This window comes from Globicephala melas, chromosome 11 (assembly GCF_963455315.2).
Source record: "Globicephala melas chromosome 11, mGloMel1.2, whole genome shotgun sequence".
Lineage (NCBI taxonomy): Eukaryota > Metazoa > Chordata > Mammalia > Artiodactyla > Delphinidae > Globicephala > Globicephala melas.
In genome coordinates, this window is record NC_083324.2 from 100844306 (window position 1) to 100960654 (window position 116349).

At 47.7% G+C, this 116349-nt stretch overlaps 2 protein-coding genes across 4 annotated transcripts; one reads left to right on the forward strand and one right to left on the reverse strand.

Moving 5' to 3' along the window:
* Positions 1-610: 610 nt before the first annotated feature.
* On the reverse strand, positions 611-15324 carry WRNIP1 (WRN helicase interacting protein 1). Its single transcript, XM_030881552.3, has 7 exons — positions 14400-15324; positions 12378-12569; positions 11690-11931; positions 5685-5914; positions 3027-3182; positions 1863-1942; positions 611-1316 (listed from the first exon to the last, which is right to left on the reverse strand). Exons 1-7 carry the CDS (start codon positions 15141-15143, stop codon positions 1041-1043), a joined length of 1920 nt encoding a protein of 639 aa, XP_030737412.2. The 5' UTR covers positions 15144-15324; the 3' UTR covers positions 611-1040.
* A 1349-nt stretch (positions 15325-16673) lies between these two features.
* Positions 16674-105330, forward strand: MYLK4 (myosin light chain kinase family member 4). Of its 3 annotated transcripts, none has more exons than XM_060308293.1 (13): positions 16674-18665; positions 32685-32955; positions 80982-81060; positions 84599-84704; positions 88495-88588; positions 88662-88771; positions 89662-89758; positions 92915-92985; positions 93759-93887; positions 94535-94687; positions 97369-97447; positions 100861-100932; positions 103533-105330. In XM_060308293.1, exons 2-12 carry the CDS (start codon positions 32797-32799, stop codon positions 100906-100908), a joined length of 1125 nt encoding a protein of 374 aa, XP_060164276.1. In that variant the 5' UTR covers positions 16674-18665; positions 32685-32796; the 3' UTR covers positions 100909-100932; positions 103533-105330. The 3 variants fall into 3 exon arrangements, with proteins under 3 accessions (XP_060164276.1, XP_060164275.1, XP_060164277.1); XM_060308292.1 differs by lacking the exon at positions 16674-18665 and adding an exon at positions 31325-31400; XM_060308294.1 differs by lacking the exons at positions 16674-18665; positions 32685-32955 and adding an exon at positions 36839-36891.
* Positions 105331-116349: the final 11019 nt, after the last annotated feature.

The window sequence follows — 116349 nt, forward strand, 5'->3', positions numbered from 1 at the left end:
TTGTGTGTGTGTGTGATGTGTGTGTTGTGTGTGTGTGTGATGTGTGTGTGTGTGTGTGTGTTGTGTGTGATGTGTGTGTGTGTGTGGTGTGTGTGTGTGTGTGTGATGTGTGTGTTGTGTGTGTGTGTGATGTGTGTGTTGTGTGTGTGTGTGATGTATGGTGTGTGTGTGTGTGTGATGTGTGTGTGGGGTGTGTGTGTGTGTGGTGTGTGTGTGTGTGTGATGTGTGTGTTGTGTGTGTGTGTGATGTGTGTGTGGTGTGTGTGTGTGATGTATGGTGTGTGTGTGTGTGTGTGTGTGTGTGCGCGTGCGGGGGCATATTTAGCTTTAGCAAACACTGAGGCAAAACCGGATATATCATTTAGAAACACGGGGCTTCAAGAGTCTGGAGAAGTGGGGAGGCCCGGGCCGGGAGGCTGCTGATTCTTTCAGAAGCCATTTACAATCCTTCAAAATGGTTAAAAGTTAATTTTCGAAAGATACACGGACTTCCAAACTTTCCAACGTCACCTATGAAAATGTTTCTTTCACGGCGTTTACCTACCAAACTGTGATGGTGACAGAAGCTGGTACCTTGGATCCCAGGTGGAAAAACAGGCAAAAACTGAAGTACTTTGAAATAGTTTTATTGGCTCATAAGACCTTTGCATATAAAAAAAATACCCAAAACACTATGCAGTATTAAATCACAATTACATTCTTTGCCAATTGAAACTACCCAGAATATACATTTTTTAAAAGAAAAAAACCCTACAGAACTGAATTCTGAAATGACATTATGACTTAAATACTATGACAAAATAGATAATCCCTCCTAACGTTAATTAATTGCACAAAGCTGCCAGACCGTTTCATGAGCATAATGTCGCACAGGGTGCAAACGAACACAATTTCGACGCCACACGTTCGGCTGAAGGAAGCTTCCCCCCCTCCAGGAACGCTTACACCTCTGGCACGGAAGGTCAGGTCGGCCTGTTGTAACGCCCGCCAGGCCACCCACCGGCGATCCAGGGCCTCCCCTCCCTGGCCCAGCCTCCGAGTCAGCACCGCCGCTGCTTAAAGAAATCCACGCCCCTCAGTTCCTCGGGCAGGTAGTCCTGGTCTGCGGGCTCGCTGTACACGGGGGTGTACTTGTAGCCCTGGCCGTAGCCTAGATCCTTCATGAGCCTGGTGGGCGCGTTGCGCAGGTGCAGGGGGACGGGGGGCAGGGGCCCCTGGTGGCTCCGCAGGCAGGCCTTGACGTTGTTGTAGGCGCTGTACACCTCGATCGACTTCGGGGCTCGGGCCAAATAGACGACGCACTGGGCCAGGAGCACCTGGGCGAGAGGGCACCACTGTCACAGGGGCGCCGCCCCTGGTTAGTTCTGAGAAGACCCCCGCCCCATCCCCGCCCCCAGGCTTTTACTCCCCCGCTTTGCCCACAGTCTGGATCACCTAGGACAGAAAGAAGACATTCCTGCTTGAGGCGAGAGGCTGAACCAGACCACTGGTTTTCTTTTTTTTTTTTTAAACTGAAGGAACATTTTATCACATGAAATTTTTCTTGAAACCCGAATATACAGAGCTAAGCAGAAGCGGCCCTGTTTGTGGGTGAACCTGCGGAGGTTTCCTGTTTGGCCCCTCTGACACTTCTGTCCCCAGGAAACCCCGGGCACCTCCTCGGCACTCAGGACTCCCCCAGTTTGAACACATGACCCTGCTGACACCCGAGGTCCCCTCTCTAGAGTCTTAAGCTTCTAAGATGCGAGTGAGAAAGCCAAGCAGCTTCTTCAGCGTCCCAGGCACCCACGGTGAGGGACCACGAAGGGACACAGCGTGAGAGCAAGGGACCGATCTGCAAAGAACGGAGCGGGTTCCCTTACCTCGCACTCGGGCATGCCTATAAAGTGACAGCCTTGGTAGGCGGCGACTGCTTGTGTTAATGCAGACGGGTCGGCCAGACCTGCCACACACACAGAGACAAAGGCACGTGTAAGTCGTAACGCACACCCCCATCCTGACCCATCACTGCCTGCAGACTTTGACCAAAAGAATCCACTCAGCAAAATCTGATCTCACTAGCATACTGGAGACATTTACTGAGTGGGTACTGTGCAGAGTCAAGAATTGTCTCCTCATGGATAAAAACTCTACAGCTAGTAGGAAAAACAGGAGACTACGTACAACCCACATAAGGAGCCGAGGCCGTGAAGACAGCCACAAGGACGGACACATTAAAAGCAGAACATTTACTAAACCAAAGCAAGGTAGAGCTTTCTGGTCGTTTTCTTTAAATAGTGTCCAGAATCTTCCATCTCTTTCTCAGGAGCTGTCTGATGGAACCAGAACACCTGACTGCAAAGCAAATTTAAAATGTTTCTTTTATTTCAACACAGGCACCTCAGAGAGACTGTGGGTTTGGTTCCAGACCACTGCAATAAAGTGAATACCGCAATAAAGCAAGTCGCATGAAATTTTTGGTTTCCCAGTGCACATAAAGGTTACGTTTACATGCTACCGTCACCAACGGCATTATGTCTAAAAATACTTTATTGCTAAAAAAATGCTAACCATCATCTGAAGCTTCAGTGAGCCAATCTTTCTGCAGTAGCGGCATCAAAGATGACTTGTCACACATCTCCATAACAAAAATATAACGGAGGTGAAGAAGTGTGAAATACCACGAGAATTACCGAAGTGTGACAGAGACGCCACGGGAGCAGCTGCTGTGGGAAAAAGGGTGCTGCCAGACCCACCTGACGCAGGGATGCCACAAACCTTCACTTCGTAAAAAACGCACTATCTGTGACACGCAGCAAAGTGCAGATGAAACGAGGGGGCCTGTCCTCCTGCGTGGTCCACACCGCAGAGGAAGCAGAAAACGGTGACTCTGGGAGACAAACACCCCGAGCACACCCCCCGCCCCCCGGGAATAAGCGGCTGTGCTCACACTGACTCTCCCCCTCCCCACCTGCCCCACACGGAGCCAAGGGATGCCCAGGCCGAAAGGCAGCAGCACCGCTGGGCCCGGGCCCCCCGTCACTCACCCACGTCCTCGCTGGCAAATCTCACGAGCCGCCGGGCCACGTACAGCGGGTCCTCGCCCCCCTCCAGCATGCGCCCCAGCCAGTAGAGGGAGGCGCTCGGGTCCGAGCCCCGCATGGACTTGTGCAGCGCGGAAATGCAGTTGTAGTGCTCCTCTCCTGGACACCAGAGAGCACCGCTCAGCCGTGGCGGGACGTGGGGTCCGCGCCCACACGCCATCCGAGCCACGCGCTGCTCTCACTCGGCTGACTTCAAGGAAGCCTGAACTAGCGCGGGGCCCAGGAAGGCCTGAGGAGAGCGAGGTGGGACAGCCGCGCTCAAGCTGCCCGGTGACCGGTGTGGGACGCTGAGCCTGGATGTGGGCGCGAGGCCCGGCAGTGCGGGCCCGGCCCACCGCAAGACACGGAGCACGCAGGACAGCTCTCCTCCGCCCGCTTCGCCGACTGTGAGCGAGGAGGCGGCCCCGATTCTCCCCCGCTGCAGAGGTCCTCGGGTCTCACACTTCTACTAGGTCCACGATGAAGGTAACACGGTCGAGGCCACGGGCTCTGGAGCCAGGCGGCCTGGGTTTAAATGCCAAGCGCACCGGCCACGTGACCGTGGGCAAGTCTGACCCCGTCTGTGTCTTGGTCCCTCACCTGCAGAATGGGTGCAACACCAGCTAGCTCACGGGGCTGTATTCGTAACGGCCGCCAGGCACAGGGCAAGCGCTGTAGGCACGTGTGTGAGTTGGACGTTCTACGCTAGCTTCTTTCTGCTTTTACCATACACCACTTCATAGCCTAGAATTCCACACTATCTGTGTAGAACCTCAACCTCAACGCAGGGCAGAGAGCCTGTTCTCATTTGGAAATCTCTTCACTCTGACACAGAAATATCGGAGCTAGCTACCAAATCCCATATATGCTAGATGACATGAAAAGAAATAAGTAAAATCCTGGGGGTGGCGGTCTTTGTCTCAGCAGAGTTACAAAAAAGGCCAAGAGTACCAGCGAGCAGGTTCCAGGGCGAGGCCGCTATCATCCGTATTTATGGAACAAAGCCCGTGAGAGGATGATTCTCTAGGTTCTGAAGTGTATTTGTGTCTGCCGACCCACTGTGGGTGGGGATGTGACAGCGGGGGCGGCACGAAGGGGAAGGCTTCTAGAATGTGCAGGTTCTCAAGGCCTGGCCCAGGCGGGCAGCAGAGAGCTGTGCAGAACGGGGGTCCCCGTTGTGCGTGGCTCCCCCTGATGGAACATGACCCCGAGAAACAGGAACCCCCGGCTGGGATGTGTCTGACAGCGCGCGTGCGTGTGTGCGTGCACGTGCGTAGGTATGTGCTGCAGGGGTGAGGCTGGTGACCGTGGGGCGGGCTGGCGTGCAGGCAGCGCCGACACGGGGGAAGGTCCTGTCCTCAGGATCTGTCAGACTTGGATTTGAGGATGAGTTTTAGCACTTGCTTTGTGAACTCAGGCTTTGCCATCTGTAAACTGGGGTAACATTAATAGTTACCTAACTGCCTAAGGTTTTGAAAACTAAAAGACAAACTTCCACGTTAGCTACCGTTACATTAGATGGCAGCTCTCTGGTTTTTAGCTGACAGTCTGATGACACATGAGAGCAGTTCCACAGGGTCCCGTCAGAATGAAGTATCACCTTAGTACAGCCACAGAGGAGGAAGACCAGAGCCTCCAGAAACAACGGGAGCCCAGCACGCGGGTGCGTCTCCACCTCTGGAAACTACACTTCAGTCACGTCGCCAATCCTTGCGCCTGGCCAGAGCGAAGCCATGCTCCACACCCGGAACGGTTTCCCGTCCAGATTTTCTGAGCAGTCATACCACTTCGGGGCACAAAGTGCTGGGGGCTGAGATGCCTGGGCTGCATCGGGACGGAGACGGGAGCGGCCATGACAGGCCTCCAGCACGTCCCGAGTGCCTCCAGTCGGCCGAGGCGCTTCCCAGAGGCCACATGGCCCGCTTGGTGGCCTCATCAGGAGGCCATGCCCGGAACCAGTCATCGCCAAGCTTCCCCCATGCCCCGCCCCGGACAGCTGAAGGAGCTTCCATCACCAAGAAGCATCTGGAAGCACTGCAGACACGGCACGCAGTGACAGCTCGAGCCATCAGCTTCCTCTCAAAGGTGTAGAAGGCTACTCCGGTTCCTGCCGTGTGACCGCCGAGAATCACACAGACCCAGGTCTACCCTACAGCCTCGCCTGCAGGAGACTCTCTTCAGCACCCGCGTCTTTTATAAAAAGACACAAACGGGCTGTGCTTACGACATTTAATATTGCCAGGTCAGGAATTTAAAAAGAGCCGGGATCATATTTGGTACCTGTAAATACGGTTCTATGAAAACAGATAAATACACACGTCAACTTTAATTTTTTAAAAAGCTATTATGAAATGAAAGCACCAAGTTCTATGTAAACTTAATTTTGCGTGAAGACTCTAAGAATTAAAGATTCTAACTCATTTAGCTAACTCTAACTGAACTGAGCTTCTGAAATTAGAGGCGCACCCAACTTCCCGCAGTTTCATCCCCGCTCTCAGGGCCGCCCTGCTGTGCACCCGAGGAACCGGGAAGCAGGTTTGCGACACGGGGCTCTGGGCGGGAGGTGCCTCTATGACCAACACGGAGCTGCCCGGGGCCCGCACAGCTCGGGCGGTCACTCACCTGCTCGGTCGTACAGGATGTGAGAGCGCTGGAGGCCTTCCTTCACGTCGCTCTCGGTGACCAGCACGCGGCTGGGAGGGTAGCTCTGCCCGCTCTTCTTCCCGAACGCCTTCCTGGCGCTCAGCCTGGCCAGCACCGCCAGCTGCAGCCCGTTCAGTCCGGCCCGCGCGTCCCCGTCGCTCAGGCGGGCCAGTGTGTCCACTGCCTTGTCCTCTATGAACACGGAGGGCCTGCAACACCACCGAGAGCGCGTCACACGTGGGGGACACGCTCACCCCACAGCACTCTGTGACCTTTTGTCCCTGCAAGGCCACTAACGAGGCACCCGAGGTTCAAGCCTCTGCCCTGGATCCCAAACCACTGTGTTAAAGCAGGTCCACGGTGTCACACGGGTTGGCATCAAGACTGAGAACTGCCTCGCCCTGGAGTCGCGAGGTGATTTCACTGGACGCTCTGCCCTCTGCATCCGTGGGTTCCGCATCCACGGATTCAACAGCCTTGGATGGAAAACGTCAGGGGGAGATTCCAGATGGTTCCAAAAGGCACAGCTTGAATCTGCTGCATACCAACAACTATTTACAACAGTCTACGTGTCACTTACATTGCGTGAGGTATCACAAGTCCTCTAGAGATGATCTGAAGTATATGGATGTGCTCAGGCCCTATGCAAACACTACGCCATCTTGCGGAAGGGACCTGAGCATCCGCCACCCTCGGATTTTGGTATCTGCTGGGGCAGGGGCCCTGGAACCGTTCCCCCGCAGATACTGAGTGACAACTACATAGGCCTACACGTGTTCCTTATTTTACAAACGACCCACCAGGTCCCCAGCCCCTCTGGGCACAGCAGGACCCAGAAGCAGGGCTCTGGGATTTAGGCCTGGGGCATATGCTGCCACGGGGGTACTAAGCACACGCGGACCTTCGTAAAGGAGGTCTAACCACGACTCCTTTTCGACTCTAACTGAACTACTTTTCCTATTCCCAGTCTAGTCACACAAGATGTGTGACACATCTAGTTACCTAGAGGGGTCTTACTCTTCCCGGCTAGGTGTCAGCTGCGCGTGCGCAAAGCAAAAAGTAACCGTTCAAAGTGACGGCTCACCCGTGTCGCCGGCAACCTTCATCAGCTGCTTGAAAAACAGCTCCTAGGCAGCCGCTGGGCTGGGCCAAGGCGGGGAGTGGGAGGTGGCCACAAGAGGGGCCCAGCTTGTCTACGAGGTCCATGCAGAGTTCCTGACCACACACCCACCCCCCTCGCTCTGGTGAACAGCCTGAACGACCCCGGTCTGCACCTCACTCCCTGACGACCCCGAGCCCCTGCCCCCTCACCAAAGCCAAGCCTTCTGGGGAACGCCTCCCACCCCAGGGGTTAGCTGCGCTGTGAGTGACTCTCCCAGGACCCCTCACAGCTGCCTGGGCCCCAGAGCCGTGCGAACCGCCTGCAGGGCCCCCTCTTCCCTTCCTCATCTGACACTCACCACACACACCAAGGCCACCTCACTGGCTCTTTGTAAAGCTGACGGCCCGCTCCTGAAGCAGATTTTTTTTTTTTTTTTTTTTTGCAGTACGCGGGCCTCTCACTGTTGTGTCCTCTCCCGTTGCGGAGCACAGGCTCCGGACGCGCAGGCTCAGCGGCCACGGCTCACGGGCCCAGCCGCTCCACGGCATGTGGGATCTTCCCGGACCGGGGCACGAACCCACATCCCCTGCATCGGCAGGCGGACTCTCAACCACTGCACCACCAGGGAAGGCCTGAAGCAGATTTTTGATGATTTGGAAAAAACTAGACAACCCACACTAAAGAGAATGTGTTGCACAGGCCCACACCAGAGGGGGTGTGGCAGCCCAGGTATGCCTGAGAGGGAGGGCAGTCGGGGCTCGGTGACGGCACATCATCTGTGTGTGTGTATACATGTGTGCATGTGTGTATACATGTGTGCGTGTATATATGTGTGTACCTGTATACACGTATGTGTACGTGTGTGTATATGCATCTGGGTGTGTTTGGGGGGGGCAGGGAGACCCAAACGGCCTGAACATCTCATTTCAGAACTAATAAAAGGCTTCCTAGCAACAAAGAGCCCGCAGGGCCATCTGTAGGAGGAAAGGGATCGAGCCGCAGCCCTGAGCGAGCGTCACCTGGAGCCGGGCCATTTGGTGGTGACATGCCGTCTCTCCACCCCCGCCACCGCCGGGCCGCGAGGACGGAAATCATGTTTCATTCTTTATGAATGTGCACTCCACATCTGCACAACGAACGGACTAACTTCAATCTTCCCACAATCTCAGAGTGAAACATGTATTTTTAAACATGGTGACACATGGAAAGTACAAAAAAACCAAAGCCATAAAAACCCCTTATCCGTACCACCTAGAGAATGACAGCTACCAGGTCATTTGCTGGATCTGCTCTATGGGCCGTCCACCCACGTCTCTGTCAACCTCGCTGGACCTGGGTGGTGTGACCTGCAGCTCCGGACACACCGGGTGGCAGAGAGAGCCTTCTGAACACCTTGTGAATTTCTATCCTATAAATATCCAGTCTCGTTTTTAAAACAAAATTGGGGCCATACCATATAGCGCTTACAATCTTACTAAAAAAATTATTATTTTGAAATACAAGCAAGCTACTCAGAACTCTGAATATTACTTGTTTACCAAATGGGATTATAAAAAATGTAAACACCAGCAACAAAGGGGTGAAGTCCCCTGTTGCTCTGCCACCTTCAGGTCAGGGCTCTGGTGCACGCACCTCCCGCCTGTGTGACTGTCCACCGGATGCACCGAGAGGCATGAAGTGCTTTGGGGCAGAGAACAGGCAGACGGGTGGCCTCACACCCCGGCCCTCCCGCTGCTCCCGCGTTTCTACACCTCCGCACGGGCCTCGCTAACTATGAGAGAAGCCGACTAGCAGACTGTGAGCTAGCCTTTAAAAACGGGGACGAGTTTTACGTGGGTGGAAAAGGAAATCCTTCCTTCGCTGTTTAGACTCTTAACCAAAGTCCACACTGTTCCACTGTCACCCTGTCCATCAGGTCTGGAGTCAGGGGACGGGAGGGCACCCCCCCCCCCGGCCACCAGTGCGCCACAGCCCCTCTTCCATGTGAGCCACACCCCAATTTCAGCCCCGCCCAAAATGAGTCTTTGTAAACACAAATGAATCTGTCAGCACCTGGGCTCCACTAACCAAGGTGCCACTTGGGACAGTCACGCGCCGAGTCTCTGATGGGAACCGGCTGCCAAGAAAGCCGCACAGGACGGCCAGAGGTCCCTACCGCCGCCAGTCCATCCCAACCCCTGCCGACTCCAGACGGCCAGAGGTCCCTGCCGCCACCAGTCCGTCCCAACCCCCGCCGACTCCAGCCAGCTTCTGAAGAGGAATAAATGCGCCAGAACACCTTGAGATCTCAGGAGAGGGAACGGAGGAGGGTCACGCGAGAACAGAGGCAGGGACGCGTGCACCGCCTTTGGCAAAACCCCTCAACAAACAGCCACTACTGCACAGATCACGGGGACCGTGCTCCGGCTCGAGAGTTTAAGGCTATTGTAAAACGGAAGCGTACACTTCTACAATGTTTTTCATTTGGAAGTAACTTTCCAAAGTCATAAAAGAATTAAAGGAGGCACAATCTACCTTGGGTAGATTGCCTGAAATTGCACAGCATCCCACAGAGAAATAAGCAGTAGACCATAAACTATATCGTTATAATGTGATTCAAAAAACGGTGCCATAATAAGGGAAAAAATGGTTTAAGTGCACTGGGAAAGATCACATTCCAAAGTAATGAGACCCAGAGAGGAAGGAAGTGACAGCCTTGTCCTCTAGCTGGAGAGCAGCATGGGGTCTGAGCCGGAACCTGAGCGCGAGCGGCAAGGCCAGCGCCATCCTTCCCCCTTTCCTTCCAAGGCCTGCATCTTCGTGCACCTTGTTTTCCTGCAACCTGGAGGATTCTACAGCTGGATGTCTAAGCTGCAGGAGGAGTGAATGAAGTAAGTGAAAAGACGCCTGTTATTTCATGCAGAAGCACATACGTGGCTCAGTTACCCGCTCCCTGAATGACAAAACAATGCTCTGTGACTCTCTAAGGAAAAGGAACACTCCACGGTCAGGGTGACAAGAGCGACGTGTGTCACGTTACAGAGAACTTTCCTAAAATCCAGGTGTGTGGATCTCAGCACAGATCTACTGACTCCACAGCCTCCAGGGCCTGACCCCGGGCACATGCCTTTTCAAACTATATCCCTGGTAAGCGTGATGTGCAGATCTGGTCAAAAGACACAACTGCTAAATTACACATGGAAGCCTTTGGTTCCTAATCCTTTACAAATTAATACAGTCTGCCTGGACACGAAGAAGCACAGAGAAAGGTTAGAATGTTAATACTCACCAGTAGCACTTTCACTCAGTACCAAGGAGGTACTAAGTAACTCCTTGAACTTCAGGTTCCTTCTTCCAACTGGGTTAGAAGCACGCTTTCAAAATCCAGCTCCATCATTCAAGCTGTGTAATCTGGGGCACATGACTCGGCCTTTTTGCGTCTCAGCCTCCTGAGCCAATGACCTATGATGTCTCCCAACTTAACTTCTTGTCAGAACTGCTAACGAGTAGACCCCTGATGGTCTGCACCCTGCCTGCTGCTCTGGTCCTCGTTTCACTTAAACTACGGCATGGCCGTGATGGGGAGGGGATAACCTGACAGTCATCCCGTGAATAAAATAAATAAATGACCCTAGATACACACAAACATGGCACAGAAAGTTGCAGACACATAACGACAGCCAGTACATGCACAAAAAACACACACAAAAGTCAGGATTGTTTCCCTCTCAATTTCCCTTTATCACTCGGTTCCGCGAGTCTGCAGTGGACGTGCTGCTTGGAGGAAAGCTGGACTGGACGCACAGAGCGGGCAGCAGCCCTGCAGACCCCGGCGCACGCCCCGCACGCAGAGGCCCCTCCTGGAGCTCCCACCGTGGGTGGCGGTCCCGCCTCGGCTCTACCCTAAAGCCACGCAACCTGAGTGCTGATGGGGTCCTCGGCCACATCCAGGGCTCTCACGAGGCACCACATAGCTCCTCCGGCATCCAAGACAGGAGCGAGCGGCGGAGGCCGGACACACGGGGAGGGGCAGCTGAAACCCACGCCCCGAGCCTGAAATTCGGTCTTGTGCTTTAATCGTCACAGAGGAGCAGCCCCAGAGCAGTGGAGGTGAGGGTGCAGGCGCCAGCCCCAGGCAGATGGGCCTCGCCCCCCAGCGCTATGGCTGCTGACGCGGGACCCCGGGGCGGCTGAGGAATGCGCCCTAATACAAAGAAGGTAAAACCTCTGCCCCAGGTAACCCAGCCAGTCATCCACGATACACACCCCGTGCGTCGCACAGCTCTCACGATACAGAAGGAGATCACCAGGAGAAAAGGGGCAGCCTTTAAGGCATCATTTTCAGCTAAAATTTCTTTACTTTCACGGAACTGAGTTTGACTTCTAGAGTGCTCAAACGTCATCCTAAAAAGACTTAAGGAGTTTTATGGTAATATTTATACTAATTCTTAGTGTCTTAAAAAGAAAAAAAACTGCAAGAACAGGAAATTGGGATCTGAGCATAAACTTCAAAAGATTCATAAGGTAAGTCTATCCTGTAAAGAAAATAATCAATAAGGCTTCTCGTGGTCAGTCTTCCAAGCCTTAAAAAAGAAGTGTGCTAGGAAAAGACCCAAATCTGTCAGCACAAAAGCAAACACCCAAGAACTAAAGCAAGAGGCTAAACAGTTAAAGCTGGAAGAACTACAGATGAGCCCGCAATGGGCTCTAATGCGCATGTGAAAAGCCAGGAGCCCTTTGCAGAGACAAAGCCACACCTGTCTGCCTGTCTGTAACCCAGCACTTCCCTCCTCCATTCCCTTCTCTCCTAGGAGGACATTTCTCCACCCCGCCCCTCCAGCCCCAGCCGGGGATTCTCCGGGAGGTGTCACCCCAGGGCCCTGCCAGAGCCGGAGTCACTTACTCAGAGCCGCTGTTGCTGCCGTGGCCCAGAGGGTCGGCAGGGCGGCTGGAGTCCAGGAGGTGGATCCCCAGGGAGTTGATCGCCCGCATCAAGACAGTCACCACAGCCTCCACCGGAAGCTTCTCGAGAACGATAACCCGGCAGCGGCTCAGAAGAGCAGCGTTGACCTGGAAGGAGGGGTTCTCCGTGGTCGCCCCAATCAGCGTGATGGTTCCACACTCCACGTGAGGAAGGAACGTGTCCTGATCGTGGAGGAAAACAAAAGAAATTGACCCCCGTCGACACCCTGCAGGATCCTGGGTAAGTCGGCTGTTCCTTCCTTTTCCTAATTCTGCGCTCAGGATTAGGTTAGGAACTTAGACTCACCGTGAGTCCTGACGTTTAAACACTTACGAAAATTGGAAGCTTGACCCAAAGTGGTGTTTCTGATATGTATAGCTCATAAGTATACCAACAATTTCATTTATCAGATAGAGGAAGCATTTTCTGGTCACCAAAAAAAAAAAAAAAAAACGCTAAGAAAAAGTGAAGGGACACAGGCAAAGGAGAAGGGCTGAGGGTCTAGGCTTCTGCGGACGGAGAATTATCATCACCCCCAGCCCCGAGCATTTATGCAGTGACCTCACGGGCTTTACACTCAAGTCAGCATTCACAAGGACCACAAGAAAGTAAAAAGAAGTGAACATACCTGCTGGGACTTATTGAACCGATGAATCTCGTCAATAAAAAGGATGGTTTTCCTCTTGAAAAAGCGCTTCTCGTTCTGAGCTTGTTTGATGACGTCGCGCACGTCGGTTGTCTTGGCGCTGGTCGCCGACAACGTCACGAACCTCACGCTGTGTTTCTTGCTGTTGTTAGCTATGATGTGGGCCAGCGTGGTCTGCGACAGAGGGCAGAGCGTGGAAGCTGGTGAGATGGAGGGACGCGCACCTAGGCTGCCGCGGCAGCGTTCACCCGCGGCCTGAACGCTGAGGCGCGCTCGGCAGCAGATACGCTCGGAAACAGCGCAGCGCGCTTCCAAGTGGAAAAGAATGTTACAAAGAAAACAGGAAAGCAGCTGAAAGTTCGCCGATCCTGATCTCCTCTCCTTGGTGTCTAACCCCATTTGATGGCTTCCTGGGGACGCTAAGATCTCTGGAACCCCCGGAAGGAGCGGCCACCTTGAGGCGGCAGAGCCTGGCGACAGCCGTGACCTCTCCCAGCCAAGGACACAGCATCACGGACGGCTGAGGCGCAGACCCACGGGGCTGGCGGGGCCACATCCGAAAGCTCCGCAGGGCAGCTCAGAAGAGGAGAGCCAGCCCTTGAACTGAGAGCCCAGTGATGACCCCCGGCGCTCAGGGCGACCCCCGCCCCGTGGGACTGTCCACTGAGGACAGAGACGGAACAGCAGCACCGCGACCCTGTCAGCGCTTCCCGGGAAGCGACGCCCGGCGCCTGGCATTTAGTGGGTGCTTGATAAACACACACACGCTGTTATTAACTTTATTATTACTGTCAGCAGTGAAGTATAGCAGTTAAGGACGGAGGTAAAGAAAAACGGAAGACCGTGTCACGAGGAGCAAATGTGCTCCTGAACGAGTGGGAAGGGGGCGTTCTGTTTTCTGAAGTCGCACAGCACCATCATGCACTGCGGCTGCTCCTCTGCAAGCCCGGCCACAGGCCACATCTGCCTCGCTGTGACCGGCGACCAACCACTACTCTGAACGGTTCGGCCCACTGGCTCTCCTGCCAGGCATGCGCTCTGAGCGCCCCTCCGCAGGGGCGTTTTTCTTGCCATCTGCCTCTACGCCCGCCACCTGATTAGCTGTTCTGACCGTCTTAAGAGCTCTAGGGAATCACTAAGAATGCTACCGCGTGCTGCCATGCTTCCTGGGTCAACTCCGATTGTTCCTGGCTTCAGAAGCTCCAGTGCAAACAAGAAGGCACACCACGAGCAGGACGCACTCTAGGAACTGGAATAAACGGAGATGCGATTAAGCTGTGGGAGACGAAGCTGGAAAGAACAACTGGAGGAAATCCGTAAGAGCCCTTGTGCGCTGAGGGCTCTGGGCCCGCTCACAGCTCTGAGCCCCTTCGTGCCTCGTCCTGGGCTTTGCTTTTCGCTCCCTCGTGCTCCTCTCCTCCCTTTCCCTGAAGACAGGAAAGTATGTATTTCAGCACCTCCTCGCTTTCTCTTTTTTCCGTCTAGCTCCTGTCTCCTTAGGGCTCCTTCCCAGTCTCCCCAGCGCTTTTCCAGTGACGTGTTCTCTAGACCCCAACATCCTAAGTGCCCTCCTCTGGGCTTGTGCCCGCCCCTAAGAAAACACTGGCCACCAAGATGCACCGATGTTGCTTCTTTAAAGGATAAGCCATCCTAAGGACAGTTATGGAAACGGCGGATGAAGGCGGCTCGCAGGGGCAAGGAGTTCTTCTGTCAGTCCTGTTAAGCGAGCACAGTCTCAAGTTTTAACGAACACCCGTCTGCTGAAAAAAACAACGGCTACAAGGAGCCGGAAGCAGCACAACAGAAATTCTACAATTCCCGGCTGCTGGCTGCACACCTGACTCCACCCGCCCCCGGAACAGGATGGACCACGGCTCTGGGCGGCCCGCCACGGGAGTCCCCCGATTCCCGCGCACCCCCCGCATTCAGACACCTTCACTCTGTTAACGCCCGGAGAACGCGCCTGCGGCCCGGGGGCGCTGCGGGGCGGGCGGACGCGCTCACCTTGCCGCAGCCCGGCGGCCCCCACAGGATGAGCGAGGGCACCTCGTTGGCCTCGAGCAGCGAGCGCAGCAGCGTCTCGGGCCCCACGGCGCGGCCCTGCCCCACGAAGTCCTGCAGCGCGTCGGGCCGCATCGTGTCGGCCAGCGGCTTCCCCTGCAGCAGCTGCCGCACTTCCTCGGCCGCGGGGACCCGGGCGTGCGGGCGGCCCCCCGGGGCCTCGAAGGTGGCGGCGGCGTCCGCGTCCGCGTCCCAGCGGCCCGCGTCGTCCTCGCCATCTGCGTCGCCCGCCGCCTCCTCCTCCTCCGGCGCCTCCGCCTCGTCCCAGCTCCGCGGGGACGCGCTGCCCGCCGCCGCCGCCGGCCGCTGCCCCGCGCCCTTCCCGCCGGGGCTGCCGGGCCGCGCCACCGGGAAGTCGGGGATGAGCCGCGCGCCGCTGGGCGTGGGCGGCGCGTCGTAGCTCTCTCGGCTCTCGGTCTCGCCGCCGTCGTCCGGCTCCTCGGCCTCGCCCTCGCTGCTCTCGGCCGCCGTCGGCGTGGCCGGCTGCTTGAGCGCGGAGCTCTCGGACGGCCGGCGCCGCTTGGCGCGGGGCGGCGCGGGCTCCGCGTGGCCCGCCGGGTGCAGCAGCAGGCAGCGGTCTAGGTGCGAGTTGATGTGCGCGGCGGGCATGGTCTGCTGGCACACGGGACACTGCACCCGGTGCAGCTGCGCCAGGAACGGATCGTCCTCGGGCCCGCTCACCTCCATGGCGGTCGCCGCGCTAGGCCCCGCGCCGCGCGACCCTCGCTCGGGGAGGCGGCAGGACGCGAGCGGGCCGGCGGAGGGCGCCGCTCATGCCTCACGTCCGGGCTGCCCGCGTCGGCCCGCCCTCGGCCGGCAGCCCCGGAGCCTCGCGCGGCGCGCCGGGAAGCAGAGTCCGCGGCCCCTCGCCCGGCAGCCGCTGGCCACGGCCCGCGCGGCCTGACGGGAAACGTAGTCCGCGGCCGCTCGCAACGGTTCGCGCGGCCTGTCGGGAAATGTAGTCCACGGAGGTTCGCTTGGCCGCCGGGGGCAACGGCTCGCGCGGCCTTTCGGGAAGTGTAGTCCGTGGACGTTCTCCCGGTGGCAGTGCGTTCCCTTCCGGCCGGCCTCGCGAGAGGCCAGCGGGTTGCGCGTGCGCAGGCCTATCCTCCGTGGACGGGGCGCCGGCGGAGCCGTGGAAACGCGCCGCGGCTGCGCGAGGGGAGTGGCTTTCCGCACGTGGCGGAGGTCAGGGGGCGAAGGGCAGGGGGCGGAGAAATGGGAGAGACGCGGGACGCGCCGGCGGGGAGCAGGGGTGTACGGAGCAAAGGGAACACGAAGGTCCTCCGGGTGGGCGTGTTCGCCTGGGCGGCGGCGGCTGCGGCCGCCAGAGACAAGGAAAGGGAACCATCCGCCCCAGATTGTTGGCCTTTTACCCGGAACGCGCGCTCGCACACGTGGTGTCTCACGGCCGTTTTGTAGTTAAATGTTAGAAATGGCCGGGCATCTCGAGGCGGCGTCAGGCTCCGCCGCGCGCGCCGCCCCCGGGCCGAGCGACGTCGGGTTGAGTCCCGCGAGGGGTCTGGCCTGGGGCGACGGGATGACCGTCTCTGACACGCGTTCCTGCTTTTCTCTAAACTTCTCCTTCAGAAATGTGACACAAACCTGCATTTTTGGTATTTAAAAGAAGAAAATAGAAGGGGAATGAAAACAGACAGTTTTAGAAAAGAAGGGACTTTCCTAAAAGTTGACAAAACTGGGATGTTTATTTAATCTGCACAAGAACATCTCCTTGGAACTTACCCAAACGCAGACCCCTAAGGGTTAAATGAGCCTCTTCACATGAGATGATTTTACGAAAAGGAATGCCTCACAAAGAACTAGAATTAGGTAAAAGATAGTATGAAAGGAAAGGGCAAAGGAAGTGTTTTTTTTTCAGTTGATACTGGTTGTGAAGCATGTGTCCCAACCTGCTGGCAAGTGTTGAGAGGACTGAAATCTGACTTTCTGATAGTTTTTCCAACTACGTATGTTAGGCTCAAAAGTAGTATTAGTAGGGGCTTCCCTGGTGGCGCAGTGGTTGAGAGTCCGCCTGCCGATGCAGGGCACGCGGGTTCGTGCCCCGGTCCGGGAGGATCCCACATGCCGCGGAGCGGCTGGGCCCGTGAGCCATGGCCGCTGAGCCTGCGCGTCCGGAGCCTGCGCTCCGCAACGGGAGAGGCCACAGCAGTGAGAGGCCCGAGTACCGCAAAAAAAAAAAAAAAAAAAAAGTAGCATTAGTAGAAAAGGTAAGTAAGAATGAGTTGTGGAGTCTTTTATTGTTTGGCCATCATACAATTTGAAATGTAGGATCATGAGCTTTTATGTAGCCTTTTACTTATCGCCCAGAGCTTCCAGCCCCCGAACTTCACAAAAGCAAGTACTTTGCGAAGAGGTTTGCGGGCGGGGAAAGAAATCTTCTCTCCTTGTCTTAGGGTTATTAGCTTAGGGCCCTGTGAATGTAACCGACAAAAGACAGATTAAAAAGAAAAACAGACTGTGAACATTTGCAGCGCCCCTACACACGGAGTAACTGGTGATGGGCGGGCTTACGTAGCAATTTATCAAAAGAACAAAACATTTGTAGAGAAGCCACAAGACAAAGGAAAAGGACCTTGAGTTTCTAGGGCGGCCAATTGTGGGAAGGCAAATATATGGGAAACTGATGGGAGACAAGAACTAGTTAGTAAAGTTGGTTATGCAGATTCCTCCAGTGCCACCTCTGGGCTGATGAGGGTCTAGAGTTTTCTCCTGTGATTGACTTCTGCCCTTTCTGGTAGATTGGGGGCGGGGGGGACACCTTTGCAAACTTATGTCCTGCTCTTAGGAAGTAGGGAGAGAGCAGCGAGCTTTTCTTGTATCAGCTTAATTGCCTTTAGCTCAATATAATCCTTATGCCAAACTGGCACGGTTTGGTGCAGCGTATTCTGCTGCCCATCAGGTTCTAGGGCTGTCCTCACAATGAGTTGTGAGGGAAAGTGTTACTAAGTGTGGAAATATACACTACGTATAGCAGTAGATGGACATGTGGTCTCCTCTGACACAAGCAAAATGTTTTAAAATGATGACAAACTGGGCAACAACTCTGAAGCTTCCTGAGTCTTTTAATAAATGTAAAGCTTAAAACTTATTTTTTTTTAGAAATGATATATGCTTAGTATGGAAAATCTGCTCAGAGATTCTCATTGTTAATATTTCAGCACCCTATTCCAGTCTTTTAAAATGTATTTCAAAAAGAAAAATATATCTCAAGACTACACTGGGTATTTACATATAAATGTAAACCTAATATATATTTTCAAAAGTTTTTACTGTAATGGGAAAATATTCATTGCATAATATGGAGTAAAAGTTAGAAGATACAAAGCTATATAGTATAATCACATTTTTATTCAAGTGTTCTGCTCGTATATATAATATATAAAAGAAAAAATAAGAAAAAGGAAACATATGAAGAAAAGACAAAACTCTCCATACACGTATATGTACTTTACTCCCATGGTGTCATACATGAATAAAATCGCACCATTTGGATAGACTGTGAGGTGAAAGTGCACTGGACTTGCCCTAGAATCTGGGCTTGAGTTGGACATGGTGTGACCTTGGGCGAGCTCCTTCCCCTCCCAGACTCAGCTTCCAAATCTAAGAGGGGAACAGTAACGCCTCCCTCTCAATCTGTTGTGAGAATTAAGTGATCTTATGAATGTAAAGGTGTTTAGTACCGTGCCCAGCACAGAGTAAGCCCTCTATTACTCTGTTTTCCTGAACCCCAGCTCATCCTGCCTGAAGTTCAAAGTTTTCTCCACTAGATGGTGATGGTAGAAAAATAAAATGAGTAAACCATACCAGCCCCTAACCAGATTTAAACTTTCTTTTTAAATCAGCGTAAATACAAATAAGTGTACACTCTGTTATAAGGTTGCAGGAAATGAGTTCCGTGTAAAGCAGTAAGCCCTCGGCTTAAGTGTCCTCCGCTAATCCCTCACTGCTTTCTTGTCTTCAGCCGGACTTGGCGCTCTCTTTGAGCAGTGTAACCATGTCTGTTCTCTGCCCCAGAATCGCAATGGGGATGACAGATGCCGTGTGTGGCTCAACTCTCAGATCAGCCATCTATTCAGTGGCCACCGGGAAAGTCTCAGCCTCGTGCAGGTCCCGCGTGCTGCCGTGTAATACGCCTCCTAGTGTTATCGAACCTCAGGCGTCATCTTGGCCCTCGTAATCATACCCAAGGTATGTTGGACATTTTGAGTTCAGTTAATCCCACCATGATGCACATCCCTGCCATCTTCAGTCACCATCCTAAAAGTCAGCCCCACGGCCGTCTGTTCCCCTTCCTGCTTTGGGAGTCCTCTTACCTAGCCTAACCTCATATGCCTTTCTTTTCCTGACTTTCCCTTGTGTCCCCTGGAATCTATGCCACGTTTCTATTAACTTTAGTAAATTGAATACATTTTCTTGCTACTGTAATAAGACTGCCTGATTGTTCTATTTTATTACTGGTCTTACTGGTATAAAAGAAGTGCTTTGACTTTTATAATTTATTTCATATTTGGCTTTTTGGGGGGAAACTCTTATTAGTTTTAAGTGATTTTCAATTGATACTCTTTGTACAAAAAGAATACATCTGAACTTTGTCATCAGTTCTTGGCACTGAGCTTCAAAAATCCTTGGAATTTCCTGAGTGACTGGAGAGCCAATGAGGCGACTCCTGGTGGGTCCCCGGAGAGCTTCAGGATGGGAACTGCTCACCAGAAACACCAAGCACACAATTAGAGGTTGGAACTTCAGGCCAGCCATCACTGGGGAGGGGAGGGATGTTGGAGATGGCCTTCAGGCACATGGCCGGTGATTTAATCAATCGTGCCTGCATAGTAGAACCCCAGTAAAACCTCCGGACACCAACGCTGGTGGAGCTTCCTGGTTGGTGAATATGGCAGTGGGGGTGGGAGGAGCCCTGTCGCCATGCAGAGGGCATGGAAGCTGCGTCCGGGATCCTCCAGACCTCGTGTTATGTGCATCCTTTGTTAAAAAACTGAAATGTTTTTCAGTGAGTTCTGTGATTTCTTCCAGGGAATTATCAGACCTGAGGCGGGGGGGTTGTGGGACCCCCATCTTTGTAGCCGGTTGGTAGGAGTGCTGGTCCCTGAGCCTTGAGGCTGGAGTCTGAAATGGGTCATTACTGTGAGGACTCTGCCCTGATCCGTGGGTTCTGATGCTAACTCTGGTAGGTGGGCGTCAGAGCAGAATCAAATTGCAGGACACCCAGCTGGCGTTGGAGAGTTGGTATCAGAACAGTGCTTTTCCTCTTTCCAACACATTTATCTATTATTTTGTTTTCTTTCTGAATTTCATTGGCCAGTACTAGTTATTATTACACTGTTGGAGAAAGCAGGTCTCTTTACCTTATAAAGTGAACAGTGAAGTGACAGAGCCAAAGTTCTACTTCAATCCCTGACTTTAAAAAACTTCTAGTAAAATAGAGAAAGGTACCTCCTTAACATGATGGTTTTTGTTTTGTTTTTCCTCAAACTGGCAGCCACCATCATATTTAATGATGAAAACACTAAAGATATTCGTCGTTTCTTCCCACACTTCTCACCCTGGAGAGCTTTCCAGTCCTTTGCTGCGTCTGGGTTACTACTTACTCTTCAGTTTAGAGAAGTCCTGTTAATTGTCCCTGACCCTCCAGGCTGGTTTGGTCCCTTTGCTCATTTGACACCTTGTCTGTCCCTTATGACAGATGCCTCATAGTATTATAACTGCCCATTGCATGTCTGTTTCCACTCCTGCCCAGCTTCCATTATAGGACAGTGCAGGCCCCATGCCTGACACGTAGGGAGCGCTGGGCTGGGCTTGAACGGGACCTGTGACTGGCAGGTGTCAAGTGCAGGCTTCACCCTTTCCCCTGAGGTTCACAGCAGGAGCATTCTGTTTCTTCCAGAAAGACCACCTGAATGGGGCTTTTAGTTACGGAAAGATGAGATGAAGACTTTCTGCCGACATGGAGATATTTAGAGAACCCTTCCATAAAGAGAAAGGGCACTTTTTGGGACGCGAGACTAAGATGGTCTCCTAGGAACAGTGGAGAATTGCCACTGGGAGGAAAGACTGGGTTGCTCTGGGGAGAGATGGATTTTTCATAGAAGGAAGAAGAGAAAGTGGAGGGTGAGCCGTGACATCCGTTTCCTTCTTGTCCATCAAACTGAATTTGAAACCCTATGGGGAGAGGGCTGAAGACCAGAAGATGAGCTGATGTTCTGGGCAGGAATCTAGATCTGGAGGACCCAGCAGCGCTGCGTTGGAGGGGAGGCGATATCCCCTAGTTCTGCCCTCCCCCGCTCAGACCCTGGTGCTCGCACCGAGGCCTCATCATCAGTGCCGGCGCCCAGGCTTCTTCCAGGAGGGTCTTGACCATGGTCTTCGCCTGGCAGGGCAGGGGGACCCTGCAGACACACGTGAGGACTGCAGCCCATTCCAGCAACTCTTCGAGGAATTTCCAGAAATGAGTCGGGGATACACTGGGAGCTGCTAAGCAACTGGGTAGTAGAATGAGGCAAGGGTAAAGAGGATCTCAGAGATGTTGTTGAAGAAGCGTATTAAAAGTTAACGTGGAGTCCAACAGGTGATCCCGTCCGAACAGAATAAGTGAAAGAGAAAAAGCAAACCTTGGTTTCTACCTTACACCACAGGCAAAAATTAATTCAAGATGGCTCATAGGCCTTGATGTAAAAGCTAAAAGTATGAAGCTTCTACAGGGAAACGTGGAAGAATATCTTCATGGCTTTGGGGTACGTGAAGGTTTCTTAGTGAGGGCGTAAACAGCACTGATCATTAAAAATATACATATGAATATATATATATAAATTGAACTTAATTAAAATTTTAAAAATATCTGCTCTTCAGGAGACATCTGTGAGGATGGAATATTACTCAGCCATAAAAAGAAATGAAACTGAGTTATTTGTAGTGAGGTGGATGGACCTAGAGTCTGTCATACAGAGTGAAGTAAGTCAGAAAGAGAAAGACAAATACCGTATGCTAACACATATATACGGAATCTAAAAAAAAAAATGTCATGAAGAACCTAGGGGTAAGACAGGAATAAAGACACAGACCTACTAGAGAATGGACTTGAGGATATGGGGAGGGGGAAGGGTAAGCTGTGACAAAGCGAGAGAGTGGCATGGACATATATGCGCTACCAAACGTAAAATAGATAGCTAGTGGGAAGCAGCCGCATAGCACAGGGAGATCAGCTCGGTGCTTTGTGACCACCTAGAGGGGTGGGATAGGGAGGGGTGGGAGGGAGGGAGACGCAAGAGGGAAGAGATAATGGGAACATATGTATATGTATAACTGATTCACTTTGTTATAAAGCAGAAACTAACACACCACTGTAAAGCAATTATACTCCAATAAAGATGTTTAAAAAAAAAAAAGACATCTGTGGGAAAATGAAAACACAAGCCATAGTCTGAGAGAAAATATTTGTAACACATATATCCGCACAGGACTCATTTCCGGAGTATATAAAGAATTATTGCAACTCAATAAGAAGAAAAAATACCTCCATTTTTAATCTTTTTTTAACATCTTTATTGGAGTATAATTGCTTTACAATGGTGTGTTTGTTTCTGCTTTATAACAAAGTGAATCAGCTATACGTATACATATATCCGCATATCCCCTCCCTCTTGTGTCTCCCACCCTCCCTATCCCACCCCTCTAGGTGGTCACAAAGCACCGAGCTGATCTCTCTGTGCTATGCGGCTGCTTCCCACTAGCTATCTATTTTAAATTTGGTAGTATATATTAGTCCATGCCACTCTCTCACTTCGTCCCAGCTTACCCTTCCCCCTCCCAACACCTCCATTTTTAAATGGGCAAAAGGTATAAAAGAATACTTCACAAAAGAAGATATATGGAAAGAAAAACACATGAAACAGGCACAGTGAAATGCACATTAAAACCACGGTGAGATGCCACTACACTCCCTCTGGAATGACTGAAAATAAAAAGACTGACAACATTACATGTTGGCAAAGACAAGGCACAGTTGGAACTCAAAGCATTGCTTGTGAGAACATAAAATGGGAAAATCATTTTGGAAAATCATTTGGCAGTTTTCTTAAAAAGGGAAACACACCCTTGCCATGTCATCCAGTAATTCTGTTCCCAGAGAATTTACCCGGGAGAGATGAAAACATGTTCAAAGTGTGTCCACAAAACGGGTTGTATGCAAATGGTTAGCGCAGGCTTATTCATAATAATCCCAGACTGCAAACACTGCAAACGCCCATCAACAGCGAATGGAAAAACAAAGTTTGGTTTACTCATACAGTGGAATTCTACTTGGTAAAAAAATTAAACTGCCGACACACAGAGCAATGATAAATCTTAGAAACATTGTGCTGAATAAAGGAAGTCAGACACAAAACAGTATATGTGTTGTATGATTCCAGTTATGCGAAATTCTAGACCAGGCAAAGCTAATCTGTAGTGTAGAAATTATATCAGTGGGTGAAGGGATGGGGATTATTGGTGGCCAGGGCATGAGGGAGTTTTTGGCTAGTGATAGAAATGTGGTATAAATTGAGGAGATGGTTACACCATTATATGCATTTATCAAAACTCATCAAACTGTACCTTTAAAATGGGTGCAGTTTATTTATGTAAATTATATCTCAATAAGATTGATTTTAAAAACCACAGCAAGATCCTATTTCCTGCCCATAAGAATGACCAAAATTCACGTGACTGTCAATACCAAATGTTAACAAGGGTGCAGAGCAGCTGGAACGCTCACGCATCGCCGGTGCATTGCTGGTGCAAGCCTAAAATGGGCTCTTTGAAAAACTTGTTGATTTCTTATAAAATTAAATATTCACCTGCCCTATGACCCATCAATTGTACTCTTAGGTATTTACCCCAAAGATATGAGACCATATGTATAAAAAGTCTTGTAGAAGAATGTTTATAGAAGCTTTATTTGTAATAGCAAAACAAACAAACAAAAAAACCTGGAAACAATGTAAATCTGCAGGTGATAGATAAACAGATTGTGGTCTGTGAAATGCTACATTAAATTAGAAGAGGATGAACTGGAGATACATGCAAAACCACACATGATTCTCATAAATATTATGCTGAGTGAATGAAACCAGACACAAAGAGCACAGATGGTGAGTCCATTGGAAGGAAGTTCAAGAACAGGCACGTCTAAGGAAACTGGAGTGTTAGAAGTCGGTGTTGCTGAGACAAGGGCATTGGCTGAAAGGGGGCGTAACGGAGATGTCCTGCATCCTGGCTGCGATGCTGCTTAGCTAGGAACACACATTTCTCAACACCATCGAGCTGTAGATCCAAGCTCCGTGCATTTCACTGTTAGCAAATTTCACCTCAATTAAAAAAAATTAATTCAAGGGGTTTCCATTTCCAATAATGGCAGCTAGGAACTTCAGATCAACACAAGTAACTGATGAAAACACGTAAAAATGCTGAAGCAAATGGTTTAGAAATCTTAAAAGTATCAGAGACCTGATAAAATAGGAACCACCTGGCAAAAATCCAAAGGAATCCAAATCCAAACAGGCCAGAGGGACCTGAGCGCAAGAGTTCCTTTTGCCCCGAGGGCTTTTGCTAATTCTGCGCACCGTGGGCCTGGCCTTGGGTGGCCTCTGCAGACGAGGTGACAGTCATGAGCCCAGGGTCTACCTGAGCCAGGGGTCTAACCTCAAGTGGAGGGGCCTAATAGACGTCCCTTCGTGAAGCTGTTACCCGGGGGGCGGCGCCTCCTGGCAAGGCTACCCAGAAGTAAACCTACCCCAACAACTACTTCCCTGAGCTACCACACTCATTTTTTTTCTGACATTGTTAAATATTCTTCTGCACACGACTTAATGGAAGCATAACGTTCTTTCTTATGGGAGAACCACAGCTATTCAATCAACTTGGACTTAGGCTTTATTTCAACGTTTTAAATGTAGTAAATAATGTCATCGTGTATTACTTCAAAGATAATATTTTACAATTCTATTTCTTAGGGGCAAAAGTCTTAGAAATGCAAATGGGGTCAAAGAGAATGGCCAAATTGCCCTCCCTAAAGATGAGGGCATTTACATTCCAACCAGAAGTGTAGGAGCGTGCCACCCTGTGCCCTCCCAGGCTTCATTTATGCTGGAAGTGTTTCCCATATACGAGCTGGGACTTACAATGCCCTTTTACCATTTTACCAGCTGCCATGGTCCTTTTGTAGCACGAAACATCAATACTTTTGAATATGTAGCATAAAACCTAAAAACCTATTATGAACCATTACATAATAGCCAAATTTATCTTCTACCTAAAGATACAACTTTTACCTTTAATAAGAAATAACCCAAACCTGAGAGTATGCGGAGTTTTCACCCACCTCCCCTTCAGCCACTATTACCCTCTCTGCTGTAGCATTTCCCCATGGAAAATTTCTCTACTGAACCTTACCCTCTTGGGAAAAGCAGGCCAACATTTGGTCAGAAGAGCATGTCTTGGGCTTTGCACTTCTGTAATTTCATGCCTTGTTCCTGTCATAAGCTTCTTCTAGCTCCTAAAATTCACTTCCAATTTAGAAGGTAGAAAAGGATTCTCAAGAATGGAAACATAAATATACCCTTCCTCAAATTCCAACTGGAAAAAAAAAGGATGATTCATGCTGTAGAATGGAATGTTTTAAATTTGGGCATGAATGCTCTCACTTTTCCCAATTGTTTAGAACAATCTCAACAGAAGCATGAAGTTTACCTTACAGCAGGCATTTTATTTTGTTCTTACATTTTCAGACTTAATGAATTAATGGGAGGGAGGTACATTTGTGTAATGGGGGAAGGATCAGAGAGAATCCTATGGTGCTGGGTTGGAATTAGGAAACTATAAGAATGAACTCAGGATTTAAAAAGATTATATTTCCAGCTCTGTCCACTGCAAGGACTAGAAGCAATGACACCCCAGCAGCAAAGAGCACTCCCATTGCCCTGGTCTTGGTTTCTAAATACCATTCTTCCCTAAGAGGAGCCAGGGCTTCTCTGAGAAATGGCAGATTCTAGAAACAGGGCAGGAAAATTACATGGTGAGCTTTGAACATCTCATTATGCCAGAAAGCAAGGAAGTGCGCCCCCAAACAATAGTGATATGTCAGAAGTACAGAGGCTCCCATTGACCAAATCTGGGACAGTTTGAGCATCCACATGACTGACACGGGGAATGTGTGTCATGTTTAGAAATGATACTAAACAGGGACGGGGATCCGGATGGGCTGGAGCACTCTTCTTAATAGAATATAATACCAGTTACTAAATGTAGAAAATCATACAATTAGAGAATTACCACTGAACAATCACTGTGGTAATAACTGATTCATGCAAGAATGGATACTAAAGTCATGGAGTGATAGACTGTTGTGGAACAGGATACCCATAAAAATCTCATAGGTTCCTTATTAATTACAAAAGAAATAAGGGTAACTTTACTGTGGGGAAATCTGGCAGACACCATCTGAATCAGGATACCAAATTATATGAATCGTGACACAAGCTACATCACGTACCACCTACTGAGACATTCCCAGAAAGACGCACCATCACTGATGTGGTTTTCATGATTAGAGGTTTACCTGGTTCCAAATATGAAGAAACAATCAGGCAATTCAAATTGAGGGATATTTTATGAAGAAATTGGTCTGAAGTCTTCAAAAATATCAGTGTCATGAAAGGTTAAAAAAAAAAAAAGACTGGGTTATTGCTCCTTGAATAGATAAAAAGAGACTAAAAAGACATCTCAACGAAATGTGCTTGTGTGATTTTTGGTTGGCTCCTGTCTTTGTTCTCAAGGAGACATATGCCAATGTATTTAGGGATAAAGTTTCACAAGGTCTGTAACTTACTCTCAGAAAAGAGAGAGACAGCAAATATTGAAAACATAAACATTTGGTGAGTCCACGTGCAGGGTGTATCGATATTCATTGTACTGTTCATGCAAATTCTCTGCAGGTTTTAAGTTCTAAAAAAATAATTCAGAGAAAAGGAAACATATCTAACAAAAATTATATAGAAGTCGTATGAGCTTTGGAAACGTATTTATGAATTTATGAATAGGATTGCACCGTGTACTTTGTTCCTATTGAATATCACACATGGTTTCTAAGCAGTATATTAACTCAGTGACATGTATTTACATTTTACAAGAAAGTAAAAAAGGCTATAATTAGATGAACAAATTGTGCAACCATTATAGAAGTAATGAACAGAAAACACTGTTTAGTACTTCTGAGGAGACTCATTTTTAAATGGCCCCAGCTATATTTTTATCTAATTGTTTTCAATCCTCCTATTTTATTTTCATTTTTTATTACACAAAATTTAGCTACTTACTCACTGTCACTTGGACATTCTACGGGTCTAATATCAGCTAGGTTGTAAGCAAGTCTGAATGTTCCGTAACGTCACTGTCCTGCCTTGGAGTTTCCTATCTCCAAATAGAAAGTAAGAGGTAGAAATTAGTTTTAAATTTCTGTTCATTTTCTACTAATTACAAAATCATACACTATGTGGTATTCCTACCCAGAGAAGAGAAGAGTGAGAGTCTTAACTCTTTCCCACTCACCGTTTCCTCTTCCTTTTCTCTGGCCCCAGGTGACCCGGCAAGCGTCGGGTATGATTTATGACTGCTTGGATCCAGCCTGGGTCACCTGGAACAGCCGGCCATAAACTGTTCACTGGTGCTTTTCTTTCTTCTTTTAACAAGTTTACCTTTCATTATTCATATTATTGGGTTTTCTGCTTTCTTAATTACTTTATTGAAATGTAATTTACGTATCATAAAATTCACCCATCGTAGGTGTACAATTCAACTACGTGTTTGGAAACTTAATGAGTTGTTCAAAATGTTTTTGAACCTTTCCATCACCCCAATACGATTCTGTTTACAGTTAATGCCTGTTCCTGCTCTCAGCCTCAGGCAACCTAAATCTACTTCCTGTGTCTATAGATGTGCCTTTTCTGGACATTCCATGCAAATGGAACTTTACAGTATACGGTCTTTGTTTCTGGCTTTTTTCTCTTAGCACAATGTTTTTGTTTATCCAGCTTGTAGCAGGGATTAGTGCTTCATTCCTTTTTATCGTTGAGTAGTATTGCATTTGAGTGGATGTATCAATTACCTTTCTCCATTCACTGAATCCATTGCTGGACATTTGGGTGGTTTCCAGTTTGGGGCTGTTGTGAATAATGCAGCTGTGAACATTTGCATGGGAGGCTTTGTGTGTTCAAATGTTTTCATTTCTCTTGGGAAGATACCTGGGAGAAGAATTGTTAGGTCATATGGGGAATAACTTTTTAAGGAACTATTTCCCAAGGCAGCTGCACCATTTTACACTCCCTCCGACCTTTGTGCTGAGGGTTCCCGTGACTCCACACCCTTACCAGCATTTCCCTTCTGCTGCCTTTTTATTATAGCTCTTCTGGCGGGTGTGAAATGTTATTTAATTGTGATTTTAACTTTCATCTCTCTAATGACAGATTTCGGAGCATTTTTTATGTGCATATTAACTTCTTTTATTTATCTTCCTTGGTAAGCTAGTCTTCAAATCTCTTGTCCATTTGTAAAATTGGGTTGTCATCATATTGTTGATTTGTAAGAGTTTGCTTCAGGATATGAGTCGTTTATCAAATATCAAAATCGTTTATCAAAATGATTTCACAGTATTTTCTCCAAGTCTAGCTTGTCTTTCCATTTTCCTATGGTGTCTTTTGAAGAGCAGATTTTGAATTTTGGTGAAGTGCAGTGTATCAGTTTTTGCTCTCACCAATCATACTCAGTGGTGCTTTTTGAAAGGAAGAAAATTCAGTAGCTATGTGGATAACAGGGATGCCTTTCATCTGCATTTTGGTGTTTGTGAAGATTGCTCTACTTGTGTGTGTAGACGTTTAAGAACCCTTGTTCTGAGACATTCCGAATGCTGTGCACACGCAGAAACCATTAGCGTTGTCCAGGCTGCTTTGGACGCCGACCGGCACACAGAGGCACTGGCAATGCCTGCCTCGCCCGCTCCTATGACAGCACGGTCTCTTGCTGGTCAATGTCCCTTGAAAAGCATCACAATTTCTATGGCTCTGTGGAATGCTGTTTTCCTGAGGTTAGTGGTTTTTTTTTTTTTTTTTGCGGTACGCGGGCCTCTCACTGATGTGGCCTCTCCGGTTGCGGAGCACAGGCTCCAGCGGCCATGGCTCACGGGCCCAGCCGCTCCGCGGCATGTGGGATCTTCCCGGACCAGGGCACGAACCCGTATCCCCTGCATCGGCAGGCGGACTCTCAACCACTGTGCCACTGGGGAAGCCCCTGAGGTGAGTATTTTTAAAAAAGGTTTGCAATTCCAGAATATGAGGGCAATCCAGGAAAAGTACCGCTGGGGCTGCTTCTAGCCTCACTGTGAATTTTTCCACGCCTTAGAGCGGGGGTCCCCGTTAGGAACGGGGCCGCACAGCAGGAGGTGAGTGGCGGGCGAGCGAGCGAAGCTTCATCTGCCGCTCCCCATGGCTCCCCATCGCTCGCGTTTCTGCCTGAACCCTCCCCCACTCCCCGGGTCCCTGGAAAAATTGTCTTCCACAAAACCCATCCCTGGTGCCAAAAAAGGTTGGGGACCACTGCCTTAGAGCATCTTTAAAGATGTTCCAGTGATTTTATGGGTATGGACAGAGGCTGCTGAGGCTAGGTGGGTAGACCACAGTGGGTATGCATGCACTACCTGTTCTTCTTGGTGGTCAGTATTGTACCAGGCTGCTTGTCCTCTGTGCCGCCAGAAGCTAGAAATAGTGTGACACAGCAGAACTGCACTTCTGTCGTTTAATATTAGAAGACAAGTAGCATGGGTTCTTTTAATTGACTTTTCCTTTAGGACAAATAGACATAATTAAAAACCTTCTCTCTAGTAATCAATTGACAGATGCTTATTGAATACATATTGTGCTTGAAACTTATCTGCGTGTGATGACTTCCAACCTGGACCTCTCCCCTGAAGCCTAGATTTCTATATCACAACCTGTTCAACTCGGACGTCTAATAGACCTGTCAAACACTGAGGGCCTGACTTTTCCCCCCAGAGTTACTCCTCCCATGACCTTCTCCATCCCAGTCAATGTCAACTCTCCTTCACGTGCTCAGGAAAAGAGATGGAAAGTCATCCTTGCCTACCATCTTTCCTTCACTCCCTGTATCCAATCCATCATAAATCCTAGAGTTTCTAAATGGAATATGAAATCCTGGATGAGATTCCAACAGAGAAAAGGGACATTAGGGAAGAACTCATTAAGTCTGAATAAAGTATGGAGTTGAGTTCATAATAACGTATCAGCATTGATTCATTCATTGTGACAAGTGTACTATACCCATGTAAGAGGTGAAAAATCCGGGAAATTGGGTGCAGAGCATAGGGGGACTCTCTGCTATCCTTTCGCTTTTTACCTTTTCTGTAGATCTTAAACTACTCTAATATAAAAAAAATTATTAAGGAAATACGCAAAGGAGCAGTTTCTGCTGACTTCTAGCTGATTAGAGCCTGCGGCTGGTTTGCTGGAGCCGAGGGGACAGAAAGTCTGCTTCCACTGATTGGATGGTCTGGGTAGAGGGTACTGTCAAATTAGCCAAAGGCCATACACATGGTTTTCTTTGGGTGTGGGGATTGGTCACCTTATCAGTACTTTTTCACAGTTTAATTACTCCAAGGAAAATTGATAACCTCAAATAAGTTCAGTCTTTTCATAACAATTGTGTCACATAATTTATCTTTCACAAATACATAATATTGTTTAGGTATTCTTCCTGAAGAGCAAAGTTCTCTAATCCTAGAAAAATACCTAACGTTTGGCTTTTTAAAGATCTTGCTATAATTCTTTATATGCTACTCAAAATGAAAACGTATTTTTATTTTATATGGAATACATTGATCTGAATTAAAAATAAGGACTTTTTTTTGGAAAAGCAAGAGGGCACTAGAGGCTGGTGTTGGGTAGGGAGTGGAGGGGTTGGCAAAGGCTCTGAAGAGGTGAAAGCCAGAGAATTGCAGGATCGCTTGTATCATTCGTTTGATTTTCTGGGGAATCAAGGCTTTATGCAACTTCAGGAAATCCGGGCATCCGCTGCTGTTGGGATCAGGCAGGTGGTTTGCCGGCACTGGATTCTCTTTCCTTGGCCTGTGATGGAAGGCAGGGGAAGGCAGAGTGTTGCTTGTAGGGAGAGTTTATTAGTGTTCTTGTGAATCCCCTTCATGCCTGTGCCTTTGAACTTTCCCTGCAGCTGTAAACAGCTGGAGATGTTGCAAATAATTTTAAGGACTTGCAGAGTGCTTTGGCCATCAGAAGCTCTCTCCCACTGTAGTTGGATGTGTTCAAAGTGTAAGGTGGGCAAAAAAGGTGGCTGTGCGGTTCCCTCACCTAAACCCTCTGGCTGGAAGCGTGCCCTAAATGCCGAGTCTGAAACGGGCAGGAGAGCGGGGCGTCTGATGGCAAAGACAAATGCAGCGTTGTAGTCCTGAGTGTGTTGCCACCCTGACGGGACAAGAAGGTGAAGGTGATATTTCATCCACTGTTACGGTCTGTCCTCTCCTTACCTGACCTCTGAAATGGAGCCGTCAGCTTTGAAAAGCCTGGTGTCTAAAATTAATATTCTTCCCCATCTGACTAAGAAGGCAACAGCTGAGCAACATGAGATCAAGGACCATCTGAGTTTAAACAGGGGCTCAAAGTGGCATTTGAGAGAGAGGATACTTCCTCTCAGAGTGGACACTTGTCTTTTCAGAAGACTTACTCTGACAGGGAGTCAAGACTTTTACCAGGGAATTGCACAGTTGTTTTGAACTCTGCAAACTCCATTTTATCTGCTGGAACTTATACTCTGCACTTGGAATGGTCTGGACCCCAGCATGTCCTCCTATAAATGGTAATTACTCTTATTTTCTGTCTTTCTACATCACCTTAAACAACAAGTTGTACCAAACTCCAGGTAGAGCTTAACGTTTAATATTTTCTCTGCAAAATTTTTATATCTTGGACCCAAGCTTTTGTTTTAATATGTTAATTTTATGTGGCTTCCTGAGCCAACTTGAATACCATCTACAATTACATATTAGATTTTAGTTGTAGTTTGTCTTAGACGTAGTCATGAAATCCTTATTTTAATAATAACTGTTTTCAGGGCAACTTGTAAGAACACTGATGACGGTCTATGGTGTATTTTACAGAGCTCTGGCTGACCCTGCTTACATTTGAGTGTGTTTAAATGTAAGGTCTTTGTGTGGTTCAGTAGAAGTTTGTAGAGCATTGGATTTTAAATAATTTGTAACTCAAGGTATTATTTTTACTAGCTGAGTTGAGAAAATGAAAGACGACGTTTTGTGGAGCTAATTACAGATGATTTCAAATTGAGAAAAAGCTGGAAGAAGCAATTTCCAGAAAATCTCCAGCAGGGGGCCTCAGGAGGGAACTGGCCACAAGTTCTCATCAGTCTCCCCTGATGATCAGGAGATGCACAGGCACATACGTCGCGTGGGTCTTCAGTGTCAGAGCAGTAGAACATGTATCACCTACATTCGTAAGGGAAGTAGTGCAAGGAAAGCACAAGGGTGTGAAACCTTTGGTACTTAGCGCTAATGAGGATGCAAAGCAAGGCGTCTGGGAACCTTAATCTGTGTGAGAGGGTTATTAGGAAACACAGCTCTTTTTAAAATGAGCACCAAACATTTTAAGATGTAGGCAGAGAGGGGCTCTGGAAATGGCTCATTTGGTGGAGAGCACTCCTCCGAGGGCACAGAATTCCCGGGGGGAGCGCCAGAGAGCCCCTTCCTTACACAGCAAGCCCTTCCCACCAGGGCCAGGAGGAGCAAAACCAGCAAATCCAGTTAAACCCAGAGAAACTTTGTATCCCATACTTGTACCAGCCACTTAACATAAACACTTATTTTAGGTAATGAGGGAAAATTGTAGTTGCCCAGTGAAACTTAAGGTGGCGTCTTACTGTTTGCTTTTGTAGAAAAAAGTGGGGAAAGAAACCTTTTTCCTTTCAGAGTTCCGGCATTTGAAACTCAGTATTGATATTTGCATTTCTCTTCCTAATTTTGGGTCCCTTCTGTTTAAATAGAAGCGACTTCTAAATTCCCAGTGGTCATTTTCCCACAGAGTCAAATGTGTGAGTCGGTGATGAGAACTCTGTTTCTCCTCCTTGCAGTCAAGGGGAAGGCAGACTCAGAAGTCACGACTGCGTCCTGATTTACAAATCGGAGGCGGAGGGGCACGAACACCACACACCAGACAGGAACTTAGTCGGACTCACCACCAAGATGCTGAAAGTGAAGCGGCTGGAAGAAATCAGCACGTGTTACCACAGTGACCAGCTGGAGAAAATGGCCTTTTTTCAGTGCATGGAAGAGGTGGAGAAAGTGAAGTGTATTCTGGAAGAAAGTTCTAGTGAACAGGATTCGAGATCTGGGAAGAGTGAGGTAACTGTGCTAATTTAGTCTCCTGAAAAGTGTCAGTTCTACTTTATCTTTTCTCACATAAAGCAATACCTGTCGCCGTTTATACGACCGTTTTCTGACTCTGTTTGGTCACTTGAGTAGAGTTAAGGAAACTTCATGAACAGGCAAACTTCCATTTGTTTCATGGAGGTTTGTGTATCGGCGGGTGTGGGAAGTCAAACTTCCATTTGTTTCATGGAGGTTTGCGTATCGGCGGGTGTCGGAAGTCATTCGGAGGCCTTTGAACGTGCACCTCTCCCTTGCAGGCAGCTCCTCAGCCCGGTGGCTGGTCTACAGGTTACGATGGTGAACGTATGCAAACACACATTTCTTAGGAAGGATGGTTTAAAAGGATAGGTTTGGGCATGAAATCCAGAGAAGCACTGCGAGGGCCACAATTGCCCTGCAGAAGTTTCTAATTTCTTCAGGACCCTGAGGCCCTCGCTGTTGACAGTGGCGGTCAGAGTCAGGGACAAGCCCTTGCCGACGGCACACCTCATGCAGAGCCCCATTCTGGCCACTTGCTCTTTGGGGCAGTTACTAAAGCAGCCCAGGGGCTGCCTGTCTGAATAGTGGGGCCGTAGCTGTTGGAACATTGCATGTATGCAAAGCACTCAGCACAGGCTCTGTCACCAGGGTAGGCGTTCAGTAGGTGTCGGCCAGCAGCACCCCGTCCCCTGTCTGAGCTCGCTGGGTCTCCCTCACCATCCACGGAGCACCCTTCCTGCCCGCCTGGCGTAGGCCTCGCTCTAGCACCTGCAGTTGTTTGGAACTTGTTTGTCACCCTTCTCTGGATGCCCTCCTCAACGTCAGGACTTCACCTCACTCCACCTTGCATTCTTGGCTGCTTTCCTGGTCACGGCACCAAATAGGCCCCAAGAATGTTTGCGGAACAAACAGGTCTATTTACGTGAGTCCTGCATTCTGGTTGAGGGCTGGGGGTCATTATGTTCAATAATCAGAGCAAGTGATTCTTAGGTCGGTTTGGGGTACGTCCCTCTTTGTCTGGCTACTGTTCTGAAAACCCCTGTCCAGGTAGGAAGGGCATTTCTAACGATGCAGTAGACAATGAACTAAAGCTGTTAGATGTAAGGGGCGGAGGACTCTTTTCATCGTGAATGTGTAAAATGTGCTGGATAGAAGAAACGAGTCAGGTGGAAACGTGGGTGTTTTGAGACTCCACTTTCCTGATGAGCTAACATCTTGTTCAGCAAACACCAAGAAGAAACTTCCACGGGCAAAATTTAAGTCAGATATGAGGGCTTCCTCATTAGAGCTGCTTACAATACAAATGAATACAAATGAATGAAATCTTCTGTTCACTGATTTCCGTAGAACAGAGGAGACACAATATTCTTACAGGATAACTGTGAAATAAGCAACTACTGGCAATAGTTTCTACGAATTTGATTATGTTTCCAGGACTGTTTTTCTTCAGGTTCTGTGATATAATTTTTGTAAGTAGAGGCCGTATCTTTAAAGAGCGAAATGGTGCTTAGCAGAAACATGAACATTTTTAGGAAGAATTGTTTTTGTGATGAACCACTCCAGAATATTAGAAATCAAATGACTGGGAAGTTAAATATTTTAGGATATTTTTGAGGGAAGCACTGAGAATGTTGTTCCTCAGAGACCCTAGAAGAACGTCCTTTGTGATTGGTCTGATGTCCCTTGTGTCACCTGGGCCCTGGTGTGGACCCTGCGGTCACTGCTGTGTGGAAGGAGGGGAGGAATGACCGTGTGTCCCATTCAGTTTCTTCTTGGTAAATGGCTCAAGGCCCAGAGATGTCGGCAATCTCCCCGGCTCTCTGTCTCGCCTTGTGGAGGACGGATGGGCACACGGTCGGGAGGTGCGGAGCTCTTCTCTCTGCGTCTGCCAAGGCCCAGGCCCCGGCCCCAGAGGCCCTCGCTCGCCCAGTGGGTGGATGCACGGGCGGCCAGCAGGCCTCGCAGGGGTGGGCAAGGAGGGCCTTCCAGCGGCTCGGATGTCCTCCGGAATGCAGACGGAGCTGGACTGACTCGGCTCAGTCTCCTGCTGGGCCACGGGAGATCTTCCCAACACCACACCCTCCTCCCAGGAACCATAAAAATGCTCGCATCATTTTCCCACCTGGCCCCCTTTCTCTTTACCCCTCCTCTCCTTGAGAAGCTTAGCTCAGCTAACCGTAGTCGAGACCCTCCCTGCAGTGCACTGACAAGAATTTACACTGAATTTCAGACACTCGAGTGACACGCAAACTGTTCTGAAGGCTTGAGGCTCAATTTCTTTCTAGAAGAGTCTTTTCTCTCCTAAGAGGAAAAAATTATCTATGCATCTAACAACTTATGTTTGTTAACATCGTTTGGTGAAGCCCAGATTCTTCTTTTCCTGCTCTTAACCAGGTTTTTCTATTTCACTCATTTTTCTTCCTCTGGGTTTATTTTGAACTCCCTTCTTTTCCTCTGCTTTATTTTTTGTTGAATTGATTAAATTCCACATACTCTACTTTTCTACTATGTTTTGTTCCTTTTGTTTTCCAACTTTCCTTTTGATTCTGTTTTCAGTTGACTTTTCTCATTCTTTTATATTCCAAAGGCTGTTCAAAATCACCTAAATAGTGTAGAATTTTAAAGGCTTTTAGCAGATAACACTATAATAAACTAGATCTAAAGCCACATAATATGGTGTTGAAATAAAGTAAAACTTAAATAACTAATGTGGCACATATGAGTGATGAGTTTAATAGCTACTGTGTGTGTACCATTAACTTGTAAATGATAACGGCTCTCATAACTATAATTAGTATTACTTTTACACAGTCAAATCCAGGTTTTCCTCTTTTGTTCATTCTCTATTAGCTATATAAATAAGCCCTGTGCTGCATTTCCCTCAGATCTAATTTGCTGTTTTGATACACACACACAAACCCACACACACGTTCTCTTTGCTTAATGGAAGGCCAAGGAGCTTCCGTTCTCAGACAACCCGAGGCCAAATCCCCGCGGTTCCGTCCGCCTTCCTCGGCCGCCCCCATTTGCTGTATGCATCCCTGCTTTTTGTGCCCGGGGTTATCTGTGCGCATCTCCTGTCCTCTGGTTTCCCCCGCTCTCCTGAGACCCCTAGCCCCCTACCCTCCACTCCCAGGCACGGTCCCGAGGGGAGGGTAGAAGTGAGGACGGTCCCAAGGGGGCGGGATCACAGCCCCTGGAATGTTTAACCGCTCCAAATGCTGCAAAGACCAAACAGAGCAAGGTAGCCCTCAACAGGATGTGAACAGACTAGAGTGCGTTGGGGCAAAGCGTGACGGCAGTTGGCACATTTGATCGCAGGCGGCCTTTCCTGCCTAACCGCTATGAAATTGGACCCTCAGCGGCAGCCACGGTGACTATAACTTAGGTCTCAGAATAGCGTAGCTGCGGGTGGAGGGGTTGTGATGTTTAGGGCTGCGTGTCCCCACCCCGTCTCTGTGCTCCTCGCCGGACCGCGAGGGCAGGAGAAAGCTCCCTGGCGGCGGCCCAGTTTCCGTGGTGCTAATTGTCCTTGAACTGGAGACGAGCACATTCTCGGGGGTGTCACTTGTCGCCAGCCCGTCTCCCTCTGCCGCTGCACCTGTTTCAGGTCTGTCACACGGGCCATCCTATTTTCTCCTTTTAAAGAGGCAGATTGCCCGCTGATGGCGTAACTGGAAGAGTCTCCCTTGGGGCCCTGCAGAGCCCTGCGGCTGGGCAACGTCTCCTGCTCAGAACAGAGTTTTGCTTGGGAACGTGCTCGCGCTGGGTCGGGGAGGGAAGGCAGGGATGGACTTCTCACTTAGAAGAAAAGACGTCTGGATCGTAGGCAGCGTGTGCCTTCTCTCGTCTCCCATCCTCTGGCGTGTGCTCCGGTCCGTGATGACACGGGGAGGTCGCAGACAGGCGCCTGCCCTTGAGGACACGCAGGTAGTAACGTCGTCACTTTTAACTGTGGCGGATCTGTGTTACTGTCCTATTTGAGTGTTTCCAACCAGGGAGTGGGCTTGCCCTGCAGAGGGGAGGCATGTCCCGTCTCAGTCCTCGCCCAGGACGGCCTCCTTGGGGGTTGGGATGAGGAGAGGCAGGTGGCACACTTCATATGTCAACCTCTCCACCAACTTTCGGGGAATCTGGAGACAGCCATCCCTGACGTGCACTATTTTTGTCTGTGAGAGCTAAGAATAGTGTCAGCATCTCTTCTTCTCTTACCTGTTATGTGACTTAGGAAAACAAAATAGCACAAAAGCAAAGCATCGTTTCCCCTTACAAAGAAGCCTATGCAAAAGCAGTGTCTGAAGAGTGATCACCTCTTCTGACAAAGCTACCGAGCACGGCCTGCCGTGACTTTCCCTTTGAACCGTTGCCCCATGATGCCTTTCCTGTGATGCCGTAGCTGTCCTAGGAATGGAATTCTGTCAGGAAAACAGTGGAATTCTGTAAGCATTCAGATTCTAAGGAGTTTAGCTCTTCCCAGTAGAGGGTATTCATATCTGGGAAATCAGTTCTTTCTACATATTTAACTCTTTTATCAATTAACATAGATGAATTATTTTTAAGACGATATAAGGCAGTTTAGCAAATACTACAGGGAGCGTGTTGGATCCTTGTTCCCACAGGAAGTGGACTGACAACAGCGTCCCCCATCTTTCTCATCACCATCCCCCCCATTCCAGGGACCCCTCCCATGAAACCTTAATACCACAGATGCACTGTATTCATGTTCGTGTATTATAGGTGTATCTGTGCTTTGCACATAAGAAGAGTAAGATTTTTTTCACCCCTCCTAAAGAATTAATTTTTACCTCCTTGGATATTCCCTGTATTGAAGATGCCTTAATTTATGGTTAAAAAATTTCTGCAGGGGAGTTGGGTGATATATCCCTATACCCGCATATAAACGCCTGAGTTATATCTTATTCAACAAGAAACCACCATGGGGACTTCCCCGGCGGTCCAGTGGTTAAGCCTCCGCGCTTCCAACGTAGGGGGCCCAGGTTCGATCCCTGGTCAGGGAACTAGGATCCCATGTGCCACGTGGCACGGCCAAAGCCAAAACAAAACCAAACAAAAGCAAACAAGAAACTATGAGCTCTTCGTCCTGGTGGTGCGCAGAGGACCCAGAACTCAAGGAGTCAGGCTTTCGTGGTGGCCCTGCGCCTGTCCGTGCACCTGACACGATATCTGTCGCTGTTGCCCAAGCGTCAATCATTTTTGGCTGTTGAACACACCTCCAATGGGAAACACTGTGTGCTTTCATCATGCACGTGGAAAAGAATGGGTTACTCCCCCGGCTATGAGACGTGGCCTCCAAGTGTTTCCCAGAGGAGAGGCTGACAGATAGCTGGGCTAATTAGGAGTGCTTTGGGTGTGTTTTTTTTTTAATTAATTAATTTATTTATTTATTTTTGGCCGGGTTGGGTCTTCGTTGCTGCGCGTGGACTTTCTCTAGTTGCAGCGAGTGGGGGATACTCTTTGTTGTGGTGCGCGGGCTTTTCACTGTGGTGGCTTCTCTTGCTGTGGAGCATGGGCTCTAGGCACACAGGCTTCAGTAGTTGTGGCACGTGGGCTCAGTAGTTGTGGCTCACGGGCTTAGTTGCTCTGTGGCATGTGGAGTCTTCCCGGACCAGGGCTCAAACCCGTGTCCCCTGCATTGGCAGGAGCATTCTTAACCACTGCACCACCAGGGAAGTCCCTGGAATCATGTTTTTGATGTGCTTATTCTAGATTTTCAAATACACAATAACATACACATATATAAATTTTAAAAAGGGTTTGTTAGTTCACAACCGAAAATCACCCCAAACCCCTAGTAAGGAGGTGATGCCACGTCAGCCGCTGGACGCTGGCCTCGGGGCGCTGTGTCCAGGTCTTTGTCCTGGGCCACTGGACACTTTGGGCTTTGTTTCTCACTTTCTGCCCCAAACATAGAGATGATAACAAAGATGGGGGGATGATAAGCAGACAGCAGTGGAGAGAAGAGAGGCCCAAAGTCTCCGCTCTGGACACAGACACATAGAAAACCCCTAACAGGTCAAATTCAGCCAGTGCCCCTCGCGTGCTGGCCCCGGTTCTCCCTGCCATCGCTCCTGAGGTCCCAGCGGAAAGCGGCGCCGAGTCAGGAGCTCGAGTGCAGATGCTGGGATTGTCCTGGGAGTCGACTTCGGGCAGTGGGGGTGGGAGCGGGGGCGGGGCCCGGGGGTGTGGAACAAGGGAGCCCCGAAGGCTGCATAGCCCCCTGCCACTCCAAGGGCCGTCCTCAGGGTGACAAACCCCCAGCATTTTCAGTTGCGTGCGGGTGAACGGCACCCGTCATTTACAACTTTTGATCAGGGAAAGACGTCTGATTGGCTAGTCCACTGACCGTATGCAGACGACAGGCTGCCAGCCCAGACCTGCGGCGAGAGCGTGGCTCCTGGCTCCGTGCACCCGGGATTCCAAGGAGCGCAGGCCACTGTGGCGTTTCCATGATGGATGGGATGTTAAAGGAGGTCAGGGGCCTGGGAAGCATAGCTCCCGAGAGACCTTGGAGGCCAGCTGACCCAGGGCCTTCTCTGAGGGAACTCAAAGCCCAGGAGAGGTAAAGGGGGCCTGCCCCAGGGTCGCTGCATCGAGACTGTCCTGTCCTTTCCCCACATCCAGCCATGTCCAGGTCAGAGGCCGCCTTCTTCACAGGGGCCTGGGCCACCCTAGGCGAGGTCGCTGTCAAGTTCCTGCTGGCCGTTCCCACGCGGACCCGGCACGGCAGCCGTGGGGCAGCCCCTGGATCAGCGGGCAGAGGTCCTGCAGGCCCCTCGCAGGGTGGCTGCCCGTCAGCCGGGCCCTGGCCTCTGGCCTCGGTGCCACCCCTTCCTGACTTCCCTGCTCTCCAGCTGCTGCCCTGGGAACAACACCCAGGCCTCAAGCTGGGAGCTGGGCTCTGTGTGACAAGGAGCCCGTTGGAAGCTCAGGTCGTGACGGGGTAGACTGATGCCCGGTCCGTGGTCAGGAGTCAGGAAATTCTGAGAAGAGGCAGAGACCAGGCTGCGAGTGAGGGGCGTGTGAGCCCAGCCTCCGGTTTGCCGAGTGGGCCTTCAGCTTGCAGGGTTTGCGTTCCAAATGTGAGCGGCGAGCACGGATGTCACCCTTCCTCTCCTTATGTTTGCTACACCGTTTAGGGCTTATCCAAACTGAATTAGGAGAGGAGTAAGTGTAGAAATGAGTTATAAAGATAAGATTTTAATTCTTTTTTTTTTTCTGTGTCCCAAAGAAAGTTCTCTACCTTCTGTACAACGTAGACGCTTATGATGGTGCATCCCCTTCCAGCCCTACGATTCTAAGTTGAGTTGTGCTGTGTTTGGGGCATGGCAGGGCACAGGCGGAGCCCTGGGATGTTGACCGTGGAGATCTGACAGGCAGACTGTAACCCCTGCCAGGTGCTGCTCTACCCTGGGCCTGTCCCAGGCAACCTGTCAGTTCTGGGGCCCACGTCCAGCTTGGGTGTCTTTGAGTCCAATGTATATATGGTTTGCAGGATGTTTCCCCAACCTGAAAGGCGTTTGAGCTCCCTCGGATGCCAGGGGACAGGAGGGGAGGTAGCAGGAAGTGAAGAGTTTACGCGGAGCTTCCAAGTCTCCTAGAATCTGCGAAGAACCTGGCCCTCCCCCGAATCTCTCAGGCCTCTACAGTTCTCTGCAGAGAGCTTTAGAAAGCACCACGGGTGTGGTCTCAGAAGACACTTATCACGCTGTCCAGCCTGAACCCTAAGGAGGGTCCCAGCAGCCCCGGGGGTTTTCACAAATGGTCCAGAGAAGGAGAGGCTGGGCCAGCCAAGGGGAACACGTGATGAATCTACGCTGTCCAGCTCTGTCTTTCCCTGGGACCAGCAGTTCTCAGAGTGAGGTCCCTGAACCCACCAGGGGACCCTAAGACTCTTCTAGAGGTCTGCACGGTCAAAACTATTTTCTGTTCTACTCTAATATTTTTGCTTTTTGCACTGCCTTGACATCTGCACTAGTGACAAAAAGGCAGTGGTGGGTAAAGCTGTTGGCACCTCCACACAAAATCAGGCCGTGGCACCAGAGTGTACTAGTAACCACAGCACTTTTCACTGCCAGACACTCAAAGCTTTAGTTTTCGTTTTTTAAAGAGCCAGGTTTCCTTAAGAATGTACTTGGTGAAGCAGGAATATAAACGCATTTAATCAGCCTGTAGCGGAGTCTAAGGATTCATGTAAATCTTTGTGCCTAGATTCTGTATTAATTTACTCAGGGAAGAATCACTGAGCTCCCACTGAATGAAGGATTTCCAGTAGTCGTTGCCGAATGCAACTCCGTTTGGAGGGCAGACACTTGAGCCCCAAGGACCAGGGAAGTTTCCCTTACTGATGGTCACTGATGGTCTCAAAAAGAGGCAGAATCTGATGAAACGAGACCATTTATTTAAAGGGTACACATGGTCTGCAGCTCAGCACGCCTACACAGAGGTGTTTATGTCAGGGTCTTCCTTTAGACTCCTTGGCGATCTCTACTTATTTCGAAATTTAAAAATGGATAACGACAAGCGTAAGGTCTCATTTCTTCCTAACCTTCCGGAATGAGCATGTTTAATTGATGGGATAATATAGGTAAGTTTCTATATTCTTAAGGCTGTGTTTGCACTTTACCTGCTTAGGATTTATGCTTTAAACTAGGGTCTGTGTATTTACCTATTTTATTTAACAAACATGTAAATGGCCCTCACTGTGCGCCAGACCCTGTTTCAGGCACTTTACGGATATGAACTCATGTAAACCTTGTGGGCACTACTTCGATCAGCTCTAAGGATGGTAGGATCACTAGCACTTATGTTGTGTTTGTCACGTTCCCGGCACTGCGCTGAGCACTTTTCATCCCAGTTAATCCTCACAGTGATCCATGAATTTGGTATAATTATCATCTCTGTTTTGCAGATGAGTAAACTGAGGTCAGGAACTTGCCCAAAGTTATGCAACTATATACCACGATCCCTCTTTTTGAATGGATTAGTTAGCCCAGCACACGAAACAGAGAGCTAGGTTTATTTGTAGACCATTTAACTGGAATTTATTTTTCAGAAATTAAACATTAAGTATTTGAAAACCACCTCTGATGAATTTTCTAAGGACAGTTTGTATTATCTTCACATTATCTGAAATACATTTCACCTTTGGTGATTGTTTTGTTTGGTTGTTCTATTCCTTAATGCAGGGGTCCCCAACCCCCGGGCCTTGGCCCGGTACCAGTCAGTGGCCTGTTAGGAACCAGGCCGCACAGGAGGAGGTGGGGGGAGGGGCGGGCGAGCGAAGCTCCATCTGTATTTACAGCCGCTCCCCATCCTCGCTTTACCACCTGAGCTCCACTTCCTGTCAGCATTATGGTGAGTTGTATAATTATTTCATTATATATTACAATGCGATAGCAATAGAAATAAAGTGCACAGTAAATGTAATGCGCTTGAATCATCCCGAAACCATGCCCCCTCCCCCACCCACATCTGTGGAAAAATTATCTTCCACGAAACTGGTCCCTGGTGCCAAAGAGGTTGGAGACCACTGCCTTAATGCAAACGCAGCCAGACTGGGTAGATAGACAAAAACGGGCTAGTTTCTTTTTCTCAGCCAATTGAGGCTCTTCTCTGGAACCAATGTAACAGTGACCTCCAGTGGGAAGAAGTTACAAAAGTTACTGCAGCCCTGCCATGAGGCCAGAGCAGCTCTGGGTAATCCAGTTGGTTTTTAAAAATTGTTTAAGTAATTAATGATTTAACTGAAGTATAGTTTGGTTTACAATATTAACTTCAGATGTACAACATAGTGATTCAATGTTTTTATAGGTTATACTCCATTTAAAGTTATTATAAAATAGTGGCTATATTTCTCTGTGCTGTACAATATATCCTTGTTGCTTATCTGTTTTATACATAGTAGTTTGTTAATTCCATACCCCTTATTTGCCCCTCCCCCTTCTCCCTCCCCTTTCATAACCACTAGTTTGTTTTCTATGTCTGAGAGTCTGTTTCTGTTTTGCATATCCATTCATTTGTATTATTTTTTTAGATCCCACATATAAGTGATATCATACGGCATTTGTCATTCTCTGACTTATTTCACTAAACATAATACCCTCTAGGTCCATCCATGTTGTTTCAAATGGCATTATTTCATTCTTTTTTAAGGCTGAGTGATACTCCATTGCATATATATACTACATCCTCTTTACCCATTCATCTCTTGAGGGACGCTTGGCTTGCTTCCATATCATGGCTATTGTAAAAATAATGCAATTATGAACATTGGGGTGCATGTATCTTTTCGAATTAGTGTTTTTGTTTTCTTTGGCTGTATACCCAGGAGTGGGATTACAGGATCATATGGTAGCTATATTTTTAGCTTTTTGAGGAATCTCCATACTGTTTCCCACAGTGGCTGCACCAGTTTACATTCTCACCCTTCCAATTGTTGAAACCAATGTCTTGAGGCTGCTATCAGCCTGTTCTCAGCCTGTGATTCCTGGACAGAGGAGAAGCCAGGAAACAAAACATTGGAACTAATGATTTTCTCAAACATATAACAAGGCTGAAAAATTATACACTAAATGCTGTTTGTCAGCATGCCATAAGATACTTAATTTGTTTGTTATACAATACACGACAGTTTCTATACTCTCTGTACTTTATTAATCATAGTTAAGTCCTGACTATTGAGTGGAATTGAGTTTCCACTGAAGATAGTGGATGACAGATCAGGAAGGTGGATAAGCCGGGCTATCTTGTTTAGCTTTTACAGTAGAATTGATACGTGGTATTTTTGCAGGTGCTTGTACTTAATAGTGAGGCGCTGCAAGGTGAGCCGTTTTTGCTGTGCACATGGTTTAGTGTAAGACCACAAGCTTGGATTTCATTTCTGCCTTGTGCTGCCTTTATGACACCGCGCATATTATTCAGCCTCTCTCACCTACTTCCTCTTCTGGGGTTAACAATACCGACCCCACAGGGTTGTTGTGTAAAGTAGTTAACACAGTGCTTGGCATAGAGAGAGGGCACCACACACAAAGCAGTAAATGTTTATCGTTAGCAGCAGCTGAGCCTTTGCACAGCACTGGCGTCTCTTCTGCGGCCTGTGACCTCTTTCCTGCTGAGAGCCCCGCACTCCAGGTCCCGAGGGACTTTTCCCCTCTACTGTCTTCCCACCCAGAATTTCCTTTCAGGTTTCCCGGTGACTCTGGGTTGGAAACCTCAGTGATCTTGACCTCACTGTCTTGTACTATTGACCCTTCCTTCCATTGTCACATCCTGTCAAACACCAAATTCTGGACGTGACTTCTTGAAAGGTTTCTTACATCTGGGATGATGGCAGAATGGGTTGGTATTTCTCTCACTGTCATCCAAGGATGTGTACAGATAAGATGCGTGATCTTCAGAGATCCCAAGGCAGGAACAGCACTCCATCCAGGCTGCACGAATCCCCTCTCGAGAGGCCCAACTAGTCACAGGACTAGTTGGGAACGTGACTTGGAAAATCACCAAATGCTTAATGGTGGGGTTGTGTTATTTGAAAAACACAGAAAGATTTAGCAACAGGGGCTTAATAGAACGTGAGAGAAAGCAGGACTATTTATTTTACTGAACATGTTTTCCAACATGACATGGGAGCGGGGCAGTGCACAGGTAGTTCAAGCCTGACATAGCTAGAGTTTACAAAGATTTATAAACCCTCAGATTAGAACAATTATGATCACCGGTGTGATAAAAGGGCAGGAGGGCTTCCATTGGTGTCCTGTCAGGAACCTTTGTCTCTTGATATTTCAAACGGTGATTGACCAGACCCCACGGGGCCAGCTGTTACACACCCTGGGGGAGCTGCGCTCTCCACCTCCGCACCCTCTGTCCCTTGGCCAAGCTCCGTGGGCCACACAGAGTTTATTACAGAGCTGTGTATTCTGATGAAATTATCTGGGCATTAGAGGGAAGAGTGGACATTCACCTGTCATGATGTCTGAAGCGTCAGCTTGTCCACCAGCAGATGATGACTTAAACTGAAGCCCATCAGCCCATTTCCAGTTATTCTATTTTAATATTATGCGTTTGCACGATCAACATCATCTTACGTGGGATTATTAATATTATTCCCAACACATAATACTGGAAATTCTCAATGCACGTTAGCACATTAAAGGCTCTGAGAGGTCCCGCTGATAAAACAACAGCAACAAAGCCGTTTTTAACCAGGCACATGGGAAGCATTCAATAAACGTTAACTCATATCTGCAATGTTATTAGTATTATTTATCCTAAGAGCTTTCAAAGTTTATTTGACCACTGAAGTCTCTGTTTCCTGACTCATAACCATATCGCAGGGTGCCACCAGGGGCACCTGTGGGAAGGCTGGTTTAGAGAAAACCGATTAATGACTTGGGTATCAGAGACCCAGATTCAAATTCCCTTTGGAGCCCTTACCAGCTGTGTGACCTGAGTCTCCATCCGTGGTTCACCAAAGTGGTGTAATGATGCCAACCTCGAGGAGAAGTTGGAGGATGAAATGAGCTAATCCACCTGTTAGCAAGTGGCTTGGTGCCTGGCACAGAGATGTGACCCAAATGTAACTTCTGTTCCCACTTTTTTACCTTTCACCACACCTTTCCTCATTCTCTCTCCTCTCCTGTGCCTTTTGGGATCCTTCTGTCCTTCAAGGTCAGATTCAAATCCCAGCACAGTTGATTCTAATCCGACCTCCCCAGTTTGCACTGACTACATCATCCTTTAAGTACACCGTTTAAGTACCCTGTGCCGTTTGGGTGGGTAGCTTTGATGCCCTTTCTGGTAGTTACTCAGGTTTGGCCTCTGCTCCTAAAAAGCTGGGGCTCCTTCCCCATGGGGATCGTCCCCTGTATTTCTTTGTAACCTTCACAGCACCTGTATTACGCATGTCCATTTTCATTTGTGTTCTAGTTATTACCAGCGCAGTTTAGGGACAGTTTCGTATTTTAAGCCTTTGAAGTGAGGATAATTATTAGTATACTTATTTCAACTATTCAAACAAAGTAATGAGTAGGGCGAAGCTCCAAATAGCAGAATATTTGGAATAATATTGGTGCTGGAATTTTCCCCACGAGTTCCAAGAGGATGCGCTTGAATGAAACTTGAATCATTTCTAGACTGGCAGAGTCGACTTTGAGAGGTCGGTGTGATCTGATACACCCGGGCTCTCTTCATTCACCCACGGATCAGAGTGTCCGCAGGAGCAGGACACCTGTGGCTCTGGCTGCCTTTTGCCTCTTTCTCTCAAGTCAAAATTTGTCTGTCAGCTTTGTTCTCTGAAGTGGCTCTCATCAAACTGAGTGAAGCGTGTTTACAGTTATGGCCAAGAGGCCTTGTGTGGATCCTGAGTTCCATTTTGAGATTATCCAAGAAAGAGTAAGTTAATCTGAACAGTTTTTGTTTGTTTCTTTTATGTATCCTAATCTTTGACAGTTGCTGCTTTCCATGTTATGAAGATGGTCATTCACCACAAACTGGACTTCTTTTTACTCAAAGAGTGGTCCATGGCTTGCCAGCATCACCTGGGAGCTGGTTAGAGATGCAGACTATCAGGTCCCACCCAGACCTGCTGGGTAGGAATCTGCATTTGAACAAGGTTCCTGCTCACGTGCGCATTAAAGCGTAAGAAACAGTAGAATGTTTGTTATCTTCTGCAATTGAAAAATGAAGGGTTAATTAAAGTTTAGTGTAAAAACATGCTGAAAGAAAAACATTTACTACCACAGTTGTGAATAATGCTTACGTATTATATATATACATATACACACAAACATATCCAGAATGCCTGTGTATATATGTGTGTGCATTTGTGTGTATATAGTGCATATATTCTTCCAGGAGTCTGTCAGGCTGTTTCTTGGGAACCAGGCAAAATCCTTTCTTGAACATTTTAAGAGCATATTTTCCTTGATAAAATAAATATGTCTAATAATAGTTCTTTCCATTAGATTTCCCAGCAGACAAAATACAAAACTTGTACTGTGGCCAGTTAGATAAGCTGGGGTGAGGGACGTGTGAGGTGCTGAGCATGGCCTGTCTCCCTGTGAAGGTCACTGGGCCCCTCAGATGGGTCTGGACCCCGAGCTCCTCGCCCGTTGGAAAGGTGGGGGCCCGTGATGAGCCACCACGTCATGGAAAGTCCTTGGTCTGCCCTTGTCTGCGAAGCAGCAGGTGGTCTAATTGAAAGTGTGCTGAGTAAAGCGGTAATCCGTGAGATTCATCTTGTGACTGAGTCCCTTTTGCGGGCTTTCTAGTGTGTAGACGTGAGTGCGTGTGTGCGGAGCGGCTGGATCCATTGCATGTACTTAGGACGGCACTGCTTCCGAAGCTCCCGGCCTCAAGATCGCTGTGTCTGGGGCTCGTGGGTCCATCTGGGCTGGGCTCCTCACATTGGGTAAGGGGTCTTGACTTTGAGCGAGCTGTGTGACTCTCTGATGTTTGTTTATCCAGGACAGCGTCTCTCAACCTCTCCTGCGGGTGAGCAGCAGTTGGATGCTTGGCAAACTCCGATCCCAGGTCCCTAAAGCCACTGCAGCAGAATCCCCATGAGGGAATCTGTGCTTCTAACGGCCATGCTGGGGATCCTTGGGAGAAGTGTGGTTGGCTGGGCCCCTTCTAGGGACCCCATCTGACTCCTGTCCAGCTCACTCTCCTCTCTCGGAACTTGTTATAACTGGCAACTAAAAAGATGCTAATGTGTCTTTGCTGGGGGTTGGTTAGGCCATAAAAAATATATTAAACTTGAAATATTTGATCTCTTTGTGCAATGAGTACTCATCACCCACCTCTTATAACTAAGTTAGTCTTGTGACCACTCGAGTTTCCTCATCTGTGGAATAAGGCTGATCACAACACACGTGTTAGATGGCTCTTGGTTCTGAGGATTGCATGAATGTTGGCTGAGATCACCAAGTTTCTTGCCCCTCCAGTGCTCGTTTGGTCTCCGGGGATTATGAATTCACGGAAAACTGTGGCAACGCTAGTTTAGGTATTCATTTCCGTTCCCACCATAACTCTTTTATCTTTGAGTCAGTTGTATCAATAAATGTTTTGTGGGATTAGCTGGGGTAGCAAAAGAGGTTTCACGAGGGTAAAACCAACAGATTAAAAATCATCTTAACAGAAGGAAGATGTTACACAAGGTTTGAAGAAGAAATGACAGTCCTGTTGCCATGTGTCCAAGCAGGAAGGGCCCGTTTCTGTGAAGAATTGCAATAAAGTGGACCTTCCTTGAATCGACTTGAGAACCTGAATGAAATCCAACCCAAGAGTTCTTACTAAACGTGTCCACAAATAGATGGAGAGAGCACATGGGGACAGAGGGTCAAGGGAGGGTGTGAGTGAAGGAATGTTTGGGAGGAACATGTTTGGGAGAGGCGGCCAAGCTTTCTGCAGCCCGAGGTCACTTTGAGAAGAAATGAAGCACCAGTGCTGTCCCTTTGGCCATTCTTGCAAAACCCTCTCGATTTCCAGTTTTAGGGCCTTAGCTAGCAGCGGACTCTGCTCCCCTCCCAGAATGCTGGCCCACACCTGCCCTAGGTGCTGGTGGCCTCGGGGTTCCCTCAGCACGGCTGGCACAGAACAGCAGTCCCAGGGTGCTTTGGAGCTGGCAGCAAACTCTGTCAAGGCCAGGGCCCGGCTCAGATGGTTGCTCAGAATGTGGGACCCAGCTGGGAACTTCTGTGACCAGAAATGCAAGGACTTGTACCGTTCTGCTCAGGCGAAGTGGAAGAATTTATTAAATGCCTCCCAAGTGCCCAGATACCCCCTAGGATCTACACAGGAGGACAAAGAAATGCCCATCATGCTTAGCTGTCAGACCTACAGCGATTCCCGCGGCTTGCTGAGCGGGTGGCACAGGGAGTTAGTGACGTTGCTCTCCTGAGGGCTGCTGGGCAGATACACCCAGACTGTTTAGGAAACGCTTAGCACTGTGCCCGGTACACAGCAAGTGCTCAGTAAATGGCGATGACACTACTGTTCCTGTCACTCTAGAAGCTCACCATCTAGTTGAGGGTGAAGTGTTGGATTGTATGAATCAGGAAGAAAACAAGATGGGCAGTTCAAGCGTGGTTCTTGGGGACAGTAGTTCTCCAAGAATGGAAATTCGGGCTGGCTTCCTGGGACAGTCCTGCAGATGGGCCCGTTTAGGGCTTTCTCTGCTGTCGCTTAGGTGAGCAGAGTGGGTCACTCCAGGCTGTCCGGTGGGTGCCTGCTGACCCCTCACTGCTGTAGGAGGGTTATGTCATGGCCAGCTACCTCGACAGTCACCCTGTCTTTGCTGACACTTTTCTTGGCCAGTCCCCTTAAAAGGCTAACCTCAGAGCCGCATTTCCAGGTCCTTTTGGAATGAAAGATAAAATAGGTACACAGAACTGAACTCACAGAGTCTGGCATTTATCCATCTCACTAATATTCCCTGAGCACCCAGTGGGTGTGTGGAGGGGGGGGCGGTGAGGCCCGACACCGTGGTGAGAAGCATGGGGCTCCCCTCTCCCCCGCAGTCTTACAGAGAAGCCAGGCGATGGAAGGGGTGCAGAGGGCTGAGAGCAGAGCAGATGCAGGGGGTTTCCCTAATCTGTGGGGAGTAGGGAAGGCCTCTTAAGCTCACACCTGAAGCGTGGGCAGGAACAGAGCCAGGGCAGCATACAGGAGGAGCCCAAAAAAGGCTCAGAGTGAAGGAGGGAGGAAGGCGGTGGGAGATGGAATGGACGCCCTTGCAGACTGACTGGCCCGAGCCGAGGCGGGGGTACCTCTGGGCTGGCTGCAGAGCCCATACCAAGGGGGCCCGTTTCCACCCCTTGGTCAGGCCCACTTCCTGCTAATACCCCTGCCATTATTTTATCACCCCCGAAAGCTAATTCTGGTAGTTCTAGGCCTCGTTCCTAGGACTTCTTAGAAATGAGGTTATGCTTGTTGCCATTTCCCTTCCTTCTGAAGTTACTGTTGCTATATTTTTAGCATGTTTTAGGGGAGTAAAAAGAATTACTTACCTCTAGTTTTCCATATAACCACTTCTGATGACTACCCCTTAAACACTCTTTTTCCAGGCGCTCCAGACCGAATTAGCTTTTCTGTGAGAAAAGGTCTTTCGTGGTTTATAAATTTTAATGCAGGCCGCTAACTGCCAGGATATTTCTGGACCACGACCAGGGGTTTAACCAGCCTCCCTTAACGATGAAACGAGTCAGGCCTGCGCGGCACCTGGACACAGTGGCTCTTTCATCGTCCACGTTCAAAGTCATGACACCTCCTGGCTTAACCTCAGGATGTCAAGAATTTTCTTTTAAAACCTGTTTCCTGGAAATAGGTCTTTGCTGTGCCAATGGATAATTTTTCACTTCATATTTTTTTAAGGTGCATAAATTCTATTTTTTTCCCCTTGCAAAAAAACCCAAAACAAAACAGGGTATGTGGGGGGCACGGTAAGAGCCTCCTTTGTATGAAATAGTACAGGCCATCCCTGTCCTGGATTTTTAAATATTTCATTAGCAGCTGGGGACTCTTACACTGCCCCATTCATTCCCTGTTCCTCCTCAGACACTGGACTGATTATTTTGATGAAAAGTGCTGAGTAAGAGAATGTGGCCTGAGAATTAGCCTCTCAAGTAGATGCCAGAGCCTTCAACCACGGAGGGACCTGCTTCTGTGGCTGTTTGGAGTTCTCTAGTCGATGGGCAGTCAGGGAAAGCTGGGTGTTTGAGACTTGACCCCTTCCTCTGTGTTCTCAGCCTTTCTCCGCCCACCCTCCCAGGAGGATCTCCAGTCCAGATCCTCCTGGACTAGAGGGTCACGCCAGGCTGGCAAAGTTCTTTGGTACAAAGTTTTCCAAACTGCTCCCCCCAGGGCAGTAGCTTTGTGGGGACATCCTTCTATGTGCCCGGTGGCCTGACATCCTGGTCAGCCGACGACGCTTACGGGAGAAGAAGTCCCTTTCGTGGCTCAGCCCCGAGGCGGAGAGCTCAACCACAGCCGGCTCTCGGCCCACCTTCCTCCCCCAACCCCGGCAGCTCTGCTCAGCGTGCGAACCACACACCGTGCATGTCTCGCTGGCACGACGAGCTTTGTTCTTAGCCAGCTGTCCACTCATTCCTGTTGAACTGCTGAGAGTTTATTCCTAAGACTCCAAGTAAAATAACGCATTTGCGAAAGACTGTGGTGGGTTTCCTGGGAAGGCGGTGCTCGAGAGGGGAGGAGAGGAAGCATCTGAAGGTTGCCGACCGCGTCCCCACCTGGACGAGGTAAAGCTGCTTGGCCCGGAGTTCCTGCTGGGAGCAGTTGCTCCAGTGACCCTTCTGGGTTATGTCAATGAAAAATCACAGAGCCCACTGCCCCGGGGTAGGCTTTAATAGGCTCCTTTGTAGTTTGTCAAAAACTGCTTTCCCAGGGGTCTTGGTGCATAAACGCTGAAAAATGCCCTGGAGGAGGGAACAAAATGAGGCCTTCAGCGTCTCCCCAGGAGGTTCAGAGTCACTAAAACACATCAGATGAACTGAGCCCACAGTCCAGAAAGTGTCCCAAGAGGCCTGACGAGGGCGTCTGGCCCAGGGCTGCAGGCGGGGGCTCGGGCAGGGCTGCCAAATAAAGTTCAGGACCTCAGTGAAATTTGAATTTCAGAGAAATAATGCATCATTTTTAGCGTAAGTATGTCCATGTAATATTTGGGACATACTTATACTCAGAAGCTACTGGTTGCTTCTCTGAAATTCACATTTCACGGGGCCTCCTGTCTTTTCAGTTACATTGTAACAGGGCACAGCCTGAGAGCAGGCTGCCCGCAAGGTACTTTGCCCCTGTGGCCGTGAGCTGACCCTGGAATCTGGGAGCCAGGTGTGGGCACAGCTGGTGGGCTGGAAGCGGAGGGAGTGGAGGCGCCCGTGCCCACTGCTGGGACACCGGTGTCCTTCCAGTTCTGGGGGCTGTCACAGCCCAGCAGAAGGCAGGGGCAGGGGCGGAGCTCAGGCACCGGAGGCCTGTGGGCACCATGGGTGGTCTCTCGCCTGGGTTGGCGGGGGCAGAGAGTGGCTGACTGGGAGGCGGGGGCCTGACAGATTGATTTGAAGGTCAGGAAGAAGGAGATGTGACTGTCCTGGGTTTCCACGTTGGTGAAGAGAAGCCGGCGGGGTACAGAGGACTTTTGGTCACCGTGATAACCAGAATGGAAGAGAAATGCGTTGGAGTGCCCCCCGCTTGGTTCTGGAGTCCCAGCCTAACCTGGTGAGAAAGTCACAGGTAGAAGAAGGGGCCCAGCAGCTGCTGGGTATGACGGGAGGTGGCAGGAGGTGAGGATGGAAAGGCAGGCGGGCCCAAGGCCCCAAGGGCCTGATAAAGGGCTTAAATTCCTCAAGGCTGCGATTGCCAAACTTTCTTATGTTTAAGCCCTTTCTTCAAACAATACAGGATGAGTTAAATTAAAGAGATAGAAGTGGCCCCTCCAGAGTGGTGGGGTGCAAACATCCCTTCTGCAGAGAGCAGTAAGGTTTCACTGACTCCCCACGCCCTACGTACGAAGACCGCCTTCCCACGGCCTAGGACCGCTGCCTGGTGCCCGATGCCCCTTGTGGGGACCTTGTTGTTCAAACTGCGGTACCTGGTTACCTTTAGAAACAGAGATCTGGGCTCTGCTACCTACTACCCAAGTGACGTCGGAGTCACCGCAGAACCTTTCTGAGCCTCAGTTTACCTGTGTAGAAGGGAGGGGGGACGTGAGCGCTTAGCGGACTAAACAAGGGCAGCCAGGCCGTGGTGAGTCCTCAGAAAGTGGTTGCTATTAATGATAATAACGATGAGATGTGACCCAATCACTCCAGACCTATGAAGTCAAATATCTAATATGCCTGCTTCAGTGATTCTTAGGATTCTAAAACTTTGGAAACACAGATTTTGTTTTCGGTGAAAGAATGCCTGACCTCTGGGGGTTTCCCGCCCACCGATGCGGGGGGGTTGTGCTCTGAGGCTCTGGGGGAGAAGGGGGAGCTCTCCAGCGGCCCCGCCCCCAGAACTTGGGTAGCCCCTTTCCTGGCATGGTCCCCCATCTTAGTTTCCATTTTTACCCCAAAAGCCTTGTAGGGCTTTCCAGTGTCTTGCTTCTTCCTTGGGGCCAGAATCGTAGGGAAACAGAATCCAAACGCCTGTGTTTGAGCTTGTGTTGGATCCATTTCGTTTTAAAGGGCAGCAGCCTTTGACTTTGATTTAGTTAATGGAGCCAGTTCTTCAAGATTCGTGAAGGTTGACCAGAAAGAGCAAATTCTCCAAGCTCTTGGGCTGCCACCCATCTGCCTACATCTATGTTCTCTGAAGCCCCACAGGGACTCTACAAGGACCCCATTTCAGAGGACAATAGCCTGTGACATGTTTACAATTCAAAGTATCATGAAAGTGGTCTCTCCTGCCGCAAGGTAAAAATCCAGTTTTAAGATGTGTACGTAGAAGTCTGTTTTAGCCTGAATTACCATTTGGTTAATTACATAGTAATTACATGGTAAGGTCTGAGTCTCCTCTGAGCCTCTCCTGCACTTCACTGTGTCTCCTGTAGTCACCTGACAGCCCTGGGCACGGCTTTTGTCTCCTCTGAGTTGGTGTGAACGGCCACAGGGAGAGCACATCGAGGATGGAATTTACTTAAGCGGACGCCTGACACTGAGACCTGGTTTCCCACAAACCACTTAAAGCATTTCCTGGCAAATGGCAATGGCTTTGTGTGCCCGGACCCCCTTCCTCTTTCTCACCTACTACATCTGCTCTGCTTTTTATTACATCTGTCTGTAACCTGAAACATTTTATGTTTTTTTTTGCAATTCTGCAGCTACAGTGTCTCAGTACCAGTTGTGGACTTTCACAAGCAGTGTACATTTCCTAAGTACATTGGAGATGCTGATTTCTTCCTAGCCTTCTCAGAAATGTCCCAGTGCCCTTAACTCCAGGTTAATGTGTGCAGCTGACAGTGAGAGAAGCCCTACTTGCTCCTGGGTGGACCCTTGAGGCCGGTGTCTTGAAGATAAGACACCAGGAGTTCTAACCTTGGTGGACAAGAAGGACCTTCGAATACTGAGATCATGCCCTCCCAGGACAGGCTGGTGCAGTCGTGGGCTCGAAGCTGGAACCACGTGTCAGGATGTTATAAAAGGAGCTTGGGTGAGACACGCTTAATGCCACTCCCAACTGTAGGAGAATTCTATTTTGTTTTAATACTGAATCCTGACGTATGTTGCGTTCTGATGTATATCCCTCAGTACACATGAGGTTAGCAACTGACCACAGAGGTCTAAAGGATGGGTGTCTGTAGTGTGGTTTTTTTTTTACTTGCTACCCCCCCACCCCCCCAAAAAGCTATCTTCTTTCCTCCACAATTTCTCAGAAGGCTCTCACTGACCCTTTGCGTTTTTGTTCCTCAGCCAGGGTCCCTAAATGCCGTTCTGCTTGAGGTAGGTGTTTGTTTCTCCTCAGCTGGATCAAAGCTGAAGCACTTTTTTCAGAGCCCCTTTGGACGTGAACCCTCTGGGATTCCTGTTGTTTTTCCTTAATATACCCCTGCCCAGAGCAAGCCCCTGCTGGACCTTGAGGAGCAGGGACGCCAGGATCCATGGCTTTGGTGGTGATGACTAGGAAGTCGCCACCTTGCCCCTTGTGAGCCTAGCCCATTGGCACAGGTGCTGGGTGAGGAGTAGAAATGCTGTTCTTGGCTGCAGGGCACTGAAGGGGGGCAAGGCCGTCTTCAAAGTGATCCACCAGAGAGCCAGGGTGACGGGTATGGAAACAGACAAAATCACTTTGTGGAGAAGAGCCCAGAAATAGCAAAGCTCCGACGAGTGCTAACAGCCTCATGAAGGGCAGCTGTCTAGCCAGGGATGGCTGGAGCCAGAGGCACCCACAGCCTGACCACTTCCACCTGAGCTCTTATTGAAGATGTGAAAAGCCAAAACCCTAACTTTATGAGGTGCTTTGGCTGGGCCACGATGAAGAGGAAATATGGAAAATTGATTCTAAATGAAAGAGCAAACACAGCCCCTGGGGTGCCAGTGAGGGCAGGAGAGCCTCAGGAGCGCCCAGGCCAAGGGCGGTCCCCCAGCACTTCTGAGCACCTTCTGTGCCTCCCAGTGTTTGAGTGTTGGATTGCTTGAGCAAATCTCTTCCAACTTCAAGCTTTACAGTAGACTCTTTCCAATGCTCTGCAGGGATGGGCCCTACCTGATCAGTCTGATAATTATCAGAGCTCACGTAACTTTTCTGTTTTTAATTAAAGAAGTGAAAATATGAGAGGTTGATGTATCATTGAAAAAAAGGTGAATTATTCAGTATAAAAACAAATTATTAAGGTGATATAATAGGATTTCAATTGTCATGCTAAAAATTGGGACAGCCCACTCATAAGTAAACATTTTTTATATAAAACACATAAAATATTTTTACATAAAAATCTTTAGATTTTTCATATAAATTTTTTGTATTCATTATACATTCACATACTCTAAAGATCCGTAAAGTTCCTCACAGCTTTTCATGAGACATAGTATTTCTACTACTGCTGTGCCCATGTCCCCCCCTCACCAGAGGTAAATATTTTCATTTGTTTTAGCTAATTCTTTCAATATCTCCATATATCTAAACAATATGGTATGTTCTTTTTCCTTTTTCATATTTAAGCTTTTCAAATCAAATGGTATGGAGAGAAAGGTAAGGATTGTGTCTCTTTCATCTCTACCTTCACCCCCCCACACACACACCTTTTATGTTTTGCTCCTTTTCCCCATTCTCCCAACATAGTTATATTATAATTTTTGGTTAAATAAAAATTCAGTGTTTCAATTATTGTGATTTTGAAAATTCTATTCATGACTGAGAACAATGTAGAGCATTATTATGAATTTTCATTTTTTGCTCAGCCCTTCTTTTCCCTGGAGTTATTGGTCGCCTTGATTTTTAAAATTTGCTTAGCTTTTAAAAGTACGTATCATGAATTCAAAACGAAACCATCTTTTTTTTTTTTTTTTTGCGGTACACAGGCCTCTCTCTGTTGTGGCCTCTCCCGTTGCGGAGCACAGGCTCCGGACGCGCAGGCTCAGCGGCCATGGCTCACGGGCCCAGCCGCTCCGCGGCATGTGGGATCTTCCCGGACCGGGGCACGAACCCGTGTACCCCTGCATCGGCAGGCGGACTCTCAACCACTGTGCCACCAGGGAAGCTCCAAGCCATCTATTAATTGTCCAAATCTTTTCTACATACCTTTAGATACATTAGGTATCCTATCAAATTTATCTTCTTGAAGAAATTCCTCCCAGAGACTTCTGACCAATCTGAATTTTATTCTACTCTACAGTGATTGCCCTCTAAGCCTGAAGCAGAGCTGATGTCCTAGCATTTCTACTGGAGAAACCCTGTCTCCTATCCTCTGTTGGATAGGGCATCCCCTGTTGTGTATCCTTTGCTTCTCTTTCTTGTTTTACTCCTTTGTTTAGATGGAATACACCTTCCAGTAGTTTCCTAATGTGATGTTTTTGAGATCTTACACATCTGAAAATGTCTTGAGTTTACACATGCACTTGGATAATAGTTTATCTGGCTGGGTTCAAAATAGTTTCTTTTCAGAATTTGGTAGGCATTGTACCGTCGTTTTCTAGCTTCCATGTTGCTGTTGAGAAGTCCAAATGAGTTCAGAATCCTGACCCTTTGTAAGTGACAGATATTCTTCTCTCTGGCAGCTTGTGACACCCTCTATTTGTCCCTGATATTGTGAAATTTCACAATGACAGACCTTGTATGGGTGTTTTGTCCACTGTGCAGGATGTTTACTGGCCTCTCACATCCTTCCATCTGGCAAACTGTCTTGGTCAATTTCATGTCCTCTTGTTTTTGTTCTGGAACTCCTAGTATTTGAGTGTTAGATCTCCTCGCCTGGTCTGGAAATTTCTTATCCTTTCACTTCAAGTTTCCTCCTCTGCTCTGCTTTAAGGGAGATTCCTTTATTGTGGAAGCTCCTTTAAGTTCTCTTGTCAACTATCAGAGCAATTCCAGGAACTCTTTCCTATTCTCTGAGTGTTTCTTTTATGCGAATCCTGTTCTTGTAACCGAGACTTAATATGTTTTATGAGGATACTGATGAGTTTTTAAAAGAGTTTTCTTTTCTCTGCATCACCTCTGCTTCCTCCAACTTGCTTTGCTTCATTAGTTTTAGCCTCTGTTTTTCGTATTAGGGCAGAAGTCCCAAAATTTGTCTGCATATTATGATCACATAGGAAATCTTTAAAAATGCCAACATCCAGACCACATGGCAGACCAATTAAATCGTAATCTCAGGGACTAAGATGAAGGGATTCGTAGTTTTTGAAGTTTCCAGTGTTTTGTGGGACAATTCAAGCTGCTTTTCAATGTTCCTCCTCTGTTGTCTTAAGATCCAGCTTTCCTGGCTGTGCCCAGTTGATGACCACTTATCCATCTGCCTCCAGTTTCCAAAATTCTATTACTGCCATGTCTTCTCTTGTTATTTTTTGACCTTGTGCGTATGTGTGTGTGTGTGTGTGTGTGTGTTTGCCGTTTCACAGATCCCTTTACTGCTATTTTAATAGGGTCTGAAGAAGGAGCAGAGCATAGAGTAAGATAGGGAGGAAAGGACACTTTGAGGAGGTCAGTTTTAAACCGGAAGGGGCCTTCTATTTCAGTTCTAGTGTATATTGACATATGTACAAATATATCAGCAGAAATTTTTTTTTTTTTTTTTGCGGTACGCGGGCCTCTCACTGTTGTGACCTCTCCCACCGCGGAGCACAGGCTCCGGACGCGCAGGCTCAGCGGCCATGGCTCACGGGCCCAGCCGCTCCGCGGCATGTGGGATCTTCCCGGACCGGGGCACGAACCCGTGTCCCCTGCATCGGCAGGCGGACTCTCAACCACTGCGCCAGCAGGGAAGCCCCATCAGCAGAAATTTTAACTTCACTTCATTTATTCAGAAGGGGCTACGAGCTCAAAATCAACCCAAGTTTTCTTTAAATATGAGAGCACTGGCACCACAGTCAGCTATATAGTTAAAACCTCACGTAGTCAAACTTCACTAATTTATAATTCGTGATAATAGACTTGGATGAAGTTTGCCTTTCTCCATTTTTTTTTAATTAAAAAAATTAGTGTAAATGACACTGCAGTTTGGTAAACTGGTTAAGAGAAAAAATATTCAAGGATATTATTAGAACTTATGCAGAAAAACAGAAAGTTCCTCTGATTACAAATGCTGCTACTGATGTGAATCTGATTTGCTATGCCCTGAACTGCACTTTATTAGCTATTAATCTGTATTACTGAATTAACAGAACTGAAATAAAATCCTTGCTTCTCTTTAAGCAAATTTCATAAATTTTTCTTTTTACAGGCTTTTCGTCTACCTGAACTTGGAATTGTGGAGGGTTTACTCTGATGAAAAGAACAGAAAGACAAACTGTGAACTGTAACATGTCATTTACAATTAAAAAACCACTAAACACAGGCAAGGAATTCAAGGGCTATAAAATGCCATGCATTTTCACAGTCAATTAATACAAAATTATTTGGCGCGTTCAATTCTGTAGCTAGATGGGAAGTTACTATATTTAATTGCTTTCAAACTCGCAAATTCACCTGTGAGACTGGCCCTCTTTTCGTGCTCTCAGGGGGAAATGGTGCCTCAGCCTTCCAGTCCCCGGAAGTGCCATTGGTTTGTCTCTTTTTATGATGACCCATTGCTCTGTCCTCCCTCCCACCCTCCCTCCCTCTTTCCTTCTTTCCTTCCATCCTTCCTTCCTTCCTTCCTCACTGATAAACATCCAGTGTGCTGGTCTTTATGCCTGAAGCTGACTGGAGTGCTTTCTCCCATGTGTGGGTGGATGTGACTCAAGGATGTAAGCCCAGATTTAGCTGCACATCCTGCCCTTTGAAGAGCGTGTGTGTGTGTAGAGCACCGGCTTTCCCTTAGAAGCCCTGGGACTCCGCTTGCGCCTTGCTGGCCTGTCTACAACAGCAGTCCTAAGTGATGTCAGTGGAGTAAAAGAGAATGCAGAGAACTGGCCTTCAAAAGTCACTTTAAGGCTCCAATGAGACTAGTGACATTCAGCCTTATGAATGTGAAATCTGAAAGTTCACAGACTCCCTAGTAATAGCAGCTCTACCTCTGCTATTTTCTCTTGAGAAAATACATGACTGAAAGCTATCTTTATTCACTGATTCTTTCAAATAGGTTTGACTTTTACTAACCACGCCAGTGTAAACATTTGAACAATGGTAAGAGTTAGTACGTGCCCATGTTTAGTCAGTGTATCACTTAGGAATTATATGTGACTTCTAGAAACAGAATTCTAACTCTGGTGAATTAAATACCTGAAGGTTTAGACCCTGACAGGCAAGAGGTCCAGGGGTGTTGGTTTAAAGCCAAGGTCTCTGAAATCCTCTGGCCTTTTCTTCATGGTCCCAAGGAGGTTGCTGGAGCTCCTGCCACACACAACATCTGATTTTGCTGCAGCTTGAGAAATGAAGGGCAAAAAGTTTTCCTTTGAAAGCCTTTTGCTCTTTCATGCTTACATCTCAGTGGTCACCCCCTCTGCAATGGAGGCTGAAGAATGTAGTTTTTCAGCCGAGCACATTATCCAGGGGTCTCTTAGAAGGGAAGATGGGGAAGGACATTGGGTAGGCTGCTGGCAACCTATGATGTGGTCAGTCCAGACACGAGGCTGAGAGTGTGTCTGGAACCATGGGCAGCGAGGGGGTTCTCAGTGTGTGGGTGGAGACCACAGGTCAGACGTCCCTAACACTCTATTCTACGGGGCTGGCATCTCGGTGTGCTGGGTTTAAGCATTTCTCAGAGGAGGCAACTCGAAGCAGTCAAAAGAGCACCGAGTGTGGAGGCAGAAGAGGTGGACACAGTCCTGAGCTATGGGTCAGGAACTTGGACAAATGGCTTTACCTCTCAGAAGTGCAGCTTTCCCTGTACAAGGAGGAAATAGTAACATCTGCTTCTGGGAGGGGGATGGAGACGAGGTCTGTGAAAGCTTCTCGGCGTGGAATCTCCCACACAGAGATGCTTAATGTGGCTTTAAACTGAGGAACCCAGGGTCACAGGCCAACCCCGGACTTGGGGACAAGCAGGCAGGTGTGAGGTGCTGGACCTTCACCTGGAGTCCCACGTGGTGGATGCTGGGGTGAACGGCCACAAGATCATTTCCAGTGCCAAACGGCATCTTGTAAACTGCTCGACCCCAGAAGCAGGTGCAAATTGGATTTCGAAAAGTGCAAGTTCCCTCCCCGCTGCCCGTCCGCTCTGGAGGTCTGCGTGCGTGTCCGCTTTGTATTTCAGGATTTTCATTTTTTATACTGGCTCATTTACAGATGTTTGATCAGGTGTGAACGTCTACCAAGAAGACTATAAAAAAGCAATTTAACAAGTGAGTCTGAAATGCCACACCAAGGGTGGGACTTTACACAAATTACGTACTGGACTTTAAAAATGAACAAAGTTTCTCTTTCTTTTTTATTTCCTTGAGAAGCTCCTGGAAGGAAAGTTCAGGAGTTCACTTTGCCTGTTTGGGGCGGCTGTCCAGACGCCCACATCGCCCTGCGTTTCCTCAGACTGTTCCCTTTCCCTGAGATGGCCTTTCCCTCCTATTCACCTGGCAAAAACCTATTTATCTTTTCAGGCCCGGCTCAAGCAGCAACTCTTCTTCAAATCCTTGATAACCCAGGACCCAGGCAGGAGGAATCCCTCTTTCCCCTGTGCTGGTGTAATTCCTGTCTGTATCTTCACTGTAATAGCATCAGGCGTTTGTTGAGAGCTTACTGTGTGCCAGGCACTGGTCTAAGTGCTTTATATATGTTCACTTAATGCTCATGAAAACTCTGTAGGGTAAGAACTGTTATTATCCTCATTTTACAGAAGAAAATTGAGGCATGGAAAGATTAAGCGGGTTGCCCAAGATCATACAGCTAGGAAACGGCCAAGTCAGGATGGGAATCCAGTTTCTTAAGCAACTATAACACATACATGATAATTATTTTAATAATGTACTTATCAGTTTTTCTCACTAGATTATAAGAATTTTCTGTCAGGGGCTCTGTCTTATTCCTCTGAGCATACCCAGCATTCTATCCTGAATGAATGAATGAATATGTGTACACACACCATGGGGTAACAAATTTGAACTGTACAGGAAACTCTAAAATGATGAGAAATTACTGTATGCCCCCAATTCAAGTTTCTTTTCACAGTGAGCCCTGTTAATCATTTCCTGTGATTTCTTTTAGAAATACCAGCATATATGTATGTGATTTAAAGAATTTACCCAAACAGGATCACTCTTAAACATTCTGCTCATTGCTTAGTACATACAGGGTTATTTTCAACTTATCAAAAATGAAAAGTGATTCTGATATTTTGATTAACTGTGACACCTTGAAAATTCCATTGATTTTGCGTCCGTAAAAATTGTTGATCATTTAAAAGTATTGATCATAGCTCCAAATCCAGTTTTTAAAATGTTCTAACCACATAGTAGCAACCTCAACTACTTTGGGGAACAGAGGAAGAAATGAGATAATTATGTCTCTTAGCCAGTGTGCTCTCAGCAGTGCTCACTCAGAATCCTTTCATTTCTGTTATTCGTCTACAATTACAAAGAAGCATTCACTGGAGTGTTTTTCTAAAGGAGCAGAGGAGGGGTGCTGATGGGGGGGCATGGGGGGCTTCGAGCAGAGCACAAAGGCTCTATGGCGGCCTCGGTCTTGGGAGCCTGGGAGGTGGGTATAACAACCCGTGGACCCCGGGCTAGCACAGAAGAGGGTCCATACATCTTGGACTTCCCAAGGGACTTCAGTGCGCTGAGTTCTTCTACTGTGTGGACATTTCATCTCCTCCTCTGGCAGGGAAAATGCCTTTATTTTCCACATGGTACAAAGGTGTACCTCTCTCCGAAGCAGAGCTGAACCTGAGCAGAACATGTTTGTTTGTGATTTCGATCCTACAAGCTGGACACTGGATGCAGGCCTAGTTCACTCTTAGTAGTCAGCAGAAGGCCTTGATTCAGATGCCCTTGAGGGTGTGCTCTTTCCCCTTGGTCACTACAAGCTCCTGTGCTCAGACCTTGGACGCTGCAGGAGAACCGTCACCCGGTGCTGTTCTCAGCCCACGATTGTCTGGATCAGCCTACTTTCTCCTAAGAAAGTTCTCAAACAGTGAAACATATGAAATTAGCTTCTATTACTTTTTTAAAAATCGCAGTAAAATATACATAACATAAAACATAAAAATATACATAACATAAAAAAAAAAAGGCTCCAGGTCGCAGCCTGTATCAGAATTTCCTTCCTTTCTGAGGCTGAACAATACTTCATTGTATGGATGGACCACATCAGCAGACACTGGGGCTGCTTCCACATCTTGGCCATTGTGCATAATGCTGCTGTGAACGTGGGTGTGCAAATATCTCTTTGAATCCTTGCTTTTAACTCTTTTGGGTGTATACCCAGAAGAGGGATTGCTGGGTCATGTGGCGGCCCCACGTTAAATTTTTGGAGAAACTGCCACACTGTCTTCCCCAGTGGCGGCGCCATTTTACGTTTCCGCCAGCAGAGCACAGGTTCCAATTTCTCCACATCCTCAGCAACACTTACTTTTGTTTCTTTGATGGGCTCCGTGGTGTGATGGGTGTGGGGTGGTATCTCGCTGTGGTTTTGGCGTATGTTACCTTTCACTCAAGAAAAAGCATTCTTCATTCCGGATTTGGTGGGAGTGTTTTGAGGAGGAACCATAAAAGCAAAGTTCTCCACCGAATGGTAGCTCAGGGCACATTCATCAACCTACGCCTGGGCCCAAAGACGGGATCCGACCTTTAGAAGGAGCTGGCTGGGAAGCCCTGCATCGCCCGGCCGTGCTGAGCCCCAGAGACGTCCCCAGGGATTCCTGACCATTAAATCGTGCCCTGACTCTGGGGTGGGAACGGCCCTCTCTAACGTAACACTGCTGACAGCTTTGTGCTGGCCCTTATGTAAATGGCGGAGTGCTCTTCCAAGTGTCAGGGTCAGGCACGGACACTCCTATTTCAGTGTTGGAGGTGGACTTGACCGAGGCACCGGAGGAATCCGAGCAGACACCGTTTGTGCAGACAGCTGAACAGGCTTGTTCCAGGAGACCACGCCAACTTAGTGTCTTTGTTGCTTTTCTTTTTCCAAAAACACGTCCACGTTTGTCACCGTACCTTAGCCTCTCAGTAATCTTTGGAACTAGCGGAGATCAGCCCATTTGACAGCGAGAACCATAGTCTCTGAGACGTGAAGTACCTTCTGCAGGGGACGCAGCTGGTTAACAGAAACGCCACTAGAACCCAGCATCCTGGCTGTGGACCAGTGATGCATTTCACAGAGATGATCCCCGCTGAGAGTTAAGATTTCGTGCATCTGAATAGCCTGCTTTCTTCAGGACTTTTTACGGCTCGAAGCAAAGTATTGCGTGGAGCAGCGGCAGAGGCGCAGCTTTGCGTCTGGCCCTTTCTCCATAGATCCTGGTGGTAAAGCCCAGCTCCGTGAAGATGGGCGCACCGCCCCCGCCCCCGGGCCTCCCTAACCTCAGCGGGTACCACCCAGGGCTCCTCACAAGACTTCGAGACTCAGTCTGGTTAACTGTGCTTAGCTTCAGGTTAGAAACCACTGCTGATGACTCTCATGATCATTAAAATCAGCTTCTCAAAACATGAATGTCATAGACTAAAGAACTTCCCGGGCCCCTTGTTGTTGCCCTGCTTAGCTCAGGTGAGAGATCATGTGAAGTTCTGTGCCACTGGCGGTGGTCTCTGAGTGACTGGTGTTTTCCTTCTGGAGTTTAAGTGGCCTGAAGTAGGCACACAGGTCTGGGCAGCCCTCACCAGGCTATCTGCAAATGTGCAAGCCCACGCATAAATGGTCCGTCTTCTGGAATTTACTAGCTGGAGACCTGAGTGGCCAAGAGCACAGGGGCTTATGGACACGGCATGTGGATGCCACCGATAGACAAAGGCAACCAGCTGACTCTTATGGCTTCTCTCCATGGAGGTCATTCCTCAGCTCAGGTGGCCTGTGCCGAATATGAGCCCAGAGCATGATGAAGCTGTCATTACGGGGACGGCAGAATCAGTGCCTGAGGGTTTTAGGTTACGGTGAGTATTAGTGGGAACACGGTGACGGTTTCCTTAAATAAACCAGTGAACAGCAGGCCCTTTTCTGCTTGAAAACAAAAGATGAGAAAAAGCTATCTCACGTGCCAACTCTGATATGTATTCTATTGTATATTTACCGGAAAATGTATAACTTTGATTTATTATTTATGTCTTTACAGAAGCACCTTTTGTCAAGGATACCATGACTGGAGGAAAGAGCTTTTGTTATCATGAAAAACAATGATCAGTCTTATGTTGCTCTTTGGAACGAAATCCTCAGAGCCTACTTTAAAATTATAGACCTTAAAAGTTGCCTATTTCTTTTAAACCAAAGATACCCAACGTTAGCATTACTTAAAAATAGTTTTTAACTAGTGGATAATGTTACGTATGAGATGCCCTTCCAAAGCATCTTTGCACTTTACAGCTTCTCAGATGATACCACCCTGTTAAAGCCTGTTCATGAACCATGGGGCTGACACCCCACAGAAAAGCTCATGCAGGATAGCCAGAAATCTCCTTCCCGTGTCATACTCAAACAAAGTTTGAAAATAAAAAGTCTTTCCCTCATTTCATTCCATCTCTACTGAGCCACAGGTAAGAGAATTTGATGAGAAAATTTGGAAGTAACTGGTGGCTAAGAGCATGTAGGATAGGGGCCATCTTGGGGTAAAGATAGGGGCCGCTATCACCAAAAATTTTGTAACTTGCATTCATCAAGGAAATGTCGTGCTAAATTCATCTTATTCCTTTTTCTCCTGGGTTACTAAACTGGCTGATGTGAGAGTGCCATGATTTAGATTAATTTCTGCAATTAAGTTTCTTACCATGTCTTGTGGGAAATTCAGAGGCATGTAAACTGGATAACAGAAGAGCCGGGTGAAGTTGTGGTTAATTAGAGAACCATCCTCAATACATGTTAACTGTGCATTGATATGAACCTGGAGCCATGGTCCTCAGTTGCTTTCTGTTGTGGCACACGTGGAGGACGGCTGTGCCCCTCCTGGACTTGTGTCCATGGTTGTGTGCGGGGTACATACAGTCCAGCAGACTGGCCACAGGTCCACCCTGTCCCTCCCACTCAAGAAAACACACCTGGAAACTGGTTAGTGCAAGAGACATTATTCTGAGAATAAACTTACCACTCTGATCTGGAAAATGAAAGGCTGGCAGATTTCAGTACCTGGGACGTTATTAGTAGCAAAGTATTTGTGCTACTATGAGCTATTGTAAGACAGTCTGTGCTATGACTTGGCCCCTTGTCCCTTGCGTCATCCTGTTGAACATTTTAAACTCCATCTTTAAAGAACACTGAGAGGTGTGCTTCGAATCTCCTAAGGAACCCCATGGCTTGGGAGCTTCCACCTCCACAGCTGAGGGCAGCCTGCAGGAGTGAGGCATCCTTCGAACCTGGAGGTGGCTTTCGGTGCCAGAAAACCTATAGACGGCAGAAGCTTTAAATCAGTATTTCAAAGTGGTTAATTTTTTTTTTTTTTTTTTGCAGTACGCGGGCCTCTCACTGTTGTGGCCTCTCCTGTTGCGGAGCACAGGCTCCGGATGCACAGGCTCAGCAGCCATGGCTCACGGGCCCAGCCGCTCCGCGGCATGTGGGATCTTCCCGGACCAGGGCACAAACCCGTGTCCCCTGCTTCGGCAGGCGGACTCTCAACCACTGCGCCACCAGGGAAGCCCCAAAGTGGTTAATTTTTAAGAATGAAGTTTTGATGTTCCATCTAAAAGGTTCCAAAAAGGTTTTATTTCTGTAAGTCTTGCTCCAAATAGACTTCTCTCATAAACAGAGATGTCAACATGATCAGTTAGTTACTAATTGGGTAAATATTTTAAAGAAATTATTTCTTATTTTAATAAGAAATAATGTATTATTTTATTTCACCTCTGGACGGCTAGTCCCTGGAGGACAGCAATACTGTCTTGCTTACTTCCCTGCTGTTGACCCTGGCTGTCTCCTGCACACACCACTGAAGTCTGGTGAATTAAACCCTAGTTCATAAACCTCACAGGGGAGTCTCGTCTGTGACAGAACTCACTTTCCACTTAAGACAAATTTTGCAAATTAGAGGGCAACCAACCCCAGGGCAACTGTCCCCAAGCCTTGACTGTACCTTACTCAACATGAGTTGCCCCAGAAAATATACAGGGCGCCACTTAAAATGGAATTTCAGGTAAACAATGAATGATTTTTTTAGTATGGGACATACTTATATTAAACAATTATTTGTTGTTCATCTGAACTTGAAGTTAACTGGGCATCCTATATTTTCATTTGCTAGGTCTGACAAGTCTAAGCCTTTAGAAAATGTGAAGTGAGGGTCCCACTCCAGAGACTTGGATGCAGTTGGCCTGGAATGGGACACCAGGGCTAGTATTTTTCAGAGGCTCTCCAGGTGATTCTATGGTGCAGCTGGGGTTGCAAGTCACTGCCCTGTAATGTGCATTTCGACCTTGAACCTGTTCTCAGGGCCTTCAGTTGTAAGCGTCCGCCTCCTTTCCAAGGTATCCTGGCCCTTAGCTTCCCACAGGCTGACCTCAGGGATCAGTGGACCCACAGGCTTGGGGTGAAGCAGGAAATGCTAGGCAGCCTTGACCTCTCTGCCCTTCCTTAGACAGAGGAGCTTTATTCTAGGAAATTCTCCCTATTAGAATTCTTGGGAAATGAAGTGTCTCCGCCCAGCCACTGGGCTCCTTTCTGTACATCAGGCCATTGCGTGAAGCTGCTCCTGACCTCTACATGGTTCTCAGATGTGTAGCTCCCCCCGTGGGCACCCTGAGTTCTCATGTGAGCCTCCTACGCCTGAGTCGCCATCTCCCAAGGAGACCCCAGATATTAGGACCAGGCTTTGCCGGTCCCCATTTCAAGTTTCGTGGTGTGTCAGAGCCGAGTCTGGATCTTGACCTTGTTGGGCCCCCCTAGAGGCTATTGCCGCACCCTGGGACCCAAGCTTAGCATCGGGGCCCTATTCGCCACGAGCAGACCTTTCAGGACTTGTTTTCCCATTTGGTTTTCTGTGCTCACCTGTTGGAGTCCTGGTACTAGTCGCATGCCTGAACGGTGGAGCTTGCCGTGGCCTTGGGTCTAAGGTTGGTGAGCCTCCTCTGAGGGCTGCACCGGGTGGGAGGATGGGGGAGTTTAGTGCAAGGCTCAGGCCTGGCCCTGGCTTGTTTTCAGCCGGACCCTGTGGCTCCCTGGCAGATCTACACTTAAGACCGTCACAGCACTGTTGACAGAGCCTGGAATCACTGAAGGCAAGCCAATGCAGGTGTAAGATGTGGGGTTTTATTTTAGATTTGTACCGTTTGAAAGCCTTATAGCATGGCAAAATGTTGAGATCTAGCAATCATTGGGATTATGGGATTAGAGACAGAATTCTGAGATCATTTGTATAGAGTTTAGCTGAAAGTGTCGGTGAGTTCTCCAAGGAGAATAAACCAGGGCTCAGTGCTCATGGATGACAAATACACCAGTGGACGGAGAAGCCTGGTAGATGAAGGCCAAAGCAGGAAGAAATGCCAAACACCTCTCAGTTCCTGGTCACGCGTGAGTCACGAGGACCACTAAAGGGATGAGGTGAAAACGTATCGTCTAAGAGAAAGGGCGTCATCTGAACCCTGAGAGGCACATGGCTTACACAGGGAGGGTTTAGATTTTAACTTTTAGATATTTTTACAAGTGCCCTACCAGAGGTGCTCATTTAGAAAGAAACCAGATAATGTTTTCAAGGATGTGAGCTGTGTAGGGAAAATACCGCAGTCAGAAGGCAAACCCAGTCTTAATAAAGACTTCTGCACTGAGGGAGCCGGGTGGGGAGGAGACCAGAACTTTTCACTGGAGTTGGAGTACAAAGTAAGAAGCCAAAATATTAAGTGGAAGGAACATATAGTCCTGAATATAAACAAGACACAGCCTGTGAGAAGCTGAGAGCTGGTATAATCCCTGAGCATCTTAGTACCTAATTAACTCCCGGGCTACCTGAGGCTAATGAGACTGATGGCTTAGGTCACAGCACATCTGAGAGTGGACAACTCCTTCTGTGCTGTCACTGGAGGGAATGGGAAGGTGAGACGTGATTTATTTTCCTTTTTTCACAGCCAAAAGTCATGGTGACAAAGGCTACGTTGTATGGCAAATCAGTGACGTTAAACTTTGATTAAGAAAAGATCAACTCTTTGGTAACCTCTGAAAAAGTGGTTTGAAAAACTATTGAAAGAGAAGGTAACAAAATGTGATGCTTGAAGGCAAATTTAAAAAACAGAGTTTTCATCAAAGAATATCACTCGTAAGAACACATTTCTATTATCTCCAAGCACAAGTATGTTTATAGATTCAGTCAACTTTCCCAAGTTTTGTTTTTAGTTTGGAGCTGGTGTTCTTTGATTAGTACTTGAATTTAGTAAGGAAACTTATTTTAACATTATTAATTATTAAAATAAAACATTGTTTAGAGGAAGTATATTTACATATAGGGTTAGGATAATTCTATCAAAATTCTTATTTTTACATTTTAATAAAGATTTTAGATCATCTAGGGGGAAAAGGTTATGTACACTTTGAAGATGTGAATTTGGTTAAATCAGTGTTGATGGGACCAAGATTTAATAAAAATATAGATGATTATGAAATGCATATAAATGGTATGCTATTTCATTAAAAATTATATATCCGTATTATAAAATAAACTAGTCTTAGTTATTTAATCACTTGAAAAAACCCCTAGATTTTAGGATTTTGAGTTGAGGAAGTTTTTGCAGCTGGAGTCCTCGTTTTATAGAATGTGGATTTTTATAGGAGTTGTAATCCTCATCTGGTTAATTTTCTTTAAAATTAAAAAGAAAAAACCCCTGCATTTGACTTTGACATTAATTGTCATAACTTTTAGTAGAGAAAAAATTTTGAGGTGATACTAAGACTAGAAGTCATAAAAAGTACTTAATGTTTTTTATAACATCTACCTGGAAACTGAACTTATTTATTTTTAAATAATGCTACTTCTCTATTGAATAGGAAAATTTGGTGCCAATACGAGTAATTTTGTGGGAGTGAATAGAAAATGAACAGCAAAGTGATAGCATGTAAAGGAATTTTCATGTTCAGATTTGACCGATGTTGCTATAGTAAGTTATGTATTTGTGTAAATGTACTCCACCAATAATGAGGTCAGTTTGGAAAATATATTGCTTATAACTGAATTAAATCAAAATGAAAAATTTTACAGTGATTGTTAAATGCCAAATTGAACTGGTCTCGTTAAATGTGAAATTCAAGTATATTTAGACTATTGCCTAAATTTTAATACATAAAAATAATGAGATGTGACCAGAATAGATGGAAAAAGTTACTTCTATTTTTTTTTCTTTTCTCTTAGCAGCTTCTCATTTCACAGTTTAGATGTATTTTCTGGAATTTGATGAGATAGCCTAGCCTGTGGGCACGAAGCATGCCGTGCCTCTCAGTGAACAGAGGAAAAGAACAAACGGGTATCGGCCCCTGTGGTTTTATATGAGCATTTTGCTCATGACTTTTACCTAAGGGGGTTACCTTTGTGTGTCAGTCAGGTTCACAAAGAAGAAAGAGTTCATTAAGCACGTTGAGGGGTGCACAGCTGAATGGAGGGAATGTAGATGGAGTACGGTTTTATACGAGGTTCCTAACTGAAAACAGACTGCAATCCTACTCTTGGAATACCCATGACTGCACTTTGCAGCTGTGATTGTGCAGTGCTGCGGCCGAGGCCAGCTGTCACCTCATCGGAGCCACTCAGTTATTTACTGCTATTCTGGGCGTAGTCTAGCAAACGGTCTCCAGGAAGGTGGGCGAGCAAGTGTGCACTGTTTTTGCTTCCTACGGCAGTACACGACACAGGGTTTTGCTCTCCTGAAACCCACAGAGAATTCCATGCGGGGCCCCAGCAAGCCGAGGAAGGCAGACCAGCCCCTTCTAGTCCTCAGGCCCTGTACACTGCAAGCCTAGAGACTCTCTTGAGATGCCTCCTGCAGGTGCTGATCGAGCTTCCTCAATCCTGTCCATTATTGTGTCTTATTTGAGAAGAAGTTTTTCCTCCAAACAGAAATAGGCACTTGAAGTTTACTTGACCTAACTATGTCCTTCTCACTCTGGCAAACCAATACCATAACACAGGTTAGTGCTTATGCTTATACCAAGTCCTAACATAAATTCATCTATAGTTGCCTATTTCTAAAAGTCACAGAAAACTGCTGTGTAATAACAAATGGGATATTGAGAACTGTGTGTACATTTGGAATATGTACTGTGGTGGGTGGATGTTTAGTGAGAGAAAACGAGGACAGAGTCCGTACTCCATGGAGCCCTGTTAACACTTTTAAGGATGAAGGTGTTGTAGGAAGAACCACCAGTATTATCCAGAGCCGCCCCTTTTAGCAGAAACGTTTCAAATATTATTAAAATCTCCTATATTTGGGTGGAATTGGGAAGAATCTCATTTTTCTCATTTTCAGTTGAGCTGCTCGGGCTACATGCCCTTCAGAGTCTCTTCAAATGCTAAATAGATTTTATGATTTAGTAAGTTTTCTATTTCTTTGTCTTATTTTGAACTGTTAAAATACTGGGTTCTTTTGTGGTAAATTGTGTGGTTGGGAATACAGAACAGTTTATGTATCTCACCCACCTGACTGTGCAGTAAACTACTTCCATTATCTTAATTTCTTTTTAAAATCTAATTTAAACCTGTGATGTTTCGTCTAAGCTGATTTTTCCTATTTCTCCTGGTTCTGCCTTCAGCCATTGTGGAAAGTAAAGAGCTGATTTCCATAATGAAAAATGCTACCTTTTCGCTTGTATTGGTTTTGTTCACTGACGCAGCAATCTCTCACCTTGGCAAACAAGCGAATGTTATTCTTATTTGAATCAGTGAACGAAGCTCCCTGTTTAAACAAGGAGGACAGGCTCATTGCCAAGGCTGCCCGAGACTGCAAATTTGCAAAGGAGCTGACGATGTGCGCGTCTTACAAGCCCATCCCCGCATCGCTGCCTCTGAGCGATGCTGGGGAAGAAACAGGACTAACCCACCACACTCCCTTCCCCTTGGAGAGGGGGAAACGGGCCTCTGTTGGTAAAGTTCCCAAGAGACCGCCCCCTCCTCGTGTTGACAGGGCCTAATGCAGTGGGGAGAAGCCAACGCCATTGAAGCAACGCCCCACCAGCTGAGAAATGGAAAATTAATATCACGCAGCCAAACAGACAAGCACACTGCTTTCCACAATCTGCCCTAAAGACATTTCCGCGCAGGCATCTGGTTACTACTAAACCATCATCGCAACAGGACGTAGTTTCCAAGGGTGAAGGTACTTGACAAAGCTCCCAAGAAGCGTCTTCGTGCCAGCAAAGATTCGGAGTGTGCGCTCCAACTCCACCGAGCTGCCGTCTAGATCCCGTGGCATCGTGGACTTTGAGAGCTGGGGGAGCATTAGAATAACGAACAGGCGGGCTCCTTAATCCCAGGACAGACACAGTGAAGGACGGCAGTGGCAAAGGCAAAGGCATTCATTTAGCACCTATTTTAGTGTTGGGCGACGTGATGTACAAAGAGATTTAATCAGACTTTTCAAAGGAAATAGCTGCTGCTCACGAGGCAAAATTGCTCCATAATCCTACTGAAGTAAAATGTAGCAGTGCTGACACCCTAACCTCTTCTCGTTTCCGTCGTTGGAAGTGTTCATTAAGTGTCTCTGAAGCATGTTAAGGAAGTTATGGGCAATACAGAGGTATGAATAATAGGTCTGAAATATATACGTAAAGCAAATGATTTTTATGAGGTATGAGACGTTTGTTGGGAAAGTGGTAAAATGATACATAACTGGTGACACAGCGGTGTGAGCAGAGCATGGGCTCTCTGTCAGAGGTGCATGCCCGCAAAGCCCACTGCGTGAGCGTGGGGACTTCTAGGTGGCCTGGGAGCTGGACGTCTAGCCTCATACTGAGGAGGATGTACTAAAGGATATAATAAATAGCTCATCCCTCAAGATAACGTTTTATACAGGTGACTGAGGTGCTCAGCACATACTGTCTGGCATCAGCACCCCCCCACTTACTAATCGATCGATCGATCAATTAATCAATTGATCCAGCACAGAGTTAGATGCTAAGGATACCGAGGTGTCTAGGCAGGGTCGCCATGATAAATGCATGATAGATGCACAGCCAACACACACGGAAGAAAGACTGATTCCTCTCTCAGTAAAAGGCTAAGGGAGGGAGTGTTTCAAGGCAGAATTCACAATGGGAAACCTTCTTGGGTACAGTGTTGAATAATGAGTAGGAATTCCGTATGGTTCCTCAAAGTATGGCCCCTGGACCATTTACATCAGAATCACTTACAGAGTTCGTGAAGAGTGTTCTCGGACTCCAACCCAGAGCTACTAGTTAAGGCTGTCTGGGGCAGGAGCTTAGTGACCTGCAGAACCACTGCCCCAAGGCCTAAGGCAGCAAAGGAGGTGCTGGTAGAAACACCCACGTCCTCTTCACTCATCACGCACGGCTCTCCCCTTAACTGTCAAGGCACACTTTCCAATTTCCCACTGATGATAACTCGTAGGGGTAGCAAAAATAAAATTACGAGGCTTTATTCAAATAGTGAAAATTGTGTAGCCAGGAGTCTGCCCTTGTGTCCAGGGGCACTCATATGTTATCCCTGTTCCCTGTGCAGGACTGAGTTGAATAACTGGGAGTTCAGTCACTCGCCCGTCCGAGCAGGGACACAGAGGTCCCCACCCCGCCAGGTACGGACTCCCGAGTTGTTGGGTCTTAGGAAGGTCCAGAGGCTGGCAGGGCGGCTGGGTCAGGAGCTGGGGGTGACCCCTGGAGGTCGCAAGACACCCACTCTTTACCAACCAGTATTGAAGCATTTCCCTACTTTAATGACTGGTATAAGTGCTCGCTGAATAGTTTCCCGTACGTCCACGATAAGACAAAAGACAGTGAGGTAAAAACACCAAGGGTTCGATAAGGTATTTATGTTCTCCGTAAATTGAGGGTTTAAGGCTACCTTAGGAGTAAGAGCACAGACAACTAGACCGTATCAGAGGCCACGTACCGTCTGTGGGCTTCTAAATTTTGTTTCATAAGAACTGGGCTAAATAAGATAACTTTTGTTCCTTTTAAAGTTGACAGTCAGCTTGCTATAACCAAGTTAGAGCACTTGTGTTAATAATCCTAACTGTTCTTTGCAGGTTGGAGCTGAGCAGAACATATCCCTAACTCTCTAGAGTTTCCACTGTGACAGTTTTCATTGTCCCTGTCTTAGCTGGGGTGGCTGTAACAAAATGCCGTGGCCCGGACGGCCTGGACAACAGATGTTTGTCTGTCACAGTTCTGGAAGCTGAAGGCCTGAGGTTGGGGGCCAGCACGGTCGGGCTCCGATGAGGGCCCTCTCTCGGGCTGCAGACAGCCGCCTTCTCCGTGTCCCCAATTGGCAGAGGGACAGAGGAAGACCCTGATACCTTCCTCCTCTTATAAAAACACTGATCTCATTGTCCGACCCCGCCCTCAGGACCTCATCTAAGCCTGATCACTTCCCAAAGGCCCCGCCTCCTAATACATTCATCCTGGGAGTTAGGGCTTCGGTATATGAATTTTGTAGGGATGCAAAGGTTCAGTCCGTAGCAGGACCTTTACACCTCAATGCTGCTTTTGTCTGTGGCCAGAGCTCCCACCATCAGTGGAGACCCCAGAGGTGAGTGGCCGGTTCTCGGCACGTGGTATCAAGTCTGGCATTCTCTTCTGAGTCCCTGTGAGGACCCCTGGGTCGGCGTCAAGATTCTGGACATTCTGCGGAAGTCACTAGTGTTCAACACGGTGCTGGATTCCCCCGCCTACGCCCCTCAAGGCCACTGGTTTCCAGACCAGCTGAGCTGTGTCCTGGCTCCGCCCCCTTTCCCTCCCGCCCCGCTCTGAGCTTCCCCAAGCGTGACATTCGCTCATCGTGGATGGAGGCAAGATTCAAATCAATACAAGAGGCCGTGATGAATATTTTGTGAAAAGTTTCTTTACACCAAGTCCTTATGTGTGTTACCTAGGCCAGCGCTTCTCAAATGTTAGCGTTCACGGGAGCCTTGCGGGATTGGTGAAAGCACAGATTCTGATCCAGTGGGTGTGGTGGGGCTGACCGTCTGCATTTCTAACAAGCTCCCAGGTGGTGGTGCTGGCCACGGACCTACTTTGAGTAGAAGGGACCAGGCAACTAAATGTTTGGGGATAGTCATAACAGATGGGTTTATACTTACAGAGTTTGTATTACATTCCACATTCAGAGACTTTTTGAGAGCTTTGCGGCTTCTCACTGTTTTTCAGAGATAGCCTTTGAAAGCCACTTCGCTTTGTAGTGTGCTTTCAAAATTTGCTGCCCTGGGGAAGCTGTGGAAAGGCGAAGCGCGAGGTTAAATATTTCATTCAGTGAATCTAAGTTCAGACCTCCGAACTTCCCTTACCGCCAAGGGACCACACAGCCCCTCCCTTGGGGAACACTGGGCCCCCCGGGGGGTGCCCGCCTCCAAGAAGGCCCGTGGGGGGCGTGGGCTGAGCCGCCCACCGCTTACTCGGAGCAGGAGACAGGGGACGGGGTGATAAAAGCGAACCTAAAATAAAAATTAACAAGCAGCCTGAGAATACCATGTGAAATGAATCCTTACAAAACTGTCTGCAGCGCGGAGAAATCAGGGAGTTTTATTAGGTGATGATAAAACGAAGTAAACTTCATGTGAAAACATTCCAAGGTCGGGTCTTGTGTGGTATAAGAGAGGAATTTACTAAGTAAGGCTCATTTAAATCAAATGAACATCAAGGAGCTCTAATCCCATTTATACCTGCGTTTGAAACTGGTTACACACACACACACACACACACACACACACACACACACACACACACACACACACACACACACACACACACACACACACACACACACACACACACACACGCCGTTCCTCAGTGACTTTGCCGCCCGGTCTGAAGTGCACGTTCTGTTCTGGGAACAGAATCCCAAGAAGGCAGAGGCCTGCGCCGATTCGGGCTGTTCAGACACGCTTCTGCGTGCAGTGTGTCAATAGTTCTGCGCCCTGGAAGGTAGTGTTCTTCCACTTCAGCCCGAGTCTCCTCTCTTTTGCTCACCTCCATTTTGGTGGAGGAATTAAATCACTTGCCATGACTACATTTTGACCAGCAGGCCGGGCGGAGGGTCCAGGCGGAGGGTCCCGGGCGGAGGGTCCCAGGCGGAAGATCCGGGCGGAGGGTCCAGGCAGAGGACCCCGGGCGGAGAGTCCTGGTCGGAGGGTCCCGGGTGGAGGGTCCCGGGCGGAGGGTCCCGAGGGGCGCTTGGCAGCGTGGGCTTTTTCTCGGCTCCCCCCACCCCGATCCTCCCGAGGTCAGCCTGGGGGGGCTGTGGTCTTCGGGGCTGTGCCCCAGACCCATTTCCACACGTGCCCCTGGGAGGCAGTGGTCTGCTGGGTAATCGTGCACCCTGGGGAGGGTCAGACCCTTGAAGGTGGGTGGGAGGCGGCAGGGGTAAAGGGAAACACGAGCAACATGGCCTCCCCGGGGTATTGCTGGCCTCCACACTCTGGTGGGGCCGCCCGGGGGGGGAGGGACCAAAGCGCCTCCAAAGCCAGAGGGGCGGGGCCGGCGCCGGCGAGCCGCGGCCCCCAAACCCGGCAGAGCCTGACGGTCCGTGCGGGCCTCAGAGCCTCCGCGTCCGGGCTCCACCCGGCCAGGGTCGTGAGATTCCCTGGTGGGCCCCGGGCGCTGATGGCTGCCGGACGTTCCGCCACCCCGGGTGGCCGAGAAGCACCAGGTCAGAGCGCGGGAGAGTCTGGGCAGGTGGGAAGCGGGGTGGCGCGGGGCCACCAGGCCGGCAGCTTGTGGGAGAAGAGCAGGTAGGCGTCGGAGGGCTGAGCGGGGAGACGGCGGTGGCTAGGAAATCAGAAAGTACGGATCTGGTATGAGATGTCTCAGGTGAGCTCATCCATCAGCAGTGAGACGAGGGAAAGTCAAATCCTTATGACCCAAGTACCCAATGTGACTGGATCTTTTAATTTGTTCCAGGTTCATTCTAACCAGTTCTTTTGAATCGACAAAGCCAGGCTGGAGAGGAGGGTGGAGGAGGCTTATATTGTCAGTAGTCTGCGGCTCAGGTCCACAGCCTGGCCCCCCAGGCGGCAGGGCAGACCAAGGGCCGGCCTCTCGCGTAACCCTGGGTCTGCACAGCCCTGCTCAGCACCCCCGTGTGGCCACGGGGCCTTGGCCGCAGCAGGGGTTGTGGAGCTAAGAAAACTCAAAAGTGTGTTTAGCTTAAGTAAAACCTGTGGTCAGTGAGGAGTAGCCTGACAGCACCTCTGAGCAGTGCGGGCCCCCATCCGTCTTCTCTGGCTGGAGGGGCTGTTCCCTGTGCAGTGTGCCGCCTTTTTGTGGAACTGTCCGTGCATCTTATAATCAAATGAAAGCGGGATTGCCCGCGTCTCTTCCCTTGACAGAGCCTCCGATTAGACTTTCCTGAACCAATGCCTTTGATTCCGGGCTCTTTCTTGACATACACCCGTGAGGAGTCCTATTTCCTTGGTTTCTGGATGAAGCCTGTCCCTGGAATTGTGGACACACCAAGAGGCTTTAGTCTTCTGTCCGATTATCCCCGATGTTTCCGCAGCCTGGGGAGGGTCCACTCGCTGGGCTCTGAGGTCAGGGTCAGCACTTGCCTTCCTGCCAACGTCAGGTCCTGTCCTACCAGACCCTGCACATCACAAAGGGGGTTGTACCAGCCAGGGACTTTCGGGGCCTTCGCCTTAATGCCCGGGGAATCTGAGTGTGCCCTGAGGATGAAGAGAAATAGATTGCTCTCACAAGTGATCTCTACAATCATCTTCTGTGCTCAGGCGAGGAAACACGGTTTTAATATTTCTTCTGAAAATTCCTCTCTTTGTCTGCTTTTAGCCTCTGTTTTTCTCTCTCCCCCACGAGGATTCTAATCAGAGTTTAACAAGGTCATTACAGTTGTTGTAATTTTGCTTTTGTATTTCTAAGGCATAATGTTAAAATTACCAAACATGTTCATCTTGGCACCTCCATAAGCAGTAATATACCCTCAGCTCAGGATTTATGCGGTTAGTTTAGTCGTGGCCCATTGTGATGTTAAGAAAACAGTTTTCTGAAGCAACTGTAGTCCCCAAATGCAGGGCTGTGGGTGTCACTTAACATCAGCTAAGTGATGCGAAGGATGTGAGAGTTAGTGGCAGGGTGCATGTCAGGTTGTGCCTGGGGGGTCCGGCTTTTCAGTGATGCAGCCTGACACACGGATGTTCTCGCCATGAGACCATTCCGGAAAGCACTTCTTCCTTCGTGCACACGGGCTCACCAGGCACTTCTAGAACCCTGACCCTTCGTGTGGTGCTGGGGAAGAAGAGGTGTAGGGAAAGGTCCATACCCCCGGGGCGGGGACAGTACCATAACCCAGGAAAGGATCGTCCAGAGAAGGCAGCAACCTTCTCTGTCTCAGTCTTTCTGTTATTTCAAAGTTAAAGCCATTTCAGGCCTGCTTTCTAAAACAGATTTTTATTGAATGAGAATGAAAGAGGGATTGGGTAAAGTTGTTCAATCGAATGAATTTCGCTTTTGGTTATCCCACCACTCAGGAAAAGTAGGGTTTTAGTGTTGGGCTGGTGAGGCTGGTGGTACACGGCACACACCTGTGCACCCGTGTTGCTTCCTCTAAGGGTCTCGATGCCACGGCAATAAGCGAAACCACAACAGAGACAGGAGTATGAAGTGGTTTACTCTGTCACAAAGGTCATTTGGAGAACGAATCCTGACCTCTTAAAAGCAGTACTTTGTAGAAGGTGGAGAAGAGTTTGCAAGAATTGAGCTGATAGCTCTCATTAGGTACTTGCCCTTGAACCTGCTAATAGAATGATTCTTCTCTAAAGCACGTATTTCAGGAAAGCAGAATGTGAGAAACAGTGTTACCTAGAGGGACGGTCTCCGAAGTAGTTGATTGTTCACTGCTATCGGCAAAATATTTCAAAGCATGTGGCAATATTTTACTCTATTTATAAATGATATAAATGGATAAGCAATACATGTATACATAGTTTTATAAACATTTCATATATTACAGACATAAATTATATGTGCTCAATATTACTAATACATATTTTAAAACGTAAGTAAAATATACATTTGAAAAGAATGGAGAAAGAATAGAAATTAGTTCTAACATTTCCTCCATGCCCCTCAAAGACTAGCTGGACAAGCTTGGGAACACAGGTCCACTCAGGACACCAGCCCAGGAAATGGGACAGAGTAGAGAGAGCAAAACTGTGTTTTGAATACTTGGGTATTCGGGCCAAATCCCCTTTCTTTCCCGAGTCATTCTACATCCACTGATATTATAAAAGGAATGGGGAAATGGTTACAAAAGGAATCCACGGGGCTTCCCTGGTGGCGCAGTGGTTGAGAGTCCGCCTGCCGATGCAGGGGACACAGGTTCGTGCCCCGGTCCGGGAAGATCCCACATGCCGCAGAGCGGCTGGGCCCGTGAGCCATGGCCGCTGAGCCTGCGCGTCCGGAGCCTGTGCTCCGCAACGGGAGAGGCCGCAACAGTGAGAGGCCCGTGTACCGCAAAAAAAAAAACAAAAAACAAAAAACAGGAATCCATGTGCAAATATATGAGTAATGATTAAGTGAACAAATTAATGAGTGACTGTGAGTGAAATGGGGCCCTCGTGCTCGTCTGGTCCGTCAGCATGAATTCAGCAAAGGACACAGTGTCTGGCCTGATTTTTTTATTCCTTAGCAGACCGTGATCATAATCCTTCCAGCACTGACCAGTCCTCTTTAATCAGTACAGAATACGTTTGTTTTTGGAAAACAAACAAGATGTGCTTACACACCTGTACTTCCTATTTTAGCAACTTCTACATATAACTTGGAAACACTAAGAACGAACTTCATACTGAAGTCGCTGCCCAGAAACAGAAGAGGAGAAATACGTCTTCTGTTTTTCGGGAACTCTTCAGTTCAAAGTTCCTCTAGATGTCAGTATGACCTAGGGAAATGAAAACATAATAGCCTGTGGCAATGAATAAAGACCTTCTTACGTTATCTAAATGGTGAATCATATCTGATATATAATTAAAGGAAAAAATGGTCTGGTTTGGAAGCTTGTTTCTTACCTTCCTCAGAATTGATAGTTCTCCTGTTGGTCAAATCAGAACACTGCACCCAGAGAGCGTCAGCACATCCTGTGGGCACCCACCACTGACACTGAGACGTCCCTGGAGGCAAACGCTGGAGGCTTACAGCCAAATTCTCAATTTTACATATTTTGATAGATTGAAATTAACTGACACACCAGTTTTTTTGTTTGTTTTTTTGGGGTTTTTTTGGCGGTATGCAAAAAATTGGGAAAAATGGGAAATTGATGAGAAAAAATGTTTAAGAAGGGCTTCCCTGGTGGCGCAGTGGTTGAGAGTCTGCCTGCCGATGCAGGGGACGCGGGTTCGTGCCCCGGTCTGGGAGGATCCCGCGTGCCACAGAGCGGCTAGGCCCATGAGCCATGGCTGCTGAGCCTGCGCGTCCGGAGCCTGTGCTCCGCAACGGGAGGGACCACAGCAGTGAGAGGCCTGTGTACCGCAAAAGAAAAAAAAAGAAAGAAAGAAAGAAAAAAAATGTTTAAGAAAATGTTGCAAGCTATACTGGGGTGGGAGTATGTGCTGATTGCTGTGCAAGTATAGAGCAGGGAAACTAAAGGACATTTTCCTGCCCTTTCACTTAGAAAGTTCCAAACTCCTGGGCTCTAATCTCTAGTTTTGGTTTTCTGCAGAGTTACTAAACATGCCTCTGTGTTTGAAGGTCCTTATCTGAAAAATGGAAAGGCTCTGAACCCATGGGACTGCCCTTTGGATTGTTTAAAAGCACATTTATAATTTGTCTTGATATCTATGACCTGCACTTACATGGTGTTTCATGCTTGCAAGTCACCCTCAGGCAAATTTTACTCTCTTTCCAAAGAAAAAAAGACTGATTCTTTGGACATCCATACAATTTCATTAACTTATAACGTATAACTTCAGAACTTATGATAATTTGGGTGGATTTATGTGGTATTTGAAAAGGGTTTGCTTAGCTAATTCAGAGAAACCAGGACTGTGAAAAGAATGTTTATCTCCTTAGAAAGGGGCCATCTGTTCTAAGCAATGTAGAAGCCCCTTTTATAAAAGCTTACTTTACTCTCCTACTTTCTGGTTTACAAAACCCACTGACATATAGCCTCTCATTTTTATTTGATTTATATGTGAACTATATCAAGACAATGCAAACAGAGGTCAAGGGTGACAATCGCGTTACAATATCCTTTATCTATCCATGAAGATGGGCCTTCTTCTACAAACAATGCCAGAGTTTTACAAAATTTCTTTGAAAATAGTGAGGTCATTTGCTTTCAAATACTCTAGTCTGTACAGGGCTTCATTAATTCAGACTGTTCTGCCCTCTAAATTACTATTTATTTTGGTATTTTTTTCTGTGTTTGAATTGTGTAATATAATGGTTCTCAATATGGGGTGAGTTTGCCCACCGGAGACATTTAGCAATTTCTGGAGGCATTTTTTTGGCTATTACACCTGGGTGGGGGAGAGTACTGTGGGCTTCGGGTGGGCAGAGGCCAGAGATGTTGCTAAACATCCTATAATCCTTGTGACATTCCCCATAACAAGGAATTCTCCAGCCCCAAGTGTCAGAAGTGCTGAGGTTGAGAGAGCCTGGTGTGATGTGTAACCCACATTACTCATTACTCAATCGTGTGCCCACAGGCTAAGGAGCAGGTGTGCTCACACCCTGGCCTGAAGGAAGCAGCACCAGACAAAGGCAAAAGGACGGCACCTCCCACAGGTAACCTTTCTATAAGACTAGATATTTGTGGGTCAAGCTCTGTTATACAAGTGGCGAGGTTGTTCTTGTTCAGAGGAAGTTACATGTTCGTGATGCCCTGTGTCGGGTGAAGTGCTGTTTGAATGGCTTTGGGTCCTACTAGTTACAAACTAGAAATTCTTTGGAGGCCCAGCTGTCAGTCCACTGGTCACGTTTTCGCCTACTTTGCTTCCCCAAAGCTTTTATCTGCCAATAAAGAGAAGCCTGTATAGAGATGCCATTCTGTGAAGCCAAAATTACACCGATCACATGCGTCCTCCGTTAAAACACTGTGTCCTATGGTGGCTTTTAGAGAGCTCTTCCCCGAAGAACAATCTGAGAAAGAAACGTTTAATAAAGCTCAACACGAAATAGGCTTAGAAGACCCCTGCCTCTAGTTCAGAGAAGTTTCACCGCATTTCATACAGAAAGACCACAGGATGAAATAGAAGATTTTGCCGTAAGAAATTCCACAGAGCCAAGAGAAAGTGAAGACGGGAGAGACATTTCATGCCCAGAGAGACTGAGCTGACAAGAAAATAATAGCTCCGGGGATGATAAGCAAGGCTCTGCAGATAAAAATGAATGGCCAGTGTTCAAAGAAGAGAAAAATGGGCTTCGTTCTAAGGAAAAGCCTGGTGACCGAGAAGCTAAGGAAAAAGGAGAATCCGAAATTCCAGATGAAACAGGGCTGGACAAGAGTTCAAATAAAGAGCAGTGTGTTTATAGAACTAACAGTGGTCAATCCTATGAAAGGTAGGGTGTAAAGCATTTGCTTCCACAGCTGACGTTTTCTGCAGATCTATGTGCCGTTGCAATTTAAGTCCATATCGAAGGATAACTGAAGTGACTGCTTTAAAGCAGGGGTTTAGAAGCCACTTTCCCAGCTGTGTGGAGTTTTCTTGGCCACGTTTTCTTGCCATTATTTTTTCTTCTTGCCTGTGACATTTTCAGGCATTTTATTGTTTTCTAAGTCTTCTACCAAATGATAGATGGATATAATGATTAGTAGTAATCACATCCAGTACTTTTAAAATATCAAGTAAAAGTTTCCTATTTTTAGCAGTATAGAGCACATCCTTCCTGAGATCGATAACTGAGCAATGATCAGATTGATCAGATGTATAAATTGGCTGCTTCCCAAATATTGTGAGGATTGAGTACACAGTAGGTCATTGAATGATTCTTCCTCAACCGTGAAGTTTCACATATAAATTCAGGCAATTATGTAGCCAACTCAAATGAATTACTCTACGTTATGATGAGCCACAGGATGTCTGGAACAAAGACCATCCCAGTTCAAACATCTGTGGTATTTTTTAGGGATTTAAGACATAACTCTTATTTCTTTTTTTTCTTTTTTTGGCCGCCCGACGCAGCTTGTGGAATTTTAGTTCCCTGACCAGGGATTGAACCCAGGCCCTCAGCAGTGAGAGCTCGGAGTCCTAACAACTGGAGCGCCAGGGAATTCCCCTTATTTCATTCTTAACTAATGTATTTTGGAAACTAATTGTAGAGAAGTCTAAGTTTCCAAGAATTAAATGTAACACTAATGTTTACTAAGAAAGTCCATCACTGCAGAGATGTTTTTAGTAAGGTCTGGAGCTGTTGGGAAACTTGTTAGGTCAGTTCTTTCACCAGTAAAGGCTGACTCTCTGCTGTTACCACTCAGAGACCACTGCTCCTTTCATTTTGCTTTAACGTGGTCACTTCTATCGTCTTTAAGGAAAGGAAGTGAAAAATGGAGATCAGACTAGTTAGGCAGTCATGAAATGACTGCCTTTGTAAAGGGTCCATGGACTAACTTGGGGTCATGAGGTTGTTAGGGAGGGTCCCCGGGATGCTGGTCATCTCCGCCTGTAACTGTGCTGCTTGGGATGACGGGGCTGCATCCTGCTTCATCTCACCCCAAACACTGACATCGCCAACTCTCCATCGCGAAGCTTACCTCCCTTCAACAAAGCATCATCTTGAGGACGCTTTAGTGCTCAGAAACTTGGCCATCTGAAAGTTTTCTCCCGGAAACTTTGAGAGCTGTGGCTGGATTTTATATTCCAGGTAAAATAATGGCAGCAGAAAAGCCATTTTCACATCACGAACCACAGGAAAGTCAGCGACAGGACCTGTTTTGCAGAACTCTCATCCAACAGAGCCCTCGGGCGGCAGTAAGCGGAGAGGGGCAGAGGTGAGCTTGGTCCAGGAGGAGAACAAGAAGAGCAGAATAGATGCGGCAGGTGCAGGTGACAGATGCACATGGAGGACACAGGAAGCCGGAGGCACCGGGGGGACCAACAAGACAAAGTCCTGGGGTTCCCTGGAGCAAAGACCCCCAGGCAGCAAGATCTGGTGACTCCCCCTGGGTAGGAAACGGCTTTTCTTCAGCCCTTTAAAGCTCCTTAACCTTTCCAGCAAACATTTCCGACTAAATTTCACTTAGCCTAACAGCCTGGAGGAGACATCATGCCACATTGATGCCATTTGTGTTCATAACTCAATCACTTTTGGGGTTTTTTTGGTCTGAAGAGACGAATGCCACCAAGAGAATTCTTTCATACCTTCTTCACTTTTCAGCATATTTATGGTGTGAAGGGAGAACGTCCCCATCAAATCAACTGCCCAGAGATTTATATTATCTGAATCTTAAAAAATATGAACACTTGGCAAAGTACCTAGCTCAAGATAAGTGCTCAAGAATAACATTTTGAATAAATGTAAATTTTTGAAAGCGAAGTTATTATCTACTCACTTCCCTTCGTACCCTTTGTATGCACGTAAGAAGCTGCACGCAGTAGATGTTTAAGTAATGAATAAATGGGGAAATGAATAGGTTCACGGCAAGTGACCGTGGAAAAGTAAAAAGGATACTGGAGGAATATTAGTGAGTAACGATGTATTTTAGAGCTGAGGTGGACTGGAGGTTAGATGCTTAGGCTGGAAGGTAGAAGGCGGGAGAAATTTGAGAGCTGTACAATATATACTTCGCCAGTTTTACTGGGTGTTGGATTTCAGCCAGGAAAAATGCACCTTTGCGCCTTAAATGTGTCTTGAATACTGGCTAAAATATTTTGGAAAGTCATATATAGTAATATCAAACCTTTCAATGACATGAAGAAATTTTTCATCTTTTTCTTCTGCCTTAAAGAAAATAATGGGCTTTATCAGTGGTGCTTTTAAAAAAATGGGTCAGTTTCTGGGGTTTATGTTCAGATATCTCCAGTTTGAAAGTACTACCTGTTTGGACTGTACGGGGCTTGGAGATTTGCAGTTGTTTGACGTTTCTGAAAGCTGCCCTGAGGGAGATAGGTGCCACGGTGCAGAGGCCCTGACACCCTTTCTCAAAGGTGTTGCGCGTCACCTTCATGAGCCGTGTATCCTAACACGAAATGAAAACTTACATTCCCTGGATCATTAGAAATCAAACAGGTGCCCACTGTGTTTTCTTATTAAATGAGCACGTTTGCACTCAGGCCCAGGCTTGGCCCTCGGGCCGCTTCTCACGCGGCCCTTCTCTCACCTCCAGACGAGGCCTGGGCACCACCTGCGCCGTTTGATCACCGCATCGTGACAGCCAAGCAGGCCGCGGTCAACAGCTTCTACACCGTGAGCAGAACTGAAATCCTAGGAGGGTGAGTAATGCTCACAGCTTCAACACTCTCGCGACAAAAGAGGAAAGAAGAGCGCTTTCAAAGAGACAGGTCTTTTCTGTTGTTTTAATTCTTATAAGTGTTTTTATTTTTATTATTTATTTTTATTATTTTATTTTTATTATTTTAGCTTTCGTACTGCTTCTTCATGTTTTTAAATTTTTATTTTATATTGGAGTATAGTTAATTGATAACGTTGTGTTAGTTTCAGGCGTACAGTATAGTGATTCAGTTATACATATACATGTATCTATTCTTTTTCAGATTCTTTTCCATTATAGGTTATTACAGAATATTGAGTAGAGTTCCCTGGGCTATACAGTGGGTCCTTGTTGTTTATCTATTTTATATATAGTAATGTGTACATGTTAATCCCAAACTCCTAATTTATCCTGCCACCTGCCCCGCCTTTCCCCTTTGGTAACCATAAGTTTGTTTTCTTTATCTGTGGGTCTGTTTCTGTTTTGTAAATAAGTTCGTTTGTATCAATTTTTTAGATTCCACATAGAAATGATATCATATGATAATTTGTCTTTGTCTGACTCACTGCACTTAGTACGACAATCTCTAGGTCCACCCATGTTGCCACAAATGGCATTATTTCATTCTTTTTTATGGCTGAGTAGTATCCTATTGTCTATATGTACCACATCTTCCTCATCCATCTGTTGATGGACATTTAGGTTGCTTCCATGTCTTGGCTATTGTAAATAGTGCTGCTATGAACAAAGAGATGGATCTTGAGAATTTCATAAGTGTTTGCCAATCTCAACCAGAGAACCGGAAACATCATAAGCGAACATTTTAAGAGATGAGAGATGTTAACCATTTCCGAAAATCATCACTGATGCCGGAGAGGTTGATGTGGTGACTACCCTCCACATTTAACATCTGCTTCACTTCCTGTGCTGTCGTGTCTGGAGTGAGTCCTCAGAAGGTTTAGAAGCTTGAAAACCGAGGAACAGAATGTAGAAATGAGCGAACACTGTATTTCTCATGGCACGTGTTTGTCATTGTTGGTTTCCGTTTATGCTGTTACCGTATGAATTACTATTATTACTGTATTTCAGTCGGTTACTTGCCTCCCAGAAGGACTTATTGGCAGGACATCCACATCTCCCTGAAGTAGGAAGAGTCAAGTCTATCGGGGGCGGGTCGGTCACTGGGGGAAGTTCCTTCTTCTTCTACCTCAGTCACAATAATCCCCCTGCGAGATCTTGGAACTTAAGGCTTAAATTATTCAGTTGACTCCCATCAGCATATCTATGTAAAATAGGAAGAGGAAAGCAGAACATTTATACAAATATATAGAAATTTACTTACCAACACAGGGAAAACACACATGGCTACTACAGAGCGCGTTCCCGCCTATGGTCCTGGGGGTGAGGTTGATTTTGCAAAGCCCCTCCCCCCCTTCCAATCCCATTTACCTTTTGCCCTTTGTCACGCGGACACACATGAACTTCCTCCTCCTCCGCTGGCCAGCTGATCCATTGTGGCGAAGGCCCCTCAGGCCTGTGAGGATGGGCTGAGGGGGAAAGGGGTGCTTGGGTGGCAAGCCAGCGACTGTTTCTCTAAAGGAGAGAAGTTATTTGCAGAAGCAGCTTTGAAACAACCACCAGGGTTTGCGTGTGCTTCTGATCGAGGTTTGTCAGTGACTCTTAGAGTTTCCTTCCTGCCCCTTTGGGCAGCGTTGACTCTTCTTTGTCATCCTGCAGGCAGGACCAGCTGCCCATCACCCCCTGTTCTGGGCTCAGTAAGTAAGTTAGAGGAACACAGTCAGATGTGTATGTTTGCCTCAGAACACAAAGAGGTCATCAGCAGGTGGCCCTCCTTCTCAGTAGTAGGAGAGTCAACATGCAGCAAATTATCCTGCACTTTGGGCAGAGCTATTGCACCATGGCAAGGATCCCTGGACCCTGCATGCGGTGTCAGGCCCCTGAATTTTCCTGGGGTTCATCTCCCCCGTGGCCTGTAGGGGGATTAGAGTCCCCGCTCACCCCGTTCAGTTAGCATGACGTTATCAGCCTGGTGGACCAGCAGGGACCCTGTGAGGTCACCTCATCACTCAAAGCTTTGCAGAATAAACCAGGCCAGAGAGACAGACGGGGTGGCCCTAAAGCAAAACAGCCACGAGGCACCACTGTTGGGCCAGGCCGTTCTGGGGGCCGTTGCTAATTAAGAAACAAGCCTTTTCGTAATGAACAGCCACATCGGAAGCGCCTGGGGCTGTAGGTTCATGAGCTCCAGGAAAGAGACCACGCCTGGGCCGGTGGGTGGGATTGAAGTCGTGCTCGCCTGTGCTCACGGACCCACCTGCTTCTGCTCAGGGAGCGTGGCTGAGTCGGGGCGATGCGGTGCCCTCGCCTCCACTCCCACCCCTTCCCTGTTGCAGCAGCCCTCTCCTCTGCTGTGGGCTTCTGGCCTCGACGTTGGGGAGCTCTCCTTCCACTCCTGCATGCGGCCAGCGCGACACAGGCAGGCACGTGGGTTCCAGTTATCTCACTAATCAGGCATCACGGCAAGCAAGTCGGATCTGAAGATTGTTCTTGAGTGTGCCTTTTGGTGTGTGAGGATATTTGAAAGAAGCTGTCTTAAGAAGTATATTTAGGACTTCCCTGCTGATGCAGTGGTTAAGAATCCACCTGCCAATGCAGGGGACACGGGTTCGAGCCCTGGTCCGGGAAGACCCACATGCTGCGGAGCAACGAAGCCCGTGTGCCACAACTACTGAGCCTGCGCTCTAGAGCCCACGAGCCAGAACTACTGAAGCCCACGCACCTAGAGCCCGTGCTCCGCAACGAGAGAAGCCACCGCAGTGAGGAGGCTGCTCGCCACAACTAGAGAAAGCCCGCACGCAGCAACAAGGACCCAATAGATCCAAAATTAAATAAAATAAAAATAAATAAATTTATTAAAAAAAGAAGGATATTTAAATTTATATCCAAGCTAAACTGTCAAAAAATCTCACAGGTGGTTATGGAATACGTATTTTGATTAAATGTGTCTATATGCAATTTTGTTATTACTTCTTACTTATTTATATGCAGTTTCCAAAAGTAATCTGGTATGCCTGACCTACAGCCTGTACCACTCGTATGCTTACGAAGCCTAGCTTGTTACATTCCTATGTATTCAGAAAGATTCTATTGTTTCTGTGACGGAAGTTCTCAAATTTTAGGGTTCATATGAACCACCCAAGGGGCGTCATGAAAGTGCAGCTTCTGGGGCCTCCCCCGGCCTTCCTGTATCAGTAGGGCTGGGGTAGGGCTGGGACATCGCCCCCCAGGGAATTCTGATGCCAGTGGCCTGTATCAGAACTTGACGTGTTCTAGGAGATATTTTTAAAAATTAATTAATTAATTAATTTTTCTCTGCGTTGGGTCTTCGTTGCTGTGCGCAGGCTTTCTCTAGTTGCAGTGAGCGGGGCTCCTCACTGCGGTGGCTTCACTTGTTGCAGAGCATGAGCTCTAGGTGCGCGGGCTTCAGTAGTTGTGGCGCACGGGCCCAGCCGCTCCGCGGCATGTGGGATCCTCCCGGACCGGGGCACGAACCCGCGTCCCCTGCATCGGCAGGCGGACTCTCAACCACTGCGCCACCAGGGAAGCCCCTGTTCTAAGAGATATTGGCTACAGCATGTGCATAACAGGCTTGCTCATTCAAAGTCAAAAAGAGGGGTGCCGGGCAGCTGTATTGTCCACTGGGCAGTGACTGGAGCAGGGCCCTGGTGGGAACAGACCCTCATGCTGGGCCTCGTCCTCTTCTCTGGCAGGGGGCGCTTTGGCCAGGTTCACAAGTGTGAGGAGAAAGCCACAGGTCTGAAGCTGGCGGCCAAGATCATCAAGACCAGAGGCATGAAGGACAAGGTGAGGGCTGTGCGGTGTGGACCCCACCTGGCCGTTGTCCTCACGGCGCTAAACCAGCCCTTCCCTCTCCCAGGATGAAGTGAAGAACGAGATCAACGTCATGAACCAGCTGGACCACGTGAACCTCATTCAGCTCTACGACGCCTTCGAGTCTAAGAACGACATGGTCCTGGTCATGGAGTAGTATGTCCCCCGCCGCTGCCCCAAACCTACCCACACAGCCAGGGCCCCTTTATATGCGGCTGCGGCTCTGTCCTGCCTCGGAGCTGCTGGACCATGCTGGGGCGCCCTGATTCTGACTTGCATGTGTCAGAATCTCATCCACTTCGGGAAGGAAATTACTCGGGAACTGACGCCTCCATGTGAGATTTTGTTGATAAGTAGCAGGACGACAACAGAGGTTTAGCTTTATTTCCAAGCTGTGCTGTCAAAACCCCGGCTTAACTCTTGTTCTGGGTAACCTGGAGGAAAGTGATTCTTGAACTGCATCTCACCTTTGACCTAATTGCTAATACAAAGTTCATGTCAAACTCTTACAAGTAAACCTAAGAAGCTTCTGTTTCAAATTACTTTTATAAAAACGTAGTAAGTGTTTAGTTAGAAAGTGAGTCATTCTGACACTGAATTGGTGTTTGTGATTCACATCATTTCCCCACCCCAGCCCCCGTTTGGGGTTTTGTTTATCACTGTGCGATGGGGATTTTGGATAATAAAATATCCAGCATCAGCCACTTAGAAGCATTTTATAGGTGAAATTAGTCTAACCTTCCCGTGGTATTTGGAATCCCTCTCCCTGCCTTCTTAGCATCCTCTTCATCCTCCGTATATGTTAGGAAACAGCAGAGATGGGCCCATCCCAGAGCTGTAGCCACTGGATGAGAGGGCTTTGAGACTTTCCATCTGTGAAAGTGGTGGTGGCTCAAATAAGGGCCTTCAACGTAAGAGGCATCTCACTGAGAAGGTAGAGACATAGCTGCCCACACACCTGTTGGAAGAGTCAGAGAGGCTCAGACACGAGAAACACATGCTCATCAAGAGGTCGTGACTCAGGACGCCCCCCTCTTTCCCTGCAGTGTGGATGGAGGGGAGCTCTTCGACCGCATCGTTGATGACAACTACAATCTGACTGAGCTTGATACCATCCTGTTCATCAGGCAGATATGTGAGGGGGTAAGGCACATGCATCAGATGTACATCCTCCACTTAGACCTGAAGGTAGGGTGTGTTTTGCATCATCTGAAATGTAAACCCTTCCCAAACCCTCCCCTCAGTGAGTGGACTTGGATCAGGGGGCCCTGTTGGGTACTGTACACCAGCTAGGGAGATTGATCCTGTCACTAGGTACATATTCAGGAATTTGAAACTCTGGATTCTTGCCTCATCTCCCCATTCTCAACGTCTCTCACCTCCTAATATGTGCATGTCTCCATCTGTAGGGAACGGCTACTCAGATTCTTGTAACTTGCCTTTGTTAAAGGAATTCACATGGGAGATGGTTTCCACCACCACCACCCTCATCATCGCCACAACCATCACCATCATCACCACCACCATTGCCACCATCACCATCATCATGACCATCACCACCACCATCACCACCATCACCATCACCAACACCAACACCACCACTACCACCACCATCACCAACATCACCACCATCACCACCACCATCACCATCATTACCACCAATACCACTACCACCACCATCACGACCATCACCACCACCACCATCATCACTACCACCATCACTACCATCACCATCATCATGACCATCACCACCACCATCACCATCATCACCACCAACACCACCATCACCACCATCACCACCATCACCACCACCACCACCACCACCACCACCACCATCACCACCATCATCACCATCACCACCACCATCACAGCATCCGTGTTGCATCCTCTCATTATTAGGATGAGTAGGTGGGAGAATTTTAGCTAACTCAGAATTTCCTGGTTGTAGCCAAACTTTCCAGCTCTCCAAGAATCCCCAGCACTGTCCTAAAACCTTTTAGGAAAGTGAGGACTTTAGGGATTGTTTTTCTACAGGCATACTAGAGCACAGAGGAGAAACCTATGGCAGAATGGGATACAGGGCAGCCAGGGGGAGGTGCTAAGAGGGCGAGGGGCAGAAGGGGGTGGGTGGGGCTGGGCAGCACCCTGGGAGCAGTGGAAAGCCTGTGCCAACAGCAGGGAGCCAAGCCTTCTTTCTCCTCTTATTTAATGAGCCTTTCCTTTCGCTCTATCGCCCATTATGAAGTCCCTAGAATTGGACGGTGCATAGTTACAACCAGGGAAGGACCAATAACTCCGACCAGCTCTAATTTCGTAAAGTGCATCTTCTTGTGTGGCTCAGTCATTTTCTCATTTCCCTGTTTGCACAGCATGACAGGGAGATAAAATATATATTCTGTATAACATACCATCTACTGCAAGTCATCAGGGATTGCAGAGCTAAATAAATGTAACTTCCTTAAATAGGTTTCCATGGGCCGCTGCTCCTCTAACTTGGCTTCCCTTACTCTCTTGATTTATGTCTTTTGCCTCTCCCATTCACAGGCCAGAAGGAAGTGATATATAAAATGACACAGCCAGAGGTTAAAAATCATTAGCAAAGCCCGTGGCTATGAGCTGGTTTGATAATGCATGTTTTCACGGAGCATTTTCATTGAGGGTAGATATTCTTACACATATCCCTAAAGGGCTTTGACTGGCAACTGAAATGAGGACCTGACCTGTCATAAGTCAAACAACTCCATATGTGGCTTCATATTGTTGATTGAGGACTTGCAACGGGCAATTTTAGCTGTGGCTTGTATGTAAAGATCATAATAAAAGCGACAGCTGGATGAGTCATTAAGGGTCAGGCATCCCTTCCAGAAAGCTCCTTGGAAGGAAAGGGGCCCAAAATATTGAATGCTTGTCACTATGTAGGGGAGATTATAGGTGACTTAAGAATGATCTCCTTTTATATATTTTTTGTGTTTTGCAAAACTTATTCAATGAATATGCTTTAATTTCATAATTAGAAAAAAAATGTAACTTTTGAAAGTGCCCTCAGAGCTGTTTCTTTACATTCTGCAAATATTTTACGTCACGGTGCTCCTTGGCAATCGGACAGCTTTATACATGATCGATCAGTTATTTAAGCATGAGGCCAAGTCTTCTTGTATAGCACCCACTTTTCCATAAGTCGCCTTTTCTTATAGACTTCTGTTTTAGAGATATTTTAGAAAAAAGGCTTCCAAAGACATTATGCCCGACCAAATGGACTATTGATTATTGGCAAGGTGACACTAGGTCATTTCATGAAGTGTTTCTGAGTTTCTGATCTCATTCTAACCTCTTCTCTACCTAGACGGGCAGGGGAGGGGCAGCCATGATCCCACCTAAAGGATGGGACATGAATCCTGGGGATTTGGCAACTTGGCCAACCTCCCCCTTCCCGCCAGCACTTAGGGAAGAGTTGGGGTTAATTAGAGCTTGAAAGTTTCAGGCAATTCTTTGAAATTTTTATTTCTCTTTTATGGATGACCTGGACTTTAAAACGAATCCCTTATTTTTCCCAGACCTCGGTTTTTCTATCTTAACAAAGGTAGGTACACTTATAAGACATTCTGTAAACACTGAGCTGTAGTGCTACCTACCTTTCTCCTCGTCACCCTGAGACTGTCCGGTTGGCGGGGCAAAGTCTTTCCAGACTCAGACTCCAAGGGAACACTTAGTCAAGGGTTTTAGACACTGAGACCAAACTCAGCACAACTCTGGAATTGCTGAGAATGGAGAGTGAACGGGGGTGAGGGAGCCCCTCCTTTCACATATGACTTTCCCACAGACTGAGCGCGAAGGGAACGTCCGGAGGTTAGAGCCGTTCTCGTTACAGTGCATGTTCAGTGTGGCTGGTGGAATGAATCAGGCCATTTCTCCTGGAACTCATAAATCCTCAGGAAAAATATTCCTCCAAGAAGGGGAAATTCATACTTCATAATTTTAGGGGGCAGATGTCAAGGCTGAGACGGCCCCCACCAGTCCGTTTGGAAAGGCCTGAGCAGGAGGCCTCGGCCTGAACTCAGGCGTGATCGGCGGCGGCAGAGCTGGGGGAGGGACGGGCAGGGCCAGGCGAGCGAGGCAGGGGACCTACAGCCTTGTCCACCACATAATTAAAGGAGAAAATACCCACGCAGACAAGCCAGCCCCAGAGGGAAAGGCCCGATCTGTTTTCCCGAGCATCGTTGTATTTTTAGTTGTGGTTCAGGGACAATTTGAGTGAAGGATGGTTGTTTTCATTGCTAATGTGTCTCTTTCTCCTGGCAGCCTGAGAACATCCTGTGTGTGAATCGGGATACTAAACAAATAAAAATTATTGACTTTGGATTGGCCAGAAGGTATGTCAGTTTGGACATAGGTGTATGAACTGAGTTAGGGAGCACGGTGGTGCTCGTTCTTTGCAAAGAAAAATCTGACGTACCCCTTGGTTTCATATCCCCATTTAGAATTAACCAAAGTTACGTTTCAGCTTTACCTTGCTGGCTTCAGAATTTGAACGTTTAGGAGTTTGCACAGTGCACGCAAGAAAAATATGGAATATTAAAACCTAATACAGTGCAGTTATTAAACTTGAAGACATTAATTCAGGATTTGTAAGAGTTTGTCTTAGTCTTTTATATTTGTTCCATGTGTAAAGAGAATATTTACTTAAAAAAATTAATAGTGTGACCAAGATTGCAAAGGGTTCTGGCTCAGACCAGCCTCTTAAGGGAGCAGAGACTCTGCATGGACCTAAGCGCATTAGTGAAAATATTAAATGGTCGTAAATTACCGCATCTTCTTTATTCATTAAAACAGGCTCGTTCAAGCCATCAACATGTCACAGTCTGTATCACTGCTCCTTTTGTCGTGTTCCATAATTTGTGCTCGAAATTATTCCAAGTGGCTTTTCTCACAATTATTTCAGATTATTAAGGCTTTCTAGTGGGAAGCTTCTTTACAAGTTGTGGACACTGTCTCTTCAGTATGGGATTTCCTTTATCGTCTCTTTATTTTAAATTTGCTGTGTGGCTGCAGTTCTTTTGCTCGTTGACCGCCTCCTCTCCACTTCCGTGCTTTTTGACTTTTGACTGACCTTCTCCATTCCTCTGCACTGTCTCCTAAATTTCAGATACAGACCCAGAGAGAAGCTGAAGGTGAACTTCGGAACGCCAGAATTCCTCGCCCCTGAAGTTGTGAACTATGATTTTGTTTCCTTTTCCACGGACATGTGGAGCGTGGGAGTCATCACTTACATGCTGTAAGTGGACCCCCAGCCCCTCTGACGCTTGTTCTCAATCGCCCCGCATATTCTATTTGCTATTTTGAATAAAAACCCTAATTTATGTCTTTCGAAAATAAATAACTCTGTTCCATAGTCAGATACTCCCTAGGTTCTGTTGACTCCCGTGGGTGAGAGGAATAAACTCTTTCCCTGTACATCCCCTGAAAAAGTAAAAGGATGTCTTCTTCATTAATCACCCTAACCCTAGGACAACACTTAGTGCCCCCAAAGAAACTAGAAGAACACAACCGCCCCCAAACTTGTGTCCTGATCCCTGAAATGACTCAGTAGCTTTACTCTTCAGAAGTGACGTTCCTGGCGGTTGCCGTCTGCGGATGTGACAGCACTTTGCTAGCTGTAAAGTGCTTTAAAAAGGCAGTTTTACTCTTCTCTGAGATTCATACCTGAGGGTAGCTGCCGCCTTCATTGTGACCTTGTTTAAGTTAGGAGTTGGGTGGGAGACATAGCGTTTTCTCGATTGCAAAGACATATTATAAAATTATGCTTAATTCTTGGTGATTTGCCTCCTTTCAGTTTTAAAGGACAGAAACAAGAAGGCAACTTATCTGTACAGGGTTTGAAGGTGTTTAAAGACTACTCAACCCGGACTCCGTGTCTTACAGACTCAGCGGTTTGTCCCCCTTCCTGGGAGATAACGACGCCGAGACCCTGAACAACATCCTGGCCTGCAGGTGGGATCTGGAGGATGAAGAATTTCAGAACATCTCGGAGGAGGCCCGGGGGTTCATCTCCAAGCTTCTGATCAAGGAGAAGAGGTGATCACATCCACTCTGTGCTCAGGAAGAAGTAGGGGTAACAGAGAGGCATGCTCCACCAGGGTTGTGAGAACTCATGTCAGAGAACTACCACCCCCTCGGTGACACCTGTGTTGCACCTGCAGAGTCGTAGTTAGAATGAATTTGATGCCCTTGACCCCGTTTCCTGAGATCTGGGACTGCCGTGGTCACGAGGCTTGAATGGGGCTGCAAAAACCCACCCTTCTGCCTTTTCCAACAAGGCAGTTAGGGTCTCTTGCTGGGCCTCTGTGCACTCACCCTCCAAATGAAGGGTTCGGGACAAGTTATTCCCATGATCCCCTTCACATCTACGAGGCATATGTGGCTCCATGCAGGTGAACACTTGACGATCATTTCATTTGAGAGTCTGCTATGGACCAGACTGTGCCAACTGCTTTACAGACATTATCTCTTTAACTCCACACAGCCCCATGGGTGGAAATTATCAATAATATTCTATGCGTGAGACTCCAAGATCGTACGGCTAGCTAAGTGGCAGAACCGACGATCAACACGAGGCCGTGCACTTAACTGTTATGTATTACATGGACTTTTACTTTTCTGCCCTGCTAAAATCACATAATTCAAACTTCAGTGGACGAAGAGTAGTGATACTGAAATATAGGGGCTTGCATTTTAGAACCATGGGGGTGATGGGGGTCAGGGAACGGCAGGGGTAACGGGTCTGGTGCAGAGCCTGACATACTCCTTCATGCAGCACTTCACTGACTATCTCCAAGCTGCCAGGAAATATGTCTGGGGCTTTGAGAACAGATGCATAAAGCCCAGTCCCTGCCTTTAATTAAGTCATGAGCTAATAGAAGACACGGGTATATTTTAAAAGAGGCAATGAAATGTGGTTAACATTTATTAAAGATGGAGTATATTGACACGGGCCAGAACTGAGCCTGAAAGGTGAGGAGGGCTAAGCCCGGCTGGAGTGTCAATCGGAGAGCTCTTTAGAGCCAAGAAAGATAAGGAAAGACAGCATCACTGTCTGTATATTGTACCAGCATCGCTGATGATGTAACCGGCATCGCCGTCTGTACATTGCTGAATGCCAGCAGAGAACAGATGCAAAATGTCATCTCCGTCAAATCTTTGGAGGCTGAGAAATCCACACTTACTGAGAACCTATGTTACTCACGTGCTCTTCTGTGTCAGCTGGTTAATCCTCCAGCTGATCCGGTGGCATGTGGATGCTGTCACAGTTACTTTACAGATGAGGGAGCTGAGGCTCAGAGCAGGGAAGCAGCCGCCCAGCTGGCTCAGGGGCTCCAGCACCCCTGCTCTGCCCACCCTCAGTCTGAGGGCTTCGTTCTTTACCTAAAGAGCAACAATCGCATGTGTGGGCAGAAAAACAACTGGCTGAGCATTCAAGCCGGTGCAGGAATGAAACCAAGGCCAATGGCGGCCATTGCTATCATAGAATAAATTTCTGGGCTACAGAAGTAAACTTGAAATTGTATTAAATATTTAATTATTAGTACAATGTTATAGTTAACTTTTCAATAGTCGGCTCTTGAAAGTTTGACACTGGAGTGCAGGGATCATTTTTTAGCACTGTCAGCTGTTGGAATGCTTCTGAGGTCCAACATGGAAAATTTATGGTAGTCAACAGACTAACCCTTCCAACTGAAGTTGATGGAGGTCCAGAGTTGTTTTTTTAATTATATCTATTCATTTAGGGTCCTACTGGTGATGTTGTCACCAAGTTATCCTTCATTGACTAAAGTAAAGGCTTCTCTCCTCTTCTTCTTTTTAATTGAAGTGTAGTTAATTTATAATGCTGTGTTAGTTCCGAGTATACAGCAAAGTGATTCAGTTATACATATATATCCTTTTTCAGATTCTTTTCCATTACATCCTCTTCTTATACTTAAATATTTGGTGTCTAATGAAGCAATTTTATTGAAGCAATTCTATAGACTGAACTTCACGGCGCTTGGAACTGCTTTCTTGGTACTGTTTCGGAAGCAGACTTCAGGTTATTGCACTCACTCATAATGTTTAAGTTTGAAAGGTTATTTTGTTTAATGTGATAAACATTAGTACACAAGACAGGTTTACAAAGCTTAAAATTATGGTATATAATCTTTATGATTCTTCCTCATGTATTTTTTAATTGTATAAACCTTTGTTGGCTCAAGACTTCCTAATATACTCTCTCTCAGTACTTACATTGACGTTCCATCTACTTCTCCATTTATTTGACTCTCAAAACTTAATTCAAACACTAGCAATACATATTATTCAAAAGTTTTGACACATACATTGCTTTTGCAATCATCAAGAATCATAGTAGAATTTTGTCTTATATTAATAAATATATGTTGATTCTTCAACTGACTGATAGAAGTTCAATTTATGAAGCTCAGACATTCCATCAAGAATGGTTACTTCTATCTGAAGATAAATGTTCAGTTATGAACAAGAATTCTGAATTATCTGCCTTGCTTTGTCCTGGACATTCGGCCATCTGGTCTCCCAAAGGCAGTGGTCAGAGCCGAGGTCTCTTTTGCCGTGTTTGGAGCCTGGAACCAGGCCAGCCCTAGACTATCATGTGAGAGAGAGATACATTTCTATCTCGTTCAGAGCCTTGGGTGGAAGGGGAGGATCCAAATGCAGGGGATACAATAACCCCCTGCGTTTCCCTTTAGTTGGAGGATAAGCGCGAGTGAAGCCCTCAAGCACCCTTGGCTGTCGGATCACACGCTCCGCTCCAGGCTCAGCGCGCAGGTAACCGTGGCTCCTGGCTTTCCCTCTTTTCTAGTCGGCTTCAGTCTGCTGACGAGCAGATGCTAGAGGCACCTTAGCCTTGAGTGAAGTTCTCTCTAATTAATTTCTCTTGGGCTTCAAATCTTGTGCTAAAGTGTTAAATTGCTTAAAATGTGTTTATTGAGCAATTTATGTTTTTAATGACTGCTAATTACATTGCTTAGTAGAGCATTATTTTCAGCAGAACTATTTGTTACATTTATTATTTAATTACTGTATCCATTGCACAGTGAATTGTATCACTGTAACTGTGCCCACGCCCGCATATAGCCTAGGGTCTATAAACACGTAAAGCTTTGGAGAACACGTGTTAATGTACATTCAAGGTAAATATTCTCCTTCAAACACAACTCAGAATTCCAGCTTCTGTGCTTACCTGGTTTAGTCTGCTTTGGGTGGCAAAACCCTGCGATATTCAGCTTGGTCAAGAGATGAATACAAGTGCGTGTGAAGGTGACTCTTGCCAAAGACTAAATGAAGGGGCCTGGGGTGCACGTCCAGAGTAACTGAGCGCTGCCCTGCGGGCAGTTCCTGAATGGAGTCCCCATTGGCTCTCTTTGCCTTAATTACTGTTTACACCCCAACTTCCTCGTCTGCCTCTTCAGCACAGATTCCTTTCCTAAGCTTCAGATCCGAACAGCCACCTGTGCGCTGGGCATTTCCACGCAGATGTTCTCAGCTCTAAACGGAACTCACCCCGCCCCGCCCCGCCCTCACCTCATTCTCAACCATCCTCCCAGAGCGGCACCTCCCCCGAATGGCCTCAACTGGACCCCAGAGCATCTCTTTGCTTCCTTCCTCTCCCTCAATCCCCTCATCTCATCTGTAGTTTATTTCCAAGTTTCTATACGTGATTTCCCCCAATTATTTCTGGAATCTGTACAATCCTCTCCGTCTGAGTGGTTATCTTGCCCGGGACGCCTGTCACCTGAATTACTGTCACAGCCCCCTTCAGACCATCTCCATCCAGATTCTGTGGAATACACCAATAACACAGAAGCAGATGTGTAACGTTTAAGTAACTTTGCTGAATACTCAGGGTGGTCAACGGGGCAAGAACACAGGCCGTCAGGCCTCTCTGGGGACGCGGGCCTGGCATGAGTAGCAGCTGAGACGGCTGCTGTCGTGTCCTGGTGCCGGATGTGCCTGATACACTCTCCTTTCCTCCACCTTTGCTCCTGCACCCCCTGGGGCTTCGGAATGGAGCTTTTCCACTGACCAGAACCCTGGGATGACTGTGCTCCCAGTACTCACTTTTTCCACATCCAGTTTTTATTGAAATTAACTTCACTTCTAAATGCAGCATGGGTAGTAAGTTTTCTTTGTGTCTGAATATACCTTTCCTTGATAATTGGTACTGATGTCAAGTAAAAATAGGCTTATTCCCTAGCAGGTGCCTCACCCAGACTGCGTAACCTGCTTATTAGGGTTACCAACCTATTCTGGGCCAATTTTCCACTGATGTATTTTTATCCAAGCTTATTGGTGTCCAAATACACTTTGACGTGGTCGACAATATGGAAACCACAGCAGATAATTAATGACATTATACAGTTTAAAAGTGTTTAAAAATATTTTTTAAACCATATAATGACAACAACAACAAAAATCCCCTTTCTGTTACTCTGTCCAACTGCCGGTGCCTCAGGTGAACAGACATTTCAAGAACAGTGAGGACTTTTGAAAAATTCCATTGTATAAGTCCAGTTAGTTTCCATGAACGTTATAATTACACAGCGCCGTGCCAGGCACCGTTCTAACTGCTTTATGAAAATTAGCTCATTTGGTCCCCAGGCCAAGCCTCCGAAACGGGCGCTGTTATCATCCCCGTTATGTGGATGAGGCCGCCGAGGACAGGGTTAGGGGCTCATCCAGCATCCCACGCAGGCAGCAGGCTCGGGAGTCGGACGAGGGTCCCCACTCTGCCATCCTGCTGTGACGATGCCGGAACCATCCTTGTAGGACGTCGTTGCTGTTCCTGAAGGCCAACACCCAAGCTCAATATAGTTTATTCTTCAGTGAAATATTGAGACTCATTTTTCCCAGAAGACTCATTTCTGGAATCATCTTGGTTCTATGTTCTATAGAATCAGAATTCAACTCTATGTTGAAAAGTTAACGCTTACCCAAACTATTTAAATCTAAATTCTATTTTTAAAATTTTCTTAATAAACTTTTATCCCTTTTAAGTATTTCGTGCTTAAAAGCACTTCCTGTTTCGGAACTGCTGCGCGTGACTGTGGTCAGTGAATTTAGGAAGGATTTTCCTTCTTAGACGCTGAGGCCCTGGAGTTCTCTGCCTTCTCTGTTACGCTTACAAGACTGAGGTTCGCACCTTTGCTCTGTGTCACCATCCACACGTAACCCATCTTCCATCAGAAACAGCTCTCACCTGGGACGGAGCAGAGCCTCACTGCAGATCTGTGGGAACTTAGCCAGCACCTCCTGTATTCCATGCTTTGTGGCCAGAGGAAGGAAAACTGAACAAAGGCGACGTGATTCTTTCCTCCCAGAGCTAATGGCCTTCCACCTTTCCCTTCCGCGCCCCCGTGCACCTGCCTCAGCTCTCGTCCTTCTTCCCATTCAGTGAGCTAGTAAGATAACGTTGGAGCTGATATTCAACCTCCGCCCACTCTCTTCTCTAATTCACCAAATCATCATTTCATTAATTACAGCTCTGATTATACGATTCCCTGATCAGGAACTCTTCCGGTCTTTCCCCTCGTGCACCATGAACACACACACCCAGCAGTTCGGCCCCAGTGAATCCCGAGGTCGGGCTCCCAGCCCCATCCCCACGGCTCCGTCCGGATCAGCCCGAATCCCAGCCAGTGTCTGAGGCCCACTTTCACTGCCACCTCCTCCAGGACGGCCTTCTCAAGCCCCAAGCTGGGGACGCTCTCTCCGTCCTCTCGAGACTCTGCCCTGGCACTTAAATCTTGCCAGCTGGATTTGAGAACATCCGGGAAAAGCAGTGTCCGTGTCTGACTGTCCGTGTCTGACTCATCCTTTGGTCAGTCTGTCTTGACTTCTGTGCTTTGTCGAAGTGAGCATTTGTTGACATGAGTTTTGACAAAACACACACGTGTAAAAGTCAAGCGTCATGAGGTACAAAGCTCTTTGTCTGTGACTCTGAGAGGAAGGGTGGTGATGACGGAGCTTTAGGGGAGAGTGGGGACGCCCTCGAGCTGGACTCTGGGGCCGGTTGGTGCATCTGTAAGAGGCCGTCAGCCGTTCAGCCTCCAGGGGCGTCTCTGCAAGGGCAGGACATACCCGGTGACAAGTCACTGCCTCTTCAGGTGTTGTCAGATCTCAAGTCAGGAGCTGATGAAAGGTTCTAATCCTTCTCGAAACTCACTTCTTGGTTTCCCTAGAAGAGGAAGAATTGCTGCTCTGACGCCCAGGACCTGGTGGCCAAATAGTCCCCGGAGGCGCCCTCTTGAAAGGTTGGTCTCGGGCCTTTTTCTGAAGAGGCGTTTGAGCCTAGGGAGGGGAGGGGAGGGGAGGGGAGGGCCTTCTGACTGTGTGGGAAGTGGGGCAGCGTTTCCTCTGGGGAGACCCTGAAACCGGGCTGCTGTGTTTGCACCCCGTCTGCCATTTTCTAGTGCAGAAACCTCCGGTTCCAGATTTGTGGTCCAGAAATAGTCTCACTTCCTATGCTTGTTGAGTGGCTCCAATGAGATCATCCAAGAAAAGCCCGGAGCCCAGGGCCTGGCACACAGTAGGTGCTCAGGAAGTAACACCTGCACAGAAACGGCCCTTGGGAGTCTTTGCAACAACCGTGTGAGATCAGGGGAAATAATACCTTCTTTGTAGAGATGGGAAAACCTAGGATTAACCCCCCAAGACCACGCCCCTAGTCAGCGGTAGAGCGAGATCCTACCCCAAAGCTCACGCTTCTTTTCCCCCTGAGCTGCCTCCGGGTCTGGACCCACTCTGGGACCCCAAGGCCCCACCTCTTCCTGCAAAGCCTCCGCCCTGCTTAGAATTTTGTCAGAATTATTCAGAGAGAGAGTTTTACATGTTAATATCTTCTGTCATATCAATAAATGGCCTGATTTATGGCCTAAAGGAGAGGCCTAGGGAAGTGTACTTATTACAGAGGACGTTTAGAAATCCCAGCGTTTGCATCCGGTGCGGGAGACATTCACCCCCAGCCAGCTCCCTCGTCTCGGGCAGCAGGTCCACGGCCGGCTGTGCAGCTTGGCGTCAGCATCTCTGCTGGACTCGCGCCTGTGAGGCTGCATTCTCGCTGCCCACTCACCTTAATCTCTGATTCTGATTCATATTTACTCTGGTCCTGAGGCTTTTTTTGTCTGTCTGACTGTATGTATTCTTGTAAGCTGCCTCGGATCGGTTGTAGAATAAGATCGGGTAGAGCAGAAATCGTTCCGTAAATCACCGTAAGAGTCGCGAGCCAGCATGAGGCAAGCGCTCAGCCTTCGGTGTGAGGGCCACTTACTGAGGATTCTGTCGCTTACTTAGACACTGATGAGCAGGCAGCAGGGATGCTTTTGCTTTCTACGTACAGAGACCATTCTTGTCTGTCCAGAATAGCAAGGCCTCAGGGTTTGGGCACAGGAGGAAGTCTTGTTTTGTGTCTGGTGACAGTGTGGACAAGGGCGCCCCGCGCCCCGGGGCCTGGGATGAGCTACAGCCCGGCCTCGCTGTGAGCCGGGAGCCCTGGTGTCCGCACACAGCTGGGCCTGGTCGGTCCTCCTCTCTCCCCCACCCCCGTCCCTCCCAGAGGCAGCTTTGTCCCCAGCGACCACAAACCCCAAGGGTTGACCACAAACCAGCTTCCCACCATAAGCACTGGGGTGACTCTGGAGGCCTGGAGGGAAGGAATTCAGTGGGGGACAGAGAGGCAGGCCTGTTGCCAGGGTCTGGGGGGGAAGGATGAGGGGAAAAGGCGGTGGGAGATGGCTGAGTCCTTCCAAGGAGGTTGGCTCTTAAGCCCAGGGCGATGGAGGGTGGCAGCAGCCGGGCAGTGCCACAGGCATGCGGAGGACAAAGACAGAAGCGTTGATCTGGTCCCCCTGGCACAGAGAGACGGCATCCTTGTGGGAGATGCTCGGGGAGACCTCGCGAGACTTGGCCGGGTCCGCCTCGCGCCAGCCGCTCGGGCTGACTGCCTTCCTTTCCCAGGTCCCCCCATCCCTCCAGGGGCCGCACAAACCCACCCGTTACCACTGCGTGTCCCTGCGATGTGGGTGCTTCCTGGTTTACTTTCCCACTGGTTTTTCTTTTTCAAATGAAAATGTAAGCTTCAGATATTCACTCTGCGAGCAGACTCCTTTGAGAAGAGTGTCGTGTTAGAAAAGTGGATCATTCTTCACAACCTTTCCCGCCAGGCTAAGGTACGGCTTTTGGCAACATACGATATGAGGAAAACCAATTTTGAGATAATATTGATTTTAAAAATCTGGTGGCTGAAAATGATTCCTGCGGAAAAAGAAGGCTCCCGGGCCTTATGATAGGGCCTAATCCGCAATGTAAATTGAGGCCTAGGAATCTCCTGCAGTTGGTTCGAGGTTTTTGGATGGGTTGAGGAAACGCTCTAAAAATCAACCAGGTGGCGTTTTCGTTTCTCGTTTCCGTGGCTCTGTGCCAGGCCGTGAGACGTGCACTGGGGACACGCCCTCAGATCTATAGGAATGATGTATCGATAGATGCGGCCCTGGGTCACATGTGGTCGTAAAGCACATGGGAAGATTCCCACGCGCAGCCCAGCCTGACTTCGAAGCGAATCAAGCTGGCGGCAGCTTTGGCGCTAGCTGTGCTTCAGGTGAAACAAAGAGGTCTTGTCCTTCGCCACGGCAAATAGTATTAAAATAGCTTTGCGTAAACTAAATCAACAACAACGGAAAAAACCACCCAGCTCTGGTAAGCAGTGGGATCCTCCAAGGGGTTTCTTTTTATTCCCTCACAGACACACACACATGATAAAAAGTCATCTGTGGTTTTCCTAAGGGGCACAACCAACTAATTACAATTTTAAAAGCCCTGCTGAATGAACAAGACTCATATTTTGTTTGCTTTGCAGGAAAACTGCTGCGGTTGCTGCTGCTTTGAGAAGATTTTTGGAAAAATCAGCAGTTCTGATGCCTTGACCCCTAAGGAGACTGGTGGCTCTGGGGGAGGGGAAGCCGCCACACAGAACTCTGAGTACCTCTGCCAGGCTCGCGGGGCCGGGGACACCCAGAGCTGCGGCCCAGGGGGCAGGCAAGCCCACTCCCTGCAGCAGTGCACACCCCAGAAGACATTTCTCTGCCACCCTGAGCTTTAGAACTTTCGATCTCAGTCACTGGGGCACGGGGTGCATTATTTCTGCAATTTCTCAGATCCCTAGAGCAAAATCATACTGGAGATTTCAAAACATGTTGATGCAGAGGTTAACTATCATATATAGAATGAATAAACAACAAGGTCCTACTGTAGAGCACAGGGAACTATAAACCATAACATAACAGAAAAGAATAAGAAAAAGAAACCATAACAGAAAAGAATAAACCATAACAGAAAAACCATAACAGAAAAGAATAAGAAAAAGAAAGTATATATATGTAAAAAAAACCCAACCGTGTTGGATACATTTAGAGGGAGAATTGCCTTTCAAAGAGGTGAGTACGACGCCAGAAAAAATCCTAAGTCTGGTGCGCCCTTGACCACTTAGTTTCTCAGACTCTATTACCTGGATTTGGTCTGAATCAGGTGAATCCAGCTGATAAGTCATTTGCTCTCTGGAACATAAGCTTTCTTTGAATTCTGAGGCAAGAAGCATCAGACAGTCTACCTTCATTTATTCTGAAATCCCCTCCAAGAGCAGCAGTGTCTTCTAAGCAACAGATCTACTTCCAAACGAGGCACGTGTGTTGTCGCCACGCACCCCGCTCTCTTCCGAGGGAATCTTCATCCACATGGAGCACACTGGCTTTGGGAGATGGTGTATGACTAGTCTTTACAATCAGGACCTTTGGAATAACGTTAACAGTCCCGAGAGCTTCCCTCAACGTGGCTGAAACAAGAAGAGATGGGTCTGGTGGGTCCTGAGGGGGACAGTGCTGTGCTTCCTGTGAAAGTGACCCAGGTAAATGCCAGCCCGTGTGAGGACCAGTGACCTCACCTACGTGGCGTCTCTGTGGCTCAGCCCCATGCAGGGAGCCTTGGACACTGAAGGCCAGGGGCACCTCCACTCACTTTGGGGATGTGACACTGATTTCCAGTTGGAAGCATCTTCTTGTTCCCGAGCTCGTGTGCCATTTTGTCACAGACGTTTAACAGGGGACGTGAGCCCTGCTGCAGGATTGGGCGTTGTTTCTTTACAAAGCAGAAGCGATGCAGAGGGATTACACGCCCAGCACCACGCCCACCACCAGCATCTTAAGCCTCCCTCACATTTTCCACTTCCAAGTACCTGTTGTGTTGAGATCAGCTATAATAATGTCTTTATTTTTAGCTTAAATCGTTCTAGCCTGCAGTTGTCTCAACAGCGACAAAACAAAATAAGGGCAGCTCGGGGCTGCCTGGGCCAGGGCGGACCTGACGTGCGTTGGCTTTTCCCAGCATCCCACCGGTGAATCCTCATGGCCTGCCCACGGAGAGCAACGCATGCAACGTCCTTTTTCTTGTGTTTCAGTTACGGGGGAAGCAGAGGCAGAGACGAGGTGTCATTAGTTCAGGCCACAAGCCAACTTACTGGTCGTGCTGGCTGTGGAAGGTCCTCCTTTGCGGCCTCTGCTCTTGCATTACGATGCACTCTTTCTTCCTTGGGCCTATGCATTTACCCAAGGTTGGCTTCTCCTGTTCCTGTTCTGTGACTATGTTTCCAATGTTTAATTTAGTTTCCTTCAAATACACACACATACACACACACACACCGCACACACACATGCACACACACACACGCACACACACACACCACACACACACACGCACACACACACCCCCCGCACACACACACCGCACACACACACACGTGCGCACACACACACGCACACAGCCCTGTGACTGAAGTGTTATGTTACCGCGCTATCTTTAGCTGCTGGTACTCATCGAGTCTGGAAAAATACAAGCCGGTGCAGGCTTAATACTCAGCCCGCAGAGAGCTGGCATCCACTCAGATGCTGAACAGGACACGGGGTCTGGTGTGTTCCCCTCCGGCCCGAGCAGGGGGCCTTTGCAGGGCGTGCAGATCGCATCCACCCCGGCCCTGCTGCACGCACATGAGGGGGACGGCTTCGGCCAAATGAAGCAGTGATTTCTTTGCCGGATTCATCCACTGATGACCCCACGGTCAGTGGGTGTGATTTTTTTTAGGGGTTTAGAAAGGAGACTCTACTTCCTTAGAATTTGTAGCTATATTTCCACCTTGGATGGGGAGGTGGTCCCATGCCAGCGGGGGGCCTTTTATAGGGGAGCGGGGGAGAGTCTGCACTGCAGAGCTGATTATTACAGTCTGCAGTTACGGTGAAAGGGGAGAGTTTCGGTCTCCTGCTCGGCCGGTCCCCTCCCTCCACGCCTTGCAGTACGTGGCCGCTCTGATGGGAAATGGGCTTTGCACATCGGAAGAATCAAACCAGATGCGAGCGTGGACCAGAGGAGTGGAGTCTGGCTGGACTGGGGTTATTGTGATCAACTTTTCCAAGAAGTCACGAGGACTGGAGGCTGTATTGCTTCTCCACCCTCTTCATGGACGTGACAACCTTGCTCCCTCCCCTTAGGCCGCCGCCGTTCCTCCAGTAAATGCAGGAAATTAAGCACCAGTGGGGCACTTCCTGCTGCCTGGAGAGAAATAAACTTCACAAGCTATTAAGGAAAAAGCACGTCACATTCGTAATTCGTAAGATACCAACAGTTACCCAGAATCTGTTGCTGTTTAAAAATCAGGGAGAAAAGAGCTCGTGCCCAATTTGTGACATGAAACCCTCTGGAATGGATTCTCACCTGAATTAACTTGGGGAAACTATTTGTGGGTTGAAGTTGGGTAAGTCACATCTGTTGAGTACAGTAGGTTTGCTTGTAGTTGATTTCTTTCCTCAAAAATGTAAATTGGCCTGGGGCACTGTCACGCCGAGGCAGACGCTGATGTGATGTGGTCTGAAGACGTGTGAACACCAAGGTTTTCACCGTTTTTATGGAAATTAGTGCAGCAAAATTCTTTTCTTGTTTTAGAATCAAAATATGGATTTTGTATTAGGGAAATGAGCGAGGCTCTCATTTAATTCCTCTTTTGTTCTTCTGCTCCCACAACCCTGACGCTCCCCCCCCCGCTCTGGGTTGGGGTAGGGGGGCAATCTCAGACATGAGCTTCTTCACTATGAAATGTAGGCCAGTCGAGGGGACCTCATCTGGGAACTGATTTGTGAACTGGTAAGGAGGGCAGGGCGGGGACCTCAGCGGCCGAGGTCGGGGGCTCAGCTCAGCTCTGTCCCCTGGCGATTCCATAGTGGGTTCAGGGCGCTCCTCCACGTCTGCGCCCTTCTCAGCAGCCAGGATGCCACCCGCTTTGCTTTTGCTCCATCATTTTATTTTTTTACTTCTTTCTCTTTTTCTTAAGTTAGAATCAGAGTCCATCTTCTTATCCATCACCGTGCTCCTCTAGAGCCTCTTTGAGATGAAAAGTATGTTTCCAAAAGTCAAGTTGCTTCTTCTGTCCTGAAGGAAACGTGATGCGGCTCTTACAGGATGTGGCTTCCTGGATTGCGTGCCCTCCGCGCGTTGCGTGAAACGCCCTCCGCGCGTTGCAGCCCGCCTTAGAAGGTCTGTGTATTTCTCCCAGCTTCTGGCGCAGTCCGGGGTGCTTTCCCTAAGTGGTCTTTGTATGGGCAGTTTCACCTTCCGTGAAGGCTTCTCAGTCACCCCCTACTGCCCACTCGAAGGAGCGGAAGACGTCCTACCCCCGCCTGTGCCTGTGTTGCGTCCTGTGTGTTCTGTAGTTGTTCCGGCGGATAGATGCCAGCGAGCCCTTTGGATGAGGTTTTTCAGTGGCGATAAGAAATAAAGACGGAGCCAGAATGTGGTGGTTGCATATATTGTGTGTATTTTCTATTTCTGAACGTAGTTTCATTCAGCTGTACTCCTTTGCCTTATAAAGATGTGTAACAGTCATATATATGTATTCCATTGAAGAATAAACTTGGACCTGTCTATCCTTTGGTAAATGAGCTAATTTATGCAATGACGTGGACATTGCAAATGGCATCCGAACGCTCTCCTTCGGACGAGGCTGACGTATTACGTCCCGCGATATCAAGAACCCAAGCTACACTTGCAGGGGCCCCAGGACCGTCCGTAGGAACCCTGGGGAAAACCGCCCCCCTTTTGAAAACATAGTGTATACGACGAACCAACACAAGGCTCAGGGCTTTCCCCCTAATTTTAACACAAAAATATTGACTGAGATATCCATATGCAGTGTCTAGTGCCAGAACAGTGGGTGACAAATTATAAAGGCGATTAGCAGCAGCTCACTCTTTAAAGTGACTGCGGGCAGGTTCTTCAGACCCAGAAAGATGTCTGCCTCAGAAGACCTACCACTGAAAGACTCAGGACGAAACGGCCCCCCAGCGGGGGACCACCAGGTCACCTTCTGGGCCAGCATCCCGGCTGCAACGCTGCTGTGACTGGTCAGCTCTGAGCCATGTGTCTGAGGAGGACCTGGGGCCTCGCCGGTGTCCCCACTTTATCCCAGCAGGGACGGGGTCCTCCACCCGCACCACCTGGCTGAGACGGACCTGCTGGGTTTTCTGGTGTCTCCGTCGGAAGCACAAGTGGGCCCTGTTCACACAAAGCCTCCCTTCCCTCTCGTTCGAGCCTCAGTCTTTCGTACCCAGCGTCCAGGCGAGGCCTTCTGACCTCCTCCCCAGAGGAGAGAACCTCACAGGCCGTCTTTGCTGATGCTGTGACGTAAACACAGCTGTGTATTTGCTCTTGGTCCCCGGTTCCCGGCACAGGCCCCCCAAACCCTCAGAATTTCCTCAGCAGCCACACCTGAGCTGTCGCCCCTCAGGTGACTCTCAGAGGATGAGGCTGGCGGTCAGTGACCCAACCACGTGATCAGAGGGTTGAAACCTTCAGCCCCACCCCTGCTGCCCCCACCTCCGGGGAGGGGAAAGAAGCCAGGGATTGAGCTAGTCACCAATGGCCCCTGAGTTGACCCATCACGCCTGTGTACTGAAACCTCTATTAAAAACCCTAAATGAAGGGGTCTGGAGGGTGACGCACCCCAGCTCCATGCAGACAGAAGCTCCTGCGCTTTGGACCCTCCTAGACCTCGCCCTGTGCACCTCTACGTCAGCCTGTTCATCTGTGTCCTTTACTATATCCTTCCTGATAGACTGCGAATAGTAAGGAAGTTATTCCCTGGGTTCTGTTAACCAGTTATAAATTCAAATTATTGAAGCTTAGGGAGTCTTGGGAAGCCTTGATGTGTGGCCAAGTTGGACAGAAGTGTGTCTGGGTTGGGGGGAGTCTGTGGGCCTGGGAGCCGGGGGTCTGCACTGACGCCAAGCAGTGAAGTGTCAGGACTGTTCCTGTGAGGAAAACCCTGCACGTTTGCTGTCAGAAATGCTCCGAGCAGAGAAGCACTTTTCCTTCAGCCTCTGGTATCGGCACAAGGCAGGTCCCGGAGTCCAGCTCCACCTTTGCCAAGAACAGTCTCAGGGCTGGGGCCTGGGGCGCGGGGACAAGAACTGGTCACTGCCCTCCCGGGCCCTGTCCTCGCCTTCTCCCGGGGTAAGGGGACCGGGTGGTGTCCCTCACCTTCTCCCCAAGGGAGACACTAAACGCACATCATCACTTCGCCGACCCCTCCCTGCTCTGAAAGGCGACCACCACCCACCGTGGGATCCGGGCCCATCAGGGGAACGAGGGGCTTCTGAAGTCCCCCCTTCAGTAACTTACTTCTGCTGCCCCTAACACAGGGTCTCCCGAGAGCTTGTGATCTGTGTCCCCGGACGTCGCCGTGGGTACAAATAGGTTTTTGGGAAAGATACTCACCTGTGCTTAGGTGGCTCGTGGCCTCCCCTGCAGAGCTCAGTCCCCTCACAGCTCACGCAGCTGTTACTAGAGAATTCTAAAGTACCCGTACACAAGCTTAGGAGCCAGCGTGCCAGGGAGAGGCGTCCACCCACAGCTCTGGTCCCCCGACACCTGCTGCCCTGCCTTGGGCGCTGCTTCCTGGCAGCCCTCCAGGTATGCGATGTGGTGTTTCCCGGAGCCCCCGTCACTCTAAGGTTGTATGCAGAGCCAGGCAGCCAGGGGGAAGCGCGGAGAACGCTCACCGCCTGTCCGCCTCAGTCTCTGTGCTCAGACCTGAGCACACCAGGCCACCACACACGTTAGGCTCTCGGGAGCTGCTACCAGCAACCAGCAGGTAGAGCTGAGTGAGCCTCCCCCAGAACCTGGCTGCTGGGTGGTGTTTGGTCCAGTGAAGCAAGGTTCAGGCTGAATTCTGCCTTTCCTACAAAAGATGGCCGCAGAACAGCCAGAGTTATATAAACTGCTGTGTGCGCCCAGTGAACTCCAGCTCGCGGGCCTTGCAGGTGTCGTGACAGCGTCTTGTATGGGAGGGTCACTCAAGACAGATGTGAGGGCTTCCCAGGTGGCGCAGTGCTTGGGAGTCCGCCTGCCGATGCAGGGGACGCGGGTTCATGCCCCGGTCCGGGAAGATCCCACATGCCACGGAGCGGCTGGGCCCGTGAGCCATGGCCGCTGGGCCTGCGCGTCCGGAGCCTGTGCTCTGCAACGGGAGAGGCCACAACAGTGAGAGGCCCACATACCACACACACAAAAAAAGACAGATGTGAAAAAATTCTAATCGCAAGATCCAAGTTGCTGTTTAGTGACATCAGATGACAGCATCCTTGATAAAGGTCTGACGTCAGCCTCAACACAGTTCTGACGCCTGGGGGCCTCTCCCAAGCGTACAGGCTCCTGAGCTTGTTGGATTCTTATCATAAAAGGATTATGACACTATTATTATTATTCTAATATTTTATTCTATTCTTATTCTTCATTTAAGAGTGGAAGTGTCTGTACAACATTTCTAGCCAATCCATACTCTAAACACTACTTAGTTCACCAATCAGAAAAAAATCATTTTCTAGCATCCATTATGTCCATTCCAAACTCCTCTGGTGTTGAATGGATATGAGGATAGAAGAAGAGATTGTACAAATCAGGCTTCTCATGTTGACTTTAAATGCTACCTACTAAGTCCTGGAGTGTAAATTCTTGATTAGGGTAACATCCTTCAAATGTTAACTAACTTCTCTGTCACAGTCTTTTCCAATAAATCACAGACAAAATCATACAGGTTGGCTATAGCATTTCACACGATTCTTCCTTAAAAAAGTCTCATCCTGTTATGACAGCGGCTCAGAGTCAGGCATCTCACCATCTACATCGAGTCGGGCTGTGGATGAGTCTTCCTTAGTGGAGCTCCTTAGTGAAGCTCCTTGATCCAAAGTCATGTGAACGGAAGAGAAAAGCCACCCCTCCCCCACCACATACACACCTAACCCGCAATGGTGGACAGGCATAGGACAGCCACTAAAATTCCTATTCAAAATGAGGGCAAAGGGACAACGTACGAGAGGGACTGGTCCGTAGCAGTTGTGAAATTCCGCGGGCGAATGTTGGGAGCTCCTTGTTCAGGACTCGGCCTCACTCCTCCCAGGAATGACTCACCCTCTGTGATCTTCCCTCTGGGATCTCAGCTTCACCCTCTGAGTCCTCCTTCCTTGCCCGCGAAAGCTAGTCTGTGTGCAGCTGGGTAGGTTTCTCGGCCTTCTTCCTGCCGAGAAGTTGGAGGATACAAAGGTCTCTTTCCTCGTTGTGTTCTCTCTGCCCATTTCAGTCCAAGCGGGCAGTGCACCTGGCAATAGAAATCTCTTAAAAACTTTACAGGTCACCTGTGTATTTTATTGGGGTTTGACTCCATTAGAAAAAGGCCACACCCACAGACCTCTGCCTCACACAGGGCAGCACCCTCCCACTTCCCAGAAGCCCTGTCGTTCGGCTGAACGCTTCTCTGATGGATAGTGGATATTTCTTGGATATTCTGAGGTCTTAGCAAAGGTTCTAAATTCTCGACTTCGCGGGCAAACCACGTTTTCTTCAGAGCGCCCTGGATCTGATCTTGACTTGGAAGCCATTCCTTAACCGTAGCATCGTTTGTTGTCTGGAGGGGCTGAGTTTTAAAATTGCTTTTTATTTAAAAGTCCTTCCTGTAGTGTAGCTGTCTCTTCTCACATTTTATTACAAGCAGCAATTACAAGAAGAAACCGAGAAGTACTTTCAACAGCCCCTGGAAGTCTCCTTAGCTAGACCGCACAGCTCATTTGGTAAGTTTTCCACCTCCCCCATTAAAACAAATTTTTTTTAAGTCTTTATTGAATTTGTTACAATATTGCTTCTGCTTTATTTTTATGTTTTTGTTTTTAAGGCCATGAGGCACGTGGGATCCTAGCTCCCTGACCAGGGATCGGACCCACACCCCCTGCATTGGAAGACGAAGTCTCAACCTCTGGACCGCCAGGGAAGTCCCCTCCGCCTCCCCCATTACTGCAGGTAACAGTGTTGCTAAACTCTCTGCCTCTCTATATAGCAAAGATCATTTTCTTCCAGTTTCAAATAACATTTTCTTTGTTTTCGTTCAAGCCCTCACTCTCAGCCTCTTCCAAGGGCATCAGGACTTCATGAAACACTCTTCAAGGCTCTTCACACTTCCAAGGTCACTCTCCCCAGAGTCTTTCCAGGTTCTTCCCACGGCCTGTTTCCAGAGCCTCTCCCATCTTTTGGGTTTTCGTTATGGTGATGCTCTACATGCTGACAGCACCGGGACAGTACACCTGCTTATGATTTGGAAGCTTTGTGCATCCTCATCTGAAATGTTCTCCACTAGTCTCTCTACCTGATAAGTACCCAAATCCCACAGTGTCTCCCAATCCAGGGCAAAGCCCTTATGTCCTTGTCACACCCTCTATATGTTTCTCATAACAGTTGTCACATTACTTTCTAGCTTCTGCTTTTGGGGTCTGGTTTCCCTCCTCCTGTAAGTTCCTTGAGTGTAGGATGTGGGGTCTTCTTTGGGGCATAATTATCCTTTTCTCTCCAAGTTTCAAGAGAGCTAATTTTTGAGTACATGAATCCTTATTTTGCTGGATTTGGAATGAGAACAATTTCAACACTATTAGCCATACTTATTGACTAAATTTTCAAAAGTATTAGAATCCTAGTTTCCTTTCGGTTTAGACCCTTTTTTTTCCTTCTACAGCTCATTAAGTGATTGATGACAAAAGTACAGAATATTGTGAATAAGTAAGATTTTATTTTCCATGTGTACTCATAATTTAAAAAATGTTTCCTCTCTACATATGCTTAAAAATATGTCAACTTGAGAGAAAACAACCTAACAAGGATATTCATAATTCTTGCTAATTAATGTCTGAACTTCTTTTCCCCTCAATTACTTCACACACCTGTTCACTGTAAATTTCCTTAGCAATTTTCATACCATATTAATGTTGTCCAGAACTCGGACCCATACCTGAGGTTTTTCTGAATTTTAATTGTTTCAAATTAATTTTAATATTCTGAGTAATTTCAAACTTACCCACATGTTTATAAAATTGAACTTTCTATTTCAAAACATTATGAAGTTTTCCTAAGGTTTCAAAAGACAATGTATGGTCTGCTTTTATAAATGCTTTTAAAATCATTTTTAAAAACCTCTTTCACTGAAAATCTACCTATTTGTCTCAAATCTTACCATTCCATAATTCACTTAGCAGCTTTTCTTGTGTGCAGTAGCTCACAGCTCTCCAAGGTGATCCGTGGTTTTCACTACTCTCTCAAGCCCACCTTCTGCTCACTCCTAGGGCGTCAGATGCCACAGTTTTGGCCGGTTTTCCTGCAACAACTTGCACTTCGCCTCCGTCTCACTCAGGAGTTCTTTTGGTCCCGAGTGTGCTCGCTTACACATCCGGCTAACATCCAGCTGTTTCTTAAAACATAAACTGTTTGGTTAGGGTACTTTGCCACATGAGGACATTACTAATAACACAAAAGGGAACAAACTGGATAATGATGGTCCCTGTTGTGACAATCTACTGGGACTTGTAACTTCAAAATAATGCTCTTTAAAGTAGAGGGTAAGCAAGGCTTTGTCCATATCAGCAAAGTAAGGGCTCCATTTTGTCACAGTAAACAGTGTTTACTGTTTAGCCTTTAAACAGGAGTTTTATTGCATAGTAACGTAATAGCCACTTTTATTAGTTATTGATAATTACTATGTGGTAACATTACAGAGGCAGCTGGGGACAAAAAAATTAGGCTTAGATGGGTGTATGAGGGAATGGACTTTCTGACCTTAAAAACAGTCTTTTCTGAATGTTCATGTATGCACGTACACACACATCCCTAGACTTATGAACAGACTATCTATTGTCAAGACAATGGAAAGAAGTTAAGAGTAAATAAAAACTCATTTAATCAATATATACTTGACCTAAAAGATCAAACTCCTAGGCCAATTCTATTCACCATTTCCAGTTTTCCTTTATTGCAACAGAGGCAGATATAATGATAATCACCTGGAAACAATGGAATACATAAAGTAATTAATGAGATACTGAGGGTGCTGACTTCAGAAATACACCTAAAACGTATACATTTGAATGACTGTTGTGCTCGAAATAGTCATCCTCTGCAGCTGTTCATTTATTCCAGTCATGTCTTCTTTACCTCACACACGTTAGGATTCCTGTTCAGGAACTGCTCACTGTTCTGTTCTATAAAGTGTGCACTTTAGGTTTTGACACGTGTATGTACCTGTGAAACCATCTTCACAGTCCAGATAATGAGCACAGCCGTCGCCCCCAGAATCTCTTTGTGCTTCTTGGTGAGACTTCCTCCTGTCCCTTGAAGCTCACTCCTACCTTCTGATACGAACATTGGTCTGTTTTCTAACTGATCAGATACTTACCAGTTTGCATTTTCTAGAATTTCGTATAAACAGACTCATAGAGTATGTACTTATTTTTTGTCTGGCTCTTCTCATGCAGCCCACTTGTTTTGAGATCCATCCCTCTTATATCAGTAGATCCATCCATGTTATATCAATAGTTCCTTTGCTTATATTGCTCAGTATGAACCCATTTTATGCATCCATCTGCTGGTGGTCATTTGGGTTTTGTCCAGATTTGGGCCATCGCAAGTAAGGCTGCTATGAACACTCACATACAAGTCTCTGTATGGACATATGTGTTTTTGTTTGTTTGTTTTCTTTAAATACCTGAGAGTGGAATGGCTGAATCATATGGTAGATGAACACTTTAACTTCTTAAGGAAGTGCCGAGCTGTTTTCCACGTTAGCTGCGCCATCTGACGTCCTCACCTGTTCCTCCACACCTTTGTCAGCACTTGGTGTAGTCAGCACTTTTCATTTTAGCCATTCTAAGAAATGGGTAGCGGTATCTCATTGTGCTTTTAGTTTCAATTTCCTAATGGCCATTTAATCCGAGTATCTTTTTGTGAATTTAAGTTCCATCTGTATATCTTCTTTGGTGAAGTAACTGATCAGATTTTCCCCCCTTTTATTGGTTGTTTGTTTTCTTATTATTGAGTTTTGAGAGTTATCAATATATTTTGGAGGCAGGTCTTTTATTAGATACACCATTTACAAATATTTTATCCCTGTCCATCCTGGCTTATCTTTTTATTCTCTTGACGATGTCTTTCAAATGGCAGAAGTTTGTTTTGTTTTGTTTTTTTAACACCTTTATAGGAGTATAATTGATTTACAATGGTGTGTTAGTTTCTGCTTTATAACAAAGTGAATCAGTTATACATATACATATGTTCCCATATCTCCTCCCTCTTGCATCTCCCTCCCACCCTCCCTTTCCCACCCCTCTAGGTGGTCGCAAAGCACGGAGCTGATCTCGCTGTGCTATGCGGCTGCTTCCCACTAGCTATATATTTTACATTTGGTAGTGTATATATGTCCATGCCACTCTCTCACTTTGTCCCAGCTTACCCTTCCCCCTCCCCGTGTCCTCAAGTCCATTCTCTACATCTGCATCTTTATTCCTGTCCTGGCCCTAGGTTCTTCAGAACCTTTTTTTTTTTTTTTTTAGATTCCGTATATATGTGTTAGCATACGGTATTTGTTTTTCTCTTTCTGACTTACTTCACTCTGTATGACAGACTCTAGGTCCATCCACCTCACTACAAATAACTCAATTTCATTTCTTTATATGGCTGAGTAATATTCCACTGTATATATGTGTCACATCTTCTTTATCCATTCATCTGGCGATGGACACTTAGGTTGCTTCCATGTCCTGACTATTGTACATAGAGCTGCAGTGAACACTGTGGTACATGACTCTTTTTGAATTATGGTTTTCTCAGGGTATATGCCCAGTAGTGGGATTGCTGGGTCTATGGTAGTTCTATTTGTAGTTTTTTAAGGAACCTCCATACTGTTCTCCACAGTGGCTGTATCAATTTACATTCCCACCAACAGTGTAGGAGGGTTCCCTTTTCTCCACACCCTCTCCAGCATTTATTGTTTGTAGATTTTTTGATGATGGCCGTTCTGACTGGTGTGAGGTGATACCTCATTGTAGTTTTGATTTGCATTTCTCTAATGATTAGTGATGTTGAGCATCCCTTCATGCGTTTGTTGGCAATCTATATGTCTTCTTTGGAGAAATGTCTGTTCAGGTGTTCTGCCCATTTTTGGATTTGGGTGGTTTGTTTTTCTGATATTGAGCTGCATGAGCTGCTTGTAAATTTTGGAGATTAATCCTTTGTCAGTTGCTTCATTTGCAAATAATTTCTCTCATTCTGAG

Excerpts from the sequence above, each read along its gene's own strand:
- WRNIP1 (XM_030881552.3), bottom strand. The coding sequence starts at position 15,143 with ATGGAGGTGAGCGGGCCCGAGGACGATCCGTTCCTGGCGCAGCTGCAC. Across the intron at positions 11,932-12,377 it reads GGTTCAATAAGTCCCAGCAG|GACACGTTCCTTCCTCACGT; the intron begins GTATGTTCACTT and ends CTCCACGATCAG. Across the intron at positions 1,943-3,026 it reads ATTTGCCAGCGAGGACGTGG|GTCTGGCCGACCCGTCTGCA; the intron begins GTGAGTGACGGG and ends TGTGTGTGGCAG.
- MYLK4 (XM_060308292.1), top strand. Across the intron at positions 81,061-84,598 it reads AAGGACGGCACCTCCCACAG|ACGAGGCCTGGGCACCACCT; the intron begins GTAACCTTTCTA and ends TCTCACCTCCAG. Across the intron at positions 88,772-89,661 it reads ATGGTCCTGGTCATGGAGTA|TGTGGATGGAGGGGAGCTCT; the intron begins GTATGTCCCCCG and ends CTTTCCCTGCAG.